General features: G+C 41.0%; 8 protein-coding genes and 1 pseudogene across 8 annotated transcripts; all 9 read left to right on the top strand.

The window, feature by feature from the left end:
* The first annotated feature begins 26096 nt into the window (after positions 1–26096).
* LOC139106156 (uncharacterized) lies at positions 26097–30926 on the top strand (annotated as a pseudogene).
* An 18221-nt stretch (positions 30927–49147) lies between these two features.
* On the top strand, positions 49148–52154 carry LOC139106154 (uncharacterized). Its single transcript, XM_070662715.1, has 4 exons — positions 49148–49717; positions 49989–50322; positions 51409–51471; positions 51539–52154. Exons 1-4 carry the CDS (start codon positions 49428–49430, stop codon positions 51764–51766), a joined length of 915 nt encoding a protein of 304 aa, XP_070518816.1. The 5' UTR covers positions 49148–49427; the 3' UTR covers positions 51767–52154.
* LOC139106153 (cyclic nucleotide-gated channel beta-1-like) lies at positions 52038–59931 on the top strand. The gene is made up of 8 exons (XM_070662714.1): positions 52038–52158; positions 52335–52479; positions 52560–52636; positions 52981–53064; positions 53189–53278; positions 53375–53773; positions 59130–59418; positions 59496–59931. Exons 1-8 carry the CDS (start codon positions 52038–52040, stop codon positions 59929–59931), a joined length of 1641 nt encoding a protein of 546 aa, XP_070518815.1.
* A 14052-nt stretch (positions 59932–73983) lies between these two features.
* LOC139106152 (uncharacterized) lies at positions 73984–75042 on the top strand. The gene has a single exon (XM_070662713.1). The coding sequence runs from the start codon at positions 73984–73986 to the stop codon at positions 75040–75042; it is 1059 nt and encodes a 352-aa protein (XP_070518814.1).
* A 481-nt stretch (positions 75043–75523) lies between these two features.
* On the top strand, positions 75524–88532 carry LOC139106151 (cytochrome P450 4C1-like). Its single transcript, XM_070662712.1, has 5 exons — positions 75524–75844; positions 77278–77346; positions 87392–87569; positions 88096–88272; positions 88363–88532. The coding sequence occupies exons 1-5, from the start codon at positions 75524–75526 to the stop codon at positions 88530–88532; spliced, it is 915 nt and encodes a 304-aa protein (XP_070518813.1).
* Positions 88533–101798: 13266 nt separating this feature from the next.
* LOC139106150 (uncharacterized) lies at positions 101799–113725 on the top strand. Its single transcript, XM_070662711.1, has 6 exons — positions 101799–101886; positions 102261–102558; positions 104637–107508; positions 107737–109824; positions 112923–113392; positions 113503–113725. The coding sequence occupies exons 1-6, from the start codon at positions 101799–101801 to the stop codon at positions 113723–113725; spliced, it is 6039 nt and encodes a 2012-aa protein (XP_070518812.1).
* A 263-nt stretch (positions 113726–113988) lies between these two features.
* Positions 113989–120584, top strand: LOC139106149 (uncharacterized). Its single transcript, XM_070662710.1, has 4 exons — positions 113989–114129; positions 118521–118742; positions 118854–119479; positions 119630–120584. Exons 1-4 carry the CDS (start codon positions 113989–113991, stop codon positions 120582–120584), a joined length of 1944 nt encoding a protein of 647 aa, XP_070518811.1.
* A 2-nt stretch (positions 120585–120586) lies between these two features.
* LOC139106148 (uncharacterized) lies at positions 120587–122137 on the top strand. Its single transcript, XM_070662709.1, has 2 exons — positions 120587–121720; positions 121784–122137. Exons 1-2 carry the CDS (start codon positions 120587–120589, stop codon positions 122135–122137), a joined length of 1488 nt encoding a protein of 495 aa, XP_070518810.1.
* A 798-nt stretch (positions 122138–122935) lies between these two features.
* Positions 122936–123703, top strand: LOC139106147 (uncharacterized). Its single transcript, XM_070662708.1, has one exon. It carries the CDS (start codon positions 122936–122938, stop codon positions 123701–123703), a length of 768 nt encoding a protein of 255 aa, XP_070518809.1.
* The last annotated feature ends 20476 nt before the right edge of the window (positions 123704–144179 follow it).

Below are 144179 nucleotides of genomic sequence, written 5' to 3'. Positions count from 1 at the left end.
TCAGAGAAGGCGGGCTTCAGGCAATCCGTTGAGACTGTTTTCTCAACGCCGTCCACAAGGATGACAAAAACCTTGGGGTTGAGGCGAGAGACGATCGGATGCGGTCCGGTGTAAGGAGGCTCGAGAGGTCGCCGGATGGTATCCACTCTCTTGAAGACGTGAGAGCAGGTTTCCAAGTCTCGAAATTGGAATGGGCGTCTCGAAGAATGGTCCGAAGCCGGAACTGGGCGGATGTTCTGCATGAGGTTCTGAAACTTATTGAGAAAGACACGGGGATTAGCAGAAAGAGAACGAGCGGTGAAAAATTCTCCTGGTAATCGCAGGGTTGTCCCAAAAAGCATCTCCGATGGAGAAGCCTGTAGGTCCCTCTTGATGGCAGTTCGTAAACCAAGAAGTACGGTTGGGAGAACTTCTGGCCAAGGCCGCTGGTTGTTGCACATCAGGGCCGCCTTCAAGGTCCGATGAAAGCGTTCGATCATCCCGTTGGATTGCGGATGATAGGGCGTTGTCCTGATCCGTTTGGAGCTAGTGATCCGAGCGAGAGAGCTGAAGAGGGATGACTCGAACTGCGTCCCTTGATCCGAGGTAATGGTAAGCGGAGTTCCAAACTGGCAGATCCAATGGTTGAAGAAGGCGTCCGCGACAGTATCAGCTGTCATATTCCTGAGCGGAATGGCCATGGGCCATCTCGTGAATCTGTCTATAATAGTAAGACAGTATTGAAAATCCTGGCACAGAGGAAGCTTGATGAGATCGACGTGCACGTGCTCGAATCGATTATCCGGGCAATCGAACTCCTCAAGAGCGGTACGGTTATGATTTCCTATCTTCGAGCGTTGACAAGCCTCGCAGGAGCGCGCCCAGAGAGAGGCATCTCTCTTGATGTTGGGCCAGCAAAACTTGGAAACGAGCAATTTTGTGGTAGCTCGTATGCTCGGATGTGCCGGGTTGTGTAGCACTTCAAATGCCGTTCTTCGTAGAGGCTCAGGTAAGTAAGGGCGAACGATGCCGTTGTACACGTCACAAGCTATCTTGTGACCGTCAATGGTGAGATCCTGAAGCTTCAGTGAAGTAGTCTCTTCAATGGTGGGCAGCTCGTCGTCGCAGAATTGAGCTTGTTCGATGGTGCCAGCGTCAATTCGAGTAGGCATAGAGATGGTACAAGTCCGTGACAGAGCGTCAGCGACAGGGTTGAGCTTTCCTTTGATGTGCGAAATTTCCGCATTGAACTGGAGAATGAAGTCCAGCTGTCTGACTTGCCGAGGCGAAGCCTTGTCCGAACGTTGCGCTGCTGCGTACACCAGAGGCTTGTGATCGGTCCTGATCGAGAATTTCCGTCCTTCCAGGAAGCGTTGGAAAAATTTAATCGAAGCAAAGATCGAGAGGAGCTCACGATCGTAGGTGCTGTAATTGCGTTCTGTCGGGCTAAGTTTTCTGGAGAAGAATCCCAGCGGAGTCCAGGCGCCGCTGGAAAATTGTTCCAGAGAAGATCCGATCGCAGTTGTTGAAGCGTCCGTTGTTAGGCGAAGAGGTGCTTCGGGGTTGAAGAACGAAGGCCTGCACGCACGAGAAATGCTTTCCTTGCATTTCTGAAAAGCCTCGTCCAGAGCCGTGGACCAGACGATAGGCTTCTTGCACTTTTTAGGGGCTCCTTTGAGAAGCTCGGTGAGAGGTGCCTGATGATCCGCCGCATGCGGAATGCATTTCCTGTAGAAATTCAGAATTCCCAAGAATCTCCGGAGTTGCTCAAGTGACTCTGGCCGAGGAAAGTCTTTGATTGCCTGAACCTTGGCCTCTGGAGGCTCGTATCCGTTGCTGGATATGGTGAAACCGAGAAAATCGATTTTATTTCTCCCGAAGAGACACTTTTCCAAGTTAATTGCAAGCTTGGCAGAGCGGAGAATAGTGAACAGTTCCTTGAGGTGAACGAGATGCTGTTCATGAGTCTTGGAGAAAACCAAGACGTCGTCTAAGTAGCACTTGACGAAAGGCAGATGATCCAGCAGCCGGTTCATAAGGCGTTGAAAGGTTTGCGAAGAATTCCGCAGACCGAGCGGCATGCCCAGGAATTCAAACAGTCCGAAAGGCGTTGTCACCGCTGTTTTCGGGACGTCCTCCGGAGCCACAGGCACATGGTAGTAGGCCCGCTGCAAATCTACCTTGGAGAAGACAGTGCTGTTGTGACACTCCTGCAACAGGTCTTCTATGATGGGCAGCGGGTAGCTGTCTGGTATTGTGACGGAGTTAATCTTGCGATAGTCCCCGGTAGCTCTCCAATCTCCAGTCTTCTTGGGCACAAGGTGCAGCGGGCTCGCCCACGGGCTAGCCGAGGGACGGATAATGCCCCTGGCGAGGAGGGTGTTAAACTCCTTGCGAGCTGCGGCCAATTTCTCACCGATCAGACGGCGAGGTCGTTCTGAAATCGGGGGCCCCTGGGTGCAGATGTGATGCTGCACCGCTTCCTTGATGTCCACGAAGACGACGGAAGAAGGCGCCGTGAGGTCAGTAAAACTGGAGATGAGCTTCTCGTAGTCTCGCGCAATAGAGCCGGTCGGCAGTTGTTCCCGAGAAATCGGCGAAATGTTGAAGAAGGAGGCCGGAAGCTGAGATCCCCTGACCGACAGCGATGTCAAAGGATCCTGCAGAAGTTCCCTCCTCAAATCCACGATGAGTCCGTAATGGGAGAGAAAGTCTGCTCCCAGGATAGCCGTAGAGATGTCAGCTATCGTAAAATCCCACTCGAAGTCGCGGCGAAGCCCGAGATTGAGATTCAAATGTTTCTGTCCGAAGGTGTCGATGCGCGACGCGTTTGCCGCAAAGAGTTTGAGTCCGCACGGACGCGAGTCTTCACAAGACGAGCGCGGCAGAAGAGAAATGGCGGAACCGGAATCCACCAGAAAGAATAAACGCGAACGACGATCGCGCACATGAAGGCGGTTTTCAGAGTTCAGCTTGCCAACGTGGACCGCCTGCGACGTTGGAAAGCTTAGTTTCCCGAGGGTGCCGGAGACGAGGCAGCCTGGAAATCGCAAGGCTGCTGACAGTTTTTCGCGGCCTTTCCCCAGCGCCGATGATAATAGCACACTTTGTCCGCACGCGTGCTGGGAGGCGTCGACAAAGATGATAACGAACGCGATCGCGGACGTTCGCGCGAGCGAGAGCGGCGCTCGGCAGGAGGATCGGCCTTCATTAGGTCAAAAATATTTCGATTCAAAGTAATTAGCTTCGCGAGCGAAACGCGACAGGCGTGAATCGCGTCGGCCAGATCGGCGGCAGAGGAGGGCGAATCCTCGGATCGCACGCGGTTGCGTTCGGACGAGGGAGACGGAGTTTCGGAGAACGTAGAGGCGGGCGTCGCTGACGCCTCGGTTTTAATCTTCTTCGGAGGCTGGGAGATGGCCATGACTTGAGAGCCACTGTCCATCATCTCGTCGGCCGCGGTCGCGAGTTCGTCGAGCGTAGACGCGTGAAAAATGCGCAAAAGTCTCTGCGAGCTAGCCGGAAGTAAATCGAGCCACTTGACGCGTAGAACGGCCTCGGTGGCCCTGTCGCCAGCCAGAGTTCGCATATGGCGAAGCAACTGGGACGGCTTTCTGTCACCCAGCTCTAGCTGAGTGAGAAGCTTTCGTAACTGGCGATCCGCGGAATCGCTTAAGCGCTCAAGTATGGATGCCTTAAGGCGATTGTACTTGCCGGAGGCAGGAGGCTTCTTGATGATGTCAGCCACCTCCTGGAGGCTGTCGACGTCGAGCTTGGCAACCACCATGTTGAATTTGCTGCTATCGGCGGTTATGCGGTGGATTTGAAAGGTGGCTTCCACCTGGAAGAACCACAACTCCGGGTTGTCCTTCCAAAAGGCCGGAAGTCGGCAGCTGGCTGCCAGCTCCGAAGTTTCCTCCGGATGAGTGCCGGGCACGCGCGGCGGCGGAGGCGCCGCGTGAGGCGTTGATTGAGCCGCACGAGGGGAAGCCGTTGGCCCGTCGTTGCGAGTCAGGTCGACGTAATCGGCCGAGGCAGCCTCGCCTGTCGCAGGCTGGTTCGCAGGCGGTCCGATTCAGCGGAGGACATCTCCTTCGACGGGGTGAGCATGTTGGCCATGTTCACAACAACTCGCGCACGAATAACTTGAAGTTGAGTCAAAAAAAAACAAGTAGTCACTTGGGCGACGGAACACTCAGATCACGTCGGGGTCACCAATTTGGGAATCTCACTAACTCGCGGGATAGGGAACGCGCAGGATAGCAAAATAACCCAAGAAATAAAGTACCAATAATAAGAGTATATTTCACCAATATAAAAAACAATATAAAGTCAATGTAAAAAAAGGAATCCAAACGATGACAAAGGAAATACGAAGATTCGATATAAAGTTAAAGGGGGAAAATCGTCGCGTGCGCGCGGAACGACTTCGAGTGCTGGACTGACGCTCCGAAGCGTTGCCAGCAAGGAAGCGCAAGAGGAAGTCTCTTTGTGGCTTATCAGCCCTTTGTTAAAGACGGGACTTCCCGATGCATCATGCGAGCTGATGCAATGCTGCGTCAGCGGAAGCTGACGAAAAGCTTCCAGAAGGTATGAGGTCCAGGGTCCAGGGTCCCGTTGCCAAGCCGGGCTGTTGCTAGGCAAGGGAGAAGATAGTGCGCGGCACTATCAATTGCTTGCGCCGACGGCCGGCCGCAGGTGATACCGGTACCGTCATCTGCCGAGGTGCGGGCAAATCCGCACCCACAATTATCTCACTAAATTCGTATAATTTGTTTTTTTATTCTAAATTTGTATTTAATTAATATTAAAAATTGTCAAACTATCTTACTGAAAACTCAGAAATAGTTATTTCAATTTAACCAAAGTATCCTTTGTTGCGAAAAGCCACCTCAAGTTCTATCCCAGGGAATAAGAATTAAATTTCTTTCCCTAAAAAGAACAAATACTACGCGCTAGTTTCTCCACCCAACCGACTCGAACCCATTCCTAGTGCGTTTACGCGTGGCCTCTCCAAATACGCGCCACGCATGTGTTGTAACCCAAACCCCGTTACAACACGAAACATGACGCAGGGCATTTCGGAATAAGTATCTCGTAATTAAATAACCTCGGAGGATGCAAGATCAGCAAACCTCCTTAAGAAATTAAATAATAAAAGAAACACGTGCGAGAACTTATTGCCGAAATCGCTGAGGTTGCATTCGCCGAACTACCGAAGTTCGGCATTGCAACCCGAGGAGGCCAAGGCCCTGCGTCACTATTAAATAACCGCGGCCCGTCACGGACGGGCAGTCGCATTATAGTCCGTACCGTAAACTGAGAGCGGTGATAACGAAAGTTCGGTCGCGTGCCAAGTAAGAAGAAACCTCGCGGAGACGAGAACGCGTGACAACGCGAGGACGTGTGCCGAACCGACATAGGGAGAACAAAGGGAGATAGAAAAGAAACAGTGTAACCAAATAAAAAGTCTAATCCTTTATTAAGATCTATCAATTATTCGCCCTCTCTCTCGCGGATCCCGAAGGACGGACCCCGTGCACCGGCCCCGGTGCAACAAAAGTGGTGGCAACGGTGGGATCCGCCCTCCGGGAGGCGCAGTCGCCTACTCTGCGACGGCGAGGACGATTTCTGGAACAAAGATAAAATCAAAGATTAGTACAAAACTTATTTACGAGGCGAGACGGACACAACAGTGAAAAAAGTATTGAGTCAGCAGTAGACTCAGTACCTGAAACCGTGATAAAAAGAAAGGAAGGAAGAAACGGCCAAGCAGTGCGACGGGGAAGCAGCATAGCGGCCAAGCAGTGCGACGAGGAAAGCAGCATAGCGACCAAGCAGTGCGACGAAGAAAGCAAAATAGCGGCCAAGCAGTGCAACGAGGAAAACTACATAGCGGCCTAGCAGTGCGACGAGGAAGCAACATAGCGGCCAAGCAGTACAACGAGGAAAGCAACATCGCAGCCAAGCAGTGCGACAAGGAGAGCAGTATAGCAGCAAGCAGCAAAGCAGATCAAGCATGCGAATCACAGCGTTAATGTAAGTCCGAAATATTTTGTAACCGACCGACCCATGTCGGATAGCGAATTAGAATTACAACGCCGCGTTGCAAACAATTCGTGGCTACACAGCCAAGCGGCTAGACGAGCGTTACAGCCGACACCTGTGCGACCATTGCGAGTCGCCATAAACGCATTAAACGACATTAGAAATAGGGTACGCCGCGTGTTAGAATACGAAGACGATCCCGCGACAGAAAGCGAGGAATCCGTGAATGTTATCACGCCGCGCGAATTTGATTTTGGCGAAATAGACGACGCGTTATTAAACCGCGGAGACGGAAATATTGCGCGCCGTACACATAATCAAATACTCGCAGACACCCCGAGCGACATTAGCGGTATTTCGGACAGGGGAGAATTCTCCTTAACGTCATACGATAGTAGCGTGTTTGATCCCGCGGAAATTTTCGCAAATAATTTAAACACTACCCGTGAAAAAATGACACATAATTACTCATTGCTGGACGGAGCGGTTGGGGGAGTACCGGAGATACTCATCGACAGGGAGGTAAACGCGTTGCGAAAGTTACATACCGCGACGCCACACCCGACACAACGACAAGAACGATTATTAGAACAAGTACTCGAAAACTTGCGGGAAATGAATTCCTGAATTGTTCGCCTCGAACGTCGACCAAACGAAAACCGAGAAACGCGGGGAAATCAAGAACTCATCGAAGGAAACGAACGCCCGCACGGAGAAGTACAAAATAGACCGACAGAGCCGATATCTACGTTTAAACTTAAGGACGCACGAGCGATGATTCCGACGGTAGACGGAACAAATCATGCTCAAACGAAAGAATTTTTAAAGGCATGCGCGTACGCCGCGAGACATGTCGCACGCGAAGATACCGAAACGCTGTTAGAAGCAGTACTCTGCACGAAATTGAAAGGCGCCGCGCTATTAGATTTCGACGCAAGAGACATCACGACGTTTGACCAATTCCTAAAAGAATTCGAAAACATATTTGAGAAAAAGGGGACTTCGCGTTTACAGACAGAAATGAGCTCGTTGAAACAAAAATACGGAGAAAGTGCGACTACATACGGACTACGCGTACAAAAAACCGCGATGGAATTATACGAAGCGATGACGGATGAAGAAGAAATGACCAGCGAACAGAAACGGACGGTTTTAAAATTAATACAGCGACAAGCGTTACATTATTTCCACATGGGACTAACAGACGACATTAAAACAATGGTCCGCTCGCAACATTTCGAGACGTTAAAAGACGCGATAGAAGGCGCAGTGGAAGAAGAAAAAATAAGGATAACGAAATACAAGGGCACATATGAGAAAGCGCGAACAAACGAAACGCACGAAAAACCGCGATCATCAAGCATTACATGCAACAAATGCGGGAAAGCAGGGCATATAGCACGCGAATGCCGAAGCAGCAAGCACATAAACGGATTCAACTTGCCGCGAGCCGAAACACGTGCGAGGATCAATAACACAGAGAAATTCTGCACACACTGCAGAAAGCCAGGACACACTCGAGACGAATGCTGGTCAATGAACGGACGGCCAGACACGCGATGGCAAAGAAAAGACAACAGACAAACAATACGCACAAGACAATCACCCGCGATAAACATAGCTCGCACAAGTAGGAATAGAAAAGAAACCAGCCGAAGCAAGGAAAGCGGAAGCGAGAGCGAAGAAGAAAGACAGAGACCAAGAGTGATAAGAGCGGCAAGAGAGTATCAAGTTGCGAATATAGCGACGAAAGAAGTGAGCAACGGATTAAAACTCATCACGCTAAACGTCGAACAAGCGAAAAAGGGAAGATTAAATTTATTGGTGGATTCAGGAGCAACAATCACACTAATAAAAGTAGGAAATTTAAAGGAAGACACACCGATAATAGAAGAAAAAATGGCATTAACGGGTGTCACAGGACATAAAATCAATACGATAGGGAAAATAAGAGCAACAATTAAAATAGGCAGGAAAAATGTAAAACAAAAAATGTACGTAGTAAGAGACGATTTCCCGATCGAGTACGAAGGAATACTAGGGATAGATTTTCTGACAAAACAACGAGCATCTTGCCTGCACGGAAAGGAGCAGATAGTAATAGACGGAGTAAAATTTAAATTACATCCGTACGAAAAATATATACTACCCCCGCGCAGCGAAACAATACTCCGAGCAATTACAAGTCAGAATCAAGTAGGAGTAATTAATGCGGAAGAAACAAAACCAGGAGTATTCATAGGAAACTGCCTGGTAGCACCAAAAGATAACGAGTGCCCAGTAAGTGTGCTCAACATGACAGAGGAACCGATGGAAATACATACACCGCAAGTGGAGATAGAAGAACTGAGAACCATCAACTCCGCAAAAGTGCTGACGCTGAATAAAAGAACCGACAACGAAACGATACAGGAGCGCAGCGAAAAACTAATGAAGCAGCTAAGAACGAATCATCTAAACAAAGAAGAAAAAAGGGAACTCGAAAAAATATGCCTACATTACTGTGACATATTTTATTTAGAAGGTGACGCACTAACGTACACAGCAGCTGTCAAACACGAGGTAAATACACCAAACGAAAATCCGCCAATAAATAGTCGCCCGTATAGACTACCAGAAAAACACAAAGAAGAAGTAAATAGACAAATAGACAAAATGTTGAAAGAAGACATAATTCGCCAGAGTAGCAGCCAATGGAACGCGCCTATACTGGTAGTACCAAAGAAAGTAGACGCGTCAGGAAAAGCGAAATTGAGAATAGTGGTAGATTTCCGAAAAATCAACGAAATAACAATAGGTGATTCATTTCCAATACCAAATATCACCGAAATACTAGATCAGCTAGGAAACGCGAAATATTTTACCACATTAGACCTTGCATCTGGGTATCACCAAATACAAATGAAAGAAGAACATAAATGCAAAACAGCATTCTCAACACCACATGGGCATTACGAATTTAATAGAATGCCTTTCGGGCTAAAAACGCCCCGCAACGTTCCAAAGACTAATGAACTCAGTACTAGCAGGATTACAAGGTATCAAGTGTCTAGTATACCTGGACGACGTAGTGATATACGGACCGACACTTGAAGAACATAACAAAAGGCTGACGAGCGTATTTAGCAGACTAAGAGAAAATAATCTGAAACTCCAACCAGACAAGTGCGAATTCCTACGGAAGGAAGTATTATTCCTAGGACACATAATTACAGAAAACGGAATACAACCAGATCCAGCAAAAATAAACGCAGTAAAAACTACCCGACGCCGAAAAAAGTGAAAGATATACAAGCGTTTATAGGTCTGGCAGGATATTACCGGAAATTCATAGAAAATTTTTCGAAAATCGCGAAACCACTAACAAAACTGACAAAAAAGGGAGAAAAATTCGAATGGGGAATAGAACAGCAGAACGCATTCGAAATATTAAAAGACAAGCTAACGACAGCTCCGGTGTTAAGTTACCCGGACTTCACGAGACAGTTCCTGGTAACAACGGATGCCTCAGATTATGCAATCGGAGCAATACTATCACAGGGAACGGTCGGAGAAGATAAGCCGATCGCTTATGCCAGCAGAATTCTAAATAAAGCGGAACGAAATTATAGTACAACGGAAAAAGAACTGCTAGCAATAGTATGGGCGGTAAAACATTTCCGACCATACGTATACGGAACAAAATTCATGATAATAACGGATCACAAACCATTAACATGGTTATTCAACGTAAATGATCCAGGCTCAAGACTGATACGCTGGAGATTAAAATTAGAAGAATACACATATCAGATAGTGCACAAAGACGGAAAGAAAAATACAAACGCGGATGCACTAAGTAGAAACCCGATCGAAGAAACCGAAATAAATAAAATAGAAAACGAAACAAAAAAATATTCTGAAGAAGAAAAAATAGAAATATTAAAAGAATATCATGACTGTCCATTGGGAGGACACCAGGGTGTGAAACGCACAATAAATAGAATAAAACTCAACCATAATTGGCCAGGCATGAACAAAGAAGTGGAAGAATACATCAGCAAATGCGAAAAATGCCAAAAGAACAAACTAAGCAGAAAAACGAAAATGCCGATGGTAATAACCGACACGCCGGAAAAGCCATTCGAAAAATGCGCACTCGACATCGTAGGACCATTAACAGTAACAAACGCAGGAAATAAATACATCCTAACATTTCAAGATGCCTTAACGAAATTTAGCAAGGCAATACCAGTACCAAATCAAGAAGCAGCAACCGTGGCGAAAGCATTCGCAACAAAAATAATTTTTGAAAATGGAATCCCAGAAAAAATACTAACAGATCAAGGAACAAACTTTGTAAGCGAAATGTTCAAAAACATATGTAAACTATTGAAAATCGAAAAAATACAGACAACGGCGTATCATCCGGAAAGCAATGGGGCGCTAGAGAGATCACATCGAACTCTAGCGGAATACCTAAGACATTATATAAACGGAGACCAAACTGATTGGGACGAGTGGGTACCGTATGCGATGTTTGCATATAATACGACACCGCACACAGCAACAGGGTACACACCGTTTGAATTAGTGTACGGGCACCAAGCCACACTGCCGACGGCACTGGCAACGGCACCAAGGAAAACGTACACATACGACGACTACGCGCAAGAACTAAGGGAACGATTACGCGCATCAAATACAATCGCGAAGGAACATCTAAAAGGAGAAAAGGAAAAATCGAAAACAAACTTCGATAAGAAAACAAGGGAAAGAAAATTTAAAATAGGAGACCAAGTTTTACTGCACGATGAAACAGTGAGAAGAGGAAGATCAAAGAAATTAGAAGCACAATGGATAGGGCCATACACAGTAATAGAAAAGTGCGGAGAAGTAAATTACAAAATAAAAGGAGGCAGAAGAAGCATAAGAGTGCATGCAAACAGACTAAAGGCTTTTGTAGAGCACTAATAATAATCAAAAAAAAAAAAAAAAAAATGTGTACTCACCAGAATACATCGGGTACACAGCGCGATGCTCGCCGTCCGGCCGATCCTCCACAACAATCAAAAGATTGGGCACCAAAGCAGGACGGTAAGCCCGCGGCCGCACGGGAGAAACCTCCCGCACCAAACAATCTCGGCACCGAAGTGCCATGAATTCCCGCCGACAGGTGGTACAAGCCACCCACCGACGGGAAGATTTCGCAGAATCGAAAACCACATCAACGGACGAACTAGAAAATAACACAAAAATAAGTGAAAAAACACAATAACGCCCGAAGAAATAAAGAAAAAATCAAAAAACGTACGACATTATAAATTCTCTCGACACTCAAAGAAATAATACGTCAAGAAGGCAACTGACGGACTGACGGAACGGACAACGAGACCAAGAGACAAATCCGACGCGATATAAAAATGCACATAAAAATTTCGAGAAGTGCAACGCGAAACCGCACGAACACAGCAAAGAAAAGTTATAAAGACTTACCTCGTATCATAATACACAGTCACTCCCACGAAGAACACACACATAACAGATAACACACACGAAAAGAAATAAAAAATTAAAACCGCGAAAAAAGTCAATCTGAAAGAAAATCATCTTTCAGAACAATAATCACCGTGACGCTGGGCGCAAGCGACAAACCGCCGGAGATAAGCTCACCGTACACGGTAACGCAGTTCGTACATGAACCCGGACTCTACTACGAGAACGTGGGACAATTGCAGCTATCAGACGCGTCGTGGAAATTAGTAATAATAACAAAAACGCAGGAATTAAAAGCGCAATATGAAAAACTACAAGAACGGGTAAAAGACGGAGAAAAAGCGTGCGAAACATATAGCGGAGAATTACTTAAGGATAAATGTAAATACTTAGCAGAAACAGTACGATCCCAAAACGAAAAATTAATAACAGCGATAGAATTATTAACGACATACGAAGCACAAAAAACAAAGCGAGGATTAGTAGACGTAATAGGAACAATAAGTAAAAAACTATTCGGAACAATGGACGCGGACGACGAAAAAGTAATAAGCGAACAGCTAGAAATACTAACGAGAAGACAACAAACATTACAACATGTAGCAAAAAATCAATTAAAAGTAATAAACAGTTCGATTGGTCACATACAGGAATTAGAGGAAACAATAAAATACCATGAAAAAGTTATAACAAACGCGACGAAGCTATTAAGCAAAAAAGTAGACGGGGTAACGGGACAAGTAGAAATGACGGAACATTTCTACATATTAAGAATGCTAATAACAGATTTACTAACAAACGTGCAAGAAACGATGGAATTCATAGCACAAACGAAATTGGGGATAAAAAACACGCGAATGTTACCGGTTAATAAAATAATAGAAGAATTGAAAGAAGCAACCGCGCACCTCGAAGAAGGGACGTATTTCCCCTTCAGAATAAATACAAAAAATTGGAACGCGATAGAACAATATGCGGAAATAAGCGCATATAGTGACGAGCAGATGATAGTCACGATAATAAGATTCCCGATAGTAGACGACGCAAGATACGAATTAAAAAGAGTAACACCGTTTCCTGTATTGGACAAATCGAACGAAAACATATTTAAAATAATAGAAATAGAAAATGAATACATAGCAGTAGATAGAGAAAATAATAATTACCTAACATTAAAAAGAGAAGATATCAGGCAATGTGTAAATAACGATAATACATATATATGCGAACAAAGCATCCCGGTATACCATACCAGGGCAAGCGCACCGTGCGAGGTAAGAGCGATTACCGAGCCAGCAAAAAAGCCGGACACGTGCGTAACGCGAGAAGTTGCATCAAGAGCAACAGTATGGATAGCAGTAAGCGAACCACAAGAGTGGATATACTCCACGACAAAGGAGCAAACTATAGAAATTCAATGTAGACATAGACCAAGTAAAAAATTAGAAATAAATAGAACAGGAATAGTAAAATTAAGAACAGCATGTAAACTCACAACAACAGAAATGACAATAAAAACAAAAAACACGATAGGAGAAAGTAAAATAGAACGACACGTACCGACGTATAATTTAACAAACATAGAAACAGAACAGGGCGAAAAAACCGACCCAATAATAAAGAAAATAGAAGAAATAAGCCGCGACAAGGTAATAAAAAACCCGAACGAATTAAATAAATTAGGAATAGAATTAAATAAAATGGACAAACAACTAGACGGAAATGTAATATTAACAAATAGAATAATCATGTATACAACGGGCACAAGCGCCACAATAATAGCTATAATAGCGACCATAGTACTAGCAATAGTAATAGTAAAATTGTACAAAAAGAAAAAGAATAAAGTAACCGAACAAATAATCCTACCCAACGAAATAAAAAGAAGAAAAAAGAAAGAAACGCCGAGTGTAAAAACACCACGACCGACGGTGATACAATTGTAAGTAGAATAAGAAAACATATTGTAAGGAAGAAAAGATTGAGGTGTATAAACACACTCAACCTTTTCTTCCCCCTAGGGGGGAGGGATGTTGTAACCCAAACCCCGTTACAACACGAAACATGACGCAGGGCATTTCGGAATAAGTATCTCGTAATTAAATAACCTCGGAGGATGCAAGATCAGCAAACCTCCTTAAGAAATTAAATAATAAAAGAAACACGTGCGAGAACTTATTGCCGAAATCGCTGAGGTTGCATTCGCCGAACTACCGAAGTTCGGCATTGCAACCCGAGGAGGCCAAGGCCCTGCGTCACTATTAAATAACCGCGGCCCGTCACGGACGGGCAGTCGCATTATAGTCCGTACCGTAAACTGAGAGCGGTGATAACGAAAGTTCGGTCGCGTGCCAAGTAAGAAGAAACCTCGCGGAGACGAGAACGCGTGACAACGCGAGGACGTGTGCCGAACCGACATAGGGAGAACAAAGGGAGATAGAAAAGAAACAGTGTAACCAAATAAAAAGTCTAATCCTTTATTAAGATCTATCAATTATTCGCCCTCTCTCTCGCGGATCCCGAAGGACGGACCCCGTGCACCGGCCCCGGTGCAACACATGGATCGGCTATTACGTCACTCTCCAAGTCCTTTCCTCCTCCTTACCAGCACTCGTGCCTTTTCCTAAGCATCCGAGAAGCGGTGAACAAACTCACACAAAATTTCCAATCCTTGACGTAACAAATAATTAAAAAGTTTAAAATGTTTTTGTAATTTTAACCATAAAATTAAATATAACTAATTCTTATACCGTACTTCATAGAATAATTATTTATATTCATATTTATATATTTTCATGTATATATTTTTCCATCCTCTGATTCATCCCATATGTAGTCAAACTTTATAACAAAGATTTTCTCGATATACGCATAGGTTTAGAATAAAAATAGGAATTAATTACAATGTCTTTTCTTAAGTGTCTACTTAAAAATATTTATTTAAAAATTTTACAAAAATGTTTGGTATTTTTTTACTTCACGACATACTGGACATTGAACCATTAAACGGTCGTTGTTGTCATCCGATAATAATAAATTTAATGCACAATTACTGCAAAATAAATGCCCGCATTGGGCAATTCCAAAAGTTTCTGTGGTAAATTCACTTATGCAAATAATACACTCTAATGGTTTTAAACTATCCATTTTAATATGCCGACGGTGGCACACTTCCGTCGGCAAATACTAGTTTTATAATCGCCGCATATGTTGGCGTTTTGCAGCGTCCGGCCCACTTCTATCTTTAGTTGTTCCGTTGGTTCTCCCGTCCGCATATATGTGTATTCTTCTACACTGGATACATGTAGATATGGGCAGTCTTGTCTCTCGCATTTTGTATTTTGATACTTAAAGCAATATTTAAAAGAATGGATTTTTTTACAGCTCCAAGTGGCGCAATTTCCTTGTTCAAAGACCTGGCATTTTGGTATGTCATTTTTTAAAACTGAAATTGATAAATACATCAGTATAATTATAAACATAATTAAAATTAAAAATATATAATTTTATAAGTCGCAGAAAAATTATTTTTATACTAAAGTTATTACATACTTTGATCTTTTCCATAAAACGACATTGTTGCTGTCTCGAATTTTTCTCTCCTCACAAAAGCAAATATAACAAAAGCAGAATTTACGACAAAAGCAGAATTTACGACAAAAGCAGTTCTTCGAATAGTAGTACGACATAAGCGATCAACACATGTCTGTATCTTTGGTTAGGAAACACGTGGCGGTGAGATCGCGCGGGAAATGTGCATTAAGCTTGATACGCAATGCACGGTACACGCAATAAGGGTAAGAAATACGATTGGTCGAAACGGACTTCTCCACTATTGGTTGTGCCTCTGCAATGTGTGTTTCCCGCACAATCTTACCTCCACGTTTTTGTTAATTTAACCAAAGATACAGACTTGTGTTGGTCGCTTATGTCGTACTACTATTCGAAGAACTGCTCTTGTCGTATGTCGTAAATGCTGCTTGTGTCGTAGTTATTGCTTTCTGTGAATACTACGTTATCCTTGTCGTATTTGCCAGTGTCGTTTAAAGATCGATCGTTACATTAAGGACTCGAGAAATATCACGAGGCAGTACAAACGGTACAATGTCGTTTTATGGAAAAGAGCAAGGTAATAACTTTGGTACAAAGAATTTTGTAGTTGAGTCTAAAATTAAATTACAATTTCAGTATTGAAATACGGCGCACCGAAGTGCCGAGCCTTTGCTGAAGGAAAATGTCACATTTGGAATTGCAAACGAGTGCACACCTTTCGATACTGCTTCAATTACCAAAATACAAAGTGCAACAAAGAGAATTGTCCATTCATTCATTGTACGAGTGTCGAGCAATATATGTATTATATGACTGGAGAGGCAAATAACAATCTAAAAGAAGAAGTCGGAAGAACAATGCAGAATACCAACATTTGCGGCGATTTCAAAAAAAACATTTGTGATCGAGAGACATGTAGTCGTCGCCACGTTAATGCAAATGCATTACCAATGTATTGCTCAATTTGTGTTGAAAATATGACAGAGCGATCAATTGGGGCAGGATCTTGTGGGCATATCTTTTGCCTTAATTGTGCTTTAAAACTTTTAGATTTAACAGAGGACGAAAATGAAAACTGTATGAATGTTTTTTGCCCGATATGTAGAAAAATAGGTCTTTATAAGAAACTTACGTAAAAATTTAAAATAAATATTTGATATAAAAAATTAAATTTTGTTTTTTATTATTTTTTATAAATAATTTAGTTTCTTTTTAAAGACGCTGAAAAGAGGGGGAGTTTCTTTTAGACTTTAAGCGTTTCCGCTATCAATTTATTTTTGCTTTTACACTCTGGTTTTTTGCTTACCGTTTTACAATTTTTATCGCGTTGATCGCTCCGACTGCTCGCGATCCTGACTGCTGAAGCGACTGATTTCCAAGCGTTCCTTCCAGGTAACCAACAGTTCGACCTTCGTACTTTCATAAACTCGCGATATTATATTTTCTATTATTCTTAGATATTATTTCTACTTGTTTATCGGTTCTATTTTTGCCGGTTTCGAACCGCTTGGTCGTTACTCGCTCGGCTCGCATGTTATCAAGGACGTTTTTTTTTGCTGACTAATTACAATATTTTACGCTTTTTAACGCTTTCTTATTTATGCAAATTTTAGGTACAATAATTTATGTTTTAAAGAGACACTACAAATGTAGGAGTGATTCATTGGTGATACAGAGATAAAGAATACATAAAAATTTTATTACTAAAATATTTTTTAACAAATATTTATACTGAAAAGCGCGAAAGCATTTATAGATAGCATAGAAAGATCGGTGCGATAGAGCCGATCTTGATACCGCACGAGCCAAACGGTTTGAAAACAAGAAAAATAGGATCGACAAAAGGGTAGAAACAATAGAAAACAAGACCTCACGAGTTAGCAAAATACAGAGGTCGAGCAGTTGCCAGTTGCTCAGAAACCAGAATCACGATACAGCCAGCAGACAGAGAAATCAGCGCGTAGAATAGCGACTTACTATTTTTTTAATTGACTAAACGGAATGAAAAATTCTTTTGCAAGATTATAGTACAAGCGATTTGTTAAATTATTTCGACCGTTACTTATAAAGCTGGCTGATAGAGCATCTTACAACGAATCTAATAGAGTCGCGAAAGATTACTGAGCGTGGTCGAATGTCAGGTCACTACTATTTTATTTTGTATAAATGATTAACGTGATTTTAGAAACAGAAAATGCAAACTGCTACATTTGTTCATGTGCAATAAAAAAATATGATAATATTATAAATTTATCATGTTCTTTCTATCAATAACATCAAACAAATTTTTAAATAACAAATATATTTTACTGTTTCGACAGATTAATAGTGTTATCATCGTTACCCAACCTGACAAATAAAGACTTATCTGCACAGAATTTTACAGCGGTTTTTATTTTAATATTTGATGGCAACTGATCCGAATTTTTAACTATGATGAACTTGCGTGATACAGTAGCATTTGAACATTTATATATGTATATATGAATTTGACAATTAGAATACTCAATCGTTCTATAATCTGTTTAATGTACACATATCTAGTAAATGCTACTGTTACCACACAAGTACAGGTAACTTTGACAATACTATCAAAATATCGCTTTAGCGCAACGGCTAACAGCGGGCTTGCTAACTTGAGGTTGGTATCAGCGCAAGTTCGAGTACTGTTTTCTACTTGTTATTTAAAAAAAAATGTTTTCTTTTTCCGTAAAAAGACATTATATTTCACGTTTTTGCTTTCTTTTTTTTTCAAAATCTACTTTAAAGACGATGTAATTAACGATATTATTACAATAATAACAATAACAACAAATTTCAATGTTAATACGACAAAAGCAATTACGCAAAAGCCGCTACGACATCAGCTACCAACACACGTTTGTATCTTTGATAAAGAAGCACGTGGCGGTGAGATTGCGCGGGAAGTGTGCATTAAGTCTGCTATACAATGCAAAGGCACAGCCAGTAATGAAAAAGTCCATTTCGTTTAATCGGATTTTTTACTCTTATTGCTTATAATTTTGAATAATGTAGCAAGCGTTAGACGTCATATAATTTCCTTGGCAACACGTGCCGTTAAAACAGAAGAATAAACATAAGAAAGTTGTGCGGAATCTTCCATGGGGCAGTATTGTTAGACGAGAGGCGTTTCCTCGCGCATGCGCGAAGCGTTAGACGTCATATAATTCTCTTGGCAACACGCGCCGTTAAAACAGAAAAATAAACATAAGAAAGTTATGCGGAATCTTCCATGGGGCAGTATTGTTAGACGAGAGGCGTTTCCTCGCGCATGCGTGAAGCGTTAGACGTCATATAATTCTCTCGGCAACACACGCCGTTAAAACAAAAGAATAAACAGAAGAAAGTCGTGCGGAATCTTCCGTGGGACAGTATTGTTAGACGAGAGACGTTTCCTCACGCATGCGCGGCAAGTAGGACTCAGTTCAGTAGGTGTTGATATAAACGGGAGAGCCTCAAGGTACCCGTGCATGTTATTTTTAGTACAAGTAACATTTATTTTTTAGTACTTATTCAAAATATAATAGTTTTTACTATTATTATTTATTGTACACTGTCAGTCATACTTTGAATAAATAATTGTAACGATGCCCCCGGGAAAAGCATCGTTCCCGGAGAAGAGCCACCGGAGGCCGAGACGACCATCCTCTCGGACAGGAAGGGGAGCGCGGGGGCTCCCGAAGAAACCGATCATCGGCACGATAATTGTACAAGTACCGAGTAACGCGCAAAGTCCCGCGGAACGGACTTACACGAGCGGCCCCGAGCTCGTCCGAACAAGCGCGACGCGCACGGTACCGCGGAATACCGCGGCCGGCGCCACGTACCAGGATACCCCCGGACGTCGCCTTTTCTAGATAGAAAGGCGAATTCGGAAAAGTCGCGGACCGTTCTCGTACCGTTCGCCTCACAGCGAACATCCGGACCGACCGACTCCTGGAGCAAGCAGAACAACGGGGTGGAGCGAACTCCGCCTCGGTCAGGCACTCCTGACGCTTGCCCGCATAGGAATCTTCCTAGCAGCCGAAAGCAATTCTCGATTCGTAAGACCGGTTCGTGGGGTGAAGCGCACTTCGCCTCCTTCGAGTGATCTCGATCCCGGATCTACAGTCGGTTTGCCAAGGTGAAATATCCTTTCGCACCATTGCACAAACCCGGGGTGGAGAACTCTCCGCCTCGGCCGAGTACTCTCGGCTACTGCAACACCGAACAGGTGCTCCGTCCTCCACGACATCCGAAAACCCGCATTCGCGTCGCAATATACGAATTAGTTCGACCACAGCGTCCCGCGTCGCGTGCATCTATCAGGCCCCGCCCAGGCCCGCGACACTGGGGAATATTCGCGCCACTAGCCCCGCGATCCGTTAGGGCGTTGTCTAGGCGGTTGCCGAAAACTTGTAACGGCCCGCCCGTCATAGATCCGCGTATCGATCACCGCCGTACCGATCCGGCGCATACACGCGCCAATTACCGCGTTACCGTAAGCGTTCTATTATATTCGTGTTCTGTCCGGCGACGTCTCAACCACGCGTTCGTCACAGTTGGCTTTATTGTAAAGTGTTTCCATTAATTGAATAAACCATCAATTAATCGTTAAACCGCGTCTCGTGTATTTTCGGACCTACCTATTCTCTCGCGAATCCTGTCCGCCCGGCGAGCACATCCGGGCACTCCGGCCGGCCCGACATTCGCGGCCAAGAATTACGGTCGTTTCATGGCGCCCGAACAGGGACTTTAAGTCACTAGTCCGAAACGGAAAATGCCACGAGACTAGATATATAAATTAACGAAAAACGACTGAATTGCCGAACTGGAGGGATTGTAGATAGCCGCGACCGGTACGATCGACGAGTTGCGACAACGCCTAAGCAAATACGTTCGCGACAATCCGGATACGTATTTTTCACCACGGCCCGGGCCGTCGCATACGAGAATGGCCACTCCGCTTATCGAAATTACCGCGCCCCCCGACGATCCGGCTAAAATTATGAATCAGATCCGGAAATGGGGATGCTACTTTGACGGGAAGGATCCGGCGGGATTTCTCGAGAGCGTCGACGAATTAACCGCCGTGTACGGCTTCAACGGGATCCATATGCTCCGCGGACTGCCGGAATTATTGCGGGGGGAAGCCCTCAAATAATACCGCAATAATAAGCAGGACTGGATCACCTGGGACGAATTTCGCGACGCGTTTAGGGAGCAATTTTTGCTCTACCGATATCGTGCCCAGTTAAAACGGGAGATAGACGCTCGCGTACAGAAAACCGGCGAAACATTCCGCAAATTCGCCACCGAGATCGCGACCCTCATGAGACGGGCGGGGGGATATTCAGAGGAAGAGAAGATGGAAATTCTTCTCGAAAATATGGATCCGCGCTTACGTCCGTTTATCTGCGGAGACACGGTCCGCAGCCCGACCGAACTCGCACGCCGCGTGGCCGAGATCGAAAAGAGCCTTGACCGTCAGCCGCGTCCGGCAGCATCCCGTCAAACCGCGGCGATGGCAACAAACTACGATCGTAGCGAATGCTGCTGGAGGTGCAAGCAGCGCGGCCACACACGGTTCGACTGCAAGCGAATTCCGCGAAAGATCTGCTCGCAGTGCGGTAAAGACGGGGGGTGCTTACGCGCGATTGCCATCCGGCGGGAAACGCGACTCGGACCGGAGAAACAGCGGCCGCGCCCCGGTCCCCACAATAAGTTATACTCCGCGACCGCACCTGCCCATCGAGATCCTCGGGCAGACGTATGATGCGTTGTTCGATACCGGCTCCGAGATCTCATATATAAACGAGAATACCGCCGAACAATTACGCGCGAACGGTATAGCGCACCAGGATTCGATCGGTTAGGTGCGGCTCACCGACGGTTCGGCGACCCACACCACCGAGGAAATCGCCGTGCCGATCGTCATAGGGGGGCAGGAATTAACGCACACCTTTATGATTATACCGACTCTCGACAGCACCGTCTTAATCGGGGTGGACTTATGGGCCCGCGCCGCGTTTAGCGTCCCACCGCCCTTCCCCCCACCGGGACCGAAGAATCGCGCGAACCCCGCACGTCACCGCCACCGAAACCGCGACGGTAGAAATACCGATCAGGGGGGAAGAAGACTCGCGGTTAAAATCGTTCTTAGAGACCGAGATGAAGAAGTTCGAGGACGTACGAGGCCCTACCGACAAGCTAGAGCATCGCCTACGCGTACAAACCGACGCGCCTATTAAACAGCGATATAGACCGCGGAATCCCGCGATGCAGGACATCATCGATACCGAGGTCGAGAAGATGCTCGCGGACGGAGTAATCGAGCCCTCCGAGAACGGTTGGAGCTCGCCGATCGTGCTGGTGAGAAAGAAGGACGGCAAACACCGGTTTTGTATCGATTTTCGCCGCGTCAACGAAGTAACGGCTCGCGACGCGTACCCGTTGCCACAGATCCAAGCCACGTTAGATAAATTACGCGGAGCAAAATATTTATCGACGCTCGATCTCAAAAATGGGTACTGGCAAGTACCACTGGCGCTTGAAAGCCGACCCGTCACAGCCTTCACCGTACCGGGGCGAGGCTTGATGCAGTTTCGCGTCATGCCATTCGGGTTACATTCCGCGCCCGCGACATTCCAGCGGCTGCTAGACATGATTCTCGGCCCCGCCCTCGAACCGTACGTATTCGTCTACTTGGACGATATTATCGTTTGTAGCCTGGATTTCGAGCACCACCTACGCATACTTGCCGAGGTATTCCGCCGCCTGCGCGATGCGAAGTTAAAATTGAATCCCGATAAATGCCGGTTCTGCGTGGATTCACTCAAGTATCTGGGACATATCGTGGACCGCGACGGAATCCGTACCGACCCCGAGAAAACCGCCGCAGTGACCACCTGGCCGGAGCCGCGCACCGTCCTGCAAGTTCGACGTTTCTTAGGAGTTGCATCCTGGTATCGGCGATTTGTACAGGACTTTGCAACCGTAGCCGCACCGTTAACCGCGCTGACACGTAAAAACGTCAAATGGAATTGGGGGGAAGAAGAACAGGCCGCGTTTACTCGCTAAAACAGACGCTGACCACCGCGCCGATATTAGCCTGCCCCGATTTCACGCGAAAATTCGTAGTCCAGACCAATTCAAGTAACGCCGGACTCGGAGCCGTGTTAACGCAACATTTTGCCGAGGGGGAACGCGTCGTCGCGTACGCCAGCCGCACCCTCAATAAAGCAGAACGAAATTACAGCGCGACCGAGCTTGAGTGTCTGGCTGTCCTGTGGGGAATCCGGAAAATGCGCGGGTATCTCAAAGGCTACGAATTCACCGTGGTAACCGATCATCAGTCGCTGCGGTGGCTGCAAAAACTCGAATCACCGACAGGCCGGCTCGGCCGATGGGCGTTCGAGTTGCAGCAATACACCTTCGAAATTCGGTACCGAAAAGGGGCCCTTAACCGGGTAGCCGACGCGCTTTCGCGACAATATCACGTGAACAGCGTCCGACGAACGAAATGCACGTGGCATCGGAAAATGTGGCAGCGGGCATGCGAACAACGGCACGAAAATCCGGATTTACGAATCGCAGAGGGACGACTGTACCGGCATCTTTTGCACCAACTCAATTTTACCGAAACGCCGACCGACGCACAATGGAAAGAGTGCGTACCTACGGAAGAACGACCGGAATTAATGCGAAGATACCACGATGAGCCGACCGCGGGCCATCTCGAGATCGCGAAAACCATCGCGCGGATCGCTCGTATCTATTATTGGCCCGGGATGTTCCGCGACATCGCGAAATACGTACGGAGCTGTCCCACCTGCTTAGCCTACAAATCCAAACAAAGCAAACCGACCGGCACCATGCATAGTACGGCCATCGATCACCCCGGCCAACAGATAGCGATCGACTTAGTAGGTCCGCTTCCGCGCTCGAGAAATGGGCACACGTGGCTGCTCAACATGCAGGACCGGTTCACGAAATGGGTGGAAATGCGCGCACTGCGCAAAGCGACCGCGGACGAAGTCAAAAGACATTTGAGGGAGGCAATTATTCTCCGACATGGGTGCCCCGAAGAAATTCTATCTGACAATGGGACACAATTTAAAGCCGAGCGATTGACGGAAATGTTAAAAGAATTCGGGATAAAACACCGTTTAACCCCCGAGTACGCACCGCAGTGCAATCCGGTGGAACGAGCGAATCGAACGATCAAAACGATGATCGCACAATACGTCCGGCAAAAACACCGTACCTGGGACGAATATCTGCCCGAACTCCAGTTCGCGTTTAATACCGCCGCCAGCGAGGCCACCGGGTATACGCCCGCGTTTCTAACACACGGACGAGAGTTGAGACGACCGGACGAACCGCGCAATCAAGCCGTCAAACCGAACGAACGAAAGCGACAACTCGAGGAAGCGTTCGAACTTGTCCGCGTGCAGCTCGCTCGGGCGTTCCAGCGACAAGAAAAATATTACAATCTCCGGCGGAGAGAGTGGCGACCAGCAATAGGCGATATTGTTTGGAAGCGCGACCGACCGTTATCTAACAAAGCCGCGGCGTTCAACGCAAAGCTCGCGCCGAAATTTGTTGGGCCGCTCGAAATACGTCGCGTATTTCGCCGGTGATCGTCGACTTGCGGAGCCCGCGCGGGAAATGGTACCGACACGTACACGTCAAGGATCTGAAGATGGGGCCGGAGGATGAGGCAACCGGAGACGACCGCCGGGAAATAAACAACGAGCGAGGACAACAACAAAGTGAAACCGAGGAAGCTCCGGAGACAGATCTTGCTCTCATTATCAGTCGAACCAGCAATGGAGCGAGACATATTAGCCGAGATCAACGCGATCCTGTGCGAAGGTTACGATCCGACCGCGCCGGCTATCGAGGACGAATGGGTCCGCCTGTTCCGCGACTCCCCGGAGAAGAGCAAGGAGGATCCACCGGACGAGACGAAGCCCGACACCACGACCAGCAGGCCAACGGTTCCTCGCGTCGGTACCTTAGTGCAACGGTCCGACGCGATAAATGCCAGGAAAAGGGCCTGGCTGATGGAGACACCGCCACCGCCTCCGCCGTCCAAGCGCCGGACCGAGCCAGCCGCACCACTGAGGCCGACCCTGGAACCGCTGCGCGTCATGGGGCCGATACCACCGCCACCAATACCCGTGGAAGTGGAGCCGGGGATAGTGCTAGACATCCCGCACTTCGCCGTACATGTGACCCGGCATTACAAGCCCCGGTTGGGAAACCGCCGGTGGCATCTACGTTTTGACGCCACCGGCCGCCTGCGATCGTGTAAGGAGAAATCCCAGCGGCCGTGATGTGCATCAAATACATGTACCAACCTAAGGAGGGGGGCGATGTAACGATGCCCTCGGGAAAAGCATCGTTCCCGGAGAAGAGCCACCGGAGGCCGAGACGACCATCCTCTTGGACAGGAAGGGGAGCGCGGGGGCTCCCAAAGAAACCGATCATCGACACGATAATTGTACAAGTACCGAGTAACGCGCAAAGTCCCGCGGAACGGACTTACACGAGCGGCCCCGAGCTCGTCCGAACGAGCGCGACATTCGCGGCCAAGAATTACGGTCGTTTCATATTAATAAATAAATATTACGTGTAGTAAAAATAGCATGTACGGGGTATCCAAGGTTCTCCCGTTTATATCAACACGTACTGAACTGAGCCCTACTAACCGCGCATGCGCGATAAAACGGGTCCCGCGTGGGAGAATCTTCTACGAGTTTCACGCGCGTTTTTCATTATTTGTTTCTTTGCCTCTTACGTGATCACGTTGTTACGTCTGTAGAATTCTCGAATCTTTACGCATAATATTCTCACGTCGTTACCTGTGTAAAGTGCTCATGTCGTTACGTATGAAATGCTCATGTCGTTACCTGTGCTAATGCTCATGTCGTTACAAATAAAATGCTCATGTTATTACTTGTGCTAATGCTCATGTCGTTACGAATGAAATGCTCATGTCGTTACCTGTGCTAATGCTCATATCTTTACCTGTGTAAATGCTCATGTCGTTCTTCACTGACGTCGCTATTGCCGGAAAACTTTTTATAATCGTCCTCCTGGTGTAGAACCTCGGAACGTATAATAGATCAAGATATAATACTGTTCACAAAGTATTATCATTTTTTACCATACGTATTTCAACTTGCTCTCAGTGCTTTTTCATTAACGTAAGTAACCGATTACTTTTCTTAGAAAAAATCTCACATTCGTTCCATTTTAATAGATTTATCTTAAGCATGTCAATTATTTATACATAAATAACAGCAGAATATTATGTGTGTTACATTACTTTATTTAAGGAATTTTTCAAATAATCTATTCTTCTTTTGTGTATCATGTGCTTGTGCCCTAGACATGATTTGATTAAAAAAGTAAAAGCAATAATTTATCGTTGTGCGTCGCACATGAGTTAAATAAGGATTTATCTTTCCTGTGCATTGGCAAAGAGATATGTGTAGAATGTTGGATGGCATACATATCACATTGTTGTTTTACTAATGTAGTTTGATATTAGTTATACTATATTTTAAAAAATCAGATGATTGAAAAGTGATTTTTTGGAACATGAAATATCGAGCTAACGTTATAAACTTTATATGTTTCAGATGGAAATTATTCCTGAAAATAAAGCGGGAACTTTTATCTATGTTTACGATGATTATTTGTACTCTGTTGATGGACGCTATAACAATGTTTATCGATGCAGTTCACAAAAGTCATCAAAATGTCTAGGCTGTGTTGTTGTAAAAGATAATAATGTAGAAGTTTCGAGGAAGCATAATCATAAAAAAATGCCATTCATCAAAGTTCAAAATAATATAAAAAAAGAAATGTTAAAGCTTGCCCGTTAAGTCCAGTAGAAGTTTTACGGGCAAGCTTTAACATTTCTTTTTTTATATTATTTTGAACTTTGATGAATGGCATTTTTTTATGATTATCTGTATCTGTAAAAATTTCTTTTTGATACAGTATGCCAAAGGTAATACCATATTGTATATTTTGTATATTTTATCAACGTTGTTTTAATGATAATTGATTACTCAGACAGCAACAAGTCAACAGATAACAAACAAATATCACGTTTACTGTTTGTTCTTTGTTGTATAGTCACCTTAATACTTTATTTCTATGTTGTGTATATTCAGAAATATAAAATCATTTTTTAATATACTTTTTTCTAAAAATCAAGATGCAGCACAATATTTGAGTTTTTCTTTGGTTAGATGTACTATGCATCGTGAACGTATGAAGAATCGGCTATCTATACCTACGACATTGGCATCATTAAACAATATGCTACAAAGCTCTACCATTATGCAGAATATTCGTAAAGAAACCGTAATTACAACTGGTGAAAAAACAGCGATTATTTTCTCAACTAATGATTTATTGCAAGCCTTATCTTCTGTTACTGAAATCTACATGGATGGTACTTTTTCTGTGAGTACAATTCTAACTTCTTGTAATACAACAAATTTTTGATACACTATTTTTGTAACGTACTTTACAAAAATTAAAGGAAACACCAAGATATTGAAAAATGTTAAGTGTAATAAAAATTTATTTTCTTCTTTTCAGGTCTTGCCACGTGTTCCTCATATTGCTCAACTATACTCAATACACATTCGACACATGAATACGGTAAGATATTTTTGTTACTTTTTAGACGCATCTGTAGATAAGATAAATATTTTATTTCTTCTAGGGTATTGCAACAATATTTATATTATGTGATGTACGTACAACAGCTGTGTATGGGACAGAATTATACAACTTGTACCACAACTTCAACATAATATTGTTACGTCCGGAGGCCTCCACGATATATATTTTTTTTTTTTTTTTTTTTTTTTCTTTTCGATTACTTTTCTTTTCTTTCATTTGACTTAAAATTCACTTTACTGTACCGGTGTACGATTGTCGCTGCCTAGTTACCCAGCACCGGTGATTGTCGCGCGGTCGATACATCGTAATATATCAATTAATGTACCGATCGACCGCCCGACACATCACCCGGCGTTCACGCTCACGTTCATACTCTCGATCACGCTCGCGTACACGTGAACATCACGTACACAAGGCATCGCCTAATTGTAATTTTACAATTAACGAGAGCGGCGACAATTTGGGCGCCATACAACAAAGCCAGACATAAAGAGATTTAAAGAAAACCTAAAGACATCTATTAAATATTTAAAATTAATAACAAACAAATGAAAGAAGGGAAAATAAGGCCGTACGCCTTTTTAAATAAACAAAATATTAATGAAATGGAAAGCCGTGCGTCCGGATATTCTAAAGAAACAATTGCGTGAACTAAAAACCCAAGCATAACGTAAATTTAACAATCAAATAAGAAAATTAAGTTTGAATATACCCGCAATGCGGAAGTAAACCCAGATATGAAAAAACAAAGTTCTTATTTGACGGTTAAATAAAATAATTAGCCGCGAGCGACCTACACCAACGAAATCACGATCATATAAAAGGGACGAGAAAAATATCAAAGTTGCAAAATTGAATATTTAAACTATTAAAAATCAAAATCCTTGACAAAGAAATTTCGCGGGGCAAAAGGAGAATCCTTACTCCCCTCGCCCTCGGAGCCTAATATCTAATCGTATGTAAGCCGCGAATTTTCGGATTCAGAATCGTATTATCGTCTCAGCGATCACCGACGACGAGGAGCTCTAGGAAGCACGAAACTAGGGTGTACAAGAAGAAATAAAACCAGCAAAGTATAATTCTCTCGCATTATTTGAATTCAAACCTTAAGGGCTCAAGCGCGCTTCTCCATAGCGATCGCGCCTCAAAATCCCTTCCTTCACTCCGAGCCACGGCGCGCTGCTCCGAGTAGCGATTGGCGCCTCGCTTCCTTCACTCCGAGCCACGGCGCGCTGCTCCGAGTAGCGATTGGCGCCTCGCTTCCTTCACTCCGAGCCACGGCGCGCTGCCTCGAGTAGCGATTACCGCCTCTATTCCTTCCGAAAAATAAATCGATCCTTCGTTGCGCGCTGGGCCACTTAAAAGTAGCGTAGCAACAAAACTTAACTCTTTAAAATTTTAGATGAATAACAAATCAGTATCAAGATATAACGCCCAATGGACTCCATATCAACTAGAGAACCTTGCTCCGCCTCTCTTTAAACCGACAGTAAGCACTAAGAAAAAGGGAAATCTCTGGGCATGGGTATATAAATTGCCTATCGAAACACAGGCGAAAATAAGGAGACAAATCAACGACATGATAAACAATTGATTAAAATCACAACTTTTCTTCTTTCAATATTAAACATTTATAAAATTCGAAAAAAAAAGCATTCAATTCATTTCCGCATTTAATTATAGACAACCAAGAAGAGACATAGGGGCCGGAGATCTTGTCGCGCAGGGCGACGGGAAAAAGCGCGACAGCTCCTACGAAATTTCAAAACACCAGGGGTGTTCAATCCGGCCGTCTTCCCGATAGGGCCCACGCTGGCTCCTGCAGGATATAAATCTCCGCCACGAATTACAAATACGGCGCCGCCAGCGTTCCCTCCTCCGCGACCCCCCGCACAACTATCAGAGATACCTCCTCCGCGACCCTCCGCACCATCACTACCGCAAATAACTTGGATCGAAGAGTTTAAGCAACGCGTTCGCGTAATCAAACCAACGCCTGTTCTGCCTATTCCCCAGGCTCCCAAAACCGGAACGCCAGTAGGCACTGTTATACAAAGAAGTAGCCGACAGATAAATGATAAATGGAATTGGCTCATAAAGATTTAAATAAATAGTTAAAATTAACACACATACATATATTTTTCTTTAAAACCTCCCTCTCATTATCTATTAATTCCCGAATAAAATAAAATACGAAAGATAAACAATTTTGGACGTAACAATATTAAATTTATGATGAGTGACTTTGAAATGGCTGCAGTAAAGTCTTTAAGTAAAAAATTTTCTAGAGCAAACCTAACTGGATGCTGATTTTATTTTAATCAGGTAATTATACTGTTTCTAATATGAGATAAAATTGATGTTGTAGGTTACATTATAAAAGCAACAGTATAATATATTAAATTTTTTTTTCAGGCTATATTGCGTAAGTGGCGACAACTTCATATCTCAAATATACCAAAAGTTGTACTGTCCATGACTATGACATTGCCTTTATTACCACCAGATATGTTTCAAGAAGCTTTGCTTATAATACAAACTGAAGCTGATAGACTTTCAAATGAATATCCAGATATTTTACAATTTATGTCATATTTGAGACTTACTTGGTTAAATATGGCATCGAAAATTAGTACTTACCATTGTTCTGCACGGACTAATAATATAGTGGAAAGTTTCCACAATATTGCTGCACAAAAATTAGGGATAACAAATATCAATGTTTGGACGTTCTTAGGTAATGTATACTAAAATATTTTTAATTATCTCGTTAATATATGCTAAATCATATAATAGTTATATTTATGTTATATTTATGAGCAGTTATATTTATGTTATATAAATATTGGTTAATATTGTTTTATACAACATTACAATTTTTAATTTATTTGTACCAATTAAATAATGATCTATTATTTATTTTTTAGATAAATTGTCACATCTAATTATGGATCAAGAATTGGATTTACGTCGTTTAAATAATGGTGTTAAACCTAGACGATTTCGTAAAAGGGCTACTATAGAGCTTGATAGAAAAATAATAACTGCGCAAGAAAATTTAACTAATAGCAGGTAATTGTTTTATTATTTTAAAATTATTGTCACATTTAACATTAAAATAGTTTTATGTTAAGAAAATTTTTTTAACTTTTCATTTTTAACTGTTTCAATCTTTTCAGGTTGTCAGTCAGAGAATTTTTATTAATGTTTAACAGAAGCACTAATATCGTTCAAATGGAACAAATGGCATCAGTAGAAGGTAAATGTATAAAATTTATATATATGTATATAACATATATAACAAAATTTTGCAAATTTATTGGAGATTAATAGTCATTTATTACTATTATAGTGATTAAATAAATAAGTTTAAAGCCGTAGTATATAACAGCTACATTTTCCAGATACCGAATTAATAAACGAGGCTTAGATTGCAGACTTGACATTGTTCTCCGATCGTGTAGACGAAACTCCTCAAACAAGTATTAACATTGTAACATTTTACATTAAAAGCATATTAAATCCATTAACATTATTCTTCAATTTTCATCATTTTAGTTGTACGTAAAAATTTTAACTTATTATTTATTCAAATTTCTTATTTTAGGAAGACGAAGTAACAGAGGCAGACTTACGCAAATACAACAAAATGTATCCACACAAGAGATACAAAATATATCCACACAAGAAATACAAAATATATCTACACAAGAGATACAAAATGTATCCACACAAGAGATACAAAATATATCCACACGAGAAATACAAAAGGTATCCACACAAGAGATACAAAATGTATCCACAGATGAGATGCAAAATGCACCTGAATCAAGTGCAGGTAATAAGTGATATATTAAACTACTCGAAACACAACAATTTGATTAAATTTTATAATATATATTAACAAGAAACATTTAATTTTTTTTGTTTAGGTACAAATAGAGAACATACCGCAGATATACAAAATCCAAAAACATCTGAAACGAATAATTATGTTCACTCTGAAAGTAATGTTACAATGCAAACATAAAACAACATAAATTAACATTAAATTAATTTTGACTGTTATTTTTCTTATAGATAATGAATCACGTGAGGAAGAAGTGAATCATCTCGAAAGACGAAACTCACGAAGAAAAAGAGTATCAAATCTTGGATGAAGAAACACGAGGAAGAAGAGTATCAAATTTCGGACGACAAAATACTTGATACTGACGAGATACTTGATGAAGAACTGCATTATATCTCGGACGACGAAATAGATGAGAAAGAAATAAACGAAATCTTGGAAAACAAATCACGCAACGTAGAAATATTTGATATCTCAAACGACGAATCATATGTTGATGAAATACACGAAATTACAAAAGAGGTACTACACGATGAAGGAGTAACGAAATCCCGGAAGATGACTACAGTTATTTGACTGATATTAGCATTACAGAAAATCTACCTTTCCACAATGTAGACTGGAATGTAACGAAAACTCTAAGTTCATTAGAAGCAAAATCTTTTTCAGACATATGCACGGTATGCCTTACTAACGAGCGCACTGTCAAATCCTGCGACGACTATGAGGCGTTTTGTACACACGGGTAAAACCTAACCACCAGCGAAAGTTTTTCAAATTATTACTATTTTAAAATAATTTAAATACAACTACACTCACTACACCGGCACTTGTAGTACAGTCACAGTATACTAAGAGACAGTAGGGACAGTAAGCGAAAATTTGTCAGCCGCGCAGTTTCGCTCGCGCATCTACGAGCGGCCATGTTTTTGGGCGCACCAATAGCGTTGACTGTAAATTAATTTGAAATTGCTTTAATTTCAATACAGTTTAATAACGTATTTGTTATGTTTTAAAGGGGTTAATAACTCTGAACTCATAATGAAACAAAAGAAAAGAAATATATTTATTTAATAAAGGCAGTTGACATGAGGTGTAACTATGAGACGGACCAAGATTCTAGCAATTGATGGTCCCTAAAGCTCGGTGTACATACACGATGCAAGAAATTGAATAAAGTTTTAACACCAAGCTCAACACTAGCTTAAAAAGTAGTGTACATACACTAGCTTTATAAGTTAGTATTGGGCTTAGTGCTGTAACTTTGTTTAATTTCTTACAACGTGTACACTCGTGGTCAGAATGATTGCAACACATAAAGTTGCAACATAATTTTTAGAAACAGAAAATGCGAACCGCTAAATTCGTTTACGTGCAATATAATTGTAAACAAACCCACCCTTCCAATGTGCATATGCAAAATTAAAATAAAAACATTGTTTAATTTCTCGGGGCCCACGTACTATTTATACGGCATTTGCTGCCTAAAGACTTCAATTTCTCGAGGCCCACAAAATTATTCATACGGCATTTGCCGCCCAAAAACATGGCGCCGGGTCATGTGACCAGAAATATTTGGCTGAAAAAGATCAAAGGTACCGACGCTCACTGTCCCTACTGTCTCTTAGTATACTGTGGTACAGTCACCACTTGTCACCACTTACAGTACAGTCATTCGACAAATTTTTAAGAGACACAAGCGACATCTACAATAAGTCCGCCTCAAGTCATGTCCAGAGCCAACCAATTATAACCTGACCCATTAAATTTACTCTAACTATACTCAATCGCACATAAAGACACAAGAAACCAACATTTTGTGACAACTCCTACTAACAAATCTCATGAACAATTATTAACTATTAAAAATAAAACTTATAACAATGATATAACAATAGAAAACATATAGGAACATGTTCTTCTGTCTTACAGTAGCAACATATGTAAAAATAACAATTTCATAATAAGATATTTTTTATTATCAATTGTTATAAACAATTAAAATTATATATAAAATGTAAAAACTACGACGGCTATTGATCTTGTCATTAAAAATACAGAAACTTTTGTATATACCATTTTTTCGGTATCTGTAATTGTTAAAAGATTTGACTATGGTAATTAGAATTGTCACCGCCGCGGGGGCAGCACCTCGTGGCCGATCACCGGCGACAGATCGATATCAATCTGTCGTTTGATATTTTGCCTCCGATTCTCGAAGGCGTTGCCGGCTCGAGTATCTCAGTGTTCACTCAGCTGTGCCTAGCATCGTCTCGTATGCAACGAAGCTCTTTGTGCAACTCTAGAAGATTCTCATAGATCGACTTATCAAGAAGACTCAAGCCATTGTCTACAGTGCAACTCAGCCAATGCATCTTCGCCGTGTGCAAAATTCGACGAACTGACTGGCAGACATCATCCTGCAGCACGAGGCGTGTTGAACCTCGTGCTCAGTTACTCAAGGGACTTCGCAGCGTCTTAGCTTCAAGATTTATATAATTTTGCTTGCAGTTTAAACTCCGTGCGAACTCTAACAAACTCTCAACTCAACTGCAAACTCAGTGAAACTCATCATAAACTCAGTGCGGATCTCACCGGGCGAGCACGTGCTCACCGCGTGCCGCCGCGTGGCTCTAAATCAAAGGACTTCCACCCGCCTTTTCGTACAATCTCAAACCGGCCACGACCGCGTAACATCCCCGCGGCGTTAGTAAACTCATAGAAATTCTGTAATACCGCATTTCTATACAGTAATAGTTTCCGAAATATAAAAATTTCCTGAATTTGAATCTCTCAGTTCAACTTTTTCTTTTATAAAACAAGAGAACCACAAATTAAATCATATAAAAATTAAAATAAAATATAAAGCAATATAACCAGCAGAAAAAACTATATAGCCGTATTTATTTCTTTCTATAGAAAGAATATATAAAAATATTCACACTATTATTAAATAATGTTATATATATAACTTATGATAATATACCATAAACAATATTAATTATAATTTTTTTTGAGAAACTTATAAGACCTACAGGGTTAATTTTAATGGTTGTACCAGCCTTTTACCGTACGAGCTAATTACCGACTGGAACTTTGATTACCGATTTTCTCAATAGATCGCGGCGCTATAAAAATCGATCGCGCGTATAAGCAAGTTAAACATTTTTATTTAATATAAATATTATTAATAATATTTGTGGCTTTAAAAGTGGACTTCCACACCACCTTTGAGGTGCCACTTTTGACGCGTTAAGTTTTTTTAAAGTGGACTTTCGCCTATAGCCATATCGTACCACATATCGTCCTATTTCCGACGGAAAAGTTAAACAGATATATTAAGTCATATTGCGTAAAAGTACATGCGAATAAAAATTTTCATCGGCATGCAATCGTGCGCAACATGTCTGCAACATATCCGTTTAAAACTTTATTTAAGTAAATGCTCAAAATGAGCCCCCTCCATCCGCTCACAAAATACCGCCCTTTTCAATAATGCGCTACGTACCCGGCGTAGGATCTGCGGACTTATTGCGCGGCAAGCTCGCACAATCCTGTCTTTTAAATCATTTACGCTTGCAAGTCGCGTAGCGTAAACCTCTTGTTTAACGTGACTCCACAGAAAAAAGTCTAGCGGTGTTAGGTCTGGTGAACGCGGCGGCTATTCGTGAGGACCATGAAGACCGATCCAACGATTACCAAATTTTCTATTCAACAAGGCTCTTGTTTTAATGGCTGTGTGCGCAGGATGGCCATCCTGTTGGAACCACATATTTCTACGTGATTCCAAAGGCACATCGTCCAATAAATTTCCAAGATCTCGTCTAAGAAATCTTGGTATTGTTGGCCATCGATCTTCCCATCGATGAAATATGGTCCAACGATGTGGTCCCCAAGAATACCCGCCTAAACATTTACAGACCACCGGACTTGTGAATGCGCTTGCTGCATCCAATAGGGATTTTCGGTGGCCCAATAATGTAAATTGTGGCGGTTAACCACACCATTATTATAAAAAATACATTCGTCTGAAAACAGAATGTATTTTGCAAAATAATAGTTTTCTTCACTTGCATTAAGGAACCATCGACAATACCGCAATCTGCGAACGTCATCGTTAACATGGAGTTCTTGAGTAAGGCAGATTTTATAGGGATGGAAGTGACCCGATTTTAAAGCTTTACATACCGTCGCCTGACTCACTCTTTGGTTCCGAGCTACGGTCCTCGTACTGATGGTCGGATTATTCCGAACCATTTTTCGGATTTGTACCGTGTTTATATGCCGTGTTCGGCCTATAAAAAATATGAAAATAATGTAAAGCTATAAACTTATTTTAGCAAAATTTTTTAATTAAATATGTTATACCTGCAGGCTTAATAGGACGAAATTGTCCGTAACGTCGAAGCTTCGCCGCCAGCCTTGGAAAAATTTGTCGGTACGGCTGTTTGCGCTCCGGGTACCGCTGAGAATACATTCTCGCGGCTGCGCTCGGATTTTCGTGACATAGTATAAACACCGAAAGCATGTCATACATCTCACTATTAGTAAAATTATGAGCCATGGTCATCTGATGTGCTCAATATCGAAGCGAGGCAACGACTGAATAATAAAAAAATTATAGTTTGTTACTCATGTTCTCCTGATACACCACTCGCATAAAATCCTTAATAATTATTAAACCATTAAAGATCAAGCTTTATCCTCTTAGATGTGAAAAACCCTCATAATTCCCCATCTAAAAATCCATATAGACTTATACCTTTGTGGGCATTAATAGTATATTGTTATAAATAAAATAAAATTAATAACCATTAACACTCAAATTTTATAACGCTAAATCATACTTCCCTATGAATTATTAACGTATATTAAATATCTTTCCTTAATTTTTATTAGTTTAGCAGCTATGAATTTTTAAATTTTTACTCTTACCCATACATACATACATTACAACACACGTATAAAAAGAACTCCCTTTATTTACAAAATTTCAAGGACTTATAATTATATTTGTATTAGAAGTAAATAAATATACAAATTAACTTTTATAAAAGTTATTCTTTAATAATTAATTATTAAATTTGTTATAAACAAATTAAACAAGTACAATATTTTCAAATTCTGTTCCATGCATCCTTCGGCACTTGCAAAATTACCCCAAATCCATATATTATACTTTCTTCTACTCCTTATAGATTCCGAGATATAGGAATTTTACAAACTCTGATAGTTTGAAGAACCGGAATACATTTACTGAAAAACAAGAGATACAAAAGTTAATTAAAAACCTTTTAAATTATAAAATATTAATAAACTACTAAATTATTTATAAAGGGATTGAATAAAGGAATAAAAATGGTTCTATAAATAAACTTTCTTAATTAGTTAATTATCCAAATTGTTATAAACAAATAAAACACTATCCAATTATTCAAAATTATGTTACGTGTATTTTGTCACATTTGAGCTCTCATTTAAAAAACTATTAAACATTTTCTTTCTATCTTTTTTAGTTCTCGACTTATGACCACTGTTCAAAATCAGAGACCGACACAAAATGACACAAAATAGTAACACCAACATTTTCTAAACTAATGCTCCTAATAATCAACTACGAACGGAACAAAGACTCGTCGCTATAACGCACAACTGAGTAATTAAAAATCTTATATTAATAAACAAATTAATAAATTGTTATAAACAATTTTAAGTTAACAATTGCTTTTCTTCACATTTTATAATAGAAGTTAAAGACCATAATGAATCATTAATCCCTGCAAAATAAATTTTCTTAATTCCTATTAATTTAACTTTTATGAATTTTCAAACTTTTATTCTATATATTGTGACGTGGCGGCTCTCGCTGCTTTGTTGCAGCTCCCCGCAGCCATCACAAAAGCGCCGAGAACTACCTGCGGGGGGAATTGTTGCGATAACGGCTTATCCGAAGCTCGCGCCAACCTATTAGTACCAATAGGGCCCTGTGAGGGCAGCGGCTCTCGCGGGAAATCGGCGGCGTGGCGCGCGGAAAAATCCGCGAGACGCGAGAGTGGGGATACGCCGGGCCTCGTGCCGAAAATTCGCGCGGTCCTCGCTCTCTTCCGTGTAGACCGGCGTGATAGACGGGCGATCGGCAAGAATCAGCGAGCGATAGCGAGAGTGAGCGAGGACGACCAGAGCGAGAGCGAGAGCGAGAGCGAGAGCGAGAGAGAGGGCGAGAGTGCGAGGGAGAGCGAGGACGTCTCGAGAAGTCAGGGAGCGCTTATTCGGTGAGATTTTCCACCCGCATTGCGGAATTATTGTATTGTACAGCCCTTCGCCTCCCGGGGAGGCCGACGCGGACTTGGACGATACCCGGCCACATAAAACGGGCACGCGGGCCCGTTAGATTATTTTGGTGGATCCTTGTCGCGAGACAAGGACGTAACGTTAGCGAGTGGCAGCCGACGGGCGTCCAAGGGCCGGTGACTGGGCCCCGCGAGATCTACCGGGACGGTTCGTTTGCGTTGGTTAATTCGATTATATGTGAAGCTGTCGTCCGTCGCGTCCGCACGGAGAGCCCTCGGCAGCGGCCGAGGTCGGAAAAGAAATCACGCGGTCTCGTTTACGACGGGCGATCATACGCGTGAGTTCTTGGGTGTCGTTGCGTCCCGCGAAGACCCGCCGCGTGTACGGGAGGCGCGTGGCCGGCACCAAAACAGTCAGGGCCGGCGCTAAAGCTACGGGAGATATTCGTGGCGATCTAATAGCGGTTCGAACTAAAGCCTCGATCTAGGTGATCGCACATAGATCAAACCCGCGTACGATTATGGAAATTTTGTTATTTGTTTGTTACTCGTCATATTTGTCTCGTTCCGTTGCGTGTTAATAAACGGACTGAAAACTGTATTCGCTTTGTTCGCGTATCTATTATTTTGTGCCGTCGTTTCCGTTGGTCCGAGGAATTCCGTCCGTGATACCCCGCCCCTCTCCGTTCGGATGAGCTAGCCCCCGCGCGTGACGGCGGTTCGAGTTCGGTATTAATTGTCGAGGAACGGATAACCGATCCGGGATATAAATCGGCGCGGTTGCGCCCGCGCCTGGCGCCCAAAATTGCATTCGTGTAAGATCTCGCCGTCCCGCGCCGGAATACGGCCGAGGCACCGCGACCCCTCCTCCCTCCCTACCCCTCGTGTCACGACGGTGCACGGATTTTCGTCCGTGCACGGTCGTCTCTTTTTGATCACGATTCTCTCCCTCGCGGACGAGGGAAGATATCGTGACAATATATATAGATATACTAAAGCATGCAATTCTTACCATCTTATTATTAGTTGATAAATAGCAACCCTGGTCTTATCCTCGCTATCCTGTGATAGAAACAACAACAGTAGAGAACAATTAACATGCTTAACAATTTCTAACAATTATAATAATTATTATTATTATATAAAATCTATATTATATATAAGATAGGAAATGCTTTAATTAAATACTTGAAAAATATATATAATGTAAAGAAACAATTCTTCTATATATAAAAATAAATATATAAATATCCTTTAATTAATTAATTATTAAAATAAAAAAATTGTTTCTATCTAAACCAAGTATTAAAATTTAGTGCAGTAGAAAGTAGATTTTAACCAGCACTCTCACTGCCTTCAATACAGAAATAGACTCAAGGATATATCCTTGAGTCCCATAAAGAGAATAGCTTTTACAATCAATAATTTAAACTATAAAATATATATATATAAAATATTATGTTAGTATTAGGAAAAAAGCGAGAGATTTAAGACTGAATTTATTAATACTTTAAACATACTCTAAGACATTTCTTAGGCAATTTATGTAAAGTATGTTTAAAGGCCATCAGATAAAATAATAGAAAAACAGAGCTTACTTTGTGAGTTACGGTTCTGAGTCATGATGAAACACTTTCTTGAACCAAGGCCAGCGTTTCAAGCCAATAGCGAAATTCGTTACCATATAAGGAACCAAGGTTGAACCTACATGGATTAATCTAAAACTCTGTAACCAAATAAGGATTAATAAGGTCGGAACTATTCCTTTCCATTGTTCTAAAATAGTATATAAGCAGTTCAGAAATCCACAAGCCAACCATTTTATCGCGCTCGCTTTCTAGTAAAACCTTTTTACCTTTATTTTTCTCGCGCTCGCTCTCTAGTAAAAGCTCAGAACCGGTCTCGTAAATTCTCTCGTAAAAATCAGAAAGTTCTTAAGTGTAAGCTCTCAGCTTTTAAATAGTCTCAGAAGGTCTCAAGTGCAAAGATTGTTTATAGCATCATACTATAATTTGGCAAAAGACATAGAGAGATACAAATAGAAATACGCATATTGTAAATTCGTTAAACCATAAGACCAACTTTACTAATTATATTTGTGGCACTAAGCCACGAAAACTGCACTTTCCAGACCCCGCGCCGCGACCATCACCGTTCGCCAAAGTCTTCGCGCGGCCCCGGCCAAAATTTAATTTACGCGCGGGCCGACCAGCCGCCCGCAGCGCGTAGCGCGGATTACCGTAGCGGGTAACACGGGCCGTCCAACCGCCCATACCGCACGCCGCCATAGACCGCTCGGGAGTGGGGTATCCCCCATCCCCGGGCCCACGGGTATATAAGCTGCCTCGAGCGCAGACGAGGCACCTTTTCCGCGCTGGGGAGCACCCCAGCATCCGATCCTCTAGGATTTGGGCGCTCCCAAGTCTTCCTCGACCGGGCTCACCCGGCCTTCGACACCGACATCTACACGACTCGGGCGCTCCCGAGCCTTCCTTCGTCCGGACGCTCCCGGCCGTCCCCGACACCGACATCTCCGAGACTCGGGCGCTCCCGAGCCTTCCTTCGTCCGGGCGCTCCCGGCCGTCCCCGACACCGACATCTCCGAGACTCGGGCGCTCCCGAGCCTTCCTCCGTCCGGGCGCTCCCGGCCGTCCTCGACACCGACATCTCCGAGACTCGGGCGCTCCCGAGCCTTCCTTCGTCCGGGCGCTCCCGGCCGTCCTCGACACCGACATCTCCGAGACTCGGGCGCTCCCGAGCCTTCCTCCGTCCGGGCGCTCCCGGCCGTCCTCGACACCGACATCTCCGAGACTCGGGCGCTCCCGAGCCTTCCTTCGTCCGGGCGCTCCCGGCCGTCCTCGACACCGACATCTCCGAGACTCGGGCGCTCCCGAGCCTTCCTTCGACCGGGCGCTCCCGGTCGCTCTCGACACCGACATCCCCGAGACTCGGGCGCTCCCGACTCTCTCTCTCTCGCGCCGACAAGGCCCTAGCATTCCGACGCATAGGCAATTTTAAGTCGCCGCGCCGCCGACTCGCGAACGCGAAGCCTGTACGACCGATGCGACCCGAACGACCTGGCTTGTAATCCGCGCCGCCGACTTGCGAACGCGAAACCTGTACGACCGATACGGCCCGAGCGACCTGGCTTGTAATCCGCGCCGCCGACTCGCAAACGCGAAGCCTGTACGACCGATGCGACCCGAACGACCTGGCTTGTAATCCGCGCCGCCGACTTGCGAACGCGAAACCTGTACGACCGATACGGCCCGAGCGGCCTGGCTTGTGATCCGCGCCGCCGACTCACGAACGCGAGGCCTGTACGGCCGATGCGACCCGAACGACCTGGCTTGTGATCCGCGCCGCCGACTCACAAACGCAAGGCCTGCACGACCGATGCGACCCGAACAACCTGGCTTGTAATCCGCGCCGCCGACTCGCGAACGCGAAGCCTGTACGACCGATACGGCCCGAGCTGCTTGGCTTGTGATCCGCGCCGCCGACTCGCGAACGCGAAGCCTGTACGACCGACACGGCCCGAGCGGCCTGGCTTGTGATCCGCGCCACCGACTCGCGAACGCGAAGCCTGTACGATCGATACGGCCCGAGCGGCCCGTCCTGTAACCCGCGTCGCCAACTCGCAACCGCGGAAGCCTGTATGACCGATACGGCCTGTTACCTAGGATACGTCCCGAAGCGACCCGCACTAGCGTTCCCCTGGAATCCAGCTCACGGCGGATGGCCGTTTTGTTCAATTCATCTTTAGTTTATTGCATTGTTTATTCCTTTGTTTCAGTTATTCTGAGATTAAGAGTATTATTTTGACTCTACATTATTTCTTATTAATAAATCTTTTATTTTACGATTAACCAAGTCTCGGTTTCTTTACACTCGCACTCTGGCTTCCGACGAGCTTTCCGGACCCGAAATTACCGTGTTACATATTGAAACGTTGTAAAAATTTGTGTTCAGCAATAAATCTACTCTGGGAACAAATTGTCAACTCTTCAACAGTGAATCATTAAGTGACCTTTATCTTGGAGTTTTAGCCTCCTTAACCGCAGAAGAACCCTTTAAATATTATTATTCATCATTACATGATCGAACCAAGTCTCGAAACCACTTCGGACTTTAGGACGTCACAATTTGCTATCTTACAATTACCGCAAACGCTTGCAATGTCGAAGGTCGTTGGGATGGTACCGCTGAGGCGTCGGTCTTCGATGAAAATGCCGCTCTGTTGAAATTTGTTGTTGTTGCTGCAGGAATTGGCCGTCTCGACGAAAGCGCCGGTGCCGTTGGCTTCGCGCAATTTCTCCACAGTAACAGGAAAACGCGCCGGTGACGTTGGCTTCACGCAATTACTCGGCAATTCTAGAAAAGACTGGCGTCCTGGATGCAGGGTGCAGGATCGTACAGGAAAAAGCTCGGCAACACGGGCAGCGAGAATGAGTGCTCTCTCGCTTGCTCTCACTCTTGTGCACGCACGATAAGCTGCGCGCGCGCGCCACAAAATTTGAAATCGGCCAGATCGTTGCTAACCCGGAAAGAGTCCTGGTTGTTTAACCCGAGGATGGCTGGATGCTCGTGGGTTTCCTTGAAGATAGGCTTGTTCGGCGGAATGACTTGATGGACGGCAGTATCGTCTATGAGCTCGTATATCGTGAGCTACGTCGTGTTCAGACACGAGGAATGCAACAATCACGTCGGGGTCACCACTGTAGGTAGATGGGTAACTTTACCTTACCAGAATTAATATTTAGTCACACTCAGACGATTACCAATGAAATATATATTTAATATGAAGATACAACAGTATCACTTAGCCGTCTCGTCGTACGACCGACTTCTTCAGGTATCGAGCAAAGAGCAAAAAGTTGAGAGTCGCATTTAGTAACTCAGGCGCACGAGAGGAACTTGTTACACTGTGATTCGCTGTCCCAACTCGGTGGTTAAACATGGCGGCGAGTCAGAGGAAATAGGCCAAAAGTGCCTACACGTCAGAAGAAACGGGCATTGTTAGCCGGTATTTATAGTTCTTACTTGATTATATGTAAAAAGCGTTACGCTTGTTTACATACAAAGTAAATCAAATATTACGTGGTAATTTTATTACTTTTGAAATTGACATGTATGTCCAAGAATATTAACTTCATGTAACATAACACGCACATACATATACCAAAATTAGCGTTAATAAATTACACTGCATTATCTTTTATATGTAATTCAAAAATAACAGAATAGTCTCTTTACACTTTGAGCACTGCCGTATATTGCGAGAGTCGACAATTAGAACGCCACAAATGCTACACTCGCGTTCGCCGCAATTTAATCCAATAAATAATTGATGCGAGTGTACGCGGACGAAGTCAGTAATAAGGTGTCCGGTTCTACGCATGCATCGTTCACAAAAGGGAAGACGCGTAATCTTCTGCTCGAAGTAACGATATCTGGTCTCACATCAAGCGTGAGCCAACCAATTAAGAATTAGTCTAGTTAAATCTCCGGAATAAACGCGAGCAGGTATCTGTACACGAGGTTGTCGCGGACACATTTATTAAAATGAATTAAATGGTAGTCAGACTCTCTATAAATATCTCGACAGGATTATTCTGTAGAAAGACTTGATCACCGCTTAGATCTAAGTACCGAGAGAAATCACGATGGACTAACCGGCAATGATCACAATTCAAATAAGATTCGGGGATCTCTAAAGTTAATCTGCAACCGTGACACCTTTGTAAAACGCGGAACGTTCCAAGACAAAGGTAATGACCAATAACAAGAGTAAAATTACCTTTGAGTCTGTCGACGTTAACTGCACAAGGTAGGCAATAAATATTACGAGTTTCGCGGTGACGTCTGTACAATCTATGTACGCAAAGACCTGTCTCTAACTACTCGGTTCGCGTTAGATTTAATAAGGCTGTGTCACGAATATTATTAGCGCGTTGTGGGGTACGTTGACTGGGAGAGCACATTATACATCTTAGGATAGTATAAAATAAACACACGTATTCAAAATAAGAGTCTAGACGCTATTATGAAAATGCATGCAATGCGGTAGGTGTAGGGTTGACAACACGACCCTCACAGCAGGAGTCGGGATAAAAAAGGTTGTTCACGTGTACACGCGTGAACGCGTCACGTTCTGCGTGCGTGATGACTGCCGGAACGATCAGAAGTGACCGTACACTCGAGGGTTAAATTCGGTGAATCAAAGAGGCAATCGGTTAACGTAACACACAAAAATTAACGTCTTTTTATTCGCACAACGAAATACAAGAAAGAGTTAATCAGGCTCGCGCGGTGCACGTGCTCGGTCTCGGCATGGATGCGAATTACACGCGTTTCGAACGGAGATCTTGAACAACTCCCTTTTAATCGGGCTCAATCAATAAAAAACGCGACGGAAATCTTGAAAAAGAGAGCGTGGAGTAGCACGCCCACCGAATCGGACGATCTTGCGCGCGGAACGAAAATAAACTAACGGAGGAGCCCAGGAGTTCGCGATCGCGACCACGTTCGCTTACCGTGTCGAGACCATCACATAACAGAAGTTCCTGGCGATAATGAGCTGCACGCACAAAAAAACTGATTGAATTGCACTCGCGGCGGGGTGCATTGCAGGCCAGCAGGCCGGATTAGAATACTGGATCCGCGGTAGCGGAGTACCAAAAGACGTAGATCAAATAACACCCGTGTAACGTAGTGTCTAGTCGGCTACTAAACTGCTACCGATCTGACGAAACATCCGAACGGTCGGAGTAATTCGTCGCCTAAGTTCGCGTAGAATCGAGAGCACATGCAGAAAGCACGTGCTTTCGACCCACAGCATGGAACCATGCGAGTGAAACGGCGTATTCGCGAACAAAGGTAAAAGTAGGCTTTTAAGTTAAGTGCTCGCTAAAAGGGTCGAACACGCAACCCTCACAGCAGGGGTTAGGGTAAAAGAGTAGATTTTGGAATTTTGGGTTAAGTGCTAGAGATGCGGTAGGTAAAGGGTCGAGCACGCGACCCTCACAGCAGGGGGTAAGGTAAAAAGGTAAAGTGGAGTATTTGTTAGATTTAAGTGGATACAAATAAATTTTAGATAGCGTAGACGCGTGCAACAGATTTAGAAGCGAAAGTTATTCGTACTTACCCATTCCAGACATCTAAGCTGCGCTGCTTGCGATTGTTTTCGCTGCGTCTCGATAAACTCGGCGTCGCAATGCACGTCCTTCTCCTGGGGTGGATTCTCGTAGACCCTCCTGCGTGGATCCGTCCTTCGGAATGTCTGCTAGGCTTGGCTTCCTCACGATGAAGGTGATCGGCGTCAAGTGGTATTGCGGGCATACGTCGTTCGAATGTCGTTTTAAAGCGTGATAATACGGGGTTATCTTTCGAATCTGATATTTCCGACTGCCCCGACGTGATTTGGAATTCGTCATAAAGGAGTTTCACATAAGTATTATAATATATAAAGTTAATAAAAATCCTAGGATAAAAGCGTGCAGTGCGTCTGCACCACTTCTAACACTAGAATGCCTGTTAGATTGATTCTTAAAAACGTGCAGTGCGGCTACACCGAAATTAATTGTCAATCACACAGGGTTTTTGAGTTATTGTAAATAAATTGAAATTGTGAAACAATTGAAATTGGAATGAGGTAGAAGATTTCGGATGTCACTGAATTTAACACGAGAATTAAATTTTAACAATTATAATATATTCTTAAATTTACGTTACACTACAAGGTTACAAATATAGAAGTTAAACTTATAGACTTATGTCGTTAGACCCGCACGCGGGATGGACTCTTTTGGAAGAGAAGTGCTTAGATTTTGGAGTTAGGAATTGAACTGACGCTTTGGTGAGACTAAGCTCCGGGCTTCACCGGCGCTACCTCTCACCTAGCGCTTGGGTAGGTAGTAGGGATAGCGGCGTTTGGCGCTGCCGGCCGCCTAGAGGTGGAACGGTGGTGATGGGAATAGCGGCGTTCGGCGCTGCGGGCCGCATGGAAGTGGAAGCCTCTGTTGGCGGGAATAAAGCTAAACTACTGATTTCTAGCGTCGGCGTGAGTAATGCTAAGCTACTGGATATAACGTCAGCGCAACTAATGCTATACTACGCACGAGTAAAGTGATATAAATTTATATATGTCTCACTTTCTACGCATTACATATATGAACATTAGATTATACTTAAATGTACTCGCAAAAATATTCCTATAAAATACATAGTATTTGGCGGGACGTAACAGAAGCAATCGAATGTCCCATTTGCGTCGAAGTCATGACGAAAGAAATATTCGGTGCTACACTTTGTGGCCATATTATTTGTGTAAATTGTGCCATACAATGTATCGACACTATAGAAGTCGAAGAAGACTCTATTAATATTACTTGTCCTAAATGTAAAAACATTAGTATGTTCAAGAAATTATATTAAAAAGTAAATAAAATATATATTTGCTATAAAACACAATATAAAGCAAAATTATAATTTATTCCTTTCATATGTTTTTCCTACCAACGTGTTACTACCCTTAATTCGTTCTAATGTTTAAAACAACTTCTTTTAAATTTTTTTATTTTAATATAAAAGTAAAGTTTAACATAACCATCGAAATTACTTATAAAAATATTTATTAACGATTCAATAACGTTTATATACATATACAGTAAAAATATACTTTTTTCCAATGCCTCAATCACTGTTATCTGTAACCATATGTATTGGTAATAATAAAAATTGTAATTAGTAAGATATAATAAGTTTGTTAAAAAAGCAATCTTTGATTATATAGCTCGATCATTCATTATTGTTATTGATAAGACTATGTAATAAAAACAGCACCATTTAAAACATTTAATTTGATATCATAAATTTTAGATTAAAATGACGTAAACCAAACTATGAAATTGCAATGTTAAATTGATATTGCATCACAGTTAATTCGTTACTAGTTTACAAATTAACTGCACAAAAAATTACGTTTATTAAATCTACACTGGATCTTACATACGTTCAATATAAAATACATGAAAATATTTACTGGCTATGAGATGTCTTGTAAAAGTATGTGGCCGTAATTTGCATGAAAAGAATTTACGAATAAGATTAATTTAACAACAAAAACTGACAAGAGCGTTTTAACAACAAAAGCTGACAAGAGCGTTTTAACAACAAGAGCTGACAAGAGCGTTTTAACAACAAGAGCTGACAAGAGCGTTTTAACAACAAGAGCTAACAAAAGCGTTTTACCAACAAGAGCTGACAAGAGCGTTTTAACAACAAGAGCGGACACGAGCGTTTTAACAACAAGAGCGGACACGAGCGATTGAACAACAAGAGCGATTTAACAACAAGTGTGAACACAAAGAGCATGAAATTATAATGAAAAACTATAATGTTTCAAAAAATAAAAATAAACTTTATTAAAATGTTAATTATATAAAATTCTAAAAAAAAAATCAGAAATAAACATTTTGACACATTATATATATAGAACTTAAAATTTAAAAATTATATAATTAATAAGATAAATATATCTTCAGGTCCCTTTTAGTAAAGACGTTCTCGTTCAAAAAAAAAAAGTGCCAATGTTCATTTGTGGCCTCAATATCAATTATCTGTAAACATAGTAAGTGTTATTATTAAAAACTGTAAACAGAAATATTTGATGAGTCTACTTACATATTTTAATTTTACATTCCAGTCTTTTGCACTTTACGCAGAGATATTTTGGCAATGCACCATCCACATCAAAAGATAAATATTTAAAGCAGTCTTCGTGGTAAGTGTGTTCACAAGTGAGAGCAATTAAATTGATATTTCTGTCCAGTTTAATGTAACAATTATTACATTTTGTTGTAACCCGACCCTGGCAACAGCAAGGTCGCGCACGCGAAGGCGCTGGCCGGGTTAACAACCAGCGTCGATCGGATCTTCCGATCACGGAATCCGCTGACCGATCGACGCCTTGCACTTTTCGCATAGGCAATGACCGAACGCGGTCACTGTCCTATGCGCCCGGAATCCGCGGACTGTTGCTTTTCCGCCTTAGCAACAGTCGCGTATAAAACCCGCGGCCACCGAACGCCCGCGGGTCATTCTGTTAATTAGTTCGACGGGGTAACGCTGCCCGAAGCCTAAGAACATAACCAAAGGAAAATAAAGGACATCTACATAAAATAAAAAGTTATCTTTTATTGTGGCCCTCGTTGATATATATATACACAAAACCGGGAGGACGGACCCCTTGCACCGTCGTGGTGCAACAATTTTAAATCGTTACTTGAATTTTCTGAAATAAAAAAGTGCATTCCATTAATTCTTATTACCTACTGAAATTTGATGTAACCTAATACGTACCACTATTTGTACATGTTCCGCATAATAAACACGGAAATAGGCATTGACCTAAGAGACGTCTAGTACAAGTTTGAATCTGTAACTCCTTCGGATAAGTTTCTCTTATCAGATACGCGACTCTCTTGAGCTCCTTATAAATACTCTCTCTGTATGGTCTAACGTGTTCCGCGACTTCTCGCATTTCAAAGTCTGAAAGGTGCAACAATGTGCAAGTTTAATTCCTGTTGCAGGAATCATTTGTGCACGCGTTAAATGTGTGCCACATTTTGCAGGTCTGTCTGCAACAGACCCGAAGAAAATAATCACGGCACAACATAGTATAGCTTCTTTCCTTTGTTGTAGTTGACAATAAAAACAATTTTAAAAGCGGCGACACAAATTAATATTAAATTAACTGTTTTAAAGTATTAAAACTATTTTAACAATAAGCGAAAACAACATAAGCGAAAACAACAGTAGCAATATTAACAAAAGGTTTATACACACATAGCGGTGTTGCCATACGCGTGTCTGTCGCTAGATTAACGAGCACGTGGCGATGGCAGCACGCCGGCACGATCGCGCGGAAAATGTTTCTAAAGCCTGATACAAAAAACGACGAAACGGGCAATACTGGCAAAAGATTGTTTCAATCGGATATCTTTTTACATCTTATGCCCGTTTCGTCGTTTTGTATATCAGGTTTTAGGCACATTTACTACGGGATGCCATATATTGCAATATAAATGTGTTATTACGTGCTTTACATATAAAAGATAATGCAGTGTAATTTATTAACGCTAATTTTGGTATATGTATGTGCGTGTTATGTTACATGAAGTTAATATTCTTGGACATACATGTCAATTTCAAAAGTAATAAAATTACCACGTAATATTTGATTTACTTTGTATGTAAACAAGCGTAACGCTTTTTACATATAATCAAGTAAGAACTATAAATACCGGCTAACAATGCCCGTTTCCCCTGACGCGCCGCCTTGTCTACCACCTAGTGGGGACAACCAATAAGAGCGAAGCTCGTTTCCCTCACTCGCTTGAGATACTGAAATACTGAATTTCAATCTTCGCTAAGGCACATTTGAGCCGCACGCGAGCCAGAGTCAAGATATATTCGCATTAATTTCTACCAGTTATAGCAACTTTAAAGTTAAATTTATTTTATTGGTGATTGGATTAAGCAGACCACAATCATTCTAACATAAAATTGTGTATAGCACTGAGTGCACAACCTACACGGGATCTTTTGCGCGGATTTTTTGTCATTTGTTTCTTTGTTTCTTACTTCGTGCTTATTTTGTTTCGTGCGGTTGCGCGTGGACGTTGCTCATATTGTTACTTGTGCGATGTGTTCATATTTTGGCGTGTGAATTTCTCATGTCTTTACGTATAAAATGCTCATGTCGCCAATTGTTTAAAATGCTGATGTCGTCAATTGTGTAAAATGCTCATGTCGTCAATTGTGTAAATTGCTCATGTCTTTATGTATAAAATGCTCATGTCGTCAATTGTGTAAACTGCTTATGTCTTTACCTATAAAATGCTCATGTCGTTATTTATGTAAAATGCCCATGTAATTTTTTCATGTTTACAATGGTTTTGTCGTGAGACTTCTTGGAATCGTCATTTTCCTGTAGCATCTTGAGACGTGTAATAGAAAACAGATTATATTACTGCCTTACGGTATTCTTGTACCTCGCCATACTTATACTATTTCTGCTTCCTATCAATGCTGACCGTTAATTAACGTAAGTAACCGATTACTTTTCTTAAAAAGAATTTTTTTTTTGCTGCATAATGATATATATAGATTAAACTAAACCATGTAAGTAATTGTACACGGTTAACAAAATATTTTTTGTGTTGAGTTAGTTTATTTAAAGAATTCTTAAAATAATTTGTTGTTCTGACGTATATGATATGCCTGTGCCCTAGATATGATTTGATTTATAAATTGAAAATAACAATTAATCATTTTGCTTTGTATACAAAATAAGTTTTAATGATTGGTTTGTTTTAGGCACTTGTAAGAAGATGCTCTATGAATATAGTTGAATGTTTTTTATCTTATATTGCAATAAGTCTAGGGATTTATTAACTGATTTTTAGGAACATGAAATATTTAGTAAGCTTAAGACTTATAAACTTGATTTGTTTCAGATGAAAGTTATTTCTGGAAAAAAAAGCGGAACTTACAATTATGTGTACGATAATTATTTGTACTGTTTGGATGGACGCTATGACAATGTTTATCGATGCAATTCACGAAAGTCAACAAAATGTTCAGGTTGTGTCGTCGTTCAAGATAATAATGTAAAAGTTGTGAAGGAGCATAATCATTCCAAATTACCGTTTATCAAAGAACAAAATAAAATGAAGAAAAAAATGCTAAAGCTTGCTCGTGAAACTTCTATGGGATTAAAGGAAATCTTTGATACTGTATGTAGAAGGTAATGCCGTATTTGATATTTTATTACGGTGTTTTAATGATTTGATATTTACAAAACTGTATTATTTAGTGACTGATATGTTGTATATATTGATAACATTCAATATCCAGTTATAAATTATTTTTTAATTATGAAAACCAACTCTGTTTTTAGTTTTTTGTAATTTATATTATTTATAATTGTTTTTGATTTTTAAGTTTCTAGTTCATTCACAATTATTAATTAATCGGTATGTTTATTATAGTTTATTATGTTTCTGCACAAATTAATTTTCTACCGATGTTAGTATTTTTATTGCTTTTTATATTAATATTGTAATACTTATGTTTACAATACAATTTTCCAGCAATTCAGGTGCAGCACAATATTTAAGTTTTCCAAGTACAAGATGTATTTTGCATCGTGAACGTACGAAAAATCAGCCATCTATATCTCATACGTTAACGTCATTATATGATGCTCTGGAAAGCTCTAACATTATGCAAAATATTCGTAAGAAAACCATAGTTACAGCCGATGGAAAAACAGGAATTATTTTTTTAACGAATGATTTATTGAAAGCCTTATCTTTGACAACTGAAATATTTGTGGATGGTACTTTTTCTGTAAGTACATCTCTACTTTGGTTTTGTAATTATAATAACATTTATAATACACTTTTGTATGTTTCATATACTTTGCTTACACGTGGACACGTATATGCGTGAACGAGTAAGGATTTCGCGAAAAATGGTAAAGAATAATTATGTAACATTAAATAGAAGTTTATGCACTATAAGTAGGTAACAGGAAATTGCAAGACTTTCAGTAATTGTTCTTTTTCTGTAAATAAAACATATCTCAACGTAAAATATTTTATTTTTATTAAAGTTTAATTTTCTAAAATTTTAGTATAATTTAATAGCAAATAAGATAATACTGTTGCTTCATGTTGTATGATTATTTATTGTATGAAGATATAGAGTGATATAAAAATAATATATAATTAAAAAGAGAGGAAAAAAAAGAAGTAAAACATATAGATTAATCATAAGTTATTATGCGAGTAATTTTTAATAAATTGCGACAATTATAAAACAACTATAATTATTATGACTTAGTGTATACAATGTTGAACTTTATGTTTTCATAACCGTTAAGTTAAAATGTCTTTATTGCGGTGTATAGGTTGTTTGCAAAAGTGTCGCAAGCCAATATCACTATTACATAGATAACGATAAAAAATTCGGCACAAAGTGTATAATATTTATGATCCATGAATACAAAAAATCGTGAAATATGATATTTTTAAACGGTGTAATATCTTATATTTAATAAAACATGATATTATTCCAATAACGACTTACAAAGGTTCTTTTATACGTCCTTATGTTACAAAATGTAATTAAAATATATTTGTTACGATGAGTTTTGCCGAACATCTTGTACTAATAATTTGAACGTCGTACGATAAAAACTTCTTTAGTACGCTCTTACTTCTAATCATACATTTGAATGCTGATAAAAATTCATGTTTTGTTTTGAATTAAAATTACATTAACGCACTCATGAAAAATTAGACCTATACTACACGTATTTCGATATTTGCACGTATAACTCTCACGTCAATATAAGATGTTTCATAAAAATTTAAGAACGCCCAAATATTGAGAAATGTTGAATGTAATTAAAATCAATTTCACTATTTTAAGGTTCTACCACGAGTGCCTCATATCACGCAACTATACACTATACACATACGACATATGAATACGGTGAGATGTTTTTGCAACTTTTTAAAGCATCTATAGCTAAGAAGTATTAATATTTTAATTTTTCCAGGGTATTGCAACAGTTTATATGTTATGTGATGTACGTACAACAGCTTTATATGATGCTTTGTGGAACAAAATTGTACAACTTGCACCACAACTTGAACAAAATGTTAAATTTATAATGAGTGATTTTGAAACGGCTGCAGTACAATCTTTAAGTAAGAAATTCCCTACGGCAAATCTAACTGGATGTTGGTTTCATTTCAATCAGGTAGTTATACCGTTTTTAACATAAATTTAAATATATAGTGTAAGCTACAATATAAAAGTAGCTGTATAATGAATTAAATGCACATGGTTTTCAGGCTGTACTGCGTAAATGGCGAAAACTTCGTTTTTCAAATGTACCAAAAATCGTTCTGTCTATGACTATGACATTACCATTACTACCACCAGACATGTTCCAAGAAGCTTTACTTATAATACAAACTGAAGCTGACAAATTGTTAAACGAATATCCAGAAATTTTACAATTTATGTCATATTTAAGACTTACTTAGTTAAATATGGCATCAAAAGTTAGTACCTACCGTTGTCCTGTACGGACCAACAACATAGTGGAAAGTTTTCACAATATTGTTGCGCAGAAATCAGGAACAAAAAATATTAATATCTGGACATTCCTAGGTAATGTACAGTAGCATATTTTTTAATATTAAATTAAAAACATTATGTATGCTTTATAATACAATAAGAATTTACATTTATATATTACATAAATATGTATTAATTTAATTTGTCAAACTTTTCACTGTTCAGTTTATTTATACTGATTAAATAATGGTCTATTATTTCTTTTTTAGATAAATTAACACATGTTATTATTGACCAAAAATTAGATTTACATCGTTTGAATAATGGTGTTAGACCTAGACGACCTCGCAAAAGGACTACTATAGAATTTGACAGGAAAATAATAAATGCGCAAGAAGATTTAGCTAATAACAGGTAAATGCTGAAAATTAAAATAGTTTTATGTTAAAAAAATTTATTTGTACTCTTAATTTTTAGCTTCTTTAATCTTTCAGATTGTCATTAAGAGAATTTTTATTAATGTTTAGCAAAAACACTATCTCTCAAATAGAACATATGGCATTAATAGAAGGTAAAAATGTACAAACGTTATAAATATATAACAATTTATACATATGATTGTATAACGTGCATGATACAATTTTACAAATTGATTAGAGATAAAAAGTCATTTATTGTTATTAGTAATAATATTTGCATTGCTATAGTAATTAAACAAATATATTTAATTTTTAAATATATAACAGCTATTTTTTTCTAGATGCAGAATTGATAAGCGATATTCATATTACGGATTTAACACTGTTTTCCGATCATGTAGCCGAACCATCTTCAACTAATAATTTACACTACCTTACTTTAACATATTTTATATTAAAAACATATGATATTTATAAAATTAATTTCTTATTTTAGAAAGACTAAGCAGACGCGGATATACGCAAACGCTTAGAAATGTAAACACACAACAAATACAAATAGTGTCCGAATCAAGTGCAGGTAATATGTGAGACATTAATAACACATTACATTTTTACCTTTTTTTACAAAATGTAAAATAATTATTCTGCCGCATGTATACTTTATTAACTATAAAATAATACATATTAAAACTTTTGTTCAGATACCAATGAAGAAAATGCCTCAAATACGCAAAATAATGACACAACACCTGAAACAGATCAGTCAGAAAATAATCGTACTACAATACAAGGTACTGTACAATTAAAATTTATATAATAAATTTAACTTTGACTTCTAGCATGTATGTGTGCGTATACTACTAAAATTCTATTTACTTTCTTTATAGATATAGAAACACATGAAGAGAACATACACGAAATCTTGGAAGACGAAACAGATGGAGAGGATATACACGAAATCTCGGAAGACGAAACAAATGAAAAGGACATACACGAAATCTCGGAAGACGAAACAAATGAAGAGAACATACACGAAATCTCGGAAGACGAAACAATTGAAGAGGACATACACGAAATTTCGGAAAACGAAACAGATGAAGAAGACATACACGAAATTTCAGAAAACGAAACAAATGAGGAACAAGTAGAGGAAATTACGGAAGACGTGATATATGACGAAGATATATATCTAATCCCGGAAGATGACTACAGTTATTTGGATGATACTCCCGAGACAGAAAATTTACCTTTTCATCCTGTAGACTGGAATGCAACGAATATTCAAAGTAAATCAAATAATTCTTCAGACACATGCACAGTATGCCTTACAGACGAGCGCACACATGCTTTCGTACCTTGTGGTCATTTGGCTTGTTGCCTTTCATGTATTGAAAGTTTAAAAGATAATCGTTGTCCCATATGCAACGTATCATACGAAACCTATACGAGGATTAGAAGACCCTAGTTCACCCACGACAATATTTTCAGTACTGGTCTACAAAGTTGCTTTCAAAGGATTTACGCTCTAAGTCGTGAAAAACTAACCTATCACATTAGATTATTCTCTTGGAATTCTCATACAATTGCTCACATTTATTACGGCTTAGAGCTTAAATCTTTTTTTGACAAAGTTGTAATCTAAGGCTTATGTAAAAAAATCTTTTATTTAAAAAATAAGACCTCGGAATGTGTTACTCTTTGTACATTTAAACGCTGTCTCGCTATATAAACTTGCAGAAAGTACGTGATGTTGAACGAACGCTAATGTGTCTCGACTCTATGTTAATGGTTTTCCCGTTAAAATTACTTTTGTTATTGTTTGTCGATTACAATTGTATATAAATGTTATTTTGTTTCGTTTATTTTAAAGTACGTTTTTTTGTAGTCGTACAACACGCAGCGACTTTTGTCATTTGATGAAAGCTTTTTGGTTACATATATTTCTTTTTATTATATCTGTAATAAAGACGTATTGATTTTATGTAAAATTTTAAATTAAACCGTCTGCTGTACAACATTGAATCTAATTATAATTATAATATGCCTAACCAGTTACTGCTCTTTATGTATTACCGTTTTTTTCTTCTTATTTGGCTTACTGTGTTTCACATAAATCGCTATCTATAAGAAATATGCTGACATAAATTTTGTTTTATTATTTTATATTTTTTCCTTGTACATTTCACTGTTATAATATCATAACCTAAAATGAAAATTATCCGCAAATAACCTAACGTTTGTACATATAGAAAAGTAAAATGCAATATCTTAATTATTAAACTGCAGAAAATATATTCCTTATTAGTTTACTCAATGACATCACAATTAATTTATTTTTTATTATATATATATATATATATATATATTGTCACGATAATTTTTATTCTCTCCTCCCGGAGGAGAGAGTCGTGAGCAAAAAGGGACGACCGTGCACGGACGAAAAATCCGTGCACCGACGTGCCACGAGGGGTAGGGAGGGAGGAGGGGTCGCGGTACCTCGGCCGTATTCCGGCGCGGGACGGCGGAATCTCGCATGAACACGATTTTTGGGCACCAGGCACGGGCTCTGCCGTGCCGATTTTTATCTCGGACTAGTTATCCGGTCCTCGACAATTCCTACCGAATTCGAATCGCCGTTACGCGCGGGGGCTAGCCCATTCGAACGGAGAGGGGCGGGGTATAGCGCGCGGAATTCTCGGACAAACGGGAACGACGACACAAAATAAGGCGTGCGCGGACACGACCATAAACAGAGGATCCGTTTATTGTGTTCAACGGAACAAACAAATATATAAAAAAAAATATAACAAAAATTAAAGTAAGCGCACGAGAGTGAGATCTTCTCGCGTCGGCCCTGGATGTTGTGGTGCCGGCCACGCGTCTCCCCTGCACGCGACGTGCCTCTACGGGACTCCGCGACACGAAAGACTCTACGCGAAAACTCGCCTGTCGTCCGCGAGCTCGCTGGGTTTCAGTTCCCGACCTCGGCCGCTGCCGAGGGCTCTCCGTGTGGACGCGGGGTACGACAGTCTCTCAAATTATTACAATGGTTAGCGCAAATAAATCGGGTCGGTGTCTCCCGCGGGGTCCCGCCAACCGGCCTTCAGACGCCCGTAGATTGCCACTTTCTAACGTTAAATCCTAGCCTCACGACAACGATCCACCGAGGAAAATTAACAGGCCCGCGTGCCTGTTCTATGTGGCCGGGTGTCGTCTAAAGCCGCGTCAGTCTCCCCGGGAGGCGGAGGGCCTTACAATATAACAATTCCGCAGTGCGGGTGGACGATCTCACCGAAATGTGCGTCCCGGCTCTTGCGTCGTCCTCGCTCTCTCGCTCCTCTCGTCTCCCCTATCTCGGTCTCGCTTCCGCTCGCTCGCTCCTATCACTATTGCCCTCACTATCGCTTTTTCTATCGCCCGCCTTGGTTGCCGGTCCGCACGGAAGAGAGCGAGGACCGCGCGAATTTTCGGCACGAGGCCCGGCGCATCCCCACTCTCGCGCTTCGCGGATTTTTCCGCGCTACGTTGCCGATTTCCCGCGTAAGCCGCTGCCCTCACAGAGCCCTATCGGCACTAGCCGGTTGGCGCGGGTTTCGGATCGTCCGTTGTCGCAACAATTCTCCCGCAGGTGGTTTTCGGCGTGGAAATGTGCAGGCGACAAGCCTCCTCCACGGTTCTCGGGATGGGTGGCCTGCCATCCTGGGCCCGTATCCGGTCACCCCTTCTTCCGGAAGTTGGCGCCCCCGCCTATGGCCCGCTCCTCTCGGCGAGGATAGTCGGCATCTCGGCAACATACGGTAATAACATTATCCAAAAATCGCGATCATTACTCTCGGTTTCGCCACTAACCAAAAAGAAAACCCCTGGAGGCTTCCGCGACCCCTCCCCGCTCTCGTCTCTCCCGCGACTTCCTTAGCGCCACTGCGCTTTTGTGACGGCCGCGGGGAGCTGCACCGAAGCAGCTAAAGCCGCCACGTCACAATATATATATATATACCGCTTTAAATGATTTTAAGAGCCGAGGACGTTAATGTTAGGGAAATGATGCGCTATCATTTCCTCACCACCTTGCGGTAGATAGCATGGTGCGTTTTTTTTATAGTGGTATCCCCGGTAAGCCTAGTCCACTTTTAAAACATATTGTTATTAATGTAACAATTGTTCGAAATGCCCTCCTCTGTGTTGTACACAGAATCGGGCCCTTCGAACTACATCTCGTGTTGCACGTTGCACCATATCTGCAGGGATATTTTGAAAAGCCGCAACGATGGCTTCACGAACCTCTTCTACAGCAGCTTCTCGATAATTTTCCACTTCATTTTTTATGTAGCCCCATATAAAAAAATTTAACACATTTAAATCGGGTAATCGAGGCGACCAAGCAATCGGACCACCGCGACCCATCCACCGATCGGGAAAACGTGCGTTTAATACCTCGCGCACTATTCGTGCCGAATGCGCGGGTGCTCCGTCGTGTTGATACACGATTTGTTGCCTTATTGCAAGAGGCACGTCTTCTAATAAAATCGGTAAATCCGTCTCAATAAAACGTTTGTAAATATTTGCAGTTAATCGTGGAGGGAAAAAATACGGACCAATCTAGAAAATAAAAATATTTTAATTATGAAAAAAATATTCTTTTCCTTCTTTTATTCTTACTATTTTATCTCCAACGACGCCTGCTCATACGTTAATTGACCAGCGGTACTGAAATGCGGTTTGCCGAACGACGTGTGAATTTTCGTCCGACCAGTATAAACGATTCCTAGAGTTTAATACACCTTTTGGTGTAAATGTGGACTCGTCTGTCCATAATATTGCTCGTCATCTCAAATGCACGTTGTGAGAGACTTAAAAATGCAATACAGTCCGGAAGAATATACGGATATAACGCTCGTTTTGATACCCGCTTTCCCCCGGAAAGCCTTTCCGTCTCACCACGCGTTAGCCCCGCCTCCCCTCACCGCGCGACAGTAGTCGCGCGGAGCTTGCCTCTACTTTCTCTCCTTACCGCCCGCGCACCCCGCCTCTTGCGCCCCCTTCTCCGCGCTTTTTGCTAAAGCTTTGTGACGTTCTTACTCGGTAACTATTATGAATTTCGGAAAATGGTATTGGACTTTTCGACTTGTATTTTTTCCATCTACCCATGGTTTACGGGAAGGACATCTTATACCGGACACCCTGTATATATCACCTGTATTAATACACTTAATTCTTTTTACTTGTCACTTGCCCACGCTCCACTCTACTGTGTAATCGCGGGGCCTTGTCTCATCGAGGTGTCTATCTTGACCGGCACGCGACAGATCTCACGTTACGAACGTGAGGTGATTAGCAACTGCTCGCCGCTGTCGGTCCGCGGGTATTTAACTCGGGCGTTTTATCGATGTCAACGGATTGTATTATCGTAACTTGGTTACTAGGGCAATGTAATCTGTTATTCTCGGTAATAAGGTCTTGCAACTTTTTATTCTTATGATATTTATTTATTCAGTCTTTCAATTTAAGTGGGTTGCCGATAAGGATTTCTTTCAATTATGTTGCGAGATCTTATTCCGTGCTACTTACTTAATCTTACTGTTGTAATACGTTTCGGGTTACAACAGTATCCTTTATCACATATCTTTCCTACTGATAAGTTTGTTCTGAGCCTTGGTGAAGCACTTCGTCCAGTCCAAGGTATAAGCAAAACAAAGGCGCGAAAGTCCTGCGATCGTAAGAATATGACACGCGACCGGATCCCATAAATAAACGCAACCCGGCGATAACGAAAAGGAGCCCTTAAGAATTTTCTCCCAACTGTTAATGATAATATTCTGGAAGGTTAAAAGGCGAAGCCATGCGGGCGGAGTTTGGTATGATCAAATTTTTTCTCTCGGGCCAATAGATATCGGGAACTCCTCACCACGAATTAAAAATCTAAGGGCGAAAACTAGAGCTTAAGAAAATCAGAGAAGGGATGAGATCTGAGTGACCAATAATTAAGAAAAAGGAAAAGTGGAGGGACACGGCTGACAAATAAGAACACTGACTTTTTCAAAAATGAAAATCCGGCACTAGTCCTCCCCTTTTCCGAGGTTATAAAACCGCGCGTTTCGGCGGGACTCGCTCTCATTCAGTCTCTGGACTATATCAGAACAAATAATTTCTCTTTAAAGCAAAATAAGTGACTTGTGAAACCTTGTGAACCTTGTGAAATAAGAGGCTATCAAGGACTCCTCCGAGATAATCAAAGTCGGCAAGAAGTAAGTCTCATCATTTATTTAACCCTTATTTTTTCCTCCCCTTCAAAACGGTTCCACTAAAATTCTAAAAATTCTATATATCTCCGAAATGAATAACGAGGGTATTGTCAGGGTGCCGTTCGCATTTCAAAAATTCGACATCTCTCTAGAGTCCTTCGAGTTCTCCAATGACTCGACTTGGTTAGCGGGTTTCCTTTTGTCAGAGGTTGCGAAATGCCGCCAGTAAATGGTGGCTATCGAAACCTTAATTTGAGTGAGGCTCCATCCGGTCAGAGAAACTGGAAAAATCTCTAAAGTGATGTATGGAGAGATCCGGAAGAAAGAATGCGACGTGATGCCCTAACATTTTCCCTCTATAATTCTTTCGTTAACTCAATTTTAAATTGATACCTTTTAGTGAAATCTAGCAACCTACGTTTCATTAAGAAAAGTCGAGCGCGGAGGAACCAGAAGATTAGAGAATTACGAGAGCTAGTACGGAGTTTCTTCGTACAATTCTTGTTCGCGGCGGCGCCAAAGGTAGACATAGACGATCCTCCGAAACGAAGATCAGAGCAGCCATGGTCGCCTCTTCCTTCCGCTCCTCCCAACTCGCCGTTTAACGGCGAGGATTCGGAAACCGAAGAAAACTCCCTGCCTCAAACACCACCACGGCGATCAAGAACTCCGACTTCATCCGAGCCTGAGTCGGAGCAGTTCCGCCCTACTCCTCCCTCCTACACTCCCGACATATCTCTAAATTCCACCGAACCTTCTCCTGGAGCTGCTCTTCTCCCATCCCGTCACCAATTCTTTATCCTGGGGAACCCGAGGAGGTCGGCTTTCTTGCTGAGGACGAGACCGTCTCTTGGCAAGAGCCAGACAGCCCGGAACATTTCCCTTCTCCCGCCCCAAGTGTGAAGTTCCTCGGGGAGCAAGAGGAACCGAGAGCGGTCGCTGATCCTCTCCTCGAGCTCTTCCGGAGGACCTGCACTCCATGGACGGATCCTGTCCCAGAAAGGGCCTTTACCAAAGACCCTGACTATTTTGATCCTGAGGAGATCAGGAGAGAGGCCAGTGGGGCGTCTCCTGATCAAAATATCCTCATCTATTATTCCGGGGTGGAACACCCCTTTTTAGCTCCAATCAGGCTCATTGACCGAGTATTTCCGAGGTCGACAGCCCAGATCTCTGAAATAATAGAGATTGACCTGGAGTAACACTACGAAAATCATACACATTCCTACCACATTGTATATACGCATACACTCATATTTGTTAACATTTAATTTCTTTTCTTTACGCTTAAAGTAATTATCGCGTTTTTTTTTCTTTTCCTTAAAATATGTTTAGAATGTATCTTTTGTTAAGGCCTATTCCTTTTTATTTTTTTATTATTATTTCTTTAAATTTATTTAATTTGTTTTTATATTCCAAAATTGTACTTAATTAATATTAAATTCATCGACTTACATTATTGAGAACCTAGAATTAGTTATTTCAATTTAACCCTAATATCCTTTGTTGCGAAAAATCACCTCCGGTTCTGTCCCAGGGAATAAGAATTAAATTTCCTTCCCTAAAAAGAACCAAGATAACGCGCTAGCTCCACCTCGTTACCGATTCGAACCCATTCCTAGCGCGTTTACGCATGGCACCTCTAAACACGTGCCACGCAAGGATCGGCTGTTACGTCACTCCCCAAATCTTTTCCTTCTCTCTATCTGCTCTCGAGCTTTTTCCTAAGCATCCGAGAAGCGGTTAACAAACTCTTAAAATACTATCCCTGACGTAACAAGAGTATAAATATAAAACTACTAAAATCTAAAACTTATTTTAATAATTGAGGTAGCCGAAAAGGAGAGAAGGTAGTATCTCTTGGATAAGCTTGTGGAAAAAACTCTTATCCGCTTTGAATGGAAAAAAGCTCCTTCCTCCACAATTAAAAGAGGTGTGGTGGGAGGTAAGGCCCTTGCGACCACCCTAAAATTATGGAGATGATAAAGCCTTGGACCCAATATATAAATATTTTTAGACATCTCTTCCGTATAATAGGGGTAGGATGACGGGAGAAACATGAGCCACCGGGACTCTCCTCGATATCTGGTGTTTAAAATAAAATAGTGAGCGAGAGTCGGGGGAATAACCGCAGGAAATCGGAGAGTGGGCTTGCGGTTCTCTTTTTTACTTGGCGGTGTGTAAGAGGGGCCTAATGGTTTTGCCTTTTCGGAAATTTCTGCGAATGGCTGGGAAGCGAGAGAGAGCTGTACGGTTGTTTCTGAACCAGAGAATTCTTTCGAATCGAAATGATCCTCGCTGAAGAGCGGATTAATTGCTTCAATAAGCAGCTACCGATTTTTTTTACTAGCTTGGTTTATAATGCAGTCCAGCGATATAGTATGCAAAATTTCCCGCCTCCACCTTACTCTCCTTGTTCTTCGGTCTCTTCGCGACTTTACTCCGCGCAATTTTCGGGGATTCACTAATTAATTTAATTTAATTATTACCGGATCGTGGCTTTAGTGAAGTTAATTCGATGGGGATGAAGAAAGTGATTGTAGCTAACTTACTATTGATTGATCTTCGGTTCTGTCTCTTGTGAATAGGTGGAATTTGTTCACTTCCTTCCATCGGTGTAGTGTAAAACTCACTCGCGTACTATGATTGATGTAGTGCCAAGGCAAAACAAAGCACTAGATCTCGCAAAGTTTCGCTTTATATAGTTTTACCAAAGAGGGTGGATGACTCTAAGTTTCCTGCGTTTTCGGTAATTTAGATTTTTATTAGTTACTTTGTTTTCTTCACCCTTTCAAAATTTCTTAAATCTATGTCTACCTATTGGTATAATGAAGGCGTCCCATCATCTATTGGAGTTCGTTATTAACATTTATTTATGGCTCCACCTTCAAAAGCTTGATTTTCAAGATGTTTTAAAACAAATAAAAATTTTATCTGCGGTCCTTCCAGTTTGGTTTTCATGTGCAAGGTTTCTTATTTTATTGTTTTATTATTTGTGATTCTTAACCCTCGCAATAGCTCTACATCCGCTTCTTAATTTTTATAAGATATCGAATGCGCACGTTACGATCACGAGTCTAATGATTTTACTAGTTCTTTATGATGTTCGATCGTAGATTTATTTCAATTACTACAGGCTGCTGGTCGTTTTCGTTTTATTTTATTTTTCAATATCTGTATTTTTGATGCCTGTATTTATTTTTCAGTCCCTTGCACTTTTACTCCTTCTAAAAGGTTTTGAATTTCAAGATTTTATTATTCAATTGTTAATTTTTTTCTGCCAACAGATAATGGTTTATTCCTTTTTCGGGTACTTGTTTAAATTGCGCGTCAAAACAAGAAACTGTAAAATCGGAGACATAACAATTTTTACACAGAAAAAATCGTTTTGAAATGGCTTTAAAACATGTTTTTACAAACACTATACATTTTTTTAATCACCGATAACTTGCAACGGACTAACGATAAGCTAACATCAACTCCACAGCGCGTGTCAGCGCATTTTTCACGAAGAAAGTAATTATGATCTACGTCAGGCGTTTTCATTTTTGAATTAACCATCATTGTACCATGACGAGGTTTAAATAAATAAAGTTAGTAGTAAGCTTGTTTAGCTAAAGAGTGTTTATTTCCAATGTACAACCATGCTCCCAATTTTGTTCTAACTTAGTTCCGAAAAATAGACCCTGTGCACTCGGCTACAGTGCAACATTGTTAATATAATATAATAGCCTCCACGACTTTGTCACTGTTTAATATCGTATAATGGTTACTTTTAATATAATACAGGGTGTCCTATACCTCATGACCCACCCGGGAGACATAGGTAGTTTTAATTATTTCGAACAAAAGTCCCATACCATTTTTAATTTGGGCGTTTATTTACGAGAAATCAACGTTTGAAAATTTATTATATTCGACCGAGAGCGAGACGATGCGACGAAGCGCGAGCGAGCAGTGCGGCGATACGCGAGGCGTGGTTAAAGGCATCACGCGAGCGAGACGATGCGACGACGTGCGAGTGACACGATGCGAAGACGTGCGAGCGAATTTAAGTACAATCGCATCGTGTCACTCGCGCGTCGTCGCATCGTCTCGCTCGCGTGATGTCTTTAACCACGCCTCGCGTATCGCCGCACCGCTCGCTCGCGCGTTGTCGCATCGTCTCGCTCTCGGTCGGATATAATAAATTTAAAACGTGGATTTCACGCAAATAAACGCGCAAATTAAAAAACGGTATAGGACTTTCTTGTTCAAAATAATTAGAACTAACTATGTCTCCCGGGTGGGTCATGAGGTATGGGACACTCTGTATAGGCGTAAAAACGACGAGGATGCTGCGCGTGAGTGAGCGCGACAGGCGAATCGCTAGAAATGGCGCCGTCGCCTGTCACGCTCATTCACGCGCAGCATCCTTGTCGCTCTTACGCCTATACAATTTATTATTTTAATTTTTTTCTCAATAACGGTTGAGAATTTTGAAAAATGGTACAGGACTTTTCTACTTGTCTCAATCAATTCTATCTATCCTCCCAGTATCCTTTGTTATGTCTTGGACACCCTGTATATTGTCACGATTTATATTTTCCTCCTCGCGGAGGAAAGTCGCGATCAAAAAGAGAAGGCCGGGCACGGACGGAAAATCCGTACACCGCCGTGACACGAGAGTTAGGGAGGAAGGAGGGGTCGCGGTTCCTCAGCCGTATCCCGTCGCGGGATGGCGTGACTACACAGCGATATAGTTTTGGGCGCCAGGCACGGGCCCAGCCGTGCCGATTTTATTCGCGAATTAATTCTCTTTTCCCAATAATTAACCGTAAACTCAAACTGCCGTCACGCGCGGGGGCTAGCTCATCTGAACGGAGAGCGGCGAGGTATAACGGGCGGAATTTTCGGACGGATGGACACGACGACACAAAATAAGTTTTACGCGACACCCAAAAATCGAATGAACAAGTAAGTCGTTTATTACGGAATATAAAATAATAATAATAAAAAACAGAATTATATAAAATAACGAAAAGTAAAGATAAATGCTCGAGCGCCGTGGAACTACCTCGCTCGTGTCGTCAAATTAACCATACTAAATCGCTAACAATTAGTTTATTTCGATCTCGCTTTTTCGTAACTCTCGCGTCGGCCCTGACTGTTGTGGTGCCGGCCACGCGCCTCCCTTGCACGCGGCGTGTTTTCGCGGGACGTTACAGCACTCAAGAATCTCCGCGTACGGTCGTCTGTTGTTAACGAGATCGCAAGATTTCTTTCCTGGTCTCGGCCGCTGCCAAGGTCTCTCCGTGCGGACGCGACTCACGAGAACCTCACAAATAGTACAGTTACTAAACGCAAGTTATTCGCTCCGTTGTTCCCCGCGGGGTCCCGCCACCGGCATTCAGACGCCCGTCGGCGGCCACTCTCTAATGTTAAGTCCAAGCAATCTAACGGGCCCGCGTGCCCGTTCTATGTGGCCGGGTATCGCCTGAATCCGCGACGGTCTCCCCGGAAAGCGGAGGGCTTCACAAAATAATTATTCCGCAAGGTGGATGGAAGAACTCACCGATAAAATGCCTCTTGGGCCTCGCACGGTCCTCGCTCTTGCGCTTTCGCTCTCTCTCCCCGTCGTTTGGTCGCTTGCTCTCACTCTCACGCTCAGGCTATGGTTCGCTTATCGCTCTACGTATTGTCGTCTGCTTAGCTCGCGTGTCCACACGGAAGAGAGCAAGAACCGCGCGAATTTTCGGCACGAGGCCCGGCGTATCCCCACTCTCGTGTCTCGCGGATTTTTCCGCGCGCTGCCGATTTCCCGCGGGAGCAGCTGCCCTCCTAAAGCCCTATCGGTACTAACAGGTTGGCGCAAGCTTCGGATAGTCCGCGGTTGCTTCAATTTCCTCGCAGGTTATTTTCGGCGCCAAGATGCGTAGACGGCAGATCTTTTCCAAGGTTCTCGGGGTGGGTAGCCTCCCATCCCGGCCTGTATCCTGTTATCTTTTTCTCCGGACGTTCGCGCCTCCGCGTATGGTTCGCTACCCTCGCTCCTCACCTGGCCAAGATGGTCCGTAGTCTCGATAAAATACGATAGCCACAGAACCAACCAAAGTGCGATCGTTAATTACTGCCTCCAAAAAAATTAAGACCCTGCGGAAATTCCCGCGACCCCTTTCCACTCTCCTCGCTACCGCGGTTTGTCCGGCGCCGCTGCGCTTTGTGACGGCCGCGGAGAGCTGCGACGAAACAGCAAAAACCGCCACGTCACAATATATATTTTATGAATATGCGATACAATATATTACATATTTTTTCTACATTTATTACAAGCCCAAGTAGTTCGCAATTTACATAAAAGTGACAGGGGCTGAAGTAAAAATAAAAAAGTGAGAAAAGTAGGATCGGTTAATAAAGAAGGCGTAGGTATGGTGTGGGCTAGATTCAGAAGTTTGAATGAGAAGTTTTTAGAGGAAAAGCGAAGTTAAAGGAAAAGAAAAAGTTGATCGCAGATGATGTGATAGAAAGGAAGAAAAAAATATAGTGGTAAATTAGAATAAAAGCAGAGAGAGCACAGAGAAAAAGTAAATTAGTAAAAAAAGAAATACATGAAATGATGGATAGAAAATAAGTTATGGATGTGAGATGAAATAAAAGAAGAACTGTGAGAATGAAAAATTGAAGTTTAAGAAGATATCTCTCTCTCTCTCTCTCTCTCTCTCTCTCTCTCTCCCTCTCTCTCTCCTCTCTCTCTCCTCCCTCTCTCCCTCCCTCCCTCCCTTCCTCTTTCTCTCTCTCTCTCTCTCCTCTTTCAGCGGTAATATAATTGTAGTATTGACAGTAATGTATATATTAGAGTAATTTTTTTGGAAGTAATTTTTTGTAGTAAAAGTAGTTATTTCAAAGATTGTGAAAGGAGAAAAAAGAGGGGGAGAATGTTATGAATTAAAAGCGAAGCGGAGGTCCGCGATGTATCCCGTTAAAGAATTAAACATTTTATTGCTGTAACGCGGTAATTTTATCGGAGGAAAGCTCGCCGGGAACCAAGGTACGAGTAAGAAGTGAGACGTGATTAAACGTGGAAAAAGAACATAAATGATACTTTATTATAAACTATAAGGTTAATGGCAACATAAATATAAACCTATAATACAAAGAAAACTAAATGCTCGAGTAACGCAGAAAGTAACAGAAATATTCTAGCTGCTCGGTGGAACGGTCCACGGCCAGCCTTGAATTCTCGGATCGATCGGTGTTACGCCTTGAGGGTGGCGGTATACGGCCGCGAGCCGTCTTTACGCTGATCCAGGGTGGGCCCCGCGTCTGGGGGGGGGTCACGCGGTCGAGAGGCGGCGGCGCAACGGGTGATGCAAATCCTCTGAACGGTATCGCTCCGAACGGAGCGACGTGCTTGCGGGTCGGCGACGTGGGGCGTAACAAACGCCCCGAGTCGTGGCGTTCGGTCGGAGGCACGCGGTCGCGAGTCGACGGCACGATGTACCAGATAGGCTGTTCAGGCCGGGACGATCGGTCGGGTTACGCGGTCGCGAGTCGACGGCACGCTGTACAAGATAGGCCTTTCAGGCCGAGACGGTCGGACAGATTACGCGGTCGCGAGTCGACGGCACGCTGTACAAGATAGGCCTTTCAGGCCGAGACGGTCGGACAGATTACGCGGTCGCGAGTCGACGGCACGCTGTACAAGATAGGCCTTTCAGGCCGAGACGGTCGGACAGATTACGCGGTCGCGAGTCGACGGCACGCTGTACAAGATAGGCCTTTCAGGCCGAGACGGTCGGACAGATTACGCGGTCGCGAGTCGACGGCACGCTGTACAAGATAGGCCTTTCGGGCCGAGACGGTCGGACAGGTTCCGCGGTCGCGAGTCGGCGGCGCCGGTCACATAGTAGGCCGTTCGGGCCGTGGCGGTTGCACGATTTCCGCGGCGCGTGAGTTTGCGGCGCGGAATCCGGGGAGACCGCTCGGACTGTGGCGAGGGAGATCCGCGAGCGTTCGGACGGAAGGAAGCTCAAGGGAGCCTGTGTCCTGGGGGGAAGTTAACGGCAATGAAGGCCGGGTGAGCCCGGTCGAGGACAGGCTCGGGAGCGCCCGAGTCCTGGGGGTAGCGGTATCGAAGGCCGGGTGAGCCCGGTCGAGGACAGGCTCGGGAGCGCCCGAGTCCTGGAGGCAGCGGTATAGAAGGCCGGGTGAGCCCGGTCGAGGACAGGCTCGGGAGCGCCCGAGTCCTGGAGGCAGGGGTATCGAAGGCCGGGTGAGCCCGGTCGAGGACAGGCTCGGGAGCGCCCGAGTCCTGGAGGTAGCGGTATCGAAGGCCGGGTGAGCCCGGTCGAGGACAGGCTCGGGAGCGCCCGAGTCCTGGAGGTAGCGGTATCGAAGGCCGGGTGAGCCCGGTCGAGGACAGGCTCGGGAGCGCCCGAGTCCTGGAGGTAGCGGTATCGAAGCCGGGTGAGCCCGGTCGAGGAAGTCTTGGGAGCGCCCAAGACCTGGAGGGTCGGATGCTGGAGTGCTCTCCAGCGAGGAAAAGGTGCCTCGTCTGCGTACGAGGCAGTTTATATACCCGTGGGCCCGAGAGTGGGGGACCTCCCACTCCCGAGCGGTCGGTGGCGGTGCGCGGTGTGGGCGGTTGGGCGGCCCATGTCACGCGGTCCGGTGATCCGCGCTACACGCCGCGGGCGGCTGGTCGGCCCGCGTAATTAGTAATTAAATATGGCCGGTGTCCGCGCGATACCTCCGGGCGATCGGTGTTAGTCGCGGCGCGGGGTCTGAATGTTTTAGTGGCCTAGGGCCACATTGCTAACTTTTTAAAGTTTTTCCAAAATAAATTTTATTGAACTATTATACTAGTTACACATCGATAAAAGTTTTAAATTAAAATTATTTACCATCATAATATTATGTTTCATTTATATATGCATAATGTTATGGAAAATATAATTTACTTTATATTTATTATTACTTTATATTCTCTTACATACATTATTTTGTTAAGTGTATCGTTTCTCTATTATAACTTTTAAAGGCTTTTCAACAGTTAAGGTTAAATCAGATTTTAGTTTTATTTCTTTTAAGTCAATGCTTTTTTTTACTTTAAAAACAAATGTTCGTACCATTGTGGCTAAAATAACTTTCATAGATATCATTGCATATTTCATACCTGTAATTTGGACAATTATTATATAAAATATATTATATAAAAAATTTTTTATTAATATTATATAATTTATTTATAGTTATTTATATTTACCTGTACAATTTCTCGGTCCAATACTAAAAGGCACATAACAATACGATTTATTTTTTATGTTTTCTGGAAGAAATCTGTCTGGGTCAAATGTTAACGGATTTGACCAATATTTTTCATTTCTATGTAATTTAATAATGTTTACGGTAACATTTGTACCTTGTAATAAAGTTACTTTTCCTAAAACAAATTTTTTTAATTATAATGATAAATTATATAATTTATGAAATACAAAATATTTTTCTTTTATACATGTCATTATTTGCGTATAATCGTAATTTTTCCCACTCAGCACATAATGCTCCTGAAATGTTGTAGCATTATTTTATTTAAAATATTAAATTTTTCAATAATGTTACATAAATATTTTACAAACATTTAGGCCATGTCTTTGCAATATTTAAATAATCGCGATTGTTTAAATTTGACTTTGCGGAAAAATTTCAGTAACATTTTTTAAATATTTTTAAAACCCTAACAAACCAATTTGCTATAAACCAAAATTTAATTTAATTAAAATATAAAAATATATTTGTTTAACGTTACACTATTTGTCAATATTTTTTTTTGATCAATATACATGTGACATTTTACAAATAAAAATCAATAATTCTATATTTGTATCTTTAAATTTAAATTGTTATTTTAAAATATAAACGTCTTATTAAAAAATACGTATTTACTTCTTTGTGTAAAATGCACAAACCTAATTTTATATTGTTCACTACTTTCCGTCCAACTAAAGGTACAGGTGGAAAAATTCTCATTGTTTCCTTAATAACTCGCTCCAAATATTGCATATATTGCACATCGTTGTATTCAATTGGTGTAGATTGCACAGTTTCTTTGCTATAAATTTCTAATAATTCTTCATACACTTTTTCCTTTTATAAAATTCAATAAAATATTCGTGTTAATAAATATATGTATACAAAATATTAAATACTTTGTAGGTTTTTTAATAATTTTAAAACTAAATTAATTTTATTTTATTTATAATCAAAGCATTAATAATAACAGCTATCAAAATATTTGCTATCAAAATTGTAAAACTTTATTAAAAATTAAATTTAAATAGTCTTTGCATATATTGCAATATACAAAATGTTTCCAAGTTAAATAGTCAAACTTATGTTACGTCGGAAACCAGTTCTTTCCGAAGTTAATTGTCAGGCGAACACCACTTTAATATACCTTTTGATGAAACTTAGAATTGACGAACGTAGAAATAACACTATAGTAAATGGAAGCGACACCAATCAAAATTATTAAGCATCTAGAAGGAAAACCCCTTTTCCATATTCAAGGGATATCCCGCCCAGATTACACAAAAAACAGCAGCCGTTACAATTCCGGTAGTTGACATCTCGTTCGACCGATAATTCGGTCGTAAAAAGAAATCAAATTTACTACGGTAAACAGGTTGAGCAGTACGCTTTTTGCTGATCAGTAAAGTCATAAAACGGAACATAAGGAAACGCATCTGCTGGCAATTAGAAAAATCTTTCTGTTTAGTAAAAAGAGCACAATTACCGTGACCTCTTGATTGTATTACCTCGAATAAAGAATACAGGGAACATGTCTCTGCCATGGGAAAATCTTGAGAGGAATAAAACTAGATAAAGAAATAAAACGAAACTTGTCTAATATTATAGAATTAAAATACAGAGAAATTGCCGAAGCAAGCCGGTGTTGCGCAACGATCACTAGCGGAAATAATAAAAATGAGATGTCCAGTAACGGTTAGAAGCATCAAAAAAGACCGGTGCCATAAATTTCAAGCAATAACGCAGAACTAGAACAGAAGCAGAAATCGGAAGATGAACAAATAGCTAATCTGATGATGAAACAATTCCCTTTCTCTTTATTTTTTTGGCAATATTAATCTCGCAATTTTAGGCAGAAAGCACTACCGAATTTAGAAAGCACAGTATTAACATTGTTACTCTGCCCAATTTCCTCGCGAACGAATCGTGGAAGAATTATCGTCGACGATACAAGGGACTTCATGGAACATCTTGGCGTCAGAAATTCGACACCATCTCCGACGTATTCGAACCGAACGTACGAGTCTATTGACCGACTGACGCTACTCACCCCAGAGGAAGCAGCAACCAGAGCCGCCCGAACTCAGATAACCTCGACCAGCAGGAGTGAGTTAAAATATAAATCTTAATTATCTCTGCAAAAAAGGGAAGACTTTGCAACATTTAAATATCTCTCTGAAAAAGTGTCGTACCGCATGAATTTAACGCGTCAACAAACTTCCGAAAATTTGCGATTAGTTCCAACTGGACCACCAACGCACTAAAACTTAATTAATACAACTCTTTCACGTTTAATTACAAATACCATTACATATACGGCCCCAGATTTCACTCAAACAGCATTTCGGCCAATTCCACTATTACAATATGCAGGAAGCAGTACAACACTCCAGTATTTAATTTAACAAAATATATATATGTATTATTGAGGAGTACAAATATCTCGAGGTAGCTACGAGCTAACTGTTACGGCAAACTGCCCTGAGAGTACTGAGAACTCAAGTCTGAATGTGTCCGTAACGGCGGACAGAAACTATATACACCCCTGGACAAAAAGATAGCACATGTGTGCTATCATTAAGTTTCGATGTGTACAATTAGAATCCCCGTAAATAGACCAATGGTATATCAACAGGAGCTTATTGTAATATAATATATAACATTGAAACTACGACTTTAGAATTTGTCTTGTATTTATCAACAATTACAGTAAAAGAAGGTCGGCGAAATGATAGCACACTTTATCATTTTGATGTATATATTTTACAAATCTCTACATTATATTATATTATTTTATTATATTTAGTAATGTGTTGATCCGCCTTTATTTTCAATAACTTCTAACATTCTTTTTGGTAATGATTTATATAAAGTTTTAATATATTCCTGCGATAAGTTGTTCCATTCAGTTTTTAAACACTCTTTCAGCTGGGCAATATTTTCAAATTGTCTATTTTCTTTATACACAGCTTTGACAAGTTTGCCCCAACAATTTTCAATAATATTTAAATCGGGGGAGCACGCTGGCCAATCCAATACGGAAATATTCTCCGAAGAAAAATATTCATTTATTATTTTTGCTCTATGAACTGCAGCATTGTCCTGCTGAAAAATAAAATTGACACTTGTAATAGTCCTTGAATACTTGGAAATTTGTTCTGCTATTAAATTGCGATACATAATGGCATTCATTTTGCCATTTATGCACATTAAATTCGTCTTCCCGTTATATCCAATGCCTGCCCAGAGCATGACACTGCCTCAACTCATTTGACGTCGTACTTGGGTCATTTCTTTTTTCCGAATATCGTGATAATAATAATTAAAACCATCTGGACCGTCTAAATTAAATTTTTTTTCGTCGGTGAATATAACACGTCTCCATTTTTTATTCCACTGTACGTGGTCTTTTGCGAAACTTAATCAATTTTCTTTATGTTTTTTTGTTAAAGCAGGTTTTCGCTTTAACTTCATTCGTTTAATATTTTTAGAACTCTGTAAAATACGACGGACATTTCTTAAATTTGTTTGTACGCCTGCTTTCTCCGCTATTTCACGTGACGTGAGAAGAGAATTAGACGCGGCTCGTAAGATGGCACGTTTTTCGCGGGCACTGATTGCAGCAGGTCTTCCAGTACTTTTTTTTGTACCGTAATTTTTAGTGTCTTTTAATAAATTATAAATAACTTTTCTACTTTTACGCACAGTCTTGGCAATTTTAGATATGGATACATTTTGCTTCCTTAACTCAATAATGGTGTTTATTTCAGTTTTATTTAATTTTTTTCCGCGTCCCATTTTAACACTATACTGTTTTAAGACTATATTTAATTATACTGTGATATATGTACGTCTATTCACTTTGAAGTACTAACAGGCATTAAAAAATGTTCGGTGTGCTATCATTTCGCCGACCTTCTTTTACCGTAATTGTTGATAAATACAAGACAAATTCTAAAGTCGTAGTTTCAATGTTATATATTATATTACAATAAGCTCCTGTTGATATACCATTGGTCTATTTACGGGGATTCTAACTGTACACATCGAAATTTAATGATATCACACATGTGCTATCTTTTTGTCCAGGGGTGTATATGCTAGAGAGGAAAACGACGCACTGCACTTTCTGATCCCTCACGCGAGAACAAACATGGCGCGTCATAGGGAAAATAGTCTTAAGATACGCCTACACTATCCGCAATTCGATATTGATTCGCATTTGTTTCCTTCTAATTCTCAAGCTCCTTCAAAACCAGAAAATTATCACTCATTTCCGAATATAGATTTCTCAATCCCGCTAACGCGACAACAATTTACTGTTTCTCACCCAGAAGAAAATTCTTCTACCTTCATCCCCGATAATAATCCATCAAATTCGCGATTCTGCGAATTACCTGCAAGTTCCCTTCAAAACGAAAATTATCAATATTAACTTAACCGAAAATATGAAGGATGTTACAATTGCGAATCTCAATTTCCACGCTATTCTTTTCCTTTGTGTAGTTATCAAAGCGAAAGGCATACCGATTTTCGTCCATCGTGTCCTTACCCGTCATGCCCATTTTTATACGAGCTGCCTGAAATTATATTTGAACAGGCTCTCATTATTTTCATCATAACAACCGAGCAGAGATAAGCAATTGTTCTTTTGGGTCAAACTAATTTCCATCTCTCTTTCCTAGACCATCTCATTTTCCTCATCAAGCCCCGCTCTGTCGACACTCTCACGCACACTGCCATTCACACATTCATCAATAACACCATATGTAAAGTTACTCTTACCGAAAAATTGTACACTCGCGAACATGCACAAACATTTAATTCATAATTTTATTAAACAGCAAAAATAAGTTATAATTATCAGTCATTTTCATTTATTATACAAAAACAATAGTAATCTAAATTTACCGTGAAAGTGTAATAAACCTTTAAAATTCAATAAAATCATTCATAATTCATTCTCAATTGGCTCGGGTTTTTATTCGCTCAAGGCTTGCGCGGCCCTATCCCAATAAATAAGATTTAATTCTTTTATTAAAAAAGGGCCATAGGTCGCATAAGTTTCAGAAAAGGCTTCAAAGCGCCTCTTTCAGGCGTTGACCTAAAATTCGAAACTTTGCCACGTGCGCCTTTGCCGCAACGATACGGTCTTTTTTTTGTATCAGCGGCAATTAGAGATTTACTGTCGCATCGATAACCTTCCGATCTTCCTGAATATTTTTCGATCTCAGTCTTCGGACGTAACACTTACAATATAAATTTAGATCTTTAAAAATTATTAAAAAAATAATCACGTTTAGTTACATAAAAATCCTCGAACAACCCATAAACACTTTCAATTTAATTTTAAGTACAATGTATAGTTAAAAATTATGAATTGTACTTTAATTTGACCTTATTTTTTACCAATTGAAATTTTTAAATAATGAATTTTATGAACTTTTGGAAAACATTTATTATTTTAAAATTATCATTTTGAACAAAATATTTAACAATTACATTAAATTAATTACTGTAAAGCAATAAAATGAAGAATTTTAATTATTTCAATATGATTTATTTCTATAATTCAAAAGTGTTAAAATCAATATCTCTACTTAAAATCGTTTGTAAGTAAATTTCCAGATAACATATTTATGTTATGTGATTTGTCATTATTAGTATTATTTGCAGCTATCATATTATATTCTCTTACTCATAGATATGCACACGGTACGAACTCATCCTCTCATCCTGTATCAGTTTTCTCTCGTTCGTACCGTCCCCGAGCTCTTTAAGATTAGTCAGTCGTTACTGAACATTGTACGAATAAAGACGGCTCTAGATTACAAACGTCATCTCAATTTCTTATTCTCCTCGTACACAACAAATATTGGCGACGAGGATGGCGGATTGAAGTACGCTCAATCCTGTGCTTTTTGTGAAATTTCAAGAAATATAGATTAACAAGTTCAGTGTTAATCATGGCTACACCAACAAGACCTCCGGACTTTAATGCCAAACCAACTATACCTGGTTCCTTCGCGATCGAAGCATTTGATCCGGCGACAACTTCATGGAGGAGATGGGTGCAGCGCCTGCAAGGCGCATTTCTAATCTTCCACATAGTGGACAATGCAAGGGTTCCCTACTTACTTCACTATGTTGGACCGGCAGCCTTTGACGTTCTTTGCGATCGGCTCAATCCTGCCGACCCATTCTTGCAATCCTACGACACTTTGGTATTAAAACTGGCGGAATTCTACGAGCCTACGCCACTGGAAATTGCGGAAAACTTCAAGTTCCATCAGCGAAAGCAGGAAACTGGTGAATCAGTACAACAGTACGTTGCCGCTTTTCACAAGCTCAGTATTCACTGTAATTTCGGCGACTACCTGAAAACGGCCTTACGCAATCAATTCGTCTTCGGTCTCGCGAACAAGAAGAGCCGGGCACGCTTATTGGAAAGGAAGGACCTCAGCTTCGAGGAGGCAGTGCAAACTGCAGTTACCATGGAACTTTCAGAGAAAAGTTCGGAACAAATGAAGACGGACAATCTTACATCGACATCCATCGATTACCTCAAAACAGGGAAGAAAGTTCAAAGTAAATTTAAAAGCAATAGCAATTCAAAGCGTGATTCTAGAAAACTGTCGGCGCGTGTTAACTCTAATTCTAAGGCGATTACAAAAACTTCCATTAAATGTTATCGATGCGGAAAACCTCATTTAGCTAATAAATGTACCCTCAGTCGCGACATTCAATGTTTCAATTGCGGAAAACGTAGCCACTTAAACACTGTTTGTTTCAAACTTGTTGCCTCAAATAATCAACTAGAAGAAATCTTAGCGTTAGAGCATGCGAATTACAGAGACAAATTCTTCCTTTTGCTTTCGGTAAATGATACGGAAATACATTTTGAAATAGACAGCGGCGCAGCTGTTACAGTTATTAACGAATACGACGCGAAACAGTACTTTCGGGATATTCAGTGGCAAAATACCGATCTTCAACTCGTCTCATACTGCGGAAAAGTTGTCTAAAGTAAAGGATTTATTCCGGTTACTGTCGAGTTCAATAATGAAAAAAAGAATTTAAATATCTACGTAGTTACAGGCCATCGGAAACCACTTTTAGGTCGAGAATGGTTACGACAGTTAAACATCGGATGCAATTTTTCCCCGCAGCACGTACGTATTAATAACGTGGCGACCCAATCAAAGGGCAAGTTACAAACCATACTTTCGGAGTACCAAAACTCAATTTTGTCAAAATTTTCCGCGATTAGCGGTATTCAAGCCAAACTAACTTTAAAACCTGACGCCAAACCGGTATTCATACGTGCTCGTCCTGTTCCTTTTAAATTAATTCCTTTTGTCGAGCAGGAACTAGATAATTTAGAAAAGAGGGAGTGCTTGAAAAGTCAGTACTTCCGAATGGGCAACGCCAATCGTCCCTATCCTCAAAAAGAACGGGAAAAGAAGAATTTGCGGGGATTACAAAGTCACGGTCAACCCGAATTTAATGGTGGACGATCACCCCTTTCCTTCCATTGATGAACTTTTCGCGAAATTAACTAACAGCTCCAAGTTCTCAAAAATAGATCTAACGAAGGCTTATCTTCAATTAGAATTAGTTCCCGAACAGCGAAATTTGCTTACTATCAGTACATGCAAGGGACTCTACAGAGTCAATAGATTAATGTTCGGAATCGCTTCTGCGCCAACTATTTGGCAACGAGAAATCGAAAATATTTTACAAGGAATTCCAGGCGTTGCAATTTTCTTCGATGATATTGTCATTACGGGCGAAACGGACAAGTCGCACTTACAAAGACTTAAGGCGGTGCTTGATAGATTACGTAAATTCAAAAGATTTGGTTTTGCACCGCCAAGTTTTTTTTTTCTTTACATTATCTCATTAGTTTTATAAAGAGTATTTATTATTAAAGTACACATTTTATGTTTTATTTTGGGGAAGTCTTTTTGGGGGGAAATCTTGATTTTGTTTAAATATAATTTCTTTTTTCTTCAGATTCTTGGCGCATTTATTTGATCTCATTAATTTTATGAAGAGTATTTGTTATTAAAGTACACATTTTATGGTCTATTTTTGGGGAGTATAATTTTAAGGGAGTCTTTTTTTAGGGGAGTCTTGGTTTTGCTTAAAAACTTTTTCAAGGACGCTTTTCTCGCTCGCCTATACTTGGCGCTTTTTTGAACCTTTTTTTTAAAATAAGTCAGTTTTACCTATTACGCCAAGAGTTACTTCGAGACTGAACGGCTTTCTTTATATGTGCTGAACGTGGTAGACTGTGTTTATTTATATTAGGATTTGTCTAAAAATTTTTCAACTGTCCAAATACTTGCTGAATTTACATTTTTCGCTTATTTAAAGTTATTTCTTTATATCTTTGGATAGGATTTAGGAAATAAATTTTCTTTAAATTAAACTTTGCTTTAAAGATTTACGAACATGCCCATATTATTACTTTATTTCTATAATTTTTATTATGATAATTATATTAATTTTTAATGTAAGTTTGTACGTGTCTGGAATACTTTATACACTAACTGTAAGTAAATACGATGTTATTTGAACAAACCTGAACGTTTATTAATTCAATATTCTTGCTAGACGTCAAGTGTAAGAAAAATCGTTTATAAACATTAAGAGGTAATTAACAATATAATACAGTAATTGACCGCCAGATGAACCGAATTAATTTATACACCGGTAGTTATATTTCGGATATACTCTGGACGGCGCAATTATTCCTTTTATTCTCGAGTTTTTGAAAACTATTACTTGTACAATAAAAATATTGTAGTATCCAAACAAAGGATTAGATAGTGCGTATAATTCCGTTGCATGAGCAATGGTTATTGGAAAATGATAGCGGGATGACATCGCGGTGTTAGTCTGCTTTTGGTCCATCTACGATATAAATGTTCTTGATTGCTGAGCGAATAATAAAAACATTACAAATGTATAGAACAAAAAATTTTTAGATTTTTGAAATCTAAAACTTTTGTCTAAAACATTTATCACAATTTTTCTTATTTACTAAAATAACAAAACAAGTTATATGTGTTTCTCATATTTGACACATAAAAATGGAGCAGTCGCTAGTTTCAATCGTGCAATTCATAATCTGGGCAATATGTTACATAATCCCACGAGGTTTTATTAAAATTAAAGGAAAACGTTTTTTGGAATTTAACTCCAATATTTAATAACATTTATAAATAAACATTAAAATTAATATTTATTTGTAGGCTTCTGATACAATCACTGTTGCAATAAATTTTGTAATCTTCGTATTAGCAAATTTTCCTCAAATACAAGTAAGTATATATTTTTATTCCTAGATAATAAAATAAAATAAATTAAATAAATAAAATAAAAGAAGCGCTGGTAACTTGGAACTATAAAAAATAATAATCTTGAAAATGTTTGTTTAATATTTATATTTCGAGTGATTTACCGTATATGTATAATTAAGCTCTTAGTTGTAAGTTTTTTAGTGGCAAGTAGAAAAGTCCTATGCCATTTTACATTTTTTGCGGTAATAAGTTAAATTTAAACGTTTAAAAATTGAGTATTTTACTATTTATTTTTGGCGGAGAGTCGATGTCTTTTCCATCACATAATTTATTCGATGCACGGATTGGGCGATCTTCGATTGCAAGACCAGCAAGTAAATGTGGGTGAGATAAGTAATACGCTACCCGCACGTTTATATTTGTCTCACCAGCGAAGATCATCCAATCTGTGCGTAGAATAAGTTACGCAGTGTCAAAAACACTAATACTCCCTTCAAAATTGGTAGTAAAATACTATTTTTAAACGTTCATATTTCGTCTATTATTACAAAAAATATAAAATGTTATGAGACTTTTCTAATTGTCTCCAAAACTCCACCTATCCTTAAAACTCTTTTAATTTGATCACTGACACTCAGTATACATTAATATACAGTGTTTCCAGGTTAATAACCAAACTTAAAATTTGAATTTATATTTGCAAAATAAACAAATTGTTGTGTACAAGGAGAATAAGAAATTGAGATGACGTTTGTAATCTAGAGCCGTCTTTATTCGTACAATGTTCAGTAATAACTGACTAATCTTAAAGCGCTCGGGGACGGTACGAACGAGAGAAAACTGATACAGGATGAGAGGATGAGTTCGTATCGTGTGCATGCATATCTATAAGTAAGAGAATATAATATGATAGCTGCAAATAATACTAATAATGACTAATCACATAACACCTTCCCTTGTAAGAAAAATTAATAAACTTATTCGTACGTTAAGTAGTCTGGTTTTTTCTTAAACGCGTCGGACGCTGTAGAATTTCTTGTGGTGAAGCACGTGGTGAGATATGTGGGGAGGTATGTGGTGACACACGGACGGGGGAAGCTTTTTTTGGTGCCGGAACTATATGATCTTTGCCGTCCGTAGTATCCTAGTAGCATTCGGAGTCGGAAATATTTTCTTGTACTAGTGTATCACTGCCGATGGAACGTATTTGATTAACATGACGCGACTAAATACGTCCGTCGTCGAGTAATATTTTATAATGCAATTTTCCGGTTTTGGCGGAAACCGAACCAAATTTCCATTTCTCTTTACCCAAATAATTTCTGCATGCTACTCTTTTATTGCATTTGAAAGTTCGCGTTGATATATTAGAATATGTATAATTATTATCTTTTTTAAGAGGTAAAATTAAATCTAATTTAGTACATAATTTTCTGCCTAAAAATAATTCCGCTGGTGACGTATTAGTTGATGCATGCGGCATAGCGCGATATTGTAATAAGAACTCGCATAATATATCGTTAACATTCGATAAATTACAGTTCATGCGTTTGAGTGCTTGCTTGAGAGTTTGTACAAAGCGCTCCGCCTGTCCGTTTGTTAATGGATTATATGGAGATGTAACTCGGTGTGTAATACCGTGATTTTGAAGAAATTGCTGAAATTCGTGTGAAATAAATGTTCGACCGTTGTCGGTAACAATGATTCTAGGTAAACCATAATTCGCAAATATGTTTTTGCATTTAGCAATCGTTGTCTTAGCAGTGATATTTGATACAAAGTGTATCTCGGGCCACTTAGAGTATGCATCAACTATTACTAGGAACATTTTTCCGAGGAAGGGTCCGGCGAAATCAATATGCAAACGTTGCATCGGGGCAGTGGTCTGTTGCCAGGGATGAACCTCGACCTTCGGTGGATTGTTTTTGTATGTGTTGCAGCTGGCGCAATTTCTAGCAAAGCTTTTCAATATCTTTATCCATGTTAGACCACCAGCAATAGCCGCGAGCTAAATTCTTCATTTTTATTACGCCAAAATGACCTACGTGTAATTCTTTAAGAATGAGATTCAGCAGCGATTTTAGAATAACAACTCTGTGACCGCGCATGATAATATTGTCATGTAATGTAAATTTGATTTGTTCGATATTGAAACGATTTGCTTTGTTGAGTTGTTTACTCGTTCGTAAAGCTGATATTAATTCTTGTAAACGTGCATCCTTACTAGTCTCGGTTGCTATTTTAGTTGCAGTGACGGGGAGAGTTTTGATAATTTGTAATTGGAAAGCGTCCACAACATCTGCGTGGAATTCTGAAGATGAGATAGGAAGTCGCGATAAACAATCCGCGTTGGAGTGATTTTCTGATTTTTTGTATTGAATTTTGTAATTAAATCCCTGTAGGAATATGGCATAGTGTTGCATACGCATAGCCGTGTAAATTGGAAGGCTTTTGTTTGGAGAAAAGATTTGCACTAGCGGACTGTGGTCTGTAATTAAGGTAAACGTATTACCATAAAGAAATTGAAAGAATTTCTTGATACCGAATATTATCGCGTACGCTTCTTTATCTATCTGAGAATACTTTTTTTGAGTATTAGAAAAAGTTTGAGACGCAAATTGAATAACCTTTTCAGAACCATCCGGATATCTGTGCGATAAAATTGCGCCAACTCCATACGCGCTAGCATCTGTAGCTAATACTAAGGTAATTTTAGGATCGAAATGCGTCAGAAATTCGTTGCTGGTGAATGTTTCTTTGGCCTTTTGAAAGGCAGATTCGCATGCTTGAGACCATATAAATGGATGATCCTTGTGCAAGAGGTTATTTAATAGTTGGAGAATTGAACAAAGGTTTGGTATGAACCTGCTATAATAATTAATTATTCCGGTGAAAGCTCGAACTTCTGACACATTTTTGGGGCAAGGCATTCGCTTAATAACTTCCGTTTTAGTCGCATCCTTATGAATACCGTGTTTATCAATAATAAAACCGCAGTAAGTTATTTTATCTAAGAAGAAACTAGATTTTTCTAAATTAATTTGAACATTGAATTTACGTAATCTATCAAGCACCGCCTTAAGTCTTTGTAAGTGCGACTTGTCCGTTTCGCCCGTAATGACAATATCATCGAAGAAAATTGCAACGCCTGGAATTCCTTGTAAAATATTTTCGATTTCTCGTTGCCAAATAGTTGGCGCAGAAGCGATTCCGAACATTAATCTATTGACTCTGTAGAGTCCCTTGCATGTACTGATAGTAAGCAAATTTCGCTGTTCGGGAACTAATTCTAATTGAAGATAAGCCTTCGTTAGATCTATTTTTGAGAACTTGGAGCTGTTAGTTAATTTCGCGAAAAGTTCATCAATGGAAGGAAAGGGGTGATCGTCCACCATTAAATTCGGGTTGACCGTGACTTTGTAATCCCCGCAAATTCTTCTTTTCCCGTTCTTTTTGAGGATAGGGACGATTGGCGTTGCCCATTCGGAAGTACTGACTTTTTCAAGCACTCCCTCTTTTTCTAAATTATCTAGTTCCTGCTCGACAAAAGGAATTAATTTAAAAGGAACAGGACGAGCACGTATGAATACCGGTTTGGCGTCAGGTTTTAAAGTTAGTTTGGCTTGAATACCGCTAATCGCGGAAAATTTTGACAAAATTGAGTTTTGGTACTCCGAAAGTATGGTTTGTAACTTGCCCTTTGATTGGGTCGCCACGTTATTAATACGTACGTGCTGCGGGGAAAAATTGCATCCGATGTTTAACTGTCGTAACCATTCTCGACCTAAAAGTGGTTTCCGATGGCCTGTAACTACGTAGATATTTAAATTCTTTTTTTCATTATTGAACTCGACAGTAACCGGAATAAATCCTTTACTTTAGACAACTTTTCCGCAGTATGAGACGAGTTGAAGATCGGTATTTTGCCACTGAATATCCCGAAAGTACTGTTTCGCGTCGTATTCGTTAATAACTGTAACAGCTGCGCCGCTGTCTATTTCAAAATGTATTTCCGTATCATTTACCGAAAGCAAAAGGAAGAATTTGTCTCTGTAATTCGCATGCTCTAACGCTAAGATTTCTTCTAGTTGATTATTTGAGGCAACAAGTTTGAAACAAACAGTGTTTAAGTGGCTACGTTTTCCGCAATTGAAACATTGAATGTCGCGACTGAGGGTACATTTATTAGCTAAATGAGGTTTTCCGCATCGATAACATTTAATGGAAGTTTTTGTAATCGCCTTAGAATTAGAGTTAACACGCGCCGACAGTTTTCTAGAATCACGCTTTGAATTGCTATTGCTTTTAAATTTACTTTGAACTTTCTTCCCTGTTTTGAGGTAATCGATGGATGTCGATGTAAGATTGTCCGTCTTCATTTGTTCCGAACTTTTCTCTGAAAGTTCCATGGTAACTGCAGTTTGCACTGCCTCCTCGAAGCTGAGGTCCTTCCTTTCCAATAAGCGTGCCCGGCTCTTCTTGTTCGCGAGACCGAAGACGAATTGATTGCGTAAGGCCGTTTTCAGGTAGTCGCCGAAATTACAGTGAATACTGAGCTTGTGAAAAGCGGCAACGTACTGTTGTACTGATTCACCAGTTTCCTGCTTTCGCTGATGGAACTTGAAGTTTTCCGCAATTTCCAGTGGCGTAGGCTCGTAGAATTCCGCCAGTTTTAATACCAAAGTGTCGTAGGATTGCAAGAATGGGTCGGCAGGATTGAGCCGATCGCAAAGAACGTCAAAGGCTGCCGGTCCAACATAGTGAAGTAAGTAGGGAACCCTTGCATTGTCCACTATGTGGAAGATTAGAAATGCGCCTTGCAGGCGCTGCACCCATCTCCTCCATGAAGTTGTCGCCGGATCAAATGCTTCGATCGCGAAGGAACCAGGTATAGTTGGTTTGGCATTAAAGTCCGGAGGTCTTGTTGGTGTAGCCATGATTAACACTGAACTTGTTAATCTATATTTCTTGAAATTTCACAAAAAGCACAGGATTGAGCGTACTTCAATCCGCCATCCTCGTCGCCAATATTTGTTGTGTACGAGGAGAATAAGAAATTGAGATGACGTTTGTAATCTAGAGCCGTCTTTATTCGTACAATGTTCAGTAACGACTGACTAATCTTAAAGAGCTCGGGGACGGTACGAACGAGAGAAAACTGATACAGGATGAGAGGATGAGTTCGTACCGTGTGCATATCTATGAGTAAGAGAATATAATATGATAGCTGCAAATAATACTAATAATGACAAATCACATAACATAAATATGTTATCTGGAAATTTACTTACAAACGATTTTAAGTAGAGATATTGATTTTAACACTTTTGAATTATAGAAATAAATCATATTGAAATAATTAAAATTCTTCATTTTATTGCTTTACAGTAATTAATTTAATGTAATTGTTAAATATTTTGTTCAAAATGATAATTTTAAAATAATAAATGTTTTCCAAAAGTTCATAAAATTCATTATTTAAAAATTTCAATTGGTAAAAAATAAGGTCAAATTAAAGTACAATTCATAATTTTTAACTATACATTGTACTTAAAATTAAATTGAAAGTGTTTATGGGTTGTTCGAGGATTTTTATGTAACTAAACGTGATTATTTTTTTTATAATTTTTAAAGATCTAAATTTATATTGTAAGTGTTACGTCCGAAGACTGAGATCGAAAAATATTCAGGAAGATCGGAAGGTTATCGATGCGACAGTAAATCTCTAATTGCCGCTGATACAAAAAAAAGACCGTATCGTTGCGGCAAAGGCGCACGTGGCAAAGTTTCGAATTTTAGGTCAACGCCTGAAAGAGGCGCTTTGAAGCCTTTTCTGAAACTTATGCGACCTATGGCCCTTTTTTAATAAAAGAATTAAATCTTATTTATTGGGATAGGGCCGCGCAAGCCTTGAGCGAATAAAAACCCGAGCCAATTGAGAATGAATTATGAATGATTTTATTGAATTTTAAAGGTTTATTACACTTTCACGGTAAATTTAGATTACTATTGTTTTTGTATAATAAATGAAAATGACTGATAATTATAACTTATTTTTGCTGTTTAATAAAATTATGAATTAAATGTTTGTGCATGTTCGCGAGTGTACAATTTTTCGGTAAGAGTAACTTTACATATGGTGTTATTGATGAATGTGTGAATGGCAGTGTGCGTGAGAGTGTCGACAGAGCGGGGCTTGATGAGGAAAATGAGATGGTCTAGGAAAGAGAGATGGAAATTAGTTTGACCCAAAAGAACAATTGCTTATCTCTGCTCGGTTGTTATGATGAAAATAATGAGAGCCTGTTCAAATATAATTTCAGGCAGCTCGTATAAAAATGGGCATGACGGGTAAGGACACGATGGACGAAAATCGGTATGCCTTTCGCTTTGATAACTACACAAAGGAAAAGAATAGCGTGGAAATTGAGATTCGCAATTGTAACATCCTTCATATTTTCGGTTAAGTTAATATTGATAATTTTCGTTTTGAAGGGAACTTGCAGGTAATTCGCAGAATCGCGAATTTGATGGATTATTATCGGGGATGAAGGTAGAAGAATTTTCTTCTGGGTGAGAAACAGTAAATTGTTGTCGCGTTAGCGGGATTGAGAAATCTATATTCGGAAATGAGTGATAATTTTCTGGTTTTGAAGGAGCTTGAGAATTAGAAGGAAACAAATGCGAATCAATATCGAATTGCGGATAGTGTAGGCGTATCTTAAGACTATTTTCCCTATGACGCGCCATGTTTGTTCTCGCGTGAGGGATCAGAAAGTGCAGTGCGTCGTTTTCCTCTCTAGCATATACACCCCTGGACAAAAAGATAGCACATGTGTGATATCATTAAATTTCGATGTGTACAGTTAGAATCCCCGTAAATAGACCAATGGTATATCAACAGGAGCTTATTGTAATATAATATATAACATTGAAACTACGACTTTAGAATTTGTCTTGTATTTATCAACAATTACGGTAAAAGAAGGTCGGCGAAATGATAGCACACCGAACATTTTTTAATGCCTGTTAGTACTTCAAAGTGAATAGACGTACATATATCACAGTATAATTAAATATAGTCTTAAAACAGTATAGTGTTAAAATGGGACGCGGAAAAAAATTAAATAAAACTGAAATAAACACCATTATTGAGTTAAGGAAGCAAAATGTATCCATATCTAAAATTGCCAAGACTGTGCGTAAAAGTAGAAAAGTTATTTATAATTTATTAAAAGACACTAAAAATTACGGTACAAAAAAAAGTACTGGAAGACCTGCTGCAATCAGTGCCCGCGAAAAACGTGCCATCTTACGAGCCGCGTCTAATTCTCTTCTCACGTCACGTGAAATAGCGGAGAAAGCAGGCGTACAAACAAATTTAAGAAATGTCCGTCGTATTTTACAGAGTTCTAAAAATATTAAACGAATGAAGTTAAAGCGAAAACCTGCTTTAACAAAAAAACATAAAGAAAATTGATTAAGTTTCGCAAAAGACCACGTACAGTGGAATAAAAAATGGAGACGTGTTATATTCACCGACGAAAAAAAATTTAATTTAGACGGTCCAGATGGTTTTAATTATTATTATCACGATATTCGGAAAAAAGAAATGACCCAAGTACGACGTCAAATGAGTTGAGGCAGTGTCATGCTCTGGGCAGGCATTGGATATAACGGGAAGACGAATTTAATGTGCATAAATGGCAAAATGAATGCCATTATGTATCGCAATTTAATAGCAGAACAAATTTCCAAGTATTCAAGGACTATTACAAGTGTCAATTTTATTTTTCAGCAGGACAATGCTGCAGTTCATAGAGCAAAAATAATAAATGAATATTTTTCTTCGGAGAATATTTCCGTATTGGATTGGCCAGCGTGCTCCCCCGATTTAAATATTATTGAAAATTGTTGGGGCAAACTTGTCAAAGCTGTGTATAAAGAAAATAGACAATTTGAAAATATTGCCCAGCTGAAAGAGTGTTTAAAAACTGAATGGAACAACTTATCGCAGGAATATATTAAAACTTTATATAAATCATTACCAAAAAGAATGTTAGAAGTTATTGAAAATAAAGGCGGATCAACACATTACTAAATATAATAAAATAATATAATATAATGTAGAGATTTGTAAAATATATACATCAAAATGATAAAGTGTGCTATCATTTCGCCGACCTTCTTTTACTGTAATTGTTGATAAATACAAGACAAATTCTAAAGTCGTAGTTTCAATGTTATATATTATATTACAATAAGCTCCTGTTGATATACCATTGGTCTATTTACGGGGATTCTAATTGTACACATCGAAACTTAATGATAGCACACATGTGCTATCTTTTTGTCCAGGGGTGTATATAGTTTCTGTCCGCCGTTACGGACACATTCAGACTTGAGTTCTCAGTACTCTCAGGGCAGTTTGCCGTAACAGTTAGCTCGTAGCTACCTCGAGATATTTGTACTCCTCAATAATACATATATATATTTTGTTAAATTAAATACTGGAGTGTTGTACTGCTTCCTGCATATTGTAATAGTGGAATTGGCCGAAATGCTGTTTGAGTGAAATCTGGGGCCGTATATGTAATGGTATTTGTAATTAAACGTGAAAGAGTTGTATTAATTAAGTTTTAGTGCGTTGGTGGTCCAGTTGGAACTAATCGCAAATTTTCGGAAGTTTGTTGACGCGTTAAATTCATGCGGTACGACACTTTTTCAGAGAGATATTTAAATGTTGCAAAGTCTTCCCTTTTTTGCAGAGATAATTAAGATTTATATTTTAACTCACTCCTGCTGGTCGAGGTTATCTGAGTTCGGGCGGCTCTGGTTGCTGCTTCCTCTGGGGTGAGTAGCGTCAGTCGGTCAATAGACTCGTACGTTCGGTTCGAATACGTCGGAGATGGTGTCGAATTTCTGACGCCAAGATGTTCCATGAAGTCCCTTGTATCGTCGACGATAATTCTTCCACGATTCGTTCGCGAGGAAATTGGGCAGAGTAACAATGTTAATACTGTGCTTTCTAAATTCGGTAGTGCTTTCTGCCTAAAATTGCGAGATTAATATTGCCAAAAAAATAAAGAGAAAGGGAATTGTTTCATCATCAGATTAGCTATTTGTTCATCTTCCGATTTCTGCTTCTGTTCTAGTTCTGCGTTATTGCTTGAAATTTATGGCACCGGTCTTTTTTGATGCTTCTAACCGTTACTGGACATCTCATTTTTATTATTTCCGCTAGTGATCGTTGCGCAACACCGGCTTGCTTCGGCAATTTCTCTGTATTTTAATTCTATAATATTAGACAAGTTTCGTTTTATTTCTTTATCTAGTTTTATTCCTCTCAAGATTTTCCCATGGCAGAGACATGTTCCCTGTATTCTTTATTCGAGGTAATACAATCAAGAGGTCACGGTAATTGTGCTCTTTTTACTAAACAGAAAGATTTTTCTAATTGCCAGCAGATGCGTTTCCTTATGTTCCGTTTTATGACTTTACTGATCAGCAAAAAGCGTACTGCTCAACCTGTTTACCGTAGTAAATTTGATTTCTTTTTACGACCGAATTATCGGTCGAACGAGATGTCAACTACCGGAATTGTAACGGCTGCTGTTTTTTGTGTAATCTGGGCGGGATATCCCTTGAATATGGAAAAGGGGTTTTCCTTCTAGATGCTTAATAATTTTGATTGGTGTCGCTTCCATTTACTATAGTGTTATTTCTACGTTCGTCAATTCTAAGTTTCATCAAAAGGTATATTAAAGTGGTGTTCGCCTGACAATTAACTTCGGAAAGAACTGGTTTCCGACGTAACATAAGTTTGACTATTTAACTTGGAAACATTTTGTATATTGCAATATATGCAAAGACTATTTAAATTTAATTTTTAATAAAGTTTTACAATTTTGATAGCAAATATTTTGATAGCTGTTATTATTAATGCTTTGATTATAAATAAAATAAAATTAATTTAGTTTTAAAATTATTAAAAAACCTACAAAGTATTTAATATTTTGTATACATATATTTATTAACACGAATATTTTATTGAATTTTATAAAAGGAAAAAGTGTATGAAGAATTATTAGAAATTTATAGCAAAGAAACTGTGCAATCTACACCAATTGAATACAACGATGTGCAATATATGCAATATTTGGAGCGAGTTATTAAGGAAACAATGAGAATTTTTCCACCTGTACCTTTAGTTGGACGGAAAGTAGTGAACAATATAAAATTAGGTTTGTGCATTTTACACAAAGAAGTAAATACGTATTTTTTAATAAGACGTTTATATTTTAAAATAACAATTTAAATTTAAAGATACAAATATAGAATTATTGATTTTTATTTGTAAAATGTCACATGTATATTGATCAAAAAAAAATATTGACAAATAGTGTAACGTTAAACAAATATATTTTTATATTTTAATTAAATTAAATTTTGGTTTATAGCAAATTGGTTTGTTAGGGTTTTAAAAATATTTAAAAAATGTTACTGAAATTTTTCCGCAAAGTCAAATTTAAACAATCGCGATTATTTAAATATTGCAAAGACATGGCCTAAATGTTTGTAAAATATTTATGTAACATTATTGAAAAATTTAATATTTTAAATAAAATAATGCTACAACATTTCAGGAGCATTATGTGCTGAGTGGGAAAAATTACGATTATACGCAAATAATGACATGTATAAAAGAAAAATATTTTGTATTTCATAAATTATATAATTTATCATTATAATTAAAAAAATTTGTTTTAGGAAAAGTAACTTTATTACAAGGTACAAATGTTACCGTAAACATTATTAAATTACATAGAAATGAAAAATATTGGTCAAATCCGTTAACATTTGACCCAGACAGATTTCTTCCAGAAAACATAAAAAATAAATCGTATTGTTATGTGCCTTTTAGTATTGGACCGAGAAATTGTACAGGTAAATATAAATAACTATAAATAAATTATATAATATTAATAAAAAATTTTTTATATAATATATTTTATATAATAATTGTCCAAATTACAGGTATGAAATATGCAATGATATCTATGAAAGTTATTTTAGCCACAATGGTACGAACATTTGTTTTTAAAGTAAAAAAAAGCATTGACTTAAAAGAAATAAAACTAAAATCTGATTTAACCTTAACTGTTGAAAAGCCTTTAAAAGTTATAATAGAGAAACGATACACTTAACAAAATAATGTATGTAAGAGAATATAAAGTAATAATAAATATAAAGTAAATTATATTTTCCATAACATTATGCATATATAAATGAAACATAATATTATGATGGTAAATAATTTTAATTTAAAACTTTTATCGATGTGTAACTAGTATAATAGTTCAATAAAATTTATTTTGGAAAAACTTTAAAAAGTTAGCAATGTGGCCCTAGGCCACTAAAACATTCAGACCCCGCGCCGCGACTAACACCGATCGCCCGGAGGTATCGCGCGGACACCGGCCATATTTAATTACTAATTACGCGGGCCGACCAGCCGCCCGCGGCGTGTAGCGCGGATCACCGGACCGCGTGACATGGGCCGCCCAACCGCCCACACCGCGCACCGCCACCGACCGCTCGGGAGTGGGAGGTCCCCCACTCTCGGGCCCACGGGTATATAAACTGCCTCGTACGCAGACGAGGCACCTTTTCCTCGCTGGAGAGCACTCCAGCATCCGACCCTCCAGGTCTTGGGCGCTCCCAAGACTTCCTCGACCGGGCTCACCCGGCTTCGATACCGCTACCTCCAGGACTCGGGCGCTCCCGAGCCTGTCCTCGACCGGGCTCACCCGGCCTTCGATACCGCTACCTCCAGGACTCGGGCGCTCCCGAGCCTGTCCTCGACCGGGCTCACCCGGCCTTCGATACCGCTACCTCCAGGACTCGGGCGCTCCCGAGCCTGTCCTCGACCGGGCTCACCCGGCCTTCGATACCCCTGCCTCCAGGACTCGGGCGCTCCCGAGCCTGTCCTCGACCGGGCTCACCCGGCCTTCTATACCGCTGCCTCCAGGACTCGGGCGCTCCCGAGCCTGTCCTCGACCGGGCTCACCCGGCCTTCGATACCGCTACCCCCAGGACTCGGGCGCTCCCGAGCCTGTCCTCGACCGGGCTCACCCGGCCTTCATTGCCGTTAACTTCCCCCCAGGACACAGGCTCCCTTGAGCTTCCTTCCGTCCGAACGCTCGCGGATCTCCCTCGCCACAGTCCGAGCGGTCTCCCCGGATTCCGCGCCGCAAACTCACGCGCCGCGGAAATCGTGCAACCGCCACGGCCCGAACGGCCTACTATGTGACCGGCGCCGCCGACTCGCGACCGCGGAACCTGTCCGACCGTCTCGGCCCGAAAGGCCTATCTTGTACAGCGTGCCGTCGACTCGCGACCGCGTAATCTGTCCGACCGTCTCGGCCTGAAAGGCCTATCTTGTACAGCGTGCCGTCGACTCGCGACCGCGTAATCTGTCCGACCGTCTCGGCCTGAAAGGCCTATCTTGTACAGCGTGCCGTCGACTCGCGACCGCGTAATCTGTCCGACCGTCTCGGCCTGAAAGGCCTATCTTGTACAGCGTGCCGTCGACTCGCGACCGCGTAATCTGTCCGACCGTCTCGGCCTGAAAGGCCTATCTTGTACAGCGTGCCGTCGACTCGCGACCGCGTAACCCGACCGATCGTCCCGGCCTGAACAGCCTATCTGGTACATCGTGCCGTCGACTCGCGACCGCGTGCCTCCGACCGAACGCCACGACTCGGGGCGTTTGTTACGCCCCACGTCGCCGACCCGCAAGCACGTCGCTCCGTTCGGAGCGATACCGTTCAGAGGATTTGCATCACCCGTTGCGCCGCCGCCTCTCGACCGCGTGACCCCCCCCCAGACGCGGGGCCCACCCTGGATCAGCGTAAAGACGGCTCGCGGCCGTATACCGCCACCCTCAAGGCGTAACACCGATCGATCCGAGAATTCAAGGCTGGCCGTGGACCGTTCCACCGAGCAGCTAGAATATTTCTGTTACTTTCTGCGTTACTCGAGCATTTAGTTTTCTTTGTATTATAGGTTTATATTTATGTTGCCATTAACCTTATAGTTTATAATAAAGTATCATTTATGTTCTTTTTCCACGTTTAATCACGTCTCACTTCTTACTCGTACCTTGGTTCCCGGCGAGCTTTCCTCCGATAAAATTACCGCGTTACAGCAATAAAATGTTTAATTCTTTAACGGGATACATCGCGGACCTCCGCTTCGCTTTTAATTCATAACATTCTCCCCTCTTTTTTCTCCTTTCACAATCTTTGAAATAACTACTTTTACTACAAAAAATTACTTCCAAAAAAATTACTCTAATATATACATTACTGTCAATACTACAATTATATTACCGCTGAAAGAGGAGAGAGAGAGAGAGAGAAAGAGGAAGGGAGGGAGGGAGGGAGAGAGGGAGGGGAGAGAGAGAGGGGAGAGAGAGGAGAGAGAGAGAGAGAGAGAGAGAGAGAGAGAGAGAGATATCTTCTTAAACTTCAATTTTTCATTCTCACAGTTCTTCTTTTATTTCATCTCACATCCATAACTTATTTTCTATCCATCATTTCATGTATTTCTTTTTTTACTAATTTACTTTTTCTCTGTGCTCTCTCTGCTTTTATTCTAATTTACCACTATATTTTTTTCTTCCTTTCTATCACATCATCTGCGATCAACTTTTTCTTTTCCTTTAACTTCGCTTTTCCTCTAAAAACTTCTCATTCAAACTTCTGAATCTAGCCCACACCATACCTACGCCTTCTTTATTAACCGATCCTACTTTTCTCACTTTTTTATTTTTACTTCAGCCCCTGTCACTTTTATGTAAATTGCGAACTACTTGGGCTTGTAATAAATGTAGAAAAAATATGTAATATATTGTATCGCATATTCATAAAATATATATTGTGACGTGGCGGTTTTTGCTGTTTCGTCGCAGCTCTCCGCGGCCGTCACAAAGCGCAGCGGCGCCGGACAAACCGCGGTAGCGAGGAGAGTGGAAAGGGGTCGCGGGAATTTCCGCAGGGTCTTAATTTTTTTTGAGGCAGTAATTAACGATCGCACTTTGGTTGGTTCTGTGGCTATCGTATTTTATCGAGACTACGGACCATCTTGGCCAGGTGAGGAGCGAGGGTAGCGAACCATACGCGGAGGCGCGAACGTCCGGAGAAAAAGATAACAGGATACAGGCCGGGATGGGAGGCCACCCACCCCGAGAACCTTGGAAAAGATCTGCCGTCTACGCATCTTGGCGCCGAAAATAACCTGCGAGGAAATTGACGCAACCGCGGACTATCCGAAGCTTGCGCCAACCTGTTAGTACCGATAGGGCTTTAGGAGGGCAGCTGCTCCCGCGGAAATCGGCAGCGCGCGGAAAATCCGCGAGACACGAGAGTGGGAATACGCCGGGCCTCGTGCCGAAAATTCGCGCGGTTCTTGCTCTCTTCCGTGTGGACACGCGAGCTAAGCAGACGACAATACGTAGAGCGATAAGCGAACCATAGCCTGAGCGTGAGAGTGAGAGCAAGCGACCAAACGACGGGGAGAGAGAGCGAAAGCGCAAGAGCGAGGACCGTGCGAGGCCCAAGAGGCATTTTATCGGTGAGTTCTTCCATCCACCTTGCGGAATAATTATTTTGTGAAGCCCTCCGCTTTCCGGGGAGACCGTCGCGGATTCAGGCGATACCCGGCCACATAGAACGGGCACGCGGGCCCGTTAGATTGCTTGGACTTAACATTAGAGAGTGGCCGCCGACGGGCGTCTGAATGCCGGTGGCGGGACCCCGCGGGGAACAACGGAGCGAATAACTTGCGTTTAGTAACTGTACTATTTGTGAGGTTCTCGTGAGTCGCGTCCGCACGGAGAGACCTTGGCAGCGGCCGAGACCAGGAAAGAAATCTTGCGATCTCGTTAACAACAGACGACCGTACGCGGAGATTCTTGAGTGCTGTAACGTCCCGCGAAAACACGCCGCGTGCAAGGGAGGCGCGTGGCCGGCACCACAACAGTCAGGGCCGACGCGAGAGTTACGAAAAAGCGAGATCGAAATAAACTAATTGTTAGCGATTTAGTATGGTTAATTTGACGACACGAGCGAGGTAGTTCCACGGCGCTCGAGCATTTATCTTTACTTTTCGTTATTTTATATAATTCTGTTTTTTATTATTATTATTTTATATTCCGTAATAAACGACTTACTTGTTCATTCGATTTTTGGGTGTCGCGTAAAACTTATTTTGTGTCGTCGTGTCCATCCGTCCGAAAATTCCGCCCGTTATACCTCGCCGCTCTCCGTTCAGATGAGCTAGCCCCCGCGCGTGACGGCAGTTTGAGTTTACGGTTAATTATTGGGAAAAGAGAATTAATTCGCGAATAAAATCGGCACGGCTGGGCCCGTGCCTGGCGCCCAAAACTATATCGCTGTGTAGTCACGCCATCCCGCGACGGGATACGGCTGAGGAACCGCGACCCCTCCTTCCTCCCTAACTCTCGTGTCACGGCGGTGTACGGATTTTCCGTCCGTGCCCGGCCTTCTCTTTTTGATCGCGACTTTCCTCCGCGAGGAGGAAAATATAAATCGTGACAATATACAGGGTGTCCAAGACATAACAAAGGATACTGGGAGGATAGATAGAATTGATTGAGACAAGTAGAAAAGTCCTGTACCATTTTTCAAAATTCTCAACCGTTATTGAGAAAAAAATTAAAATAATAAATTGTATAGGCGTAAGAGCGACAAGGATGCTGCGCGTGAATGAGCGTGACAGGCGACGGCGCCATTTCTAGCGATTCGCCTGTCGCGCTCACTCACGCGCAGCATCCTCGTCGTTTTTACGCCTATACAGAGTGTCCCATACCATGACCCGGGAGACATAGTTAGTTCTAATTATTTTGAACAAGAAAGTCCTATACCGTTTTTTAATTTGCGCGTTTATTTGCGTGAAATCCACGTTTTAAATTTATTATATCCGACCGAGAGCGAGACGATGCGACAACGCGCGAGCGAGCGGTGCGGCGATACGCGAGGCGTGGTTAAAGACATCACGCGAGCGAGACGATGCGACGACGCGCGAGTGACACGATGCGATTGTACTTAAATTCGCTCGCACGTCTTCGCATCGTGTCACTCGCACGTCGTCGCATCGTCTCGCTCGCGTGATGCCTTTAACCACGCCTCGCGTATCGCCGCACTGCTCGCTCGCGCTTCGTCGCATCGTCTCGCTCTCGGTCGAATATAATAAATTTTCAAACGTTGATTTCTCGTAAATAAACGCCCAAATTAAAAAATGGTATGGGACTTTTTTGTTCGAAATAATTAAAACTACCTATGTCTCCCGGGTGGGTCATGAGGTATAGGACACCCTGTATTATATTAAAAGTAACCATTATACGATATTAAACAGTGACAAAGTCGTGGAGGCTATTATATTATATTAACAATGTTGCACTGTAGCCGAGTGCACAGGGTCTATTTTTCGGAACTAAGTTAGAACAAAATTGGGAGCATGGTTGTACATTGGAAATAAACACTCTTTAGCTAAACAAGCTTACTACTAACTTTATTTATTTAAACCTCGTCATGGTACAATGATGGTTAATTCAAAAATGAAAACGCCTGACGTAGATCATAATTACTTTCTTCGTGAAAAATGCGCTGACACGCGCTGTGGAGTTGATGTTAGCTTATCGTTAGTCCGTTGCAAGTTATCGGTGATTAAAAAAAATGTATAGTGTTTGTAAAAAAACATGTTTTAAAGCCATTTCAAAACGATTTTTTCTGTGTAAAAATTGTTATGTCTCCGATTTTACAGTTTCTTGTTTTGACGCGCAATTTAAACAAGTACCCGAAAAAGGAATAAACCATTATCTGTTGGCAGAAAAAAATTAACAATTGAATAATAAAATCTTGAAATTCAAAACCTTTTAGAAGGAGTAAAAGTGCAAGGGACTGAAAAATAAATACAGGCATCAAAAATACAGATATTGAAAAATAAAATAAAACGAAAACGACCAGCAGCCTGTAGTAATTGAAATAAATCTACGATCGAACATCATAAAGAACTAGTAAAATCATTAGACTCGTGATCGTAACGTGCGCATTCGATATCTTATAAAAATTAAGAAGCGGATGTAGAGCTATTGCGAGGGTTAAGAATCACAAATAATAAAACAATAAAATAAGAAACCTTGCACATGAAAACCAAACTGGAAGGACCGCAGATAAAATTTTTATTTGTTTTAAAACATCTTGAAAATCAAGCTTTTGAAGGTGGAGCCATAAATAAATGTTAATAACGAACTCCAATAGATGATGGGACGCCTTCATTATACCAATAGGTAGACATAGATTTAAGAAATTTTGAAAGGGTGAAGAAAACAAAGTAACTAATAAAAATCTAAATTACCGAAAACGCAGGAAACTTAGAGTCATCCACCCTCTTTGGTAAAACTATATAAAGCGAAACTTTGCGAGATCTAGTGCTTTGTTTTGCCTTGGCACTACATCAATCATAGTACGCGAGTGAGTTTTACACTACACCGATGGAAGGAAGTGAACAAATTCCACCTATTCACAAGAGACAGAACCGAAGATCAATCAATAGTAAGTTAGCTACAATCACTTTCTTCATCCCCATCGAATTAACTTCACTAAAGCCACGATCCGGTAATAATTAAATTAAATTAATTAGTGAATCCCCGAAAATTGCGCGGAGTAAAGTCGCGAAGAGACCGAAGAACAAGGAGAGTAAGGTGGAGGCGGGAAATTTTGCATACTATATCGCTGGACTGCATTATAAACCAAGCTAGTAAAAAAAATCGGTAGCTGCTTATTGAAGCAATTAATCCGCTCTTCAGCGAGGATCATTTCGATTCGAAAGAATTCTCTGGTTCAGAAACAACCGTACAGCTCTCTCTCGCTTCCCAGCCATTCGCAGAAATTTCCGAAAAGGCAAAACCATTAGGCCCCTCTTACACACCGCCAAGTAAAAAAGAGAACCGCAAGCCCACTCTCCGATTTCCTGCGGTTATTCCCCCGACTCTCGCTCACTATTTTATTTTAAACACCAGATATCGAGGAGAGTCCCGGTGGCTCATGTTTCTCCCGTCATCCTACCCCTATTATACGGAAGAGATGTCTAAAAATATTTATATATTGGGTCCAAGGCTTTATCATCTCCATAATTTTAGGGTGGTCGCAAGGGCCTTACCTCCCACCACACCTCTTTTAATTGTGGAGGAAGGAGCTTTTTTTCCATTCAAAGCGGATAAGAGTTTTTTCCACAAGCTTATCCAAGAGATACTACCTTCTCTCCTTTTCGGCTACCTCAATTATTAAAATAAGTTTTAGATTTTAGTAGTTTTATATTTATACTCTTGTTACGTCAGGGATAGTATTTTAAGAGTTTGTTAACCGCTTCTCGGATGCTTAGGAAAAAGCTCGAGAGCAGATAGAGAGAAGGAAAAGATTTGGGGAGTGACGTAACAGCCGATCCTTGCGTGGCACGTGTTTAGAGGTGCCATGCGTAAACGCGCTAGGAATGGGTTCGAATCGGTAACGAGGTGGAGCTAGCGCGTTATCTTGGTTCTTTTTAGGGAAGGAAATTTAATTCTTATTCCCTGGGACAGAACCGGAGGTGATTTTTCGCAACAAAGGATATTAGGGTTAAATTGAAATAACTAATTCTAGGTTCTCAATAATGTAAGTCGATGAATTTAATATTAATTAAGTACAATTTTGGAATATAAAAACAAATTAAATAAATTTAAAGAAATAATAATAAAAAAATAAAAAGGAATAGGCCTTAACAAAAGATACATTCTAAACATATTTTAAGGAAAAGAAAAAAAAACGCGATAATTACTTTAAGCGTAAAGAAAAGAAATTAAATGTTAACAAATATGAGTGTATGCGTATATACAATGTGGTAGGAATGTGTATGATTTTCGTAGTGTTACTCCAGGTCAATCTCTATTATTTCAGAGATCTGGGCTGTCGACCTCGGAAATACTCGGTCAATGAGCCTGATTGAGCTAAAAGGGGTGTTCCACCCCGGAATAATAGATGAGGATATTTTGATCAGGAGACGCCCCACTGGCCTCTCTCCTGATCTCCTCAGGATCAAAATAGTCAGGGTCTTTGGTAAAGGCCCTTTCTGGGACAGGATCCGTCCATGGAGTGCAGGTCCTCCGGAAGAGCTCGAGGAGAGGATCAGCGACCGCTCTCGGTTCCTCTTGCTCCCCGAGGAACTTCACACTTGGGGCGGGAGAAGGGAAATGTTCCGGGCTGTCTGGCTCTTGCCAAGAGACGGTCTCGTCCTCAGCAAGAAAGCCGACCTCCTCGGGTTCCCCAGGATAAAGAATTGGTGACGGGATGGGAGAAGAGCAGCTCCAGGAGAAGGTTCGGTGGAATTTAGAGATATGTCGGGAGTGTAGGAGGGAGGAGTAGGGCGGAACTGCTCCGACTCAGGCTCGGATGAAGTCGGAGTTCTTGATCGCCGTGGTGGTGTTTGAGGCAGGGAGTTTTCTTCGGTTTCCGAATCCTCGCCGTTAAACGGCGAGTTGGGAGGAGCGGAAGGAAGAGGCGACCATGGCTGCTCTGATCTTCGTTTCGGAGGATCGTCTATGTCTACCTTTGGCGCCGCCGCGAACAAGAATTGTACGAAGAAACTCCGTACTAGCTCTCGTAATTCTCTAATCTTCTGGTTCCTCCGCGCTCGACTTTTCTTAATGAAACGTAGGTTGCTAGATTTCACTAAAAGGTATCAATTTAAAATTGAGTTAACGAAAGAATTATAGAGGGAAAATGTTAGGGCATCACGTCGCATTCTTTCTTCCGGATCTCTCCATACATCACTTTAGAGATTTTTCCAGTTTCTCTGACCGGATGGAGCCTCACTCAAATTAAGGTTTCGATAGCCACCATTTACTGGCGGCATTTCGCAACCTCTGACAAAAGGAAACCCGCTAACCAAGTCGAGTCATTGGAGAACTCGAAGGACTCTAGAGAGATGTCGAATTTTTGAAATGCGAACGGCACCCTGACAATACCCTCGTTATTCATTTCGGAGATATATAGAATTTTTAGAATTTTAGTGGAACCGTTTTGAAGGGGAGGAAAAAATAAGGGTTAAATAAATGATGAGACTTACTTCTTGCCGACTTTGATTATCTCGGAGGAGTCCTTGATAGCCTCTTATTTCACAAGGTTCACAAGGTTTCACAAGTCACTTATTTTGCTTTAAAGAGAAATTATTTGTTCTGATATAGTCCAGAGACTGAATGAGAGCGAGTCCCGCCGAAACGCGCGGTTTTATAACCTCGGAAAAGGGGAGGACTAGTGCCGGATTTTCATTTTTGAAAAAGTCAGTGTTCTTATTTGTCAGCCGTGTCCCTCCACTTTTCCTTTTTCTTAATTATTGGTCACTCAGATCTCATCCCTTCTCTGATTTTCTTAAGCTCTAGTTTTCGCCCTTAGATTTTTAATTCGTGGTGAGGAGTTCCCGATATCTATTGGCCCGAGAGAAAAAATTTGATCATACCAAACTCCGCCCGCATGGCTTCGCCTTTTAACCTTCCAGAATATTATCATTAACAGTTGGGAGAAAATTCTTAAGGGCTCCTTTTCGTTATCGCCGGGTTGCGTTTATTTATGGGATCCGGTCGCGTGTCATATTCTTACGATCGCAGGACTTTCGCGCCTTTGTTTTGCTTATACCTTGGACTGGACGAAGTGCTTCACCAAGGCTCAGAACAAACTTATCAGTAGGAAAGATATGTGATAAAGGATACTGTTGTAACCCGAAACGTATTACAACAGTAAGATTAAGTAAGTAGCACGGAATAAGATCTCGCAACATAATTGAAAGAAATCCTTATCGGCAACCCACTTAAATTGAAAGACTGAATAAATAAATATCATAAGAATAAAAAGTTGCAAGACCTTATTACCGAGAATAACAGATTACATTGCCCTAGTAACCAAGTTACGATAATACAATCCGTTGACATCGATAAAACGCCCGAGTTAAATACCCGCGGACCGACAGCGGCGAGCAGTTGCTAATCACCTCACGTTCGTAACGTGAGATCTGTCGCGTGCCGGTCAAGATAGACACCTCGATGAGACAAGGCCCCGCGATTACACAGTAGAGTGGAGCGTGGGCAAGTGACAAGTAAAAAGAATTAAGTGTATTAATACAGGTGATATATACAGGGTGTCCGGTATAAGATGTCCTTCCCGTAAACCATGGGTAGATGGAAAAAATACAAGTCGAAAAGTCCAATACCATTTTCCGAAATTCATAATAGTTACCGAGTAAGAACGTCACAAAGCTTTAGCAAAAAGCGCGGAGAAGGGGGCGCAAGAGGCGGGGTGCGCGGGCGGTAAGGAGAGAAAGTAGAGGCAAGCTCCGCGCGACTACTGTCGCGCGGTGAGGGGAGGCGGGGCTAACGCGTGGTGAGACGGAAAGGCTTTCCGGGGGAAAGCGGGTATCAAAACGAGCGTTATATCCGTATATTCTTCCGGACTGTATTGCATTTTTAAGTCTCTCACAACGTGCATTTGAGATGACGAGCAATATTATGGACAGACGAGTCCACATTTACACCAAAAGGTGTATTAAACTCTAGGAATCGTTTATACTGGTCGGACGAAAATTCACACGTCGTTCGGCAAACCGCATTTCAGTACCGCTGGTCAATTAACGTATGAGCAGGCGTCGTTGGAGATAAAATAGTAAGAATAAAAGAAGGAAAAGAATATTTTTTTCATAATTAAAATATTTTTATTTTCTAGATTGGTCCGTATTTTTTCCCTCCACGATTAACTGCAAATATTTACAAACGTTTTATTGAGACGGATTTACCGATTTTATTAGAAGACGTGCCTCTTGCAATAAGGCAACAAATCGTGTATCAACACGACGGAGCACCCGCGCATTCGGCACGAATAGTGCGCGAGGTATTAAACGCACGTTTTCCCGATCGGTGGATGGGTCGCGGTGGTCCGATTGCTTGGTCGCCTCGATTACCCGATTTAAATGTGTTAAATTTTTTTATATGGGGCTACATAAAAAATGAAGTGGAAAATTATCGAGAAGCTGCTGTAGAAGAGGTTCGTGAAGCCATCGTTGCGGCTTTTCAAAATATCCCTGCAGATATGGTGCAACGTGCAACACGAGATGTAGTTCGAAGGGCCCGATTCTGTGTACAACACAGAGGAGGGCATTTCGAACAATTGTTACATTAATAACAATATGTTTTAAAAGTGGACTAGGCTTACCGGGGATACCACTATAAAAAAAACGCACCATGCTATCTACCGCAAGGTGGTGAGGAAATGATAGCGCATCATTTCCCTAACATTAACGTCCTCGGCTCTTAAAATCATTTAAAGCGGTAAATTATTCATAAAAATGAATATTTACAAACGACCGGGCTCGACAGATTATTTTTCGGTACGTTATCGTATGATCGCATTTGTTTGTTTTTTTGCCGCGTGCAATCATTTTCCTTCTTTTTCTTCTTCTTCTTCTATTAGATGGCACTCATTTCCAACATAGATACGATCCGGCCATTTGCAAAATCTTGATTTGGTAGTTCGTATTGGTTGGCGGTTCAGCCGCCATGTCTTGTGTCGAGTAGCATAGAGCGGTATGTTTGAATTGAATTAATCAGATATTTAAGTCCAGGGACTTAAGAAAGAAGAAAAGGAGTCTAACGAATTTAGGGATAGGTTTAATAAGCAAAGGAAAAATGTCATGAGGGTTTTGAGGAAATTTTCCTGAAATAAATTTAACCAAATTAGAAGATTTCTTAGCAGCGAGAGAACAGTGAAATACAATATGATTAATATCTTGTTTCGAAAAACCACAAGAACAAGAGCCTGAATTAATAATATTTTTACTCGCAAGACTGTAATTAAGATTATAATGATTACTACCTAACCGATTAACAAGAGTTATTTGATCTCTAGGTAATTTGTACTTATAGAACTAAGGTTTAGAATGCGAGTTAAAGAAAGTTGATAAGTAATGACAACCTTTAGTGAGAGCGGATTCCTGCAAATAATTAGCAAAGGAATTATTCAGTTTATTTCTTTGTTTATCAAACAAGTCAGGGAACAGTATTTTAAATTTTGGTTTTCTGCCTTGAAAGCGAGCTATTTTAGCAGTTTGGTCAGCAGTTTCATTGCCTAAAATTCCGCAATGCGAAGGAACCCATAATAAATTAATATTAATGCCTAAAGAAATGGCTTTAGTAATTTGCTCTTTGATGAGTGCGATAATGTAATTAATGTGTGCAAGCCTCCAAGATGATAAAGCATTTAGGACGCTCTTTGAGTCGGAAAGAATGACAACCGAGGTAATATTAAATTGAATGACTAATATTATCGCTTGAAAAATAGCCCAGGCCTCGGCTGAAAAGATAGAAGTCTCGTTAGGAAGTTTGTGCATGATTTTGAGCTCAGGGTTGGTGAGAAAAATTCCAACACCGACAGGAAGGTCATCAGAACTTTTGGAAGCGTCAGTATAATAAGGGTAGAATCGGGAAAGGAACGATTGATAAAACTATCCAAATTAGAGTTGATTGAGGAAGATTTGAAATTGGATAATTCAAAAGGATAAAAATAGAAGATTGGGGGTCTCATAATGAAGGACTCATAGGAATAATTAAAGAAAGGAAGCGAGACAGATCTATGTACAGTCACCGGCAATAATGGCCTGTCGCACTGCGGCGACGGCGGCTCCCGTGCGTGAGGCCTCACCGCGGATCGCGTACGTGAGGCGCAGAACGCCAAAAGGAGCGAGAGGACGGGGGAAAATTTGGTGGGAGGTGTTCTCATGCTCTATCTCGCTCGCGACCCGTGCGTGTGAGAGAGAAAGTATGAGTGAACGCTAAGAAATTATTATAGGCGCACCTTCGCTCTCTCGCTTGCACGCGTTCGTGTTTATACGGGCGGACAAGGATAGAAGTATATCGCAAGAGTACGCTATTAATTCTAGCTTATACTTTAAGACATTTCGCGACTTTTGACAATCGAAATTAAATACTCATGTTACTTATATTATAAATATATATTTTTACATTACGTATAATTTAATTTTGGGATAATTTTCGTTTTCTGTCTTGAGAAAGACAATTTTAAATGCCGTTTTCTGACTTGAGAAAGACAAGGCATTTAAAATTGTCTTTCTCAAGACAGAAAACGAAAATTATGTGTGTCAAAGAACATGATGGATACTGGGCGTGTGAACTATGTACTGTTCGTGGAGAACGTGTAGAAAGACGGACAATTTAACCAAACGAAAATTGCCAAGCCAAAACTGATTCTTCATTCCGTCAGCAAAGCAATCCAGAACATCACACTAGAATATCTCCTTTTCTTATCATTAAAACACCAATAGATATGGAAACTTATTTTTTATTGGACATCATGTATCTTGTATGCTTAGGAAATATGAAAAAATTATTAGAATATTGGCTATATGGAGCTAAAGTTAAAAACAGTCAGAATGCAAAGAGTCAGTTATCTAATTTATTAATACGTCTTTAATCTCAAATACCAATCAAATTTCAACGTACAACCAGAACGTTATCCGAATTTGATAAATAAAAAAAAGGGGTGACCGGGCGCAAGAACGCCACACACAGTGGTTAGCGGAACCGCCACCAGCCACCAGACCAAAGAGACGACCTCCGGCGGAGCCAACAGCCAGACGTCGTACACACACCGCGATGGCAACGGCCACGGCAACACTGACCGCCCGAGCAACAGGCATGCCGTTCCTAACGCCACGGCACAGACAGCCAACACAGCCGCAGACCAGACCGGCGCCATCGCAACCTGGGTCGTCTCAAGTTAGGCCACCACCGCCTTTTCCTTGACCGACCGTAGGCCCTAGAGGACCACCGCCACAGTTCCGGCTATCAAACCCACCGCCACAGTTCCGGCCATCAAGACCACCGCCACAGCTCCTACCAGCAAGACCACCGTCGGTTCAGCAGTCAAATCCAGCACCGGGGCTCATGGGTGCCAATTGCGCGGGTCTTATACTGAGCGACCCACCCGGATCTGACGACCCATTTACAAGGGTCAAACTGCCAACCGAAGAAATCATCGACGTCTCGGTTTTGGCAGTATGGAAGAACCGAAAATTCCGGGCGCACACGAGCAACGGGAAGTGGGTGCCAAGGTTCGACACGAACGGCACGTTACGGACTTGCCGACGAATGAACAGCCAGGAGGGCTGTTAAAGAGGGGAGATGATGTGGCAAGGGCTTAAGCCTCGTCACTAAAGAGCGAAGACCAGCCCTGGATGGCAGAAGGCCGTCCACCAAAGTAACCCGAGCGAACATCAGCCCGGACGCCGCCGGACGCACCGCACGTGGTTTGGCGGACGACCACCGATTCGACGATGGCGCGCGCCGCCAAGTTATGAATGGGAGTTTCCCCACTCTCATCTCTGCGGCTATATAAATCGAACTCGCGACAGAGCGAGCACCTCTCCGGTTCCGGTCCTCGACTAGAACACATCCTCTAGATCTTAAGACTTCGGGCGCTCCCAAAGCCTCGCATACTCTCCGACTCGGGCGCTCCCGAGCCGAACTCGGGTGCTCCCGGTGAGTTTCCGCTGCCTTGGGCGCTCCCAAAGCAGAGTATAGATTCAGGTTCCTGGAGATCTCGGGCGCTCCCGAGGCTTCACCACTAAGACGACCGAATATCGCCGGCGCCCCCCGATACTCCGGACTACCGAGATTCCCTAGACGGGCGCTCCCGTCTAGGCTCCGGATCTATCGTACGGCCTTCAACCGTCGATACTGCCGCAGTCGGGCGCTCCCGACTGCCGCCGATATCCATGGCACTTTGTGCCAACACAATCCTCCGGACGGGCGCTCTCGTCCGGCATCGGATCCGCTGCGCGACAGCCAGTCGCCGGCATCGCCGCGATCGGGCGCTCCCGACCGCTGCTCTCCGGGTTATCCCAAATAACCTCAACCTAACGCGATATTAAATCCGCGCGAACCTTGGCTCCGGCGAGCTTACATCCGGCAACTACGCGACGCGAGAAGTCGCTATCGCTTCCGTTAGCAGATGACGTGAAAAATATAGGATGTTCTCTTTCTATTGTGACTGCCTTCCCATTTAAAAACTGTTTGAGAAAAATTAAGAGACTCTTACGAAGTGGAAATCGACCGTTGGCACAAATTTGTCGTCATTTGCAAAAAATATATTTAATTGATATCAAAAAGTCTGTTCCCATTTTTTCTGTACAAATCACATCAAAACTGTAGAAGGATATTTCCGGAAATACAACGAAAGTCAAACGTTTAAAATATAATTCAATTTTAACACAAAAATTTTTAAACAATACAGTAATACTAAAAAATGGAACGCTAATAGAAATAACTAAAATAAATATTCCTCACAAAATGGATGAGGGGGCAATACAAATAAGTGGAACCACATTAAAAATTAAAAAATTACTTTTTAAAGAGCCGTGTAATTTAAGCATTTTGGAAATGTAAGAAGTAACTAAACGCCATGCTAAATTTATCACTTGTCCATTAACATCAGTACATGGAAAATATATCACATTTGATATCAGTGAAAATAAAGAAAAAAAATATATATACAATGTCACTTCTTTATATTTAAAATAAAACTTAACTATAAAACTTCTTTTAACTTTTGATTAATTTTTAATAATAAAACTTTTAACAATAAAATTTTTAATATTTATAATACAACTTTGACTCGTCACTCATGTGTGTTACACGTGTGATATATTTTGATTTATGTTGTTAAGGAAAAAAGAAAATACCAAAAAATGTAATGCGATGCTTGTGCATTGAAGGGTTTCATGTGTTGGAAACTTTGCTTCTTCTTTTGTTACTATAAGAAATTTATGACTGAATATCCGGTCACGTAGACCGACTGATAAATCTTCGGAGAAATCGGGCCTTCCCGTAACGCTATACGGTCGTCCTTAGGAACAAAGGCAGGGCGAGCAGATATCGCAAGCCTTCTCTCCGTTAGTTAGTTGCCTTCCGAATCTCGATACGAATAGCTCGTGCTGCTAGCAAATAATATAACTGTGCGTTTTATACGTAAACCGTAATTGAAAAGGTTTGCTTCCGCGTCGCAGAACCGGCAAACCATTAATACTGAACGAACTTTCTATATCTTTATTATTCTTGTTTTATTATTATTTTTTTGTATACTTTTATTCAATTAATAAACAGCATTTTCTTTACTATAAAAATTGTGAAGTGTTTTTGGAAACTTAAACATTTATTGGTCCTTCGAGCCGGATAGTGTGAATCAGTGCGAAATTTATACTGTTCAAGTTTGCGACAAGTTCCTTACGATGAGTCAGAATCACGAAACGTTAATTAACAACCAGCAGGAGTTGCACGGCCGTATTGCAAGAGCCGTAGACAATTTGCGTAAGCTGGGAACAGCAAAGATAACCAGCAGTGCGATAGAAATTCGAATCAATCAATTGGATACCAATTGGGCGAAATTCGAAAAGGCTCATGATCAATTAAGAGAAGAATATTGGGAACAAGTGAAAACCCATGCCTATATTACGAAAGATTATTATGCAATCGTGGAAGAGGTTTATTACAATCAGCGGGCTACTTTGGAAGAAATGATGCTAACATTGACGCCCTCAGCAGGATCATCAAAGACACCGGAAGCTCCGCGCAGTTCGGAGTCTCTTCGAAGCCAATTACCAAGATTGCAATTGCCTACTTTCTCGGGACGCTTTGAGGATTGGCCGAATTTTAAAGATCTCTTTCAGTCAATGGTAGGAGCTGATGGTTCGTTGCAAGAAATACAGAAGTTCCATTACTTAAGAAGCAGTCTCAAGGGGGAAGCGGAACAATTAACGCGAAATATTCCAACGACTGCAGGAAATTACGAGCGAGTGTGGACCATGCTTCAGGAACATTACGAAAATAAGCGTTTGCTTGTGCGCTCTGTGCTTACCTCCTTCTCAAATTTGCCGAAAATGAAAGGAGAAAGTGCATTTGAATTGCGAAAGATTTTTAATGGAATGCTGCAGACCGTTGCTGCTTTAGAGGGAATCCAGAGGCCTGTTGCAGAAAATGATTTATTTGTGCATCGAATAATTGAGCTTTTCGATTCTTACACACGTAAGGAGTGGGAATCGGTTATTGGAAATACCACAGATCCTCCATGCTATGAGGAATTGAGACTGTTTATGGAAAATCGTCTCCGAACTTTGGAAGCAATCCAGCCGACGGGACGTGACTTATCGTCTAAAACTTCATCTGGATCTCGGGCTACGCGAGCACTTGTTTCTAATCCAGCTCCGTTACAAAGCGGAGGTAAGCCGAATACGTGTTTTTTGTGCCACGGACAACATTATATTCTGGGCTGCCCGGAATTTCAAAGAAAAGGCCCTAATGCGCGCAAGGAATTCGCGATTGAGCATCGCTTGTGTTTCAACTGCTTCGGAAATCACCGAATCAATCTGTGTCCTTCTACCAGAAGCTGCTACTATTGTAAAGAACGACATCATTCAACAATCCATGAGGCCTGTTCAACCGGAAGTATGCGAACTGGAATCAATGCCTCCGCCGCAGAGCATCGTACCACCGGACCCAGAGCCATCGAGCATCGAGCCTCAGAGGAGTTCAACGCATCCAGCGGCAGGAACATCAACACCGGGACGGCGCCGCCGAAATACTCGGAAACAACCGAAAAACCAGCCGGAACCAGCAGCGAAGGAGCAGTGGCTCTCCACTTGCGTAATCTCGTAGAGCGAAAACGAGTTTTGCTTGCGACTGCCAGGGTTTTCGTTACGGACAAATTTGGTAAAAAACATACCGTGCGTGCGCTAATTGATCCGGGTTCGGAAGTCTCGCTTGCTTCTGAATCTTTAATGCAAAAATTAAAACTCCCGCGAGTTTCGGATTCAACGCCTATTTTTGGAATTGGCGGAATAATAAATATGCATGCTCGAGGTAAAGTAACATTTAAGATAGAATCCGGAACAAAGACTCCGTTTTCATTGCAAATTACAGCGTTAATTTTGTCTCGACTCGCCGCCTCCGGGGTTAGTTTAGAAAATATGTTCAGCGAATGGCAACATTTAAGCGGATTAGAGTTAGCAGATCCAGATTTTCGAGCTTCTTTTAATATTGAATTAATTTTAGGCGCGGAAGTATATGCTATTATCCTGGAAGAAGGAATACGTAAAGGAAATATAAATGCTCCGATTGCAATAAAAACCGCGTTGGGATGGGTACTTTCCGGAACGGCGGGCGGAGAGTCAACCGGCAAGGGCGTATCCGTGCATAAATGCACCACGGGAATAGATTTGTCCGATTTAGTAAAGCAATTTTGGCAGCAGGAGGAAATAAAATTGTCTCTTCCGGCCTTAACTGCAGAAGAAATTGAGTGCGAAAAACATTTTGTAGAAACTCATCGTCGAGATGAGACAGGACGTTATATAATTCAATTGCCGTTTTTGAACAAGGACGCGATTCCAAATTTTAAAAACTCTCGCTCAATAGCTGTTAAAATGCTTCAAGCTCTGGAAAAACGATTAAGCAAGCAACCGCAGATTCGTAAATTATATAATGAATTTATGACAGAATATCAACAACTTGAGCATATGACTAAAGTAACTTCACCCGCGCCGACGGACGAAGTGTGCTGCTATTTGCCACATCACTGCGTAATCAAATCAGTCGAAGAAAAAACTAAGATTCGCGTAGTTTTTAACGGATCCGCCCGGATGGCACAAAATATAAGTTTAAATCAAGTTTTGCTGACGGGTAAAAATTTGCTGCCAGAATTGCCTGCTATAATAACCAATTGGCGCCGCCACCGATTTGCGATAGTAGCGGATATAGAAAAAATGTACAGACAAATTTTGATTGACGACGCGGACAAAAAAATGCAGCGTATTGTCTGGCGTTATGACCCTGCTGAGGATGTAAATGACTATCAGTTAAACACTTTAACTTATGGGCTTGCTTGCGCACCCTTTGTAGCCCTGCGAGTATTGCAACAACTCGCGGAGGATGAAAAGGAAAAATATCCTATAGGCGCTTCCGTGTTGCAATCGGAAACTTATATGGATGATATTCTTACCGGAGCAAGTTCCGTAAACGGAATACGTGCTTTAATAAGGGATCTAGTTGCGATTTGCATGGCGGGCGGCTTCCGTTAAAGAAATGGGCTACTAGCTCGAAATTAATAGAGGATATAATTCCCAAAACGAAACATCAGAACCAGCCTGTCGTTTGGCAATCCATTGAGGGACACCCGATTTTAGGAATGCAATGGAACCCTAGAACAGATACGTTTGCTTTTCATATCCATATAACTGCAGAAAAATATACTGAAAAGAAAGATTCTATCAGAAGTTGCACAACTGTTTGATCCGCTTGGGTGGCTAGCACCGGTTATCATTCGTGCGAAAATTTTTATTCAATCATTGTGGCTAAAAAACTTAGATTGGGATGAGCCTCTGCCGAAAGAGGAGCAAGAATTTTGGTTAAAATTTCAAGCAGAACTCCCTGAACTGCAGAAAATTGCTTTGCCTCGCTGGATAAGTAGTCTTGCCTCAAATTGTAGTATAGAAATCCACGGATTTTCAGATGCTTCCGAAAGAGCCATTGCTGCGGTTGTTTACTTACGAGTAACGTGGACTAGTCCGGACGAATATGACGACTTTCACTTTTCCAAAATTTCGCTCTTGCAATCAAAAACTAAAGTTGCTCCTTTAAAAACTATTTCCTTACCGCGGTTAGAATTAAATGCCGCCGCTCTATTAGTGCGTTTAGTAAACAAAATAAAACTTGCTGCCAAATTTAAAATTAATAGAATTTATTTATGGTCAGACTCTACGGTTACTTTAGCTTGGATTCAGGGTCATTCTTCGCGTTGGACAACATATGTAGCTAATAGAGTAACTGAGATACAAGAAACATTGCCTGATGCCCAGTGGAAACACGTGTCCGGTAACGAAAACCCGGCCGATTGTGCGTCGCGAGGAATTTCTCCATCGGAATTAGCAGGCCACCCGCTGTGGTGGACCGGGCCAGCTTGGTTATCACCATACGATGAATTAAATGCGAGATTATTTCATCAAGAAATTCCTCGAACACATGAGGAGGAACGACCTGCTAGGGTACATATAGTTGAAAATAAAAATCAGGAAAATGAAATGCTATTACAATTTTCTTCGCTAACACGATTATTGCATATTACTGCTTGGTGCCGTCGCTGGCCCATAAGATTACGAGAACATAAAAATCAAAATCAAGATCTCGAATTAAGCGAACTTGAGAGTGCAAAAAATCTTTGGATTAAGCATTCGCAAGATATATTTTTTTCCAAAGAAATTAAAACTATTAAAAATAAACAGACGTTATTGCGACAAAGTGCATTATATAAATTAAATCCGTTTCTTGACAAAAATGAGATACTCCGAGTAGGTGGCCGATTGCAACACTCATCTATTAATTATAATCAAAAGCATCCGATCATTCTCAGCAAGGATTCATATTTTGCGAAATTAATAATTGATAAGTGCCATCGTATGACACTGCACGGCGGGGTGCAGTTAACCTTAGCTACAATAAGACAAAGATATTGGATTTTAGGCGGACGCCAAGTAGTTAAATCATTCATACACAAATGCGCCAAATGTATACGTTGGAAAGGAACAGCCTGTTTTCCGCTTATGGGAAGTTTGCCTCATGCGAGAACTTCTCCTTTACCACCGTTCTTTAATACAGGTCTAGATTACGCTGGGCCAATTATGATGCGAACCTCAAAGGGCAGAGGCCAAAGAGCCTATAAGGGTTTTATTGCTATTTTCGTTTGTTTTTCTACCAGAGCTGTTCACATAGAAGCTGTTTCAGATTATACAACTGAAGCATTTCTAGCGGCTTTTAGGCGATTCACTTCTAGACGCGGATTATGTGCTCATCTGTATAGTGATCGCGGTACAAATTTTATAGGGGCAGATGCGCAGCTTAGAAATTTTATAAAACAGATAACACACGATTCATTGATTAAAAATAATCTAACCAATAAAGGGGTTCTTTGGCATTTCAATCCCCCCAGTGCACCCCACTTTGGGGGTCTCTGGGAAGCCGCGGTAAAATCTGCAAAATTTCATATTCACCGGGTAATCGGTAAAGCAACGCTGACGTATGAAGAATTAGCAACTTTCTTGACGCAGGTAGAAGCATGCTTAAACTCGAGACCCTTGCTTCCTATCACCGATGACCCCGAAGATTTTGAAGCACTTACGCCGGGTCATTTCTTAATAGGGCAACCCCTAAATGCTATACCCGAACCTTCGTTGCAAGAGATACCTGAGAATCGGCTAAAGCGATGGCAACTCATTCAGAAAATGCGAGACCACTTTTGGCAACGATGGTCCAATGAATATATTCCGACACTTAATGTAAGAAATAAGTGGTCTGCTGCGATGAAAAACTTAAAGATTAATACTTTATGTTTAATCCGTGGGGAAGGCACTGCACCTTCGAAATGGCCCCTTGGGCGTATTATTGCTATTCACCCTGGAGCCGACGGACAAGTTCGCGTGGTAACCGTTAAAACTGCAACAACCACTTATACGCGACCCGTAGTTAAAATCGTTCCATTGTTTGCTGATAATGAAATAAATCATGATTCAAATACAATCGAAACATAGACATGCTAGCGTAAGCAAATGTTCGTTCACAGCGAGAACGAGGCGGGCGGAATGTTAAGGAAAAAAGAAAATACCAAAAAATGTAATGCGATGCTTGTGCATTGAAGGGTTTCATGTGTTGGAAACTTTGCTTCTTCTTTTGTTACTATAAGAAATTTATGACTGAATATCCGGTCACGTAGACCGACTGATAAATCTTCGGAGAAATCGGGCCTTCCCGTAACGCTATACGGTCGTCCTTAGGAACAAAGGCAGGGCGAGCAGATATCGCAAGCCTTCTCTCCGTTAGTTAGTTGCCTTCCGAATCTCGATACGAATAGCTCGTGCTGCTAGCAAATAATATAACTGTGCGTTTTATACGTAAACTGCAATTGAAAAGGTTTGCTTCCGCGTCGCAGAACCGGCAAACCATTAATACTGAACGAACTTTCTATATCTTTATTATTCTTGTTTTATTATTATTTTTTTGTATACTTTTATTCAATTAATAAACAGCATTTTCTTTACTATAAAAATTGTGAAGTGTTTTTGGAAACTTAAACATATGTGCTCGTGTATGGTGATAAAAAGGAAAAGTAGTCTTTAGAAATAATGTACCAAACTGTACTCTATTAAGTAAAAAGACCTGCTTTATCGACGAAGCAGAAAATCGGAATTAGCGTAAAGTGCTTAGCGGGGCCTCTTGTTTCTAGGCAACAGAGAAATTAAGTAAACGATTGAATTTAATAACGAAAGTTCACTAATTATTCAAAACGGTATGTATTTATGTTATTAAAAAGTAAAAACGCGTAATTTAGTAAAAATTAATTGCAGTTCTCTGTCTGTGAATATTAACTTATGTCTGAAATGTGTAACGAATTGATTATAATCTTGATAATGCTGTTTTCAATTATATAGAAATATAATTTTGTTTTTAAAAAATAACTTGGCAATTACTTGACTTTTGTAAAAAAATTTTTGTTTTTTTTCCTTTTTAAATAAACAAATATCCATATAAATTAGTAATTTTCCCAGAAGACAAGACTCAATTAATTATGTTGCATTTCAGCGGTGCACGAGGTCCGTCCTCCGGGATCGTTGCTCGGCGATGGGTGTTTTTTTAAATAAAGAATACTTTTATCTTATAAAAGTCGTGGTATCTTTTATTTTCTCCTCTTGTCGCGTGTAGAGTACTTCTTGTTGCGTAGAGTTACGAATCTATAGCTCGTAACTAACTGTTACTCACAAGTAACTGTAAGTCAGTTGACTTGCACAAGCTTCGGAGCTCGTGCATTTTATATTATTTACTTATGTCTTGTCAGCGAAATTGCAGAAGGAAGTGGCTGAGTGCCCTACTGCCTTCTGCTGATAATGCGCGTTGTCGTAAATGCTGACGAGACTGTACCGTAGACTCAGCAGATTCCAACAGTTTGGTAATCTGCTGAGCTTTCGTAAAAATTTGCGCACGCGGTGTGTCAATCACCTGCGTTGACGCGTCGGGTTACAACAATTATTATCGAGATTGTTCCTTCACATTGGATTGTATGGAATAAAGTTAAAGAATGTCTGGAATATTATTATATGTCAAAATTAATGTTAAATAAGAAAAGAAAAGAAATGCAATCTTTGGTAAAACAAGGAGCACCACCAGATATAGAATGACCAAAATACAAAGTTGAAATAAGAGGTAGAACAAAATCTTATAAAGATGCTATAATAATTGGATTAGAAAAATTGAAAACCAAACAATATGTAGGGAAAACGAATTTATTCGAACGCGAAGATGTATACCTCTTGTTTTATTTTCGTCGGGTCGACAACCCGCGCGATCGGTACAGTTTGACGGTTGATCGCCTTTGTTTGCGGCCCGATATAAATACAGGCGTCCTCGGAAAAAGACAGCCAGTAGTCGTCTAAATATTGTTAAGAATACGAGTCTAAGTTTTCTGTAATACACCAGTGCGTTTTTTCTGAAATAAATTAGGCAGTAACTTTCGCTAAAATATCCCGCAATTTAATTAATTTAATTCTGTAACCAACATTCTACAAATATGCATATTTTACACACGACAAAATTAAATGTCACAAAATGATGCAAGAAAATAAGTTTTATGAATCAGAAAAGTTTTCATCACCAAGTTTGACTTCTAATAAAGTATCAACAGATTCAGTGTCTTTATCAAGCTCATTAAATTTAAACAGATCTCCAGAATGTTCACCGAGAAGAAATAAAAATAGTGGCGATATTTCTAAATGTTGTAATTCTATATACATTTAATCAGACCGCTTAATTCTAGAGTATTTTGTTCAATTCTTTGCGCACGCATCTCCAGCCTTGTTTGTCTTTTGTTTCTTTATACGCGTGTCTGATTCTCTCTATTGTAACCTTCTATCACGCACGTGTCGCTATCCATACGAAGTATATTGCTACGCCCTGTGTACGGAGCGGCGTGAAGCTGCCGGCTCGCTCGGAGATTTCGGTTCCCCGTTGCCAGGGGAATGAAGATTGTTTAAACTTTATCGATTGACAGTTCTGCCCGTGACTTTAAGCGACGAGGACGTCACTTTGTATTTCTTGGTTATTAAACCGTTTCGTTCTTTTTCAAAAACGTCTCTTTTCTTTCGAGGTACGCGAGTACCGCGGGTACTAGATTAAACGTTACGCGAGTGCGGAGCGTGAACGCGGAGACGTCCGCTGATCCCGTTCTTGGCGTAGCAATATAATAAAGATATTGCATTCATAAATTAACAAGCAAAGTGAGTTGCAATAATTATAATTTTCAGCCTTATAAACAATACTAAAATGTCACATGTAATTGGCTTACCCAAGAAAAAATTTAAAAACACCATTACATTACAATCGACAGGAGGGAGGGGAAGTAGAGAGAAGTAAGGAGGAGATGAAAAAGAAGATAGAAAGAGAGGAGTTTGAAAAGGTGATAAAAAAGTTGAAAAAAGGAAAGGCAGCAGGGAGTGACAATATTGAAAATGAGATATGGAGAGAAGGAGGAGAAGAGGTAAAAGAAGAGCTATGGGAAATATGCAAAAAGGTGTGGAAAGGAGAAGGGTTTCCAGAAGAATGGAGGGAAGGGATAGTGGTGCCAGTCATAAAGAAAGGAAAAGGAGAAAAAGTGGAAGAATATAGAGGGGTGACACTGACACAAACAGAGTATAAAGTGTATGCTTCGGTTTTGAAGGGAAGGATAAGAGAAGAAGTGGAAGAGAAAAGAATAGTTCCACAGAGTCAGGCAGGATTTAGAAGATACATGGGGACGTTGGATCAAATTTATGTTTTAAACCATCTGATAAATAGAAGAATAGAGGAAAGGAGGGGAAGGTAATAGCTTTCATTGATATAAAGAACTGCCTTTATATCAATGAAAGCTATTACTAGCTTCCCCTCCTTTTCCTCTATTCTTCTATTACAGCCTTCGATTTTGTGAACAGAGAAAAATTGGTGAAAGCAATAAGAAATAGAAGGATAAGGGAGAGGTTAGTAAAAAGATGCGAAAAGATACTGGAAGAAACGAGTAGCAAAGTTAGAATAAAGAAAGAAGAAGGAAAAAAATTCTGGACGGTGAGAGGGAAGAGACAGGGATGTCCGCTGAGTCCGAGCTTGTTCACGATCCTGCTGGCAGACTTGGATGAAGAATTGGAAAAGGGTGGATGAGGTGGAACTAAAATAAGGGGCAGGAGGGTGTACTCGCTGGCGTACGCGGATGACATCGCACTGATTGTAGAAACGGAAGCAGGAATGAAGGAAATGTTGAAGACACTAGAAAAATACGTGGAAAAAAGGGATTGGAGGTAAATGTGGACAAGACAAAGGTGATGAGGTGTCGAAAAGGGGGAGGGAGATGGAAAAGGGTAAAGTGGGTATGGAAGGGTAAAGAAATAGAGGAGGTTAAAAGGTTTAATTATTTGGGATATGTGATGACAAGAAATGAAGATCAGAAAGAACACGTGAAGGAAAGAGTAAAGAAAGCAGCAAGGGTGATGGGACAAATATGGAATATTGGCAAAAAGAAATTTGGAAAAGATTGGGGCAGAAGATTATGGCTGTTTGACAGGCTTGTATAAACAATAATGAGCTATGAGGTGGAGATATGGGGGTGAAAGGAATGGGAAGAGATTGAAATGGTGCATGAGAGGTATTTGAGATGGATAATGGGAGTAAGTAGAAGTGTGCCGGAGTATATAATGAGAGAGGAATTCCAGAGGGAAAAGTTGTCTGGGAAAGCGGGAATGAGGGCTTGAAAGTACGAGAAAAGATTGGAAGAAAGAAAAGGGGAGATTTTAGCAAGAGAATGCTGGGAAGAAATAAAGGAGAGAGCGAGAAAAAGAAAACGAGTGGGAAATGGGAAAATAAAGGAAGGAATTTTTTGAAAGATTAGGGTGGACGCTGAAGAGGATAGAAGAAAGAAGAGAAGAAGAGGAACTGAGAGGTGAGGAGATAGTGGTGAAAGATAAAGAATTGCAAAGAAAAGAGAGATGGGAAAAAATAAGAATGGGGAAATTTAATAAGTATTATGGAAAAATAAAAGAGGAAGGAGTACCAGAATATTTAAAGAAGGGATGGAAGGAGAAGAAATAGCAAAGGGTGACGAAGTTTAGAGTGGGGGATGATATGAGAAGAAATAGATACTAAGAGGGAATAGATTGTAACGGTGCACCCGGCGATGCACCGTTCCGGCCACAACAACGGCCGGCCGCCGGACACAACACCGTCCGGCGGGGACCCGGGGCGCGGTGCGCCCCAAACTTTATAATTTTATACACGCCGGAATAGCACGGCAACGCGTAGCCGTTCCGCGGCTAAGTTCATCCGCGGACTTAGCCGAGCGTTTCCGAGCGCCGCTGAACCGCGCTGTCGACGTCGAGGCCCGTCGTTTCCGAGCGCGCCGCATCCCGGGGCCTCGGCGCCACGCGTCGGGACACGTCACGTACCTCGCTGAGCCCTGGCAACCCTGCGCCGTCACTTTTTATGTATAAAAAGTCGACGCCAGGACTCAGCGGGACCGTCCTGATCCGTTCGCTCTCGAGCAAACAGCCGATCCTAGAGCACGAAACCACGGAGTGAAGCGATCTTCGTCTCGGCCAGGAGCTCCTAGCGCTCACGATCCTCTCGTTCCGAACTCTAACGTACGCACGACTAGCTCGTGGGGTGGAGCGCACTCCGCCTTCTTCGAGGACTCTCGATCCTACGTCTGCGGCACGGAAAGGCTCGAAACGCATTAAGATCCCGTCGCACCGTCGTGATCCACGGGGTGGAACGATCTCCGCCTCGGCCAAGAACTCTTGGCTAACGACACCGGTCAAGGTGCATCCTGCCCAAACGCATCACGTCATCCGCGATCCACCGACGCATAGCGATTTCATCCCGCGCCCTAGATCGAACCGTATTTCACCGCGATCAATAGTACGGCGGGCCCCGCCCGTCGTTCCGCGCCCGCGTCCCGCGTACCGCCGGTCCTTCCGACAGGACCGATCGCGGGATCTACGATCCGCGCCGAAAACCGCACCTACTGTTTCGCGCCCGCGTCCCGCGTACCGCCGGTCCTTCCGCCAGGACCGATCGCGGGATCTACGATCCGCGCCGAAAACCGCGCCCACGGTTCCGCGCCACCCACCGCGCCTCACGGGGGGCACCCGCGACCATCCGCGACTTTACGTCTCGCGCACGCGTTACATCGATCGAGATCTAAAGGGCCGACGCGCCCACCGACGAACTATATTCGCGCCGTACATTCATTACATTCTTTCTGTTATATATATGTATGTGGACGTTGACGGTGTCCAGCCGGCGCTACAAGTCGCGCAGAATAAGGGGGTCACAATTTAAGACAGAAAGGCAGACACTTGACAAATTCACAAATAATAATCAAATATATTTAACAAATAAGTAAAGAAAATAAAAAGCAATGATAAACACAATAAAAAGTAAAATACAAATAATAAAGAGAAGTAATCCTCTCATTTGAGGAAATAAAAGCGGGTCGGTATAGACTGCGTTACACTTATCTGTATTCCGCAGCGGCGGAAGAATGCTGTCAGCAGCAGACGCAAGGAACTCGCAGTTCGCAGCTTGCGGTTCGCAATTCGTGATTTGTAGTTCACAGTTCGTGATTCGCAAAAGGCCTGGCCAGGCTTGAGCACGCAGAGTAATTCGCACGTATGCACTCGATGCACAAATTGGAACGCGGTTGAAAGAATAAAGTATAAAGTATAAAATATAAAGTGTCGTGGAAGACGACAGCTCAGCGATGTGCTCGCTCTGAAACTCGGAGGGACTCTGAGGGCTCGACTGACGCAACGAGCCTACAGAGCTATTGTTCAAAGAAAGTCGGGAGAGTCCCGGAAGATTAGCCGGGGAAGTCCCGAGACAAAGTCCGTCCATGGAGTGAGTAATATTAAAAGAAAGGCCGCGGGATTAAAATTTGCTTCCTCTTCCGGACGGCCGGTAAAGTATGAGGTGGCGTCATCCGACGTGTGACGTCGGAGGGATCCGCCACATGTATATATATCGGCGCCGCTTGACCAAGCGGACGTCGTTGTTAATTAATAAATAGCCTTTTCGTTTACAAACTCCGTCTCGGTGCATTCACGACCTCACACACTCGAATCCTGCGTCCCGACGAGCGTCCCGGGCTCGCTGGCCCGACATTCGAGACCCGCCGCGAAAGCAGGTCGTTTCAAGATAAAAAAGTGTAGGATGTGTTTGGATAAGGAAGAAACGTGGAAACATGTTTGGGAGGAGTGTGTAAACTGGGGGGACGGGAGGAGTTGGGAGGAGGCAGTTGAAGATGTATTGGGAGGGGAGGGAAATGGGGAGGAGTGGTTGAGAATACTGGAAAGGGTAAGGGAAGGGATAGGAGAGAATGGAAGAATGAATGAGGTAGACTATGAAGATTTAAAAGCGTCGGAAGCGGGGGTCCATGAGAATGAATGAGAAGTAGAGTAAGAGAATGATTTTTGGCGGTATGAGTGTAAGAACGTATGGGTATCTCTCTCTCTCTCGTGTGCTAAGCGGTGTTTAAAGAAAGTAAGAAAAGCGAAAAGTAGGAAGTAAGTTATTGCAGGGAAGGACAAGAAAGAAGAGGAATTAAAAGAAGATGGAAGATTGATAAGAAAGAATAAGGTAGAAATAAGAAAGCGTTTAGGAGATAAGCCATGGTTTTTCTTTTTTTGTATTTGCAGGATAAAAGAAGTAAGAGAAGATTGTAAAAGAAGACAGAAGAGTGTAAAGTTGATAAAAGAAAAAGAAGAGAAGAAAAAAATAGGGATAAGAAAATGTTATAAGGCGAGGATGTAATAGATGGAATGGATAAGAAGCGTAAAATGATAGAAGAAAATAGTGGTGATAAAGGTAGTCAGTAGTGAGGGGAAGGTAGAGAAGGAAGGAAGAAAAAAAGGATATGTAAAGTAAAAATAGTTGGTGGTAGTAAATGTAAGGAAGAAATGTTATATGTGAAAGAGATGTTAAAGAAATGTTATTAGTATGGTTAAGTTAGTAGAGATTAAAGATTGTAAGGAGACGAAAGTCTGAATGTACCTCGAAAAGAGAATAAAACATTTTCTAAGTAAGATTAAAAGTTAACGTTGCAAAAATTAAATAAAAAAAATTATTCTTTAATTTTATGTTTTATTAGTTATCTTCCTGATGTTAATTAAGAAAAGTTTTATTATTTGTATAAAGTTTGATTATTATTAAGAAAAGTATTATTTACAAATAATTACGAAATAATTTTATTTTTATTTGGAAGATACATGTTTGAAGATATATGAAGATATAGTTTATCATAAAATTTTTCTGTTTTTATAAAACATATATTTTTAAAATTATATAAAATAAAAATAATATAAATAAATACAAAAAGTCATATAAGCAATAATTAAACATTTTTATATATGTTGAAAAAGAACATAAAACTGTGTATAATATTTCTGGCGCCTTAGCGACGCGCCGTTAATATGAGATCTTCGGCGTAGGATTTCGCTAACAAAAAAATCGTTTAAAACTTTATTGCGTGCCCTATCATTGAGCCTGGCGATAGCAAACGCATATGAAAATTGAGCTGTCTGGTTCCCCGAGCGTCGGGAACCCCCGAAGATAACATTTAGAACAAAGGATCTCGCTGCAGATCCAAGCGACTTTTCCGACCCAGCGTCAGTCTCGCTACGCTAGTTCGACGACTAATATCGCGAATCAGCTTAGATTCTTATTGTGTAATAAAGCAAGAATAAATCGCATCTCCAAGATAAGAACAAATTAATCAGTTCTCTTTTTTATAATCTATCCAAAAAAAACTTCCCAGCACTCACGCTCAGTAACATTTTTGGTCCTTCGAGCCGGATTGCTACGAATCAGTGCAAAATTCGTGACGATTGTGTTTTTTTGTTTCTAAGAGCGAAAGTGCGGGTGAAGTAAAATGTCCGAAGTGCATGAATCACTAATTCGAGCTTAGCTCGAATTATTCGGAAGAATTTCTCGTGCTGTCGAGAATCTCCAAGAAACTGGAGCTGCAAATATAACAACCGGAACAGTTGAGACTCGCCTTCAATTATTAGACAACAACTGGAACAAGTTTGAGACTACGCATGATCAACTGTGCTCCACGCATTGGAAGGCGATTGCTGAGCATGACTATATTAAAAATAATACGTATAGTTTAGCGGAGGAAGCTTACGTATCTCAGCGTGCTGCTTTTCGAGACTATCTGTAAAAGGAGAAAACCTCTGCCGCTGAAAAGAAAGTAGCTGTGCAGGCTGCTTCAAGAAGACATTTACCGCGCATTCAGTTGCCGTCGTTTACGGGAAAGTTTGAAGAGTGGCCCGCCTTCAAGGATCTATTTCAATCGATTATTTCCAAAGATGCAATTCTTGGTGACGTGGAGAGATTGCATTATCTCAAGGGATGCCTGAAGGGGGAGGCTGAGCAAATGGTGCGAAATATACCGCTAACATCAGAAAATTACGAACGCGTGTGGAATTTACTCGAAGAACATTTCGCAAATAAGAGACTTATGGTGCGTGCGTGTTTCGCTTCATTTACGGCCATTCCGAAAATGAAAACGGAATCGGTTTCCGAGTTACGAAAATTGTTCCACGCTATGCTGCAAATCGTGGGAACACTAAAAGGAATAAATCGACCAATAACCGACAGCGATTTATTTGTGCACATTGTAACGGAGATGTTAGATTCCCTCTCCAGGCGTGAGTGGGAAACATCAATTAGTGGTTCCAGCAATCCACCAACCTACGAGGAATTAAAAATCTTCCTCGAAGGTCGCGTACGCACATTAGAAGCCCTCCATCCAGCAACGGGTGACCAAGAGCGATTATCTCTTAAGCCGGCTCAGGCAGCACGGGGTTCGCGTTTATATGTGGCGAGCGCGCCTACCATCGCCGAAAGAAAGCTTCAAAGGTGTGTGCTATGTAATGGATCTCATTACAATCTAATCTGCCCTGAATTTTAAAAGAAAGGGCCAAATGCACGAAAAGATTTTGCTTCTGCTCGTCAATTGTGCTATAATTGTTTCGGACAACATCGCATCTCCTACTGTCCTTCTACAAGATCCTGTGCCGTGTGTCGAGAACGTCATCACAGCTCCATCCATGAAGCCTGTGCCAGACCAAACGCAGACGATCAACAAGCCGCCATCTCAACCAAACCGGCTACGTCAATCACGCCGACGACATCGCTCACCAAGTCTACCAGCGCGGTCTCATCAGCCCAACCCTCAACGGCGAACGTTCTCCATTTGCGCAATCAATTAAGTTTGCATGTTACGATATTATTAGCAACCGCTCGTGTTTATGTAAAAAACAAATATGGCCAGGAAATTCTTGTTCGCACGCTAATTGACCCCGGTTTCGAAGTCTCTATAATATCAGAATCTTTGACTCAAAAGTTAAATTTGCCGCGTCGTCATGCTACAACGGCCATTTACGGAATCGGTGGTAGTAAATCCGGTCAGGCTCACGGCAGCCTGAATCTTGAGTTAAAATCCTGTACTCAGACTCCTTATAAATTAAAAGTAATGGCATTAGTACTGCCACGCGTCGCATTAAACGTTCAACGTACCATTACTTTGCAAAATACATGGCCACACTTGCAGGGGTTAGAATTAGCTGACCCTGAATTTCAAGTTTCAGATCCTATCGAAGTCATTCTCGGTGCCGCGGTGCATGCATTAATCATAGAAAACGGTTTAAGAATGGGCGATGCAAACTCGCCCATTGCCTTAAAAACAGCCTTGGGCTGGGTTCTTTCAGGCATAGCTACTGGTAACGCAACAGATTCCCTGGCCGTAGTTCACCATTGTAAGATAGATAATGATTTGTCTCAGCTAGTTTCACAATTTTGGCGACAGGAAGAAGCAATTAAGAGACCGCTCCCTTTAACTGCTGACGACGAAAAATGCGAAAAATATTATGGCAAACTTTCACGCGCGATGAAAATGGTCGATATGTCGTCAGATTGCCGTTTAAAAACAATGAACGCAATTTTATTGGATCTAAAAAATTAGCCATGCGTATGCTTGAACGTATGGAACAAAAATTTGAACGTTACCCCGAGCTGCGGGCGGTCTATATTACATTTATGGCCGAATACATTGACCTTGGCCACATGACTCTTGTTCCTCCGGCGGATCTTTCAAATGAAAAAGTTTGCTACCTGCCGCATCACGGCGTCTTCAAATCAGTGGGTAATAACTCGGCTATCCGAGTTGTTTTCAATGCATCTGCTCAATTACCGTCGGGAGATTCTTTAAACGAAAAATTATTAAGCGGACCTAATTTGTTAGCTTCATTATCAGATATTCTGTTAAATTGGCGTCGCCATTGTTTAGCTTTAACTGCTGATATAGAAAAAATGTACAGGCAGATTTTAGTAAATTCACAAGACAGAGATTATCAAAGAATTTTATGGCGCAGTTTCCCATCCGATCCCATCAAAGAATACCAACTCAATACTGTAACGTATGGAATAACTTCTGCCCCTTTCCTGGCGATTCGCACTCTGCAACAACTAGCATCAAATGAAAAAATTCAATATCCTACGGGAGCTGAAATATTATTAAAGGAAACGTATATGAATGACATTCTAACCGGCGCAGATACCGTTTTAGATGCAAAAGAAAAACTATCGCAGTTAATTGAAATTTGCACGGCGGGCGGTTTCACGCTAAAAAAATGGGCAACAAGTTCAGTGGAACTTTCTAAATTGCTACCATCGGCAACGGAGCAAAGAGAAGTATTGAAATGGCATCCCGCTGTGGGCCATACAATCTTGGGCCTGCAATGGTTCCCTGTAACCGATTCTTTTTGCTTCAAGGTTCAGTTAGCTAATAATGCAACCTTTACCAAGCGTCAAATACTTTCGGAAACCGCACGTTTATTTGACCCATTAGGATGGCTAGTTCCTATAGTAATTCGAGCGAAGACATTACTTCAATCATTTTGGTTAAAAAAATTGGATTGGGATCAACCATTGCCCGCAGAGGATCAAGACATCTGGAAAACATTTCGGAATAAACTTCCGGAAATTGAAAAAATTTCCATCCCGCTATGGATAAATACTCCGGCGATCAACTACAAGGTAGACCTCCACGGTTTCTCTGATGCTTCGCAGAAAGCATATGCTGCTGTGGTTTATGCTCGTGTAAGTTTTATTGTTAAGGAGGAAATAGTTTCCGAAACATCATTACTCCAAGCTAAAACATAGGTAGCACCCTTGAAGACTATATCATTGCCTCGATTGGAATTAAGTGCCGCAACTCTACTAGTACGTCTCGTTCAAAGAATAAAAGAAAATGCTAAATTTATAATTGATGAAATACATCTATGGACGGATTCTACCGTCACATTGGCCTGGATTCAAGGCCATCCCACAAGGTGGACAACATTTGTGGCCAACAGGGTCACGGAAATTCAGGAGACGCTGCCTGAAGCACAATGGTATCATGTCAATGGAGAAGAAAATCCGGCGGACTGCGCGTCAAGGGGACAAACTTCTGTCAATTTTGATAATTTCACTTTATGGTGGAAAGACCCGGCGTGGCTTCAATCAACTGATTAATTGATAACAAAAACAATAAATCAACAGGCTCAAGAAACAGAAGAAGAATCCCGCCCTGCAAAGGTTTATATGGCAACTCAATCGTTAACGGAAAATGCTATTCTGTTACGATTCTCAAATCTGCATCGATTACTACGTGTTTGCGCCCTGTGCTTAAGATGGACACCCACTAGAAAGGGCCTTCGAGGAAAATCCTTATCTCATAAAGAATTGACAGAGACGCGCGATTTCTGGATAAGGACAACGCAAGCATTATGGTTTCCTGAGGAAATTGAATTACTTAAAGAAAAAAAATCGCTTCCCTCCAAAAGTCCTTTATTAAAATTTGTTCCGTTCCTGGATAAAAATAAACTGTTACGAGTCGGCGGGCGGCTATAATTTGCATTAATAAAGTATGACGCACAAAAACCTATAATTTTACCGCGAAATGCCCACTTTACTAAACTAATTGTTAATACTTGTCACCTTAGAACCTTGCACGGCGGGGTGCAAGTAACTTTAGCTACGTTGCGACAACGGTACTGGATCCTAGGAGGGCAAGGGTTGGTTAAAAGCCATATATATAAATGCATAACTTGCATCCGATGGCGAGGTCAAACGCCTCATCCCATAATGAGCCCGTTACCGAGTGCTCGGATCACTACGACTCGGCCGTTTCAGAATACAGGAATAGATTATGCCGGTCCTATTTTAATAAGAGTCTCAAAAGGGCGAAGGCAAAAAGCCTTTAAAATTTTTTTAGCTATATTTGTATGTTTTGTCACGCGAGCAATTCATTTGGAAGCTGTAACCGACTACATGACGGAGGCTTTCTTGGCAGCCTTCAAAAGATTCATATCCCGCAGAGGACTTTGTGAAAATGTTTACACTGACTGCGGTACTAATTTTGTTGGTGCTGATTCCCGGCTTCGAAATTTTATGCGTCAATTAACTAAAAACAGTAATTTTATAAATAAAATGGCCAGCGATGGCATTCAATGGCATTTAAATCCCCCATCTGCACCTCACTTCGGTGGAATTTGGGAGGCAGCAGTAAAATCAACTAAATATCATCTCCGTCGTGTAATTGGAGAATCAAAATTAACTTATGAGGAACTTGCAACTTTCCTCATTCAAATAGAGACTTGCCTCAATTCAAGGCCGCTTACTGCCTTGTCAAATGATCCTCAAGACTTGGAGGCGCTGACCCCCGGTCATTTCTTAGTCGGAGCTCCGCTTAACGCATTGCCGGAGCCTTCGCATTTGTTAACGGCAGAAAATAAATTGACACGCTGGCAGCTTGTACAAAAAATGAGAGATTATTTTTGGTCAAGATGGTCTTCAGAATATTTACCGTTATTAAATATAAGAAAAAAATGGGCCAAATCTGCGGAAAATTTAAGTGTGGGAATGCTTTGCATTATTCGAGGCGAGAATACTGCTCCCACTCATTGGCCTCTTGCTCGGATTATTGCAACGCATCCGAGTAAAGACGGTAATGTTAAAATTGTGACAGTACGCACTGCAACTACTACTTTAGTACGCCCGGTAGTAAAGATTATTCCGTTTAATTTAATCGCTGAATAATGACCTTCTTTTATATAATCTTTGTAACAACATTTAGTGTATATTTAGACTGTAAGGTTATAAGTATAATTTCGTTGGCATCAACGAGGCGGGCGGAAAATGTTGAAAAAAAACATAAAACTGTGTATAATATTTCTGGCGCCTTAGCGACGCGCCGTTAATATGAGATCTTCGGCGTAGGATCTCGCTAAAAGAAATCGTTTAAAACTTTATTGCGTGCCCTATCATTGGGCCTGGCAACAGCAAACGCATATGAAAATTGAGCTGTCTGGTTCTCCGAGCGTCGGGAACCACCGAAGATAACATTTAGAACAAAGGATCTCGCTACAGATCCAAGCGACTTTTCCGACCCAGCGTCAGTCTCGCTACGCTAGTTCGACGACTAACATCGCGAATCAGCTTAGATTCTTATTGTGTAATAAAGCAAGAATAAATCGCATCTCCAAGATAAGAACAAATTAATCAGTTCTCTTTTTTATAATCTATCCAAAAAAAACTTCCCAGCACTCACGCTCTCGTGTTCACAGTAACAATATAATTTGCTGAGAAAATGCATAACTTTTGCAAGAAGTTCACGCTTACCCTACTCGGGCCTGATCTCTACCCTGATGAAGTCTTAGTCAGGTAAACCTGATAAGTTTTTGATCAGGTAGCTGCGTGACGCTGAGATAAGGTCATCATCAGTTTAACATTATCATGTACCGATGTTCAGATTGGGTTTGCCATGTGTTTTTCCGATATAAACCAAACGAAATTTCTACTCGGGAATGTAAAACATGTTTTTAAAATATAAATTAATGCAATGCGATAGTTTTTTAAAACAAATTTTTAAAAAACTGCTGATTTTAGAAATTGTCAGGATGGGCAGATTCTTTAATAGGAGTATATGTTAACGGAGATATGTATATAAAGTTAAATTAATTGAGAGAATGGATGGAGGAGAGGGAGAAAGAGAGTATTGATAGGAGATGACTTTAATGCGGGGACAAAAAGGGAAGCGGGAAGAATGAAAAGAGAAGAAGAGAAAGAAAGAAAATCAAGAGATGTTAAGTTAAATAGCGAGAGAAAAAAGTTATGTAAGTCTAGAGGGATGGCCAGAGAAATGAAGAGAAGAAAATGAGTGAAGAATGAAAGAAAAAAAAAGAGTAAAACAAAAAGAACGGTGGAAGTGGAGGTTCAATAAGATGAATGTGAAGCATATAAGAGTGAAAGATGAATAGCAGAATGTGTCTTTCTCGCTCTCGTACGTGATTGTATTAGTAGTTATTGTTGCACTGTGGCCGGTGCACGGGGTTTGTCTTTCGATGCCGTCGGGAGCGCATAGATTAAGGAGAATAATTGTAATAGTTCGAAATATATATACAGATGTATCATTTAATGTGTTACACCGAGTAGAAATAGGTGGGTCTTGGTGAGAAAAATAAAATAGTCTTATACCATTTTGCAAAATTCTCAATGGTTATTGAGAAAGAAATTATTTTGTCTAGCGCAAGAGTAAGAAGGAAGCCATGCGTGAGTGAGCGCGACAAGCGACGGCACCACTTTTAGCTACTCGCCTGTCGCGCTCAGGCGAGTAGCTAAAAATGGTGCCGTCGCTTGTCGCGCTTACTCACGCGTGGCTTTCTTGTCGCTCTTGCGCTAGACAAATTAATTTTTTTCTCAATAACCATTAAGAATTTTGCAAAATGGTATTAGACTTTTTTATTTTTCTCACCAAGACCCACTATTCCTACTCGGTGTAACACATTAAATAATAAACCCTGTATATATCACTTTTATTTTATACACCTTATTCTTTTCCGCTACTTATTCGCGTTTCACTTCGCTGTGTAGTCGCGGGGCCTCGTCTCAGCGAGGTGTCTTATTTTCATCGGCACGCGACAGATCTCACGTTACGCACGTGAGGTGATTAGCAACTGCCCGTCGCTGCCGGTCCGCGGGTATTTAACTCTGGCGCTTTGTCGATGTCAGCAGATTGCATTTTCGTAACTTGGTTACTGGGTAATGCAATCTGCTGTTCTCGGTACTAAGATCTCGCAACCCTTTATTCTCGTGATCCGTATTTAATCGGTCTTTTCAATTAAGAGGGTTGCTGATGTAGGTTTCTTTTAATTATGTTGCGAGATCTTATTCCGTGTTATTTACTTACTTAATTCTTACTTAATTCTATTGTTGTAACGGGTTTCGGGTTACAACATTATTTTAGTAAATGGATTAGGACGTATGTTATGTTTTTTGTAGTGTGTAGTTAAATGTTAGTAGTATGTTTTCGTCGTGTTGTAATCAGTAATAAGTTGATAATTAGTCTAAATTAAATAATTTTAAAACAAAGACTGTAAATTGAGCGAAAGTCCGCGGTGCACCCCACAAGGGAAATAAACACCTCACAAACATTTGTACCACATTATGAATTTTGTAAATAAAAAAAATATTTTATCTTAAATTTTAAAAATATCTTATGTTAATTAACCAAGATACATGAAATTATATAATCTTACCACATGCTATTTTCCAAGTACAATTATTTATATATTTATAAAGATCTATTTCATTTTTGTTTAGACCGCTTTTTTCTAATTTCTGAGCAAACTTTACAGCATGTTCAAAGGATATGTTAAAAAATTTTTTTATCATATGTAAACTAAATGTCCGCTCAGACATTTTCCGCATTTGACTCCAAATGGATGCTGAAATAAATACAGAAAGTTAACAAACCATAATGACTTTACCTTAGCAGTCGTAGAATTTTTATAGCTAAACAGGTAGATATTATACAAGAAAAAAAATTGTAAAAATATAATAATAATAACCAAGTATAGGCGCACGAGAAGCGCCGTCAAAAATTGTTTTCTACAAAAGTAATGACATAAAAAAACTGAGTCATTACAAGGCTGCTGTGCGCCGATATAAGGAAGAAATAAAAAAAATAATGCAGACATATTGTTAAAATATATGCGTTTTTATAGTTAATTATAAATTTATCTTTAAATAAGGTCTAATCAATATACTAATAAACAGTTCCTCGTAGACAGAAAACGGTACGTGACTTTACTTTAAATCGATAAGAAAGGGAATAAGAGATTTTAAAAGAAAAATAACTTTTAAGATTGAAATTGCGCCGTGGATCCGAACCATTAGAAAAAACAAGGGCGCAAAAGTCCTACAATTACTTGAATACGATGCACGGACGAAAGCAATAAAATTCAAGCAGGAAATGTAAGGTGCCAATAACAAAAAAGGTCTCCTAACTATTTTTTCAATTTGTTAATAAAATTCTGGAAGATTGGAAGGACTGAAGTCATGTGGGCGGAGCTTCTTATAAACACTTGCTCTCAAAGCAATAAATATCGGGAACTCCTCATCAAAATTTAGAAACTAAAGACGAAAAACTTAGAAATTTAAGAATCTGAGACGGAAGTGACCAATAATTGTGAAGACGGAAAAGTGGAGGACCAAGCTTAGCAAATAAGAATTCTAATTTTCTGAAAATTGAAAACTCAGCGATAGTCCTCCCCTTTTCCGAACTTATAAAACCGTGTGTTTCAGCGGAGCTCTCTCTCGTTGTCTTCAGAACGTAAACCAAGTAATTATCGCTGTTAAAATTGTGAGTGTGATTGACAAAGCCGTCACGAAGAGCGAAGAGTTTGAAAATCTCGAAGGTTCAAGGAGAAGTTCAAGATCAGCAAGTAGTAAGTCTCAGCATCCATTATTACTAATATTTGTTTGATTCCACTAAAGAATATGTCCATTAATTTCAAATTAAACTCCGAGAAAGTGAAAGGGTACCGTGCGTGTGTAAGTATCTCGAGATTTCGTTGAAGTCCTCTGGACTTTCCGGTGAATTGATTTGCGTGGTAAACCTCCTCAAGTAAAGGTTGCGATATGCCGCTAAAACTTTAGTGACTATCGTTAGCTTGAAATTTGAGTGAGGTGCCACGCGTTCTCTGTACTGTAAAGGTTTTCAAATGGGCAGATTGAGAGTCTTGAGTGAAAGTATGCGACAAGTTGCCCTCGAACATTTCTCTTTTAAATTATTAATTTATTTTACTTAAATCTGTGGGATTTCGAGAGGAATTGAGGCAGCGCGAGACCGATATTCGAATAACTTAAAAAAAAGGAAATAAAACTATGTAAACGTACATACGGAAGAAATGTTCAATACTTTAATAGATTCCTTGCATTTACAAATCGTCACTTTCAGCGAGTATACGGCGAGGTTTATACGTGACTTTCTCGAGACAGACTGCCTGTACGATTTATTCGCGCGTACTCGCCTCGCTTTTCCGGGCCTTTCCGAGCCTTACGCGATCGCGCCCGAAATCGGCAGGGCCGTTACAACCGTTGGTCCCACACTCGGCCATGCTGACAATGGCATCGCCCTCGATACCATCCACGTCGTTGACTTCTCTTTCCTCCGGCAGATCGACATCCGAGTCCCATGGGTGGTTTCTTGGCCATCTCTTCATGTAGTCCGCTGCTGTGCTTGTGCGTTTAGGCCCCTCGTGATTGCCCACCTTTTCAACGATGTATCTAGCGTGTCTCAGTGCTCCAATCACTTTATATGGTCCGAGAAATTTAGGACATATTTTCAGCCCTGGTCCGGATTGCGTCCTTCTAACAGCAACAATATCTCCAATTTGATAATTGGTCGCTTCTTTACGTTTTCGATTATATGTTCGTTTATTTTCAGCTTGTATCTTCATAATATTTTCTTTGGCTCTGTCCCGCAAATCAGATCTTTCTTGTTCGAATTCTTCGGTAATAACCTTCTGGATCGCCTCTCGTAGCCGTAGATCATCCTTTAATTGCATGTCTCGTTCAATTAATAATTTAAATGGCGTCGTGCCTATACTCCTATTGAATGATGAATTCATAAACTGTTGAACCCGATCCACATGCTTATACCATTCTTCAGGTTTTGACAACGATAATTTTGTGAGTATCGAGATGATTGACTGGTTCATCCTCTCCACTTGGCCATTTGCACGCGGCACTCCAGTAGTAATTAATGTGTGTTTGATATTTTCTGCCTCACAATATTCTTGAAAAACATGGGAGGTAAATGCTGTACCTCGATCCGATATTATTCGGTCTGGATTGCCAAAAATCACCGCCTGCCTCTTCAATCGGGTTATCACCTCCTCCGTGGTTGTAGATCTTGTCGGATACAGCCAAATAAACTTCGTAAATGCGTCAACTACTGCGAATATGTATGCGTAACTCTTCTTCGTCGATGGGATCGGTCCCAGATGATCGATGTGATAAGTGCTGAGTGGTCTATCTTCTTTCTTCAATGGTTGAAGTAATCCCTCTGCTTTTCCTCGTTTCTTTTCTGCTAACAGACATCTTATACAGCTATTAATTATCTTCTGAACCTCTATGCGCATCTGTGGAAACCAATATTCTTGTTTTAATAAATGCTCGGTATTACGATACCCAAAATGTCCTTGCTCGTGTGCGTTTAACACTACTTCTCGTCTCATTATCCTCGGAACAGCCAACAATAAATTTCCTTCTTCTTGCTTGTAGAGTACTCCATTTATTATAGTGAAATTCTTGTCATTCGGTTCCCTTGACTCGATGATCTTCCGCAAATCAGGATCTTCTGTCTGGGCCTGTATAATTCTTGCAACTAAGGCGTCCTGTGCCCTCTGAACAGCCAAGCACTCCGCTGGATTCCGACTCAAGGCATCTGCATGACGCATGGCGGATCCTGAGCGATGCGTCACATTATAGTTGAATTCTTCAAGCTGCAAGGCCCAACGAGCGACCTTCAAACAAACCTCCTTTTTCGACATTGTTTGAACAAAAGCTCTACAGTCTGTTACAATCTTGAATGGAATGTTCAACAAATATATGCGGAATTTTTGCAATGCCTTGATTACAGCCAGCACCTCCAGTTCATAGCTGCTTAATTTCTCTTCAGCTTCCGACGTCTTCCAGCTGGCAAAATATATAGGATGAAAATGATTATCCTCCGAATCCTTCTGCATCAGTATCGCTCCGAAGCCAAGTCTGGACGCATCCGTGTGAAGTTCTGTTTCTGCGTTTAATGTATATAGTTTCAGTACTGGATCTTTCATCAATTTCATCTTCAATTCATCGAATGCCTGCTTCTGCTCCGCTCCGAACACAAATCTCGATTCTTTCTTCAACATCTGTGAGAGAAGTCGTGCTATTGTTGCATACTGGGGAATAAATTTCCTGAAGTATCCCGTCAGACCCAAAAAGCTCTGCACCGCCTTGACCGACGTCGGCCTCGGGAAACGTGCTACCGCCGACACTTTCTCCGTGGATGGTCTGACCATTCCAGCCTCCAAAATATGACCAAGATATTCCACGCGTCGCACCATCAATCTGCACTTCGACCAGTTAATTCTTAAGCCGTAATCCCTTGCCGTGTTCAATACTCGCTCCAACTTCTCCAGACATTCATCTTCTCCTTTGGCCGGAATAATAAGGTCGTCTAAATAAATCAGTACCGTGCCTTCGGCCGCCAGCTCCCGGAAAACAGATTTTATATGCCTCTGAAAAACTGAGGGTGAATTACATAATCCAAAAGGAACAGTCAAAAATTCAAAGTGTCCATCCGGAGTAATGAAAGCAGTATATTTTATACTTTCCTCGGCCACCGGCACATGAAAAAATCCATCCCTCAAATCCAGAGTGCAATACACCGTCGCTTCTGATAACTTATCCAGCTGGTCCTCAATCAAAGGCAGAGGGTATCTGTCTCTCACTATCTTTCGATTTAGCTGACGATAGTCAATGCACAGCCTCGGTTTTCCGTTCTTCTTGGTCGTCAGTACCACCGGACTGGTGTACTCCGAGCTACTAGGTCGGGCTATACCCTCTTCGATCCATCCGTCAACAATTTTGTTCACGACATCTCGCTGTTCTGCCGACAATCTCCTCGGATTTTGATAAACTGGGATGTCGTCCTTGAGTATTAAATGCATCTTTACTCCACTGTCCCTGTTTTTCCTCGGGTAGTAATCGTCCGTCAAGTCCCGCACGCGTCTCCTCACTGCTGCATCTTCAATGTGGTCAACTGACAGTTCCGGCGTATCCTCAGTGTCTTCATTAATCTGCGAACTTATACATAGTATCTCCGCCCAGTTAGCATTGTCATCTCCAACAGAGCTGTCAGCGTCGAACTTCTTTAGAATGGCTTGCCGCCGCTTAATTCGTATTTCTACGAAATCTGATAATTCGCCGCCAATTATAAAATCGTGTCCCGTAAAATGATCGGGCACCACATCAATCTCCAGCGCAATAACAATACCGTCAATACATACGTCAGCTGTAAATCTTCCTAAGGTACTTTGATACTGTGAGCCTATGCCCTTGAACCTCGTAACGTCTGGCCTGATCGGCGGGGCACCGATCTTCACATAACAGCTCGACCGAATAAGATGTAAGTCGCTGCCTGGATCAATTATCGCCGTAATCTCCTTCTGAAAAATAGTTACTTTTTTATATGTTTTCTTATCGTCATGCGTCTGAAGAGCATTTGCACGCGCCGTCGTCGTCGATCCTTTTGGGCATCTTGCAGCAATGTGTCCGAATTCACCGCATGAAAAACATCTACTTCCTTTTGATCTATGCGGACACTCGCCGCCCAAATGTTTCGTATCCCCGCAATTAAAGCATCGTCTAACAATTCTCGCCGTCATCTGCTGCTGGCCACCGCTTGTGCCTGTTGTTTTCTTCACGTTATTTACTTGCGACCGTTGCCTCGCCTTATTTCTATTTCTCAGCTGTGTTTCGTACTGTAGAAATCGTTGTCTCAATTCCTTGATCGTCGTCGCGCCGTACAAAATAGACTTATTTACTTCTTCGTCCTTGATACCGTCGATAATATACTGGATCTTCGATTCAACTTCCATTTCTGCATGGCTCGCGAGCTCCAATGCGCGATAAATATATTCTTGACATGTTTCGTCTGTCTTCTTCGATAATGCGCCCATTTCTTTGTGTACCTGGCGACTATTAAAAGTTCCACCGAATTCTTGTATTAGCGCCACTCTAAGTACACGGTACGATAGCGCACGGCACTCGAAATTCACAAAAAGTTTAGCTGATCCTCGCAACAGTCTTTTAACGTAAATAACTTTTTGCTCGTCTGTCCATCGGCATAATTCAGCGGTCTCTTCAAATGTCTCGAACCACCTTTTAACATTCTGAATACCATCACCGCTAAACGACGTCATAGCTTCTTCCACATCTTTAAACGATAGCATAGTTCGGCCGGAAAATATTTCATCACGATTTCGATTGCTTTGGTCGTTACTGTCTTCTCTGTTATTATTCCACAACCTTGTCATACCCGTGGCATTCGCTCTACGCGTGACTGCCAACGGTCTTCGCACATTACGTTCGTTGTTTACTGCCGGGCTGTTGGAAAATTCCAGAAGATTCGTCGCCGCGTTCTCGCCTTCACATCTTCCGTGCTGATTCCTCTCATCCGGATCCTCTTCGTCTTCTCTGTTGTCAATTCCGAGCATCGCATCTTGCAATCTTTTGCGCAGCGTGGCTTTCGTTCCCGTCACAGGAAGACCTAAATCGCGTAACTTTTGCACGAGCTGGTCCTTCGTCATTGTACTTATGCCAGCCTCGTCTGTCTCCGTCGCGACGTCGCCATCGAACTCCTGTATCTGAGAACTTTCTCCCGCCAACGCCTTACGTAACCTCTCTCGCAAAACTGCCCTGCTTCCCGTCGTTGACTGCCCTAATTGCGCGAGCTCCTTCATCAATTCACCTGTCGACAAATCGTCCGGCGCATCCGCGGTCGTCGGGGCCATCGTAATATTCTTCGTCGTTCCTCCTCAATATCACCGTCTCTGTCTCTCTTTCAGCGTGGTTCGGTGTGCGCGCAAGATCACTTTTTTTCAACACACACTCCGCGTCGTAATACGTCGTACTATTCACGAAACTCGACCGCTCTCCTTCCAATTCGCGAATTCTTCCTCTCGCCGTAACTCTCGTCACCACGATCAACCTATTCGTCTCGCCCCGTTATGTTCACTAACCTCAATTAGCCTTCGATCCCGGACGAGCCCCCAGATCTTAAACTGTGGGATTTCGAGAGGAATTGAGGCAGCGCGAGACCGATATTCGAATAACTTAAAAAAAAGGAAATAAAACTATGTAAACGTACATACGGAAGAAATGTTCAATACTTTAATAGATTCCTTGCATTTACAAATCGTCACTTTCAGCGAGTATACGGCGAGGTTTATACGTGACTTTCTCGAGACAGACTGCCTGTACGATTTATTCGCGCGTACTCGCCTCGCTTTTCCGGGCCTTTCCGAGCCTTACGCGATCGCGCCCGAAATCGGCAGGGCCGTTACAACCGTTGGTCCCACAAATCAAAATCAAATTTTTAATGAGATCAACTAATAAAGAACAGAAAAAAAAATCGGGCGCGCCGCAATAAGCAAATAAGTAATTTACGGGAATTGGTACGACGATTTTTTGTTCAGTTTTTGTTCGCGGTGGCGCCAAGCAAAGAGATCTTTATTACCCCATCTAAGCAAGAGAGAAGACCGTGGTCACGGCTGCCGAGCGCGCCTCCCGCGTCTCTCGTGCATGAAGATCTCGAGCCGCTGTTTCTGTTCGAGGCGGCTCAGCCTCCGTCACCAACATTAAATTCTTCGTAATTGTCAACGGAACCGGGTTCAGAGCAATTCCGCCCCACTTCTCCGTCCTACACTCCAAATTTCTCTATTAATTCCGAACAATATTTCCCTGAAGCTACTTTTAATTAACCTTTGAATCCATTCATTGCGAAACCCATCTTCGGTTCAATCTCAAAAAATAAAAATTAATTTTTTTTCTCTTAAAAGAACCAAACTCGCGTTTAATAGAATTTTTTGCAACTTAAACCCATCCCTAGCGCGTTATACGCATGGCACTCCATCGTTCGTGTCACGTTAATATCAGTAGTTGCGTCATTCCTTAAACCCTTCTCTCCATTCAACCTGCTCTCAGGCTCATACCTTCAGCTTCCCATGAGCGATAATCATCCTTTCCTTAATATTTCCTTTCTTGACGTAACACTTGTATAAAAATATATATTTATATGTCTGCATTATTTTTAAATTCTTTTCTTATATCGGCGCACAGCAGCCTCGTAATGGTACAGTTTCTTTATATCATACTTTTGCAGAAAACAATTTTTGACGGCGCTTTTTGCGCGCTTATACTTGGTATTTTTTTGTACCATCTAGTAGCACAAAAGCGAAAAGGATATATTATCAGCGCCACGACGAAAAAGTAAAACGTACATCAGATGTAATAACGACGTTTCTTAAAATTTTTACTTCTGAAAGAAAACTTTACATTGCAATATTTCCGTTTATAGAATACATAGCGAAAAAATAAAAACACTTTTCTGATATAAATTAACCCCAAGCAACACGATAAATCTATTAAGAAAGCGATCGGTTTAGCCGTCATTGAGATCAACAATCCACGAATTTCTCAATACGTCGACTCGCGTAAGAGAGGCTCGGTAGTACGCTGTGCCTATACTTGACGCGAGGCACTACTGTACTTCTTGATAACGATATGTATCATTTAAATAAAACAGAGTATAAAGATAATGAAAATAAAATTATTGTATTAAGTTTTGATAAAGAAATTAATCTTAAAAAAAATTTTAAAAGATTACTGATGTAAAAAAATCAACTAGAACAAAGAAAAGACCAGATAAAAGGCATAGCGGAATAAGCAATGTAAAATCTGCCCCCGCAATTATCAGATCCAAATTACTGTGAGAAGTACACATCAGTGTATCTTACGCTTGCATAAAATTTTAAACCAAAAAATTAATTTTTGTCCGAGTTATGGAAAGGAAAAGCGAAATAAATTGATCAATTTTTCTCTAAAACGGCAACATCAATTTGTATTTAAAAAAAAAATGTTACGAAGACCAATAAAGTTAATTTTAAAAAATTACAAAAAAAAAATTTTTTAACAAAAAAACAGGAGAGAGAGAGAGAGAGAGAGAGAGAGGGAGGGAGGGAGAGAGGGAGAGAGAGAGAAAGAGAGAGAAAGAGGAAAGGCAGGAGAGAGGGAGGGAGGGAGAGAGAGAGGGAGGGAGGGAGGGAGAGAGGGAGGGAGAGGGAAAGGGAGAGGGAGAGGGAGAGAGAGAGAGAGAGAAGGAGGGAGGGAGGAAGGGAAGGAGGGAGGGAGGAAGAGAGAGAGAGAGAGAGAGAGAGAGAGAGAGAGAGAGAGAGAGAGAGAGAGAGAGAGAGAGAGGGGGGGGAGGCTGCGGGAACAAAGAAAGCGAGAAGATATTGGCGTGAGAAAAATATGGAACAAATGAGAAAAACAAGAACAATAGAAAATATATAAATTCGAAAAAGCGAATGTTATAACGTAGCTTCAATAATAGATTTAAGTATTGTAATGTAAAATTTTGTTACCCCGAAAAGAACAATAAATATTTTTTTCTTTATATGATTAAATATATCTTACCAGGAGCCGTAACTAATCCCGAACCAAGACACGGTTCAAATAATTTGTATATTATACTTTTATCCATACAATTTTCAGAGTGTAGAATGGTCTGAAAAAAAAGATTAATCAAGGTAACCCAACATTTCCGGCCGGGACGCGACGCCGAGGACAGTCGCGGTTGCCACCCGCGATTCTGCTGATTGCTATGAATTTTGACATAGCAACAGCAGGAGATATATAGGGGCAGCCGCGGCCTGGACGGGCAGTCGCAATTTAGAATTCGTAATAAAGACACGCGTGGCTTCGAGAACTGTAACTCATCAAGGGAAAATAAAAGACTACAGCAACTGAATCAAGAAAAACATTTTATTTCACGTCACCCGCTACAATAACCGGAGAACGGACCCCACAGCACCTTGCCGGTGCAACATCTGGTGGCAACGGTGGAATCCGCCCTCCGGAATCAGGCCGCTGCAAGCTAATCCGTCTTAGTCGGCTTGTAGTGCGAGATCTTTGAAACAAACAAGTGAACAGACGTGAGAACTCATTCATAAAAAGAAAGACAGAAGAATATAAGAAGCAGAGAAGGCCAGACGCGAAACCCGAGCAACTACTGACCAGCGTAACTACGGAGAATCAGCCACGCAGATAAGCAGCCACGCAGATAAGCAGCCACGCAGATAAGCAGCCAAGCAGATAAGCGATCGAACAGACAAACTACGGGACGGAGAAGCGTGCGAGCAGCCAAGCTGAAAACATCGCGACTCATCAGCAACCAAGCAGCATGCTATTACCGACGCTAATGTAAAATAGATATATATATGCATGCAAGGCGAAAAAGCGAATAAAATTATATGTACCGCGGCGAATTCCTCTTGCATTGTCACACGTCGCGCCTATCTTGGTTGAACGGCATTACCGAGCCCGAAAACCTACAACCGATCTTTAAAAGAATCCCGTATAGATTGACTAATCAAACGCGAAGTTTTATCCGCGGAATAACGGTAGACGACGAAATCTTGGACCGCGATAGCGCAATATACGAATTTACGAACGGAATCTCCCTCCCTGTACCCATGTATTCTGGTAACGCGAGTTTCATGAATTACCGAGAAGTTGAGGAACCCGGTAATTAAAGTCGCCGATCGTCAATAGGATCGATAGTGAGCGAGTTATTCGCGCCCGAGGACCAACGGTTCGTATTTATGATGACCGATAACGGCGAAAGGAACGAGCCCTCGCTTGCAAACGGGGAAGGCGCGAGAGTACGAATTTCACAAGGCGAAAATTCTGCCGGCAACGCAGAACCCAGCGCGAGCACAAACGCATCACAGCCGCAGTACCGACACTCCTCGCCGATTCCCCGACAAGGTTCTACTATGCCACGCGAAGAAGCAATGCTAACGATACTGGACGCGACATCACTTGCCGCGACGCGAATAGACAGATTAGAAAACGAATTCGTCACGCAAAGATACGGCAACAGGCTCAACAGAACGGCGGACTCATTGCAGCATCCGGTGCCACAACCGCGGCGACCACAGAGAAACGTTCGCTATTCTTTTAATAATCCGCGGCAGTATTTGACGCTGCAAAATGCGATCAGTCTCGTGCCCACGTTTGACGGGAGCGAAAATAACGTAAAGAAATTCATTAAGGCATGCGAATACGCAGCACGAAAGGTAGACCCGGAAGACGCAGACGAACTACTGGCGGCAATATTATACACAAAGCTCACGGGACGAGCTCTCTCGCGATTCGAGTCAAAACAAATTGTTAATTTCACGCAATTTTTACGAAAAGTCGAGGACGGCTACACGCAGCGACGAGGCACAGCTCATCTCCAACTGGAGTTTAACCAGTTGCGTCAACGTACAGGAGAAAGCGCGTTAACATACGGATCTCGAGCCGACTCATTAGTAACCGAACTTTACGATGCCTTAAACCAGTGCTCGGAATTAGTTGCACATTTCGGCCCGATTTCAGAGACACCGCCTCCTTTCTCCACTACACTTGACGATCGGCCGGCCGAGTCGTCAAACCGCGCGCGCAACGCTGTTTCTCAGGAGCGTTGTTATCTAAGAAATAGACTGGGGTAAGGGATATATTTAATATCAATTATAATAGTTTTCCACATCACCTACAAGGTATTATTATTAATGCGTTTTTTTTTAAGTGGTTTCCCCAGTAGGCCTATACGCATCAATAATAGTACCTCGTAGGTGATGTAGAAAACTATTATAATTGATATTAAATATATCCCTTACCCTAGTCTATTTCTTAGATAACAACGCTCCTGAAAAAACAGCGTCGCGCGCGCGGTTTGACGACTCGGCCGGCCGATCGTCAAGTGTAGTGGGAAAAGAAGGCGGTGTCTCTGAAATCAGGCCGAAATGTGTAACTAATTCCGAGCACTGCCTTAAGCGAAGACTCGAATTATTCTCCAGACGAAAAACGCGGAATATGGAATTTGCTTCAGAAGCAAGTATTGAATAATTATCAGACGGGTTTATTGCCGCATTTGCAAACAATCGTCCGGTCGCGAAATTACAGGACATTACAAGAAGCGATAGCCGGAGCGGCAGCAGAAAAGAGACAGCGTAGCGCACCCATACGCACATATAACGAGCGAGCATACATCGAGCGAAACTTTCCGCGCACCTCGGCAAACCGCCCCCCGTGCCGACATGCAATAGATGCGGTAGACAAGGGCACCCGAGATTTCTGTGTCGCACCGGCAGATACGCGCCCAAGTACGGCTTGCCCAGGGCCGAAAATATACCGCGAATTAGCACAACGGTTAAGTTCTGCAACTAAACAACGGCAATAAGCCGTATCATACCTTTCGGTCTTAAAAATGCACCGGCTACATTTCAGCGCATGATGAACTCGGTCTTATCGGGCCTACACGGTATTAAGTGTCTCGTGTATCTAGACGATATAGTCATCTACGGATCGACGCTAAGGGAACATAATGAGAGACTCGAAGCCGTCTTTAAACGTTTGCGAGAAAATAACTTAAAACTGCAACCGGACAAATGCGAATTTTTACGAAAGGAAGTATTATATCTCGGTCATCTAATAACAGAAAATGGAATTCGACCCGATCCTTCCAAAATTTCCGCAATAAAAAATTTTCCGGTACCGAAGAAATTAAAGAACATACAATCGTTTATCGGACTAGCCGGATATTACCGAAAATTTATACAAGATTTTTCAAAAATCGCGAAACCTTTAACAATGCTCACGAAAAAGGACGAAAAATTTAGATGGGAAATGGACCAACAAAACGCGTTCGAAATATTAAAAGAAAACTTAACTACCGCGCCGATACTCAAATACCCCGATTTCTCATGCCTGTTTATCGTTACCACGGACGCCTCGGATCATGCAATCGAAGCCATCCTCTCCCAAGGGGAGATAGGAAGGGATCATCCGATTGCATATGCAAACCGTATACTGAACAAGGCCGAAAGAAACTATAGTACGACAGAGAAGGAACTACTCGCGATAGTATGGGCGGTAAAACATTTCCGACCGTATATCTATGGGACAACATTCACAATTGTAACAGACTACAAACCATTAATCTGGCTGTTCAACGTTAATGATCCCGGGTCCCGCCTGATAAGGTGGAGATTAAAACTCGAAGAATATAACTACGAAATAGTTTATAAAGACGGTAAGAAAAACACGAACGCGGACGCGCTTAGCAGAAACTCCCCGCAGCAAGAAGAAAAGCTTCCAGTACACGTACTAAAAGAAGAGAATACATACTCAGCAGAAGAAAAAGCGAAGCTCATACACGAATACCACAACACACCGATAGGCGGACACCAAGGCGTCACACGTACACTACATCGCATCAGATTACAGCATGAGTGGCCAGGCATGAGAAAAGACATAGAAGAATACATAAAGAAATGCGAACAGTGCCAGAAAAATAAATTATCAAAGAAGACGAAAATGCCGCTAGTAATTACAGACACGCCGACTAGACCGTTTGAAAAATGCGCCCTAGATATAGTAGGACCGCTACCGATAACGAACAATAATAATAAATACATTCTAACGTTTCAAGACAATCTCACGAAATTTAGTAAAGCGATTCCTATCCCGAACCAAGAAGCCGCGATTGTAGCAAAAGCGTTCGTGACTCAAATAATTTTCGAACACGGGATACCGGAATGCGTTTTTTCCGATCAAGGAACGAATTTCACGAGCAGTATTTTTAAAAATACCTGCAAACTATTACGAATCGAAAAAAATTCAAACTACTGCTTATCATCTGCAAACCAACGGCACACTCGAACGATCGCATCGAACACTGGCCGAGTATCTACGACATTATATTAACGAAGATCAATCCGATTGGGACGAATGGTTGCCATACGCAATGTTTACATATAATACAACCCCACATACGGCAACTGGATTGATCCCCTTCGAACTCATTTACGAACACCGTGCTACATTACCGACAGCACTTAAAACCGCGCCAAAAGAAACATACTTGTACGACAATTGCGCGAATAAACTACGCGAACGATTACGGGCTTCTAACTCCCTCGCACACGATCACGCAAAAACCGAGAAAGAAAAGGCGAAAGAAAATTATGATAAAGATTCCCGAAAACGCGAGTTCAGATTCAGAGATTCCGTCCTACTCTACGACGAAACAGTTCGACGCGGCCGGTCCAAGAAATTAGATGCGCTTTGGATAGGACCGTACATAATAGTACAAAAGCATAGCGATGTTAACTTTAGCATTAGAAAAGGTAGAAAAGTAATTAGAGTACATGCGAACAGAATTAAAGCATTCATAGAACGTTGTACAGGAATTTGATTTTGTGGTTCGGTTGTAGTTGGATTGAAGCCGTTGCTCGTATTGAATTAAGCCGTTAAATTACATGAATATATTTGATGTTCTCTTACAAATTCAGGATCGCCACGTTTCTATCTCTTACGGTTGTTGCGGTGCGCTAACTCAAAGGCTTCGTAGACACTCGTTGTTCTCGCTGGTATACCCGATGAACTCGTTATCTTACACTATCTCTCCGTATTCTAAATCGTAACCGAACATGGCCGAAATACTGGGCCTTCTTGCCACCGCTGCGCCGCCAACCGCGAAGCTGCTCCGAATATCGCGCGCCGCCATCCGCGAATCCGAACGCATACCCGCCGCGCGCAATTTCAATTCACATCTTGCACAATTCACGCAAGGCTGCAACCTCGCTTCCTCTACAAACATTAAGCAGTGTAAAAAAAAAAAAAAAATTTTTTAGAATAAAGCAACAACAAAGACCATGCACAACACAATAAAATAAAATATTTCTACTCACCAATAAAATCGCCAGGGACAAAAGTCACCTGGCGATACTCCAGATCACGAATCGTTTTCATCGTCAGACGCGGCTCCATTTTGTGCTAAAGGTATCGGACCTGATGCCGAGCCCGCAATCCAACGCAATTTGAACAAATTCTCGGCCGATAGGCTAAGTAGCATTCTTCGCAAACAAAAACAAACTGTTGCGATTCCACTGGAAAACACAAAAAGAGCAATTAAAAACACTAACACACACACAATAAATTTATAACACAAATTTGAAATTACTTTCTCTTTTTTTTTTGTTTTTCTTTTTGTTCTACAACACGATTAATGTGACTGCGACGATTGTCAACGGCTTACTAACGAGACGAACGAAAAACTTTGACGCTGAAGCCGAGAGCGAATTTTGATAAACCAAAGCTCCGAAAAAGTAATTGTTATCCATGCACAGAACTCTATACCAAAGATAAAAAATACGTACTTTTAGCCGACGCTGCATCTTCATTCCCACGATGATGACGACCCGTGAAACTCACACACCTATCCAGTACGATATGCTAACACCTTTACACACACATACCTAACCAGTGAACATTTCAGATTAACGTTCACCACCGCGAAGGGCGCAATCGAAACCGCACCTTATACAATTACACAGTTCACTCACGAACCCGGATTGTATTATGAAAACCACGGACTTCTCCAGCTATCCAACACCACATAGAAATTAGTATTAATAATAAACATCGCGGACTTCAAAATTAGATTTAAGAAATTACAAAACCAAGTTGACGACGCAGAATACGCTTGTAATAAGCTGCACAAAACATATAATTGCGAATTATTAAAAGACAAATGTCATAATTTAGCAATGTTGGTTACAATGCAAAATAATAAACTAATAATCGCACTAGACGGACTAACCTTGACCTATGAAATCCAACACGTTAAGAGAAGACTAATAGACTTAGTAGGCACAGTAGAGAAAACTTTATTCGGTATAATAGACGCCAACGACGAAAAAATTATTCAAGAGCAGTTACAACTGCTAATTGCAAGTTAGCAAACAACTCAACACGTAGCGAAAAATCAGCTTAAAATATTAAACGGCACACTAAGTCATATACAGAAGCTAGAGATAAAACTCAAGCAACACGACCGCGTCTTAACGAACGCGACTATTCTCCTAAATCAGCAGATAGATAGAGTAACACGGCAAATGGAGATGACAGAACATCTTAACACATTAAGAATACTCGTGACCGACCTACTGACTGACATACAAGACACCATCGACTTTATATCTTGGACAAAAAAGGGTATCATTAACGCACGGCTATTACCGATTGACAAGATCATAACAGAGTTACTACATGCAACGATTCAATTACCCGAAGGGTCACAATTCCCGTTCGATACGAATCCAAAGAACTGGAATCAATTCGAGAAGTATATATCAATTACCCCGCATTATCGCGATCACAATACTCTCATAATCATTATCAAGTTTCCAATCGTTACCGATACGACCTACGAATTAAAAGCAGTCATACCGTTTCCCGTGTATGACCACGCCAATATTTTTAAGACAATCAAAACCGCGCATGAATATATCGCGCTAGATAAAGAAAACAATAAATACATAAGCCTAACCCGCGATGAAATAAGTAATTGTATCCGCGGCAATAAAAAACTTATATGCAAAAACAATTTCGCGACATACTATACTGTAAAAAATATCTGAATATTCAGACAATAAAAGTATCCGAATTTTAAGATTTGATGTTTGAAAATAAATTTAAGACAATTCTGTTTTAATAATCAAAGATTTTTTCTTAAAATTTAGAAAAATGGCACGTTGTCTAAAATATTTACAGTTGGTGTCTAAAAAATTAGACACTGTAAAAATTTTCTTAAAATTTAGACAACAATAGTGTTTGAATTTTCAGATTTAATGTCTGAATTTTCAGATTTGAGTGTCTAAAAGTAAATTTAAGACAATTTTGTCTTAATAATCAGAAACAGGTTGAAAATTTAGAAGACTGTCTGAATATTCAGAAGACTGTCTGAATCAACCACAGGCACCGGAGCAGGTTGTCTAGGCAACAAAACAAAACCGGATAAGTTTTCACGATTCACATTTGATGACCGATCTTGATGTGTAGCGTGTGTGCATATTTCGTGCTAAGAGTGAAAATTTTAATATACTAGTGGGAATAAAGGTAAGTGGAAATTAACTTTTGTATTATATTTATATTTTTTTTGTATCTCAATGATTTTTCTTTTTGCAAAAATTGGTCTGAAGCCTAGTTTCCGAGTAATTAATTAAAATATTTAGCTTAAGAGCGACAAGGAAGCTGCGGGTGAGTCGCTCTTACGCTAAATATTTTAACTAATTACTCGGAAACTAGGCTTCAGACCAATTTTTGCAAAAGGAAAAATCATTTTAGAATTCTTTCAAGAATACGTATCTTCAGGAACACTACTTGTTTCGAATCACCCTGTACATACATACAAATAGCCTTATTTATTTATATTTTCTTTGTTCTGCAGATTTGCACTTTATAAAAGAAAAAAAGCACGCAACACAATCTCTAATATTTCAATCATGTTTTCTTGTCGTTTTTGTACATACAAAACTGAAAATCTCAGATGTCATCTAAGACATCGAAAATCCCATCGTCACCTTACTTCTGCTTATTACTGTGGATATCATAATTGTAAAATTAGATTTTCAACTGAAAGTAGCCTCCGTTCCCATCTCATTCGATCGCACAAAATTTACGTTAGCCAGGTAAAAGATAAACGTACTTTCTGCGTGTCTGATAATGAGGCAAAATTTATATGCACTGTGCAAATTTGTAAAAAGAAAGTCGACAATTACAAGGCATTAATAAAGCACCTTAAAGAGCATATCGTTAATGAATTGGAAGTAACTTGTCCTTATAATGGTTGCGACAAAAAATATAAAAGAGTAAGCTCGTTTACAGGACATTTGACAAAAAAACATAGAATTCTGACTAAAACTGACGATTTAAACTATAATCCTGACAATGTATTACAATTGAATTTTTTGGAAGAAGCAAATCAAAATTTAGTTCCAAACAATATAAACGAAAATAGTAGTGATGAGGAAGATATTATTGAAGATGATGAATTATTTATTAAGGCTTTGTCTACTTTCTATTTCAAACTTGAATGCCAATATCTGATTCCGGAGAGTACTATCCAATATATTGTTGAGGAGTTGAAGATTTTAATTGAGCATGAACACAAAAGAGTTGAACAAAAATTAAAAGACCATTTTCAAAAAAGTAATATGTTTACTCCAGAAGTACAATAAATTTTAAAAGATGTTTTTCAAAATAATACAAATTCTATTATTTCTAAAGAAATGCAAACTACATTTTTACAAAAACAATTTTATAAGTCGCATTTTAATTTTATTTGGCCTAAAAAAAAAACTTAGCAAATGGACAATTCTTTCACTATATATCTATTTTAGAAACTTTAAAGACATTGTTTTACAATAAATCGCTTGATTTCGACATTAATATGCCTGTACAACATAAAGATAATTTGTTACAAGATTTTATAGATGGTAATGCTTTTAGATCCAATACATTTTTTAAAGAAAATCCAAATGGATTACGTTTAATATTATATCAGGATGATTTT

This window comes from Cardiocondyla obscurior, linkage group LG10 (genome assembly GCF_019399895.1).
Source record: "Cardiocondyla obscurior isolate alpha-2009 linkage group LG10, Cobs3.1, whole genome shotgun sequence".
In the NCBI taxonomy this organism is placed as follows: Eukaryota; Metazoa; Arthropoda; class Insecta; order Hymenoptera; family Formicidae; genus Cardiocondyla; species Cardiocondyla obscurior.
The sequence above is the reverse complement of the archived record's forward strand: the minus strand, read 5'-3'. Positions and strand labels throughout refer to the sequence as shown.

Coding starts and splice junctions, on each gene's coding strand:
- LOC139106149 (XM_070662710.1), top strand. CDS start 113,989: ATGACAAGAAATGAAGATCAGAAAGAACACGTGAAGGAAAGAGTAAAG. Junction 114,130..118,520: donor TATGGCTGTTTGACAGGCTT/GTATAAACAATA, acceptor ATTCGAGCTTAG/CTCGAATTATTCGGAAGAAT. Junction 118,743..118,853: donor GTTTAGCGGAGGAAGCTTAC/GTATCTCAGCGT, acceptor CCGCGCATTCAG/TTGCCGTCGTTTACGGGAAA.
- LOC139106153 (XM_070662714.1), top strand. CDS start 52,038: ATGGCATCAAAAGTTAGTACCTACCGTTGTCCTGTACGGACCAACAAC. Junction 53,279..53,374: donor TAATCGTACTACAATACAAG/GTACTGTACAAT, acceptor CTTTCTTTATAG/ATATAGAAACACATGAAGAG. Junction 53,774..59,129: donor GAATGCAACGAATATTCAAA/GTAAATCAAATA, acceptor GATACCTTTTAG/TGAAATCTAGCAACCTACGT.
- LOC139106151 (XM_070662712.1), top strand. CDS start 75,524: ATGGTGGACGATCACCCCTTTCCTTCCATTGATGAACTTTTCGCGAAA. Junction 77,347..87,391: donor CAAATTTTCCTCAAATACAA/GTAAGTATATAT, acceptor ATTTTATAAAAG/GAAAAAGTGTATGAAGAATT. Junction 87,570..88,095: donor AGTGAACAATATAAAATTAG/GTTTGTGCATTT, acceptor AATTTGTTTTAG/GAAAAGTAACTTTATTACAA.
- LOC139106150 (XM_070662711.1), top strand. CDS start 101,799: ATGTATCTTGTATGCTTAGGAAATATGAAAAAATTATTAGAATATTGG. Junction 107,509..107,736: donor TTCTTACCGGAGCAAGTTCC/GTAAACGGAATA, acceptor ATATAACTGCAG/AAAAATATACTGAAAAGAAA. Junction 113,393..113,502: donor ATAGAGGAAAGGAGGGGAAG/GTAATAGCTTTC, acceptor TTTTGTGAACAG/AGAAAAATTGGTGAAAGCAA.
- LOC139106148 (XM_070662709.1), top strand. CDS start 120,587: ATGCGTATGCTTGAACGTATGGAACAAAAATTTGAACGTTACCCCGAG. Junction 121,721..121,783: donor CTGCTGTGGTTTATGCTCGT/GTAAGTTTTATT, acceptor GCTAAAACATAG/GTAGCACCCTTGAAGACTAT.
- LOC139106152 (XM_070662713.1), top strand. CDS start 73,984: ATGGCTACACCAACAAGACCTCCGGACTTTAATGCCAAACCAACTATA.
- LOC139106147 (XM_070662708.1), top strand. CDS start 122,936: ATGACGGAGGCTTTCTTGGCAGCCTTCAAAAGATTCATATCCCGCAGA.
- LOC139106154 (XM_070662715.1), top strand. CDS start 49,428: ATGAAAGTTATTTCTGGAAAAAAAAGCGGAACTTACAATTATGTGTAC. Junction 49,718..49,988: donor TTTGATACTGTATGTAGAAG/GTAATGCCGTAT, acceptor CACAAATTAATT/TTCTACCGATGTTAGTATTT. Junction 51,472..51,538: donor ACATACGACATATGAATACG/GTGAGATGTTTT, acceptor TAATTTTTCCAG/GGTATTGCAACAGTTTATAT.